We start from the raw sequence: 136886 nt of genomic DNA on the forward strand, positions 1-136886 counted from the left end.
ATAAATTTGTGTAGAAACTTTTATTTCAAAATTAAAATAATGTAAAATATTAGTGATAAATTCCAATTTTAGGAAAAAATTTGTTGTATAATACACTAACAGTTTTAAAAATTTGAAGAAAAAGATAAATACATGCATTATTTAAGAAAATACAAAATGTGCCAGTATACTGAATTATTTAGTACACATATTTCTAATGTTTGTCATATTATGGAAACCAGCTTGGCCACTGGGGAAAACACTAGCTAGATGAAAGATGGGGAAATTTCAATAGGTTTGATTGCAGAAAGTTGGGCCACAAAAGCCCAGCCTGCCTGACCTCTTCAAGGTATCTGTGGTAACAGATCCCTCAGCAGGCAGAGGTGCCACCCTGTCTAGTCAGGAAGACATACACAGGGCTGAGCCTCCTCACTCGGAGCCAGCAGACCCAAAGCATTTTTTTCTGTACATGGAGAAATAAAGATGACTTTCCAGGGGCAGGAGCTAAGAATTACACCCAGGGCCTCAAACATGCTAGGCAAGTGGTCTACCACTAGACCAATTCTCTGCCCCCCTATTTTTCTCTCTTCTTTCCCTTTTTGGAGGGTGCAGTGTCTCACTAAGTTGTATATGCTGGCTTCAAACTTGTGATCTGCCTGCCTCACCCGCCTATTTGTTGATTCCTAGTATTATTTCCTATACAACAAGGTTCTGCTCAGAAAGTCTCACCCTATGCTTATGACTTCAAGATTTACATATTTTATCTTCCATCAGGGTAAGTGCTTCTGTTTTAACATTTAGTTGTTTGATCCACTTTGGTTTTAGTTTAATGCAAGGTGAGAAATATGGGTCTAGATTCAGTCTTCTGTGTGTGGACAGCCAGTTTTCCCAGCATCACTTGTTAAAGAGGCTGTCTTTCCTCCAGTGTGTATTTACACCTTTGTCAAAGATTAAATAGTTGACTGTACCTGGGCTGTTTCTACATCCTCTGTTCTTTTCCACTTATCCTCATGTCTGTTTTTGTGCCACTGGCATGCTGTTTTTAATCACAGTAGCTTTGTAATATAACTTTGAGTCCAGGATTGTGATGTCTCCCACTTTGCTCCTGTTACTCAGGATGTCCTTTGCTATTCTAGGTCTTCTCTGCTTCCACGTGAATTTTTGGATTATGTCTTCTACTTCTGTGAGGGATGCTGTTGATATTTAATTGGAATTGCATTACATCTTTATGTCAATTTTGGAAGTATGGCCCCTTTGAAAACATTAGTTCTACCTATCCGGGAACAGTAGATATATTTTTATTTTTGGATGTTCTCTTTGGTTTCCTTTTTCATAGTACAGTACTTTACTTTGAAGAGATCATTCACTTCCTTAGGTTAATTTCTAAATATTTCATTTTTCTTCATGCTGCTGTGAACAGTGTTTTTTCCCTAATTTCTTTCTCAGCAGGTTCATTATTAGTGTACAGAAATGCTATTGAATTTTGTGTATTGATTATGTATCCTGCTAAGTCACGGAATTTGGTTTTTAATTCTAAGAGTCTTTTGGTGGACTTTTTGGGTCTTCTATCTAGAAGTTCATGTCATCTTCAAATAATGATATTCTAACTTCTTCCTTTCCTATACATATCCCTCTATTTCTTTTGCCTGATTTCTCTGACTAATGTTTCAAGGACTACGTTGTACAGGAATAGTGACAGTAGACGTACTTATCTCATTCCTAATTTTAGAGGGAAGGCTTTCAGATTTTCCCCACTTCATATGATATTGGAAGTAGGCTGGTTATAAATTGCTTTCATCAGATTGTGATAAGGTCCTTTTGTACCTATTTTCTTCAGGGTTTTGTTTTTGGGGGGGAGTACTGGGGATTGAACTTGAGACCTTGTGCTTGCAAGACAGGCACCAGAACCACTGAGCTAAATCCTTGGCCCTTCTTCAGGGTTTTAATCATGAAAGGATGTTGGATTTTGCCAAAGATTGGGTTGATCATGTGATTTTTGTCCTTGTTTCTCTTCATAGGTGGATTAGATTTATTGATTTGAATATGTTGAACCATCCTTGCATACCTGGAATGAAGCCTACTTGGTCATGATATACAATCTTGATGATTCATTGAATTCTGCTTGCAAGTACCTTGTTAAGGATTTTTGTACCTATATTAATTAAAGAGATTGATCTGTGGGTCTCTTTTTCCATTGAATCCATTTCTGGTTTTGGAATCAGGGAATGGCAGATGCCAGAAATGACTTTGGGAGTACTCCTTCCCTTTTGATCTTCTTAAAGTGCATGAGGAGTATTGGTGCTACATTTTCCCTGAAGTTTTTGTAGAATTCAGCAGTGAATCCATGAAGACCTGGGCTTTTCTTAGCTGGTAGGTTTTCTCTTTATTACTGTTTCAGTTTCATTGTCTGTTATTGGATTATGCAAGGAATTTATATCTTCTTGGTTCAGTTTTGATATGTATCTAGAAATCTAGCCATTTCTTTTGAATTCTCCAAATTGTTAATGTTGAGGACTTGAAAAGTACTTGTTAATAATCTTTCTTTATTTTGGCAGTGTCCATTGTGATTTCACTTTTCTATATCCAATTATATTGATTTGGGTTTTTTCTTTCTTTCTTTCTTTCTTTCTTTCTTTCTTTCTTTCATTTTTTTTTTTGATTAGATTGGGTAAGGATTTGTCATTTTGTCTATTCTTTCAAGGAACCAAAGATACAATCCATTGATTCTTTGTAATTTTTTGTTTCTACATTATTGATTTTTGCTCTGATATTTATAATTTCCTTCCATGTACCAGCTTTGGGTTTGGATTTTTCTTGTTCATCCTAAAATTTGAGGCACATCATTAGGTTATCTTTTGGGGCTTGCTCCGCTTTTGTGACTTCAGCATTCACATCTATAAACTTTGCTCTTAGGACTGTTTCACCATGTCCCATAAGTTCTGTTACATTGTACTGCACTATTGTTAAATCTTGAAACTGTCTTTTTCCTCTTTGGTTTCTTCTGTAATCCTTTGTTTAGCAGTAAATTGTTTAGATATCATGGACAGTTCCTCCTTTCTCTTTTGTCTTGATTTCTAGTTTCATTATTATCTGATAATAAGCATGGCACAATTTCAATTCTTTTACTTTACTAGAGCATGCTTTATTGCCTCAAATGTGATCCAATCTGGAAAAAGTTCCATGTGCTGGTGAGAGAAATGTGTACTCTGTTGTTGGGTAGGAAAATTTGTAGATGTCAAGTCCATTTGTTTAAAGGCCTTGTTAAACTATGATTTTTTTGTTAATTTTTGTCTAGTTTATTGGCCCCTCTGTGGTAGTGGGTTGCTGAGTTCTCCTAGTATAATTGTATCTTTATCTGGTACATATGTCCAGTAGTATTGGTTTAATGAAGTTGGGTATCTTGTTGTTCAGTGCATATATGTGAATAATTATCTTTCTATTGAATTCCTCACTTAAGCAATATTTACTGACTTTCTTTCCCTCTTTTGCTCAGGTTTAGCTTGAAATCTACTTTGTCCTTATATAGAACATCTATGCCTGTTTTTTTCCAGGTCTCCATTGCACAGAATATTATATTCCACCCTCTGGTTTTTAGGCTATGAGTTTCCTTTTTGCATTAATTCCTACTTTGGTCTGTTCCACATTCTCCTTGCTTGTGTGCCTTGTGGACTTGTCTGGATTGTGGGCGCTGGTTCTGGAGATCCTGGTCTATGTCCTTAGATTCTTGGCTGGGATGCATGTGAGTGTGGGAGAAATACTCTAAGTGCCTCAAGATAAGGGAGCAAGAATCAATTTATGGAAAACCAGCCTCTGAACCAGGGTATGAGTTGGAGGCAACACTTGCTTGTGAGCTCTGATGGATCATCAGGCATGGGGGGAATCAATAATTTCCTTCTTGGTAAAATGTCTCTGTGACATTGTCCACTACTACAGTTTTGACACCCAACTTTTGTGGCCTGCTACCCTGTGAAGATATTTAGAGTATGAAGATCAGGAGTTGAAAACAGAAGAGGAAAATTTGACTTAACAACTGGGTTTGCCTTTTAAGTTTCATCAAAGGAAAGATTCCAATCAGTGTTTCCATATTCTTTCCCTAAGCTCTATTTTTGTGAAAACATAGTCAAAACATCTACTTCCAAAAAGGCTCACAAATATCCCTTTAAACAGCCAGAGATTCCCCCTCTCCCACATGTATCCAGGAATGAGTTGCAGGAATGGGAAGAAGATAGGGACAGAGATTGCCCCACCTCTCACTCAGCTTGCTGCATGGCTATGGAGAAGGCAGAGAGGCGATGAGGATGAGAGCAGCTTATGGAGCCTCTCAGTGACTCCACTTACAGCTGCTGCTACAGATTCATTCCTTGACCCAATTAACACATCCACTTTCCTCTGGTATGCAGCTGTTTATCCTGCAACTGAGTTTTTCCTCTGTGTTTGTTAGGAAAAATTACTAGAAGATTTCCTTAAGCTGGAAAGATCAGCAATACACCCCCAGTCCTACCTTAAGATTGTGTCAATATTAAAGCCCTGTATCATAATTTATTCACAGGAATCATAGTCAGCTGTCTTTTCTATAATATAATACATTGGCCCACTGCATTGGTGACATACTAATAGGAAATACTAAGCAAGAAATAGTTGCTACTGTACACTTTTCTGTAAGACGTGTAACTCATAGCAGGAAAATGGATCACAATTTAGCGGACTTCTACCTCAGTGAAATTTCTGTGTCTAGTGGTGTGGGACCTGTCAATGTATCCTTCCTGGGATGCAAGATAATATCTCGTATCTGGTCTGTCTCACCATCAAAAGCGGCCCCATGAAACTAAATTTCAGATACAACATAGTATTTATTGGGGTGCTCTTCTTCAACTCACTCACCAAGAGAACTGGACCTGCTGGTTTTAGGAGCAGAAACAAGAGAAGCTTCTGGGATGGGTTTAGTCTGCTGTGGAGACTTCTGGGTCACTTGGGCCTCCTCACCCCACAGCCTCCAAGCTGGAAATCCTGTGTCAGTGGAGATGGGAGTTTAGGTGCCCCCTGCTGATGGATGATGCTGAGGGCTCAGGAGTCTGGAGCAGGTCCCTGTCATAGTGTTTGGATAATTACTCTCCTTCTGAGAGTTTCCAGCTCCAACTTAGTACTAAAACAGAGCCATGAGGTTACCATGCACCCTTAGTTACCACTGAAATGCATGTTGTCTGCATCACCAGTCCAAACATGCCGACATGCCCAGGAGAACATCATCAAGTGTAAATGGTGTGGGCAACACTGGAGTGACAGAGCCTCGAGGGGACAATGCCACATTTCTGAGGCAGCCAAACACCACTGACTCCACCCCTGCCCTCTGTGCCATAGGAAGTGTCCTACAGTCAACGGATGGAGGAAAAGAGAGTGCAGGACTGGCTTACAAACACTTGTGAAAAAGTGCACCCAAAAGGGGACAGCTCCAAGGCCAGCAGCCCTATCCAGGGACAAACATGTTGGATGGTGCAGAAAAGAACGCCTCCAACTGACTAGTTTTTCTTTCTTTTTTTTTTTTTTTTGGTCCTGGGGATTGAACTTGGGACCTTGCACTTGCAAGGCAGGCACCAGAACCACTGTGCTAAATCCCCAGCCCACCCAACTGACTAGAAATTGTGGAATCACACTTATTTGTACAATTATTTGAGGGGGACAGAAGAGCCAAATGTGTGATCATTTATATATTCATGTCCTGTGGCCATTGAGTTGTCAGCATTTGCAAGATATTGGAAGCAACATTTTCGAAAAATGGGGACTTGAAACTCTAGGGAAAATTCCTGTTAGTAGACATCTCTGAGTTGTGAAGGTAACTGCTTCCTCTATGAGTGCTCAGCAGGGCAGGACCTCAGCACAAAAAGATTTTAGTAATCTAGTGGGGAGGACAATCTGGTCTCCAAAGCCTGTTACATTTTCCCAGATATTATTGTCTCTGCCAAAATGGGCTCTCGAATCAAATTGAATAACTATGAAGCTGGTTGTGATGTATTATGGGGTAGAAGAGTAATGCAACCACAATCAGTAATACAATGTATTTTAATTTAATTTTCATCCACACATAAAGACATACAACAAAATATGACACTGGATCATTGAGTGGTGAAGTGATCTGGTATTAATAATTTAAATCACCTTTAAAAATTACTATTGCATGGAATCACAGGAAGAATTAATCCCAGACCAGAGTCTGACAATTCTAAGAGAAAACTCGAGAATAGCAAAGCTTTCTACTTGACAGTCACATTTTTCCTTTTTTGGTATGTATTAGAGAAATATGATATAGATTTTTAGTATATTTTAATTTTTCCAAAATCAGTGGTTGGCTTTAAAAATAAAGCAAAGTCTTAATTTTCCAGATAAAAGTGGTATGTTCTTTGTGTAATAATAGCACTCCATCCAGGTAGGGTGAAGAACTTTCTCATCAATTTGATCTCTGATCGTATCTTAACAAGTATTTGATAGCAACATTTTCCTCAATTAAATTTTTACATTAAGTAAGCTCTTCAGCAAAACATATAATGTATTTACTTTGCAGATTGTTCAGTGGCTTCACCATAATCATAACCTTTTCAATGGTACTTAGTGATGATCATCAGGATGTTGCTTCACAGAGAGGAAAATGCATGGGTTAGATTTTGTGACTTTTGCCAAAGTGAGAAATTAAATGACCACACAGAGAACTTGCCTTCCCTTGGCAGTTTTCCCAGTACTGTTAATGTAATCTTGGGCATAATGATGACTATAAGGCTGCCCGTGATGAAACACCTGGTAATCAGTTGTTCTGCAGCTATTAACTAAAACTGTGTAGAAGACAGCCAAGCACCAGATGGAGCCACCCTTTCCTGACAGCTGACTCTGAGGGAGGTGCTCAGTGCCCACTGAAGCAGTTTGAGTGCCTCTCCCTGGATCCCTTGCAGCTTGAGATGGCCTTGGTGCCTATCACAGAGGTCATTTAGACCTCTCTCTGGGTGTCCTGCTGCTGTGTGCACTGCAGTGCATGCAGGATGGAAGGGGAGACCCCAGGACTGCAGGTGATTGTCCCTCGCAGACACGAGTGTTCAGGCTGTGATGATGTAAGCCTTCCCACCTATACCCCTCTCCTCTTTCAGGGAAAGGAAGAAGCTCAGGTGGAGACAAGAGTGGGAACATGGAGATGCCCCTCCTTCTTCAGATCCTGACATTTTGCCTCCTGTGAAGTTTTCTGTGAACAATTCTGCCTCTAACTAGTATTCCTCCCTGGCTACACTGTACCTGCAAGAGACCATGTCAGCAGCTCCCACCTTCATGCTGGATTGAGGAAGCCCTCAGCCCAGTAGGCACTGTGCAGGCAGGGGACACTCAAGTGAATCCAGAGCAGCATGATCCAGACAAGTCAGGGTTCCTTGCTTACTGTAACAGGCCCTACAAACTTAGCCCATTATAGGTACTGTAGTAAAATGAGAAATAATTAAGGGGGCCTGACTGGAAAGGAGGACATGTAGTAGTGTGGCAAGGCATCAGGATAGTTTACCACAAAACACTGGGCTGGAGATGGAGGAGGCACAATTTAGGAGGCCAGAGAAAAATTAGATTGTCTGAGTTTTAAAAACCAAGAAGTCCAGACAGAAGCCTCATTCTCAACCTAAAGCACTAGTCTAGTAGCATTGTGCCATAACTGAATACAACCAAATGATTCCTTTAGAACACTTACATACATTTTTCAAGCAAAGGTGGGATATTCACAATGACATGGAGGAAGCAGTTGTACATAAATAAACCCAGAAATGTGTGAGGAAGACAAACATTTTCTGTTGCTTCAGCTACAAAATATCCACTCACTATTTAAAGCAATCACTTTCTTTCCAGTCACAGTGTTTGGACTGGGGATGGCAATTGGCACATTTTCCTGTCAATGTTGAGACAGAGCCAGTCGCTACTTCATGAATTGTTTTTATTTACTTCTCTTTGTGACCCATTTTGGACCCTCAGGAGGCAGGGCTGGAACATGGGCTGCTCTCACTGCAGGTGCAGATGTGGGTGGTAAGATGGTGCCCGGGAGACTGAGACATCTCAGCGGGCCCATGCAGTGAGGTGATAAGGGAGCAAGCAGCCACTGTCCACTGGCCCTCAGGTGGCTGACCTCAGTTTCTCTCCTTGTCCACATCCTCATTTGCTAGCTCAGTGGTCCTCTCAGTTACACCTCAGAACAGTGCTCTCACAGGGAATCAAAGAGTTATGTCTTTGTTCTCTGGTGGACTCTTACAGGTATAGGGTATAAGGCGGTCACTCAGTTCCAGGAGAACCAGGGAACATGTGGACAGTGCTGATGGCCCTGGGCACAAGAACTAGAGTCCACCTCACAGGGATCACAGCTTATGGGGAACTGGGAGCACAGAGCTAGAAAGACTCCAGGATACTGTGGTGAGATTAGAAGTGGGATGGAGATGTGTGGCGGGGACAGGGGCGGTGCGGGGCATGGTGAGGGAGGGAGGATGATCTGCTAGACTCTGCAAACCAGTAAGGGTGAGGTCCTGGGAGAGGCCAGGAGCTTGAAGTGTCAGTGCAGGGTGAGCTGGGCAGGTGCTGGGATGTTCTGCTCATTCAGACCCTCACATGCAACACCCACTCCACTCAGTGGAGCCCTCAGACCTCACTCCTCCCCTTGGGCTGATTCTTGTCCATCTCAGATCACAGCTTGTGAGGTCAGACATGGCTGTGTAACTTTCTTACACCTGTGTGGGCCCATATTGTGGACATGTTTGTGTGACAACAAACCCCCATGTTGTTATGATGGGGAGAAGTTGTGCTGAGCAATATGTAATTCAGTCAGCCTGGCATGTTGTCATTTGCAGTGTCTACAGTTCAATATCCTGTAAATGCCACTGACTCATCTAACATCTTTCCACATACTCACACCTTCATACTGTTTAATTACTTAGAATGAACTCATGAAAGTGGTGAAAACAGATATTTTTCAAATATCTTTGATAAGTATTACCAAACATTTCTACCAAAATGTTTGAACTTACTCTCCTACTAACTGTATACTGTCTGCTTCCTCACCATGAAAATCTTAAATGATTCAAATATGCTTTTGTCTACCTGCAAAATAATGTGTCTTTAGTAAAGAGCTTCAAACACTACACGTTTGCATAAAAATTGTATTTATTTCTTATACTTAAGTTTTTGAGTCACTTCGTCTAAAGAGTGTGCACTGAAAAATATTATTTAAGTCTATGCTGCAATTTTCTTGCCTTTATACATGTGAATTCTCGCTTAGCCATGTGCAGCACCCACATGCCCCTGTTACAGGCTTTTGTGTGGGTTTGGTTTATCCTAGAGACTTTTGTCTAGTTGTTCTCTGTAGCTCACCCTCCTACTGAGCCTGCAGCCAGACGCCAGCACATCCCACCCAACAGTGCATCATTAGTCCAGATCAACTTTAGAAGCATGATATCAAAAAATTCCTGTTGATATTTTCATGAAGTGCCTTTTTTAGTTTTATGATTTTTCTCCAAACTTAGTAAAGTATCAGCTATTTCATCACTTTAGTTGATATTATGTAGGAATATTCAGTTGATGCTTAGCTAATATAAGCGAGTCTTTGTTGAGATGTGATGGGGAGTTTGAAGCACTCACTCATCACCCAGTGTGTCCAGCTGGAGATTTGGGTGAGCTCGGACTCGGGGCCTCAGGAAGGAGAAGAGGAGACTGTTCTATAGGGGAGACAGCTCAGAGCAGGGTGCTTCCTGGAGGAAGTGTGGGGCTGAGAAACTGGGTGAGTGACTGGGTATGCAGGGCTGAGTGATTTATTTCATCTTCAGTGCTCCAAGCTGCAGAACTTCCAAGGAGGTTAAGGGGAAAGAGTGGATTTCTCAGAGCAGAAACTATTTCAGATGTGGTGCTAAGTTAAGCTCTGCTGGGACTGACATCATTCATTTAGGAAATGTTTATATATATTTATAGGTGATACTGGTTTGTAGGTATGGGACGTTATCATATTTGGTGGCTGCACAGGTTTATAAAATAACAATTAATTCCATATCTTTCTATGTACTCCAACAACTTTGAATTTTCTCTTTCAAAGAATTTTTTAGAAAAAGCTTTCTGAAGCAGAAATTTTCAGGAAGTGCAGTTTTATTAAAATTTTCCTTTTTCCAAATTTAGAAGTGTTATTTAGTATTTTCTTAGCAATTTCTAGATGTATGTGTGTTACATATATTTATAGCCTGCACATTATGTGTACACATATATACATAATATGTGAACTCATACATAACATACACACTTGCATATATGTGGAAATACATCACTACACATGCATATATGTATATGAAAAAATTTCCAAATATATTAATATAAAGTTGAAATAATATCTTATACTGTCAATGTCTTGCTATTCTCCTGTGCTTGCATCATTTTTTTACTGATGTTTTGTATCATTTCTTTCCAACTCTTTTTACCATGAACATAGGTAGAATCAATTTCAAAGAGTCAGATTCTTACTACTTCTGACATGAATGGAAAGGTCCTTTTATTGAGGTAGGCATGGAGCACATGTTAGTCTATAGTAAAATGACTTAGAGAAAGACCCCCAAAGGCAGACTTCTCCCCTGCTGCTCCCTGGGACTTACCGCTGGTGTGGACCAGGTCCCAGAGGGACAGCAGGTGACCAGACCTCAGCCCTGTGCTGTGCTGGAGGAGAACGCTGCTTGGCCACCCCTGCTTCCATCTTCCCAGCTGCAGCCACACTCACCTCTGGACCCTGCAGGACACATCTAGCTCTCTGGGAGGCACCTAGGTGGTGAGAAGGAGAAGAGAGGTAGATTTGCCGGGTGTTATTAAAAGTGTAGGTTAGTTGTGGAGAATAATAGGCCCCTCCCTGGCCCCCTTTCTCTTCTCTAACAGACTCCTTTCTGCTTTCATGTCATCACTTTTTTAAATTTCTTTTAGATTCCACACATGAAAGGATACCTGAGATATTGGACTTCCTGAGTCCAGCTCTTTTTTGCTTAACACGATTTTCTGTTCTATTTATTTTCCTGCAAATGAGATGATTGTGTTCTTTATGGTTAACCCATGTTCCATTCCACATCAGCCGAATCTGCTTCGGTGTTTAATACTACATTCTATCTTCAGAACTTGAGATATTTGTGTGTGTGTGTGTGTGTGTGTGTGTGTGTGTACGTACACAGTACACATAGCAGTCTTTCAGAATTAGTTTGAATTCTATGCTATTTTGCCAATTACATATTTTTAAACATATATTAAATGTGTTGAGTAGAGGTAATATTATACAGTTTCTTCCTTGATTTTATCCATAAAATTAAATTAGAAATTGTGTTTTTATATTAATACTGAGAGATATATTATTGTTTATTTCATTGATGTAACTCAGAATACCTTTCTTTATGATTCATACATCACTGAAACTCAAATGCATGTACTGTTTTTCTTTTATTTTTAATTGACACAATTATACATGTTGATTAGGTGTAGAGTAAATGTTTCATAATTCTATGTATTGTGTTATGAAAACCATATCATTCTCTCAAACACTTATGATTTCTTTGTGATGAGAGCATCTAACCTTTCACTTCAAGCTACTTTGAAAAATGCAACATGCTATTGTAATCTACAGTTACCTGCTGTGTAGTAGAACACTAGGTTGACAATATGTTCCTCAAGTCCCCCACTTCCTACCATCCCAGCCTCAGAAAACTATTCTATTCTTTACTTGTAGCAGATAAATATTTTAGAGTCTTCATTTGAAAAAGGTCATATGGTATTTATTTGGCCATTTGTGCCTGATGTATATCATTTAAATAATGTCCTATAGGGTTACCTACATTGTAACAAATGACAATAATTTATTATTTTTATGGCTGAATAGTTTTCAATTCTGTATATATACACATTTTCCTTATTCATTCATTCATTTTAGGTAAGTTAGATTGATTTCCTGTCCTGACTGTCATGAATAGTACTGCAGTAAATATTGGAGAGGAGATGTCTTTTCAAACACTGATTTCTTTTGGACACATACCCAGTACTGGGGTTACTGAATCACACATTATTTTCATTTATAATTTGTGTGTGTGTGTGTGTGTGTGTGTGTGTGTGTGTGTGTGTGTGTGTGTGATACTAGAAAGCGAACCCAGGGCCTCAGGCAGGCTAGGCAGGTGCTATGCCATTTCACTATATCCCCAGCCCTTTTATTGTCTTTTGAGGCAGGATGTTGCCAAATGGCTCTGGCTGGTCTTTAACTAGTGAGGTTCTTACCTCACCCTCCCTAGTAGCTGACATGACAGATAACACCACTGTGCCTGGCTTCCATTTTTAATTTTGAGGAATTTTTCCAGTTACTCACAATGGCTGCTCTAATTTACATCCCACAACCAGTATGCAGTGGCATATGTCTCCATATCCTCAGCAGATCTATTTTCTGTCTTGGTACTAACAGCCATTGTAACTCGGGTGAGGAGGGACTGCCTGTGATTATGGTTTCTCTCATGATTAGTGATGTTGAGCATGTTTTCATTTACCTGTTGGCCATTGTGTAAATTCCGTTGAGAAATATTTTTCAGATCTTTTGTCCTTTTAACAGAATATTTGGAGTGAATGGTTTAGGTCTTGCTGGTCTTTGGTTTTTTTTTTTTTTCTTTGAGTTCCTTCTACATCTGGATATTAATCTCCTCTCATGTAAGTTTGCAGCTATTTTCCCACTCTGTATACTATCTCTTCCCTGTTGCATACTTCTTCACTCTGAAAAAAATGGTTAGTTGTTTTTCTCTATTGGTTCCAGAGAGCAAAGCCAGGGCCTTACACATGAGGCACAGGTTGCCTCTGAGATACAGCCACATGCTGTTTTAGATTGAATGCAATCCCATTGGTCTACATTCTCTTGCTGCTGTGCTTCTGAGGGCCTACTCACATTATCTTTTCCCAGGTGGAGAAACTTAATAAAAGGATTTCTTTGTTTTCACTGTGCACTGCAGACATGTGTGAGCTGCCCACAGCATGCACGCTGTCACTGCTCTGTGGCTGGTGGCTCCCTCTGATCTCTGGTTCACAGAGACCTAAAACTTCTTGTTCCACTGTCACCTCTGGAACTTATGATTCACTGATCAAATAGGGAACCTGTTGAGTGAAAGAGGTGGGGACAAATGTTAAGTAGAAGGGACAATGGGGAGAGGCACAGCCTAGACTGGCCTGCCCAATGCTGATGTGTTTTCCTCTCAAAAACCTTAAAGTCCATAAAAATATGGGATCAAGAAAAAACTATTGGCTCCAATGTACAAATGTGACAATTTTGAAAAGATCAAAAAGAACATGCTAAGTGAACTTTCAGTTTTGAGCTGAAACTTGCTTTTCTGAGCTGCTCTGTGCCCTGCATTGCAGTCTGTGGTAAGGTTTCCCTTCATACTGGGCTGTGCTGTCCAGAAGACAGGTCTGCTTTGCCTTCCCACTCTGCTTCTCCCAGGACAAGAAAGTAAGACGTGGGAACCCTGTTCTGTGCCAAGGGTTTGGAAGCCACACAGTGTTTCTGTAATAGAGACATGGAGTGGGAACAAATGAAAGCTGTGAAGGAGTGAGTGAGATGGCCAGCAGTCAGGTGGACAAGTGCTTCTCCTGTTCACTAGGGCTCACTATAATTCAAAGGTGTTCCAGGGCTGGGGATTTAGCTCAATGGTTCTGCCACCTGCCTTGCAAGCCAAGGTCCTGAGTTTGATCCCTGGTACCAAAAAAATAAAAAAATAAAAAATAAAACAAGCTGAGCCTGCAGCTGAATGGTTACTTCTACATGAGATGCATCAATCTTTGAGATTCTGAGGAATATCCCCAATTGGACCAAATGTCTTATTGAATGCTTAGGTTATATAAATGGCGTAAACCAATTGTCCTGCAGTTCTGTCCTCATTTTAAATAAATGCAGCCCAGGCCAAGAGAAGAATCTCTGCTAGAGACAGATATTCTGCAGTAATATTTAAACTTTCTTACACACAGCATCAACTGCCAAGCACCCACTCCCTGCAGGCCAGGAGACCCTAACTTTCTAATCGCCCTTCAACAAGAAGGAATTGCTAATTAACTTAATGAAAAAGGGCTTGCTGTTAATTGTATTAAAACTTTTCATTTAATGACATGTACCAGAAAGAGTAGACATTTTTACATGATCATTTTATCTTTCGTGGTCTCCAGTGACTCCCATTTCTCTTCTCTGGTCTCCCCCAACCCAAGCAGAGCACCGTGCTTGGAAACAAGATGCTCTCCAGTGACTTCACCCTCATGAGGCTCTTCACTCACAGTAGAGCCACAAGATTCCTGTTTGCAGTCTTGGCACCATCTTCCTGATGGCCCTGATCACTAACAGGGCCATGATCTTCCTGATCCATAGAGACCCGCTGCTGCACACCCCCATGTATTTTCTGCTCAGCCAGCTCTCCTTCATCAATGTGATGTACATCTCCACCATTGTGCCCAAGGCCTTGGTGGACTACCTGCTGGGCTGGACCATCTCTTTCTCAGGCTGTGTGGCCCAGTACTTCCTCTACATGGGCTTTGTGGGGGCAGAGTTCTTCCTGCTGGGGCTCATAGCCTATGACCTGTATGTGGCCATTTGCAGCCCGCTGAGTTGCCCGGTGCTCATGGACAGCAGGGTCTGCTTGCTGATCTTGGCCAGCTCATGGTTCGGTGGTGCACTGGGCAGTTTCTTGCTCACTCCCCTCACCATGAGCCTCCCCTTCTGTGCATCGCACACCATCAACAACCTCTTCTGGGAGGCACTCACCATGCTAAGGCTGGCCTGTGACGACAAGGCCTCCTGTGAAAAGGTGATGTACATGTGCTGTGTGCTGATGCTGTTGGTGCCCTTCTTGGTGGAGACCGAGTCCTATACCCACATCCTCCTCACCATGTGCTGCATGAAGTCCGCAAAGGAGAAGAAGGCCTTCCCTACCTGCTCGTCACACATGACTGTGCTGATGCTGTTCTATGGGGCCGCCCTGTACACCTACATGCTGCCCCAGTCCTACCACACCCCCCTCCAAGACAAGGTCCCCTCCATCTTCTACATCATCCTCACACCTATGATGAACCTGCTCATCTACAGCTTGAGGAACAGGGACATGAGGGAGGCCTGGGACAGGCTGTTAGCCAGACGTTGAGGCCCATGGTGTGGTGTGGAGTGACTCTGACTGCCTCAGCCTCCTGTGGAGGCATTCGGGGCTCTGCCATGCACAGTGAGGTGAAAGGTGGAAGCAGCTTCCCAGGACAGAGGGTGTTTTAGCTTCCACAGATGCAGGAACTCACTGCTGTTCCCAGGTGACCAATGTCGGACCTCCATAGACACAATTTTTATTTTTCCTTCTTCCATTCTTCTGATTTCAATTCTCTGTCACACCAATTCTCTGATCAGATTTCATGCACACAAATGTCCCCAAGTATGTGTGGTCTGGTCATCTCTGAAGCCCTCAACCTACCTGGTGATTTGGGGTATGTTGTTCTACCTGTCCATGCATAGAGTTCATGGGGCATTCAGGGATATCAACATCTGAATGACATTCAAAAGGAGGAAAGCATTATAAAACCTCAAAGTGAGTAACACATAGAACAACACTGAGATTTTGAAATATCTAAGAATCCCTTATTTGAGTAGCATCTGAAAATATTCCTCCTTTATCTGAATTTGGACATGAAGAAAATGAATCTTGTCTTTTGCAGAAATCAAACAACTATTCTGTGGTGCATAGGTGGAAGTATGTTTTATTTGTTGTGGGACAAATAATGATTACATCAGAAGTCACAATGAGCAGTAGCTGAGAAAGTAATGTCTCATTTATTAGCCATTTCTGTAACTGCCCTCCCACTCCTCATCTTACCAGTTAGAACTCTGGGCTCGTGGAATCTCCTCTTGGCCATAACTGGTGGAAAGATGATGCTTCCAGCCTCCTTGGCCATGCAGAGAAACAGTATGCAGCACGTTCCTACTCTACAGTACTAGGTTTTGTGTTGGATGATGTTACAAAAGGAGAAAGAAACACACAATGGCACTGCAGCAACTGCTTGAGCTGTAACACTATTTGTAAAAGACTTAGTATCTGTCTTCTTAGGAAGCTGAGAGTTGGAGAGCAGATTCAGTGAGGAAAAGCAGGGTCACCCCCAGGGCCGTCCCTCTCCAGGGCCTTGTTCTCCCCAGTGACAGTGCAGCATGGTGGACTGGCTCAGCTCTACTGTGCAGACTCTCGGGTCTTCACCAAAGGGAGCCAGGCTGCATAGTGAAAGCACAGCCAGGTCATCAGACACAGCTGGAAGCAGAGTTCCCACGCATTTCTGCTGATGAAATTCCCATTTCTCTCTCTGAACAGGCTTGCTGAGAGCTGTCCAGATCACTGCAAGAATGCTTCCAGCCGAGGGCACAAACCCCAGAAACCGTGAGGAGGAGGGAAGGAGGAGTCCACGCAGGACCCCAACACCTGCTCAGGAGGCTGTGACTATCAGAATCCCACTGGGTTTCTGAGGTCACAAGTCCCATTCTGCAAAAATTTGAGCAGTGTACATGTTTTCTTGTAAAACTTTTACAGATCAAGCAAATGATCTGTGTATAAGAATATCACGAATTCCACTACTGATCTTGGCCCTCCCTAACAGGTGGCTGCTCCATGCTCCTATTATTTACCTGTGATTCACCCACCAGGCACTCACAGCAGAGGGCCTCAAGCTCAGTGCTTCTTCCTGGACATGGTGCTGGCCCAGAGGGGTCCTTGCTGCCTCCCCTGTACACCTGCCAAGGAGCCCTCGCCCTCTGGGCAGGGAGGGGCCCAGGAACCAGCACCAGTGTGTCTTCATGCTCCCTGCCTACATCTGGGGGGTAGGGGGTGCTGGGGACCATGCACCCCCTAAGACAGGGCAGGTTGGGGGGTGCTGTGGCTCCCTAGAGGGGATGGTGAGCCATGATGTAAGTGATGACAAGAACTCATAGGAACAGGGACAAATGCATTCTTCTAAATTCTAAGAATTACAGCAAGAACTGGCTGGTCCTGCTTTGGGTATTGATTCTGCTGATCTGGAGCCCTAGTTCCCATGGAAAGCAGCATGGGAGCTACAGACCCCCTGTGGTCTCTGGAGCTCAGAATCTGCTCCCTTCTAAGCCCTATGCTCACTGCTGCTTTCCTAGAATGGATCCTGAGCAGCTGGGCCAGGCTCAGCACTCTAGTCTAGCTTTCTCACTTAGCTTTTCCTTCTGGAATAAAGTTTAGAATCTGTTAACAGATCTACATGGGGTAAGACCAGGACAAAAATCAAACCATAGTTTTGGAACTCTTACAATTTTAGGAAACTGTCAATGAACAAAAATTAATTTATTATCTGATATAAAAGTGCATTTCACTTATACAACAACATGCTTATGTAATTAAAGTCAGTAGATTTACACCAGGTTTTGAAAGACAGGCAAGACAGTTCAAATTGCAAGGGTATTTTTCTAACCAAATGGTAACAAATACAAATGGCAGAAATAGTAACAATTTTAACTAATCAATTTATGTTTAAGGTTCAGATGAGAAGCATTTGTATAAATGAGAATATTCACATGTTACTTTCTGTATATTAGACATAAGTACCTTTAATTCTATAAAACAAAAACTTTTTCACAACATTTTGACAAAGATTAGAATCGCAGTATATTCAGTCCTCAGATGAATACACATCTCTAGTCCCAGATATAAAGGTGCACTATAATAACCTAATGTAATAGTTGTTCACTTAAGCAGTTATAAACTGCTAATTTGAATGATTACAAGAATTCAACATGTAAATAAACCCCAGTTCTGTTAAGACTCAGTTCCCTAAGTAAACAAAAGCCTAACAGTAGAAAACACACACAAATATTTTGATAAAACATAAAATTCTTCTTTCATATCAAGTTTTGTTTTACACAAATGTATTAAGCTTTTTTGAAAAGGAAAAGGATCCAGGTATGGTGGTACATACCTCTAACCCCAGAATTCTGGGAGGCTGAGGCAGGAGAATCACAAAGTTGAGCTCAAGCCACTTGCTAGGTTTACTGAGAACTGGTAGCAAAACTTAAAAATAAAAGGAGAAAGAGGAAAAGGAGAATGAGAAGGAGGAAGAGGAGGAAGTGCGCCTTGTAGTGGAGGAGGAGAACAAGGAGGAAGTGGAAGAGGAAGCCTTGGATGTAGCTCAATTCAAAGGTCCTGAGTTCAATTCCCACTACAGAAAGAAATGAAGCCAATCCTGTCTAGTTTCTGGTCCTGGGAATGTGGTGGTATTTTCCCTCTGAGCTGGCCATGTCTATACAGATGGAGGGGACCCAGGCACCCCGTGGGGCACAGTAAAAATCCCACCACAAATATTTTCATGTTTCTCATTGAATATTCAGAGAAGCTGCAGACTTCTGGTGAAATGGGAATGACTCTAGAAAGTTGTAGAGGACAACTTAAGAAGCAAATTAAACAACGGAAAAGAAAATTTCTTATCCCAATTTCTTCTCTGTCTAAGAAGGGTCTTTCCACAGGAAGCCAAGCTCCGGACCTGGTGCCTACCCAGAAGTCAGCTTGGGTTGCACAGAACTCAACCCCTGCCTGCTGGGCACTCCCTCCCCTCCCCACCACAGCCTGATGAGTCAAAGACAACCATGAGGATAAAGAACAGGGCCTCCTGGGCTTAGCTGAGGACCTATTACCCATCAAAGTGTGGGACATGGGACTCTCACTCTTCCAGACAAGTTTACCAAATTCAAAACCTGGTTCCTTTGTGTCCAGTTTATTTCACTCAATGTTTGTTTTCCAGGTGCACCCATTTCCCTACAAATATCACAGATCTGTCTTTCTTTATAGCACAGTAGTATTCCTTTAAGTATATGCAAAGAGAATAATGAAGGATGGATAGATGGGAAAAGGAGATGGGTCTCTTCCAATAGGGAAGTGGACCAAGGGTAAAAGCTTAAGGAGTGAGGAGGAGGGGAAGGAGAAATAAGTAAAGATATGCCATGTTCAGGAGTCTCATTGCCGCAATCAATGTAAAATCATATCCCATAATGTGAGTTAAGATGAATATCAGCAATAGTGAAAAATGGGATAGATTAGAGGAAGAGGGAGAGGAGGGAAGGGAAAATAATAAACTGTGGTGTGTACATGTAATCACTCCCCAAGGTGACTGCAAACTGCATGAACTGCAAACATGTACCAGTAAAATAAAAGATGAAAAATCAAACCAAAAAGCAGGTACACCAGTAAACCCATTATGCCCTTGACGTAGCTTCTTTAAGGATAAAATATATGGGAAGATAAAACTGTTGGGGTCTTGAGATTAAACAGGGGAACTGAACATATCCCTGGTGGTATTTAAAACCATAGTTTTCAAATGGAAATTTCATCCTGGCCTAAGAATTTGAAATATTTCGAGGGCTTAGTCCTGCCCAGACAGACAGAAATTTTCATCTCCTCAGTCCTCAAACTCCGGGGTTGACCAGAAAGAGCCACCTTAATGGGCCTGACAGAGGGTACCAAGGTCTCTGGTGTCCCATGCCATGGATGACCTTCTCATTCCAGCAAGAGCAGCATTGTTTTCACCAAGTCAAACTGCTTTAGCAGCACAAGGGATGGCAGAAGCCAGTGTGTGACCCCTGTTGGTAACAGGCAGGAACAGTGATGTGTGAGACAGGAGTGGGAGCAGTTGTTCAGTCACTTCCTGTGCTACCGGCACTCCCAGTGACATGGAGGTCACAGCTCTCTGGGGACAGTGAAAGCCTACCCACAGGGTGCAGGCTACTTGTGATCCAGCAGGCAGTGATGACAAAGCAAAGCAAAGAACAGGCCTGGAAGGTGGATGAATTCCATCCAACACAAATTGTTCACAAACATGGACTCCACTAGTCTTCATGGTAATGCCCAGTATCTCTGTTGGTCCCTACACAGAAGGGAGCTCAAGATCACACCTTTGTACCTGGGTCATGGACTGGAGTTCCCTGGGGTGTACACTGGGAAGGTTCTGCTCCAGATGTTCCTCTGAACCACACTTGCATCCAGACTTGGTGAGAAGCTCCAATGTGCAGGAGCAGGTAGGGCATAGTCAGTCCTGGTGAGGCAGTGCATTTGGGCTCCCTGGGCTCTTGTGATGCACTGAGGGACTGGCCAGTTCAGCACCAATTGCAAAAAGGGGAACCAAAGGGATTTATGTGCAGGGGTCTGTGTCAGGGGCTGCACCAGCCTGGGAGGCTACCCCAGGTCTCTGGGCAAACCTCAATGTGTCCATGAGGGAGGAGCAGAAGGGGGAGCCCAGCCCGGGTGGACACAGGCCCTGAGCCCTGTGCTGGGCCCAGGATGCTGCCTGGTCTTCTGCTCGCTGCTATCCTTGAACTCATGGCTCAATTTTGTCATTAATTCATTCAACTGCTTGTCTATTCTTTGATTTCATGTATATAAACTATTAGTTTTAAAATTGTTTCTCTGGAGTATCATTGACTTCAGTAGCTGTGGAGTTAGGTTTGGGGAGCTGTGTATGTTTTGAGGAATCTGGTCGCCTTGTTTTCTCATTTTCATCGTGTCTCTGTGTTGAAGTTTACAGCTCAGTCGGGGAAGATGTCTCCTGGTGTGTGGAGGTCTTCTCACACGACTATGTCCTCAGGAGCTGTGGGTATATGGCTCCAGATTGAAGTTTCCACTTGCTTTTCCTGGATGCTAAATTCAGGTCCTAGCTCTATTTTGCAAATAGAGAGTAACTACTCAAAACAGCAACACTTGACAGAAGTCAAAGGCCCTCTGCTGTGGAGAAGCCAACCTAAAATCCCAAAGTGAAGATCACAATGATCACAGAGTAATCCCAAAAGAATGTCCTGTTTCTAGCTCAGGGAACAGGAAAAGGATCTCCTTTCAGTGATATTGGTGGCCTCCAAGACCTAGAAATGCCTGAAACTAAAAGAAAAGTACACTTCATTTGTGACTGCAGTACTAGAGATTGAACCTAGAGCCTGTCCAGCACTTTAAAAAAAATTGTTTGAAGTAAAATCCTGCTAAATCACTGTTACCTAGGTATGGCTTGAACTTGCATTCCTCCTCCCTCAGCCCTCCAGTGTACTGTACTGCAGGTATATGCCTCCTTACCAGGCTAGTATACTTAACCTTTAAACATAAATATTATAACACTGTTTGATGAGGTTTCACAGGCATGTAGCTGTAACAACAATAACCCAAAGGAAAAAAATGTAAGGATACCTGTATAGTAATAAGATTTTTATATTCCACTTGAAGTGATAAAATATTGATTCTAAGTAAACTTTGGAAAGTTAAATATGCAAATTTTAATTCTTACATCACACACACAAATAAAAATATGAAAAGAGATATAATAAAAAATATAGCTCACCAATAAAAATGAAGAAGTTTGGAATAATCCCAAACTGTAGAAAAGTCAACTAAAACAACCAGCAGGAACAAATAGAAGACAAAGAAACCAAGAATTACACTCCTAAATGCAAATCAATAATTATTAAAAGCTTAACTGTATTACAAGTCTATGGATATAAACTATAAAAGAGATATTTTCAGAATAGACTAAAAATTCCAACTATATTTTCCCTGTACTTAACTAAATTTAATATAATGATACTTTTTTTGAAAGTAAAAGGATAAAAGTAACTATATATATAAATTGTTATAAAAGAATGATTAAATGACTGTATCAAAGTTAACTTCTGAACAAAATATAAACATAAGTAATAAGAAATTATTTCCTTATTATAACCATTAGGTAGTTTCTAATCACTCACTATAACATACAAATATTTCATGTTGATCTAATAAAACATCTGTTCTTCTATTGAAGCATTTCTCATTCACTTACAAACTCTTTCTGCTTCATAAGTGTTAAAGCTATCTAAAATCATCTTGCACATTATTTGTTATCTCACTAATAATGTAAGATCTATAAAGGAACTGTTTTTGACTGTAGTTTTCACTCTGATGTTCTTGTTAAGTATAAAGAGTATTGAGTACAGAAAAGTTAATCAATAAACAATCAGTGATAGGATATACAAAGAAAACCAGCAACAATTAAAAAGCTATCTATAGAGCCAGGCAATTGAGAATTTATTTAAATTTTTTCACCTACTATTTCACTATTCCAGGAAAAGTCAGGGATAAAAATAAAATACAGTAGACTAGTGAAAATTAACTTCTAGGTATTTAGATCAATACTAAATGTTTACAGAAAGGACTAGAGAATATATAGAGTGCGGAAAAAAGAGAAGAAAACAATAGGAAAGAATGGGGAGAGCAGGTGGAAGTGGGAATGAAAGAATGCAGGGAAGGTGAGGGAAGGAAGGATAAGCAGCTCCCAGCTGATAGAAAAGGATGATATCTAATTGCTGCAATGCTAAACAAATTATATATCCATAAGAAACAACTTTGGCAGGGAATCTATGACAGCAAATTGGACAGTTATGGCTCTAAAGCAGAAAACTAATGTAAATAGCTATGAATTTATATACATGCATATAAAGACAAATGCTTATCCCATTTGATGAACTACCAATACACAAGCAAAAAGAATAATTAAAATAAAATAAAAGCAAAAAAGAAGACAGAAAAACCAAACATTTGTACATGGAGTCTGTCTCACTTGGTTAGGTTAGGGAGAATATCCCTGAGGAGATGGTCAGTGCTGCTGTCTTTGAGTCACTACATTCAGAGGCCTCTATTGTTCTTGGGGAGATGAAGCCACTTTCTCTGCTGTCTCAGCCTCAGAGTCTGAGTGTGTGCCTCCACCACAGCCTTCGCAGCGGGCACCACTCTTCTCTCCAGCTGGTCCCTGCCCCACTCTCAGGCTCTGCACCTCCAAAGCCTCCCTGAGAATCTGCACCCCATCCATCCTTCTCTCTGGGCACCAGCGATGGTATATTTGTCTCCATCTCCCTCTGGTCATGGATCTCTTTAGTATCCAGAGATGGGAAGAGTCAGCCCCAGCAGCACAGGCCCAGCCCTTTCTCTCTTCCCTGACGCTCACTAGGGTCAGCTGCCTCCTCTCTCCAGATGTCTTTCAGCCCTTTGCTTCCCACCATGCCTGATGCTGAGGGAAGGAAGGGGGGTAAAGGTCCAGCGAACACCACCTCCTCACCACCCTGGTGCTCATCACTTCTCTGTGCCTCAGTCTCCATCAGAGTCACAGTCACCTCAATGCCCAGTCCAGGGCCTTGGTTCTCTGGGTGGCAGTCATGACCTTCACCTCCCCTGTCCTCCATGTTTCTCTCTGGCCCCTGAAGCTCTTGTGCCCAGGATCAGGCAAATCCTGCATGGTGCAAACCTCTCACTCACTGGGTCCCTGGGTCCCAGCAGGATATCACTGGGTTCATCCCTTCCTGGGGTCAGTGGTGCTGGCTGAGCTCTAAGCTGGCTTCCACCTCCAGGGACTTCTCATCCTTCAGGATGGTTAGCATGTCTGATGCCTGACACTCCAAATGCTATTAACTACTTCTGAATGTAGATTTGCATTAGTTGCATATCTTTGTCCTTAGTTTTGAACCTGTGAAATGGATTTAAATAACTGATTTTATTATGTCTTACCTTATAAATGTTCCAATTCTACCAAATCACAATAGCATCATATTGGAAATTTTGGCTTCAAAATTTGAGGTTGGGTGGAAAGATACATCCCAGTCCTAGCACTGAACACTAACAGTCTAGAAACTGTGGTCATCCCACAAGAATAAATATGTAGGTCATGGGAATAGAGTGCAATTCCAGAAGTAAAACTACATGTTTGTGATCAACAGGTATTTTAGAAAGCTACCAAGCATAGGGGAAAATAGCCTTTTCAAATATTGGTAGTTGGATAACTAGATAGCCAATACAAAAAAATGAAGTTGGAGTCTTGCAACATATATAAATATTACCAAAATTCAACAAATATATAAATGCAAATGTTAAAGTCATTTTACTCTTAGAAAAAATATTGAGGAAAGTATTCATGACTTTAGATATTAGATATGAAACCCACAGTAAAACAAACAAGAAAAAGTAATCTGGTTTACAGCAAACTAAATAACTTTTTTATTTCAAAGACACTGTCATGAAAAAGAAAATGTCCATTAGAATCCCTGTGGTCTATTCAGGGCTCTTCTTTGGCTTTTATTTGGCAGGTGCTTTTTTACAAAATTTTGCACTGTTTCCCACATTTTCACTAATATCATTTGAAGTGACAGATTGTCCATTTCCCCTCCTCTTCTGAAGATGCTATCTCCTCCATAGCCTTTATTCTTTGGGAGAACATCACACACAATCTGAGTGGGGGAGGTGGAATCATTGGAGGAGTTGTGATCATGTGACATTGCATGTCATATACTATTCATATTGGAAGACATCACTCATTTATCAAATTAAACTTTGTTTCCTTGTCTTGAAAGACACTCAGAACAAGTTACTTACAATCCAAGATTACAAATATAGACATATTCCAGAACATAAGTGAGCCTTGAGGACCTTATTCTAAGACAGGGAGAAAAGAACAAATATTGTGCAAGTTCATAGAGAGAGAAAGCAGCAGGGTGTTTGCCAAAAGCTTGACAAAGGCAGGAAGGGGAAGGGTTAAATGGGTACAGACTTTTGCTTGTGCAAGGTACACAGAGTTCCGGAGACGAGTTTCCAGTGTGAATGTGCATAGCACTGGTGAGCTCGATACTTAAAAGTAATGAGGATGTGAGATTTTATTTTAGATGCACTTAACTATAATTCTAAAATTATAAAACATTAAAATTAAACTGAATGCACAATCCACACAATGGAAGAAAATATTGCCAAAATACATGTCTGGCCAGTGACACAATTAGAATACATGGAACCTCCTGTAACTCAACAATGAAATTCAAAGTATCCAATAAGAAATAGGCAAAGATCTAAGCAGACAGATTCCAAGGAAGTTTTACAAATGTCTAAAAGTCCATAAAGTGATGCTTCACATGATTTATCATCAGAGTATAAATGAAGCCCAGAGTGAGGTGATAGGCCCACCCACAGGAAAGGATGGGATTAAAGGGATAACAACAAGTGGTGGGGAAGATGTGGAGGAATTGGGACCTCCCCAACTCCTCCCTCAACTTTGGGATAGTATGGAGTTCAACAGGAGATTAAGTGCAGAGCTATCCTGTGACCTGAGAATTCTACCTCAGCTGCACAATTCCACTCCCAAAAGCGTTGGAAGTACAGGTAAGCACCAAAACTTATAAAGTGTTTATAGCAATATTGTTTATAGTAGACAAAACTTAGAAAGAAGCCAAATGTCAACTAATTCATTAATAGATGAACAATATATGCTATATACAGGGCATGATCACAATATACAGTGTGGATTTAAAATTTTTACAATTGATTACAATAAAAGACACATTGGCATTAATCCACTTAAAAATCCTCACCTTCACTTCCAACACCCTCATACCAGCCTTCTCCACTTACTGAAGTAGATCTGGAGTCCTGTTTTGTGAGTTCTCTATGAGGTGTGATCATAAATATGTTGAGTGCTGGTGCCAAGCTCCATCCAACAGAAAGACAGCTCATAAAACATGACACTGTCCTCATCCATCTTAGTCATCATATCTGACATTTTGTGACTTTGGGGTCCTCCCCAAAGTCGAAGTAATTATGAAATGTAAATATTTTGAAGCAATGCAGGATATCAAGGCAAATAGGACAGCACAACTACACACATTCACAAAAGAGGACTTCCAGAGCTGCTTAAAAGTGACAAGAATGGTGGGGTAGGTGCTTTGCAAGACATGGGAAGGCTCTGAGGAGTGTTCATCCCAATGTGTCTTTTACTGTGATGATCTTTTCAAATTTAAAAATCATTTGTATGTGTTGATCAGATCATATTACATTATTTGACTACAAAGCCAACTGAATTTCTGATATAGGCTACAGCATGGATTACCTTGAAAAATTAGGGAATTGAATAAAGCAAATTACAGAGACTTCATATTCTACAGTTCACTAATATCAAAATGCAGAGGAGGAAAAAATATGGAAGCAGTGGTTTAGTGGTAGCCTAGTGTTGGGTTGAGAAGAGGAAAGTGGGAGGAGGATAGGTAAGAGAGAGGAGTGGATACAGGGCCTCCTTTCCAAGGAGACAAAAGTATCTCACATTCATGGGAGTTATGATTGCAGGTACCTGTCAATACACAGATAAGCATGAAATCTTACACATTGGGTTTATCCATGATAGACTATTATATTTCCCCCACTTAATAATTTATGAGGAATTAACAACCACCACTTTGCTGATGACCTTTCTAGTGTCATGAGTGAAATAATTTCATAATACACTGAGGAAGGTGCAACCTACTTTCCGGTACCCCTTCTGTCTCTCTTTAGTCAGAAGCTTTCTTTCTCCCAATAAATTTTTCCTACTCTTAACCTCTGTTCTTTCTAGAATTCATTCTTTGATTTTAGAGAACACAAATTCACATTTTGGATATTTAGAAATTTTGGGAGTTACATCTGTTCCCCCTATATCATTTTGACGTTTCCACTGAGATTACTGGTCAGAGGTTTCCGGGTCATTCATCACCATAGTCTTGCATGACAATCATGGTGTTGAGCAACAGTGGCACCAAGAAAGGATCATTCCCCTTGAATCAAAGTACTGGTTTCGGAAAACCACCACCACTTCAAAGGATTGATATACTCAGCTCAATAGACTAAACCAACAAGGCACAGGAAGAGAGACCAATCTGTACTCTGCATCTCTGGGATGGGTGAGTAGCACGCAGAGCACATGGAAGACAACCAGCCCCAAGAGCCACAGCTCAGTCCAATCTGTTCTGATCACTGCTGGAATGCTGGAAGCCAGCAAGGGAACTGGTGAGGCACAGCAAGCGAGATATCCAGAAAGCCCACCCTTCCATGCTGTGTAGCTCCTAAGCACAGTGAGTGCTTAGGAGCCAATGAGGAAGCCACAGTGGAGAAAGTGGATTAGTTGGAAAACTGTTGGACTAGAAACAGTGAAGATGAAAACAAAGTGAGGATGAAGAATTAAGAATTAAGAAGCAGTAGGAGTCAGACTTGTCAAAACTAAGTGATCGTTTGGATTTTGAAGGTTAAGGAAAACAGAAGAGCGAGAGACTCCAAGTTTGGGCTGGGGATTTAGCTCAGTGGTTCTGTCACCTGCCCTGCAATTTCAAGGACCTGAGTTTGATCCTCAGTACCAAAAAAAGAATCCAAGTTTGAAGTACTGAGTGGATAGCAATGCTGCCATTATCTACATATGGAAGACATGGTTTAGAGCCAGTAAATGATGGAGGATCCAAACTCAATCCCAAGCCTTTTGGCTTCATATTTTCTGTGGATTTTGTTTAAAGAATTCTTTTTGTAAATCCATTGCTTGGCAATGCCATGTATTGTTTTTACTTTGGCCCAGGCAAACGACGATGTTTCTAAATTCATAATAATGTAGGTGCATAATTTCTGGAAACACTAAACATTGCTGAGCAAAACAATATATATGAAAAGGAAAGCACTGTTAAATGATCATGAATTTGGTCATGCATGAGAATACACTGCAATAATACTTGGATACTTTGTAAATTTTTATTAGTGAGAATGTGACAAGATCCCAAGATACATTGTTTGGCCCTAACAGAATATACAACTGTTAGTAACTCCTACCAAATTTAATATTAATATACATCATTTTTTTTTCATCTTTGGGTTCTTACTGATTTACTTCCCTTTGTCTCATATAAAAATTTTTATGCAATATATATAGTAGTTAAAATAGAATGCCTGGATTCTATCCTGACTTTGCCATTTTCCTGCTGTATAGCTTCAGAAAATTACCTGTCTCTCTCTGCCTCAGTTTTTCATTAGTAAAATGAAGATAGTAATAGCATGTATCTAATAAAAGTCCTGGAAAAGATTAAATATAACATGTTTACAAATGGTAAATGACTAACAGTGCTAATTGATTAGTATTCTTCTGACTATAAAAATATACATGTTCATCATTCTAAAAATTCAACAACATATGGAAGTAAAAACTAAAAATCACTCAAACAATACATAGAAGAAAAGAAGAGGAGTAGGAATCCCTGGATTCCCCTCTGTTTAGGACCTAGATGCAGGGTGAGAAAACCAAGGGAGATGTGAATTAGCATAGGAAAATGGGAATGATTGCTTGCACAGAGACGAAGGACAGTCATCAGGAGAGATGGAGGGCACCAGGCCTCTATTGACCGATCTCTGTGACTTTGGTAAAAGAAATGAAAAATAGCCACAAGTGTGGTTTGTATCAGTAAATTATACCATGTTAGTTCTATCAACATTAACAGCTGGTTTTGGATTAGAGAGTAATATTCTCTTGCAAAAGGATTTTCTCTTTAGTAGAGAAATCAGACTAAAAGAAGAAATGACATGGTATTAAAAAGATTACCAGACAAAACAATCTTGTAAAATATTTTTGTAATATACTGAAAAGCCATACAAATGTACAACTGTAAATGAATCATTGTTTTTTTTGCATGGAAAGCAGAAAAATAGTAAATATCTTTCTAATGGCAAAATAATCACCCCAAAATATTTAATAATAAAGGTGCTAAAAGTTTCAATATTATAATTCCTCTCATATTTTTACCAATGAAAATAAAATAATGCTGATATTATATCTTTTCTTGTAACTAGTTTTAGTACTAAAAAGATCATCTCCAAACAAAGTGTTCATACTTCACAACAAGCACAGGTGGGGCCAGGGATATAGCTTAGCAGCAGAGTGCCTACTTAACAAGTACAAGGCCCTGAATTCAATTCCAAGAACAAGAACAAGAACAAAAAGCACAGATATATAAAGTAAATTTTAAACAATGATTTTAGAATAAGGAGATTTTCACCAAATCTCAGAGACTAAGTAGAGGCCAGATTTGGAGACAATGTTAGCACCTCATCAAATGTTAGAATCCATGCCTAACAGAAAGTTTCAGTTTGGAGGAGAACTTGAAGCTGATTTTATTTTGTTTTGTTTTAAGATAAAACAAGCAGATAGGGAAGTACAAGGTGAGGACACCCTGAACACTCCCATTAGGAAAATAGAGTTTGTATAACCAAATGAAATAATTATTTGCATAGATGATGGTGCAAATGGTGAAAAAAAGGTATGATTCTTTTAATACTTTGGGGAAGATACCCAGCTAAATGGATGCATATTGAGGCTATACTGTTAAGTGAAATAAATAGGACAAACATGTTTAAATACCAAATAGTTTCTCTAGTGTGAGAAACTGAAAGTGTAAATAAAGATGAAAATTATTAAAATGAATAATTGATAATTTGAAATAGGAAAAGGTCCAAAGGTGTAGTGGTGGCGGGAAGGGGGGAAGGGGAAAGGGAAGAAGGGAAAGGAAAAATTATGAGAAAGAAAGAAAAAAAAGGAAACAAAGTCTATGTAAACAAGGAAGGGTGGAGGGGGTGAAGGGCACATAGGTAATTAGGGAAAAATAAGAAAATAAGATACATCATGTTCAGATACAAACACCCAATGATAAATGTAAATGTATTGTATACCTAAAATGTACCAATTAATATATAAATTTAAAAAAAAGAAAAAAGGGCTCACACACAGGTCTGGAAGAGCTTCTGTAGTGAGAGAATGGGGTGGTGTGACTGCCCTGGTGTCCTCTAGATCAAAGTCATTTTCAAAGGAAGCTCAGGTTCACACATTAGATCTGTTAGGGAAAACTGAGGAGAGCATCAACCACAGAAGGAGCAGCATCAGAGCCATTCCCACAGGACCTAAAGAATGAGGAGCAGATCTGGGATTCCCAACACCTGGGATTGTTACAGAAACTTCCATAGAGTAGGTCTTGGATTGCTATGCAAAGCTGAAGCAAATGGTGTCCTGGTAGAATTAGAAAAGTCATTTTTAAAGTACCAAAAAATGACAGATTGCTGGGGCTTCATTTCATTTTAACTATTAATTTTTTTTATTTCTTGAGTTTATTGCTACAAATTAGGTACACATTATGATCACATTCATCTTTGGAAATTTGTACCTGCACATGACCTATCTTGCTTTTTATATTTCCCCATTCCTCTGCTTCCTTTCCGCCACTCACCCCTCAATATTTACAAAAGCTTTGTGTCCATTTGTTCCTTCTTTTTTCATTTTCCCTTCTTTCCTTTCCCCCACCCCTCCCCTAGTTCTCCTTCCACTTTAAATATTGTCTTTCCATTTCACATTATCTATTACACATTTAAGTCTTCATTTATACTTAATTTCTAGCACCAGAGAAACAATGTGGTATTTACACCCATGGGTCCTATTTATTTCACTTAAGAGTATGGTCTTGAGTTGCATCTGTTTAGCTATAAGCGACTAGTTTATCTTTCTTTATATTGATTACTAATCTCATACTATAAATGTTGAAATTAACAGGATACTAGTAGTTTGGTGAAAGAAAAGTGAAATAAAAATACATATACTCACCTGATTTCAAAATAATTTATTGCATGCATGCTTTCTATCCTGACTTCCTGATTAGAGTTTACTTTGTAGTTCTGATGGGTGTGCTGCATTCTGCTCAAAGCATCCAGTGCTCACTTTAACCCCTGACTCTGCAGAGACCACTGCAGGCGGGCAGACATGGACAACCTCACCATCTTCACAGAATTCCTCCTCATGGATGTCACAGGCTCCCGGGAGCTCCAGGTTCTGCAAGTTGTGCTATTCTTAGTAATTTATCTGGGAGCACTAACAGGGAATATTCTGACTGTCACTGTCACTGTGACAGACACACGTCTGCCATCTCCCATGCACTTTTATTTATAAGCAATGTGGCCCTCCTAGACCTTGGTAGCATCTCTGTTGTTGCTCCCAGAGCTATGGTGAATTCCATGAGCAGCAGTAAGACCATATTCCTGACAGAGTGTGGTACACAGATTTTCCTCTATATTTTTTTGCAGAGGTAGAATTTGCCTCCCTGGTGGTCATGTCCTATGACCACTACGTGGCCATTTGCCACTCTCTGCACTACAAGCTCATCATCACCCCAAGTCTGTGCTCCCAGACTGCAGATGGCTCCTTGGTTTCTGGTCTGGTCTACTCTGCTATCCACACAGGCACTCTGTTCAGGCTTCTCTTCACCAAGAGCAATGTGATCCAGCAGTATTTCTGTGATATACCTCAAATTCTGAGGATTTCTTCTACAGATGTCAAGTTTCCTGAATTGATACTCCTTGGTGTGTTTGCCTTGTCTCGGTATGTTCTGCATTTATGTTTGTGTCATATGTTAACATATTTTCAACTGTGCTTAAGATGTATTCTGTGGTAGCCCATAACAAAGCCATGTACACCTGTACCCCACAGCTGGCCATTCTCCTTTTGTTTCTCAACTTTGGGTTTGTGGCTGTCTTAGGTTCCATTGAAAATAAACCATTCCTTAAAAATCTGCTGAATACCATGTTCTACAGCATGGTGACCCTATTCGTGATCCCCATCTTCTACTGTCTGTGCAACAAGGAGATCAATGCTACCCTATGGAGAATGTTCAGTAGATTTTGTCAGTTCCAAATCAATCTTTTTCTTGACTAAAACAAAAAACCTCAACTCTCATTTAAAGTTTTTAATTAATATTTGATGTATATTATTAAATTCAGATCTACAACTGTGGATGATCTCTTTCTAGCTGTCTGTATATTTTTGTTGTCTGTACTTGTTATGATCTAGTACAAGTCTATGTCTCAAATATCTGGTGCAGTTCTTGTGTGTCTTATACATGCATTCTTAAATACTACACATGTGGTATACATTGGTAAAATGTTTTGAAAATATTTGAGATCACTTTGAGCTAAAAATAGCTAGGCACCATAAGGAACAGGGCGTGTGTTATGTGTCCAACCTTAACAGACACCTGTGCTGTTGAAGGAACATCAGGCGCTGGATCTGACAAACCTGGAGCACACTGAGTGGCCCTGTGAGAAGACCCTCTTGTCTGCACTGTTGTCTTTGTACTCTCTCTTCCACTCAGTCTGGGATAAATGACAAGGGGATTAGACAGGGGGACAACACAGGCCTGAGGACACAATGGGGCAATTAACACTGAGTTCCTCACAGCCCCCTTTGTTGCATCTGCTAAAACCCTTTCCTCACTGATTGAAAATGAAGACAGGAAAATCTGAGTTTCCAAAAGACTGTAACTTGGAAGTGTTCGGTTTCTCCTTGTAATCCAGATGAAAACATGCAGGTCATGCTTGATCCATTGAAACTTCTTGTGCCATGAAGAGCATGAATCAGAGTGAAGCATGGAGAAAGATAGAAAGATAACTGCTACTGGAATTTCCCTGAAGAGCAATAGATAAGGCTTGTACTGTGTGTCCATATTCTTCATCAAACAACACATAAATATTGATTCACTCAAAATAGGGTGTATTTTTTTTTTACTCTCAAGAGCTAAACCTACATCCTGGTGGATAAAACATATATTAACAACAATTTTGTTTCTCATATTTGAATCTCAAATTTGCCTGTATTTTTGTCCAGATGCCCTGTCTGGGAAAATCTCAGCATGGAGTCACTGGGGCCCATTTAGCCCCAGTCCAGCACTGGAACAACAGGTGCATCAGGTTCCCTACATCTCTCTACTTATTGCTCCTCACAGAAATGAGTGGTGTTTGGCATCATGGACCTCCTATCTTCCAGAGCTCACATCTTAGTGAAGGTCTGAACATGGCTCACCCTCCTCTCATGCCTGAGAAACCTCAACTCTCAATGTTTTATCATTGTGGAGGGATCTGTTCTCCAGCTTTTTATAGGTATAAGTGACATTGGAAATTGTGTGAGTCTAAGGTGCAAATCTTGGTTTGATTTCTGCATTGTTGTGAAATATTTGCCCCCAAAAATCTAACATGTCCATCTGTCTTTTCAAAATATAACTCTACCTGGGTCATCTGCATAACTATTTTCAAAGAAAAATATCACTGTTTAAATCATATATACATAAAAGTCCTGTAAAGGTGCAGGGTTATCATTTCTGAACTGTTGAATATTTTTGTTTGAGCTTATTTTGCCATATTGTTCATTTATATCTATATTTACATGTAAGCTTTCTGTCCTGGTTTATTTTCCTGCAGATATTTGAATGAATAAATAGACTGATTTTTAATTTCCATGGTTAATTGATAAAGTTATGACACTCCAGTATTTATTTGTTTTGACTTTACCAAGAACACATTATTTTATCAGAGGATTCATATTTCATACTGTAATTTTTGTATATTTTTAGTTAATATACTATTACACATTCAACTTTTTCAATTTTGAAAAGCAAGTCTTTTCTCCAGAGTAGTTTTGCTTTCTGCAATATTTTATTTTTTGTAAATTTGTTTGTTTAGTAATTGAAAAATAACAATTGAATGTATTTATGGGATGCAGTGAGACTCTGTGATATAATTCATAAAGTGTGGATTGTTTAAATGAGCTGACTTAAGTGTATCACATATTACACTTATCATTTTGGGTGTGAAACATTTGAAATCTACTATTTTCTAGCAGTTTAAAAATACATAATGTGTTACTACTAAGATAACCCTTGTATGAAAATATATCACTGAAGCTTGTTCTTTCTATTTAACTGAAATATTGTATACATTGATCAATATTTACACATGACCCATCAATCCCTTCTCTCTGCATCTGATAACATTAATTTTATTTTACAAATCTTTAAATTCAACATTGTTAGATTCCACACATAAGTGAATCATGGTTTGTTTGTATTTCTGAGCCTGGGTGATTTCCTGTATCAGAGTCCTCCAGCAGCAGTCATGTTGGTGCCCAGGAAAGGGCTTCTGCCATTTCAGCTCATTACCTTTACCCCTCATCTGATGAGGGAACCTAGGTTGCTTCTGCTCTTAGCTATGTGAACAATGGAATAATGAGGAAGGAGTGCAGACATTCTTTCAGTAGATTGATTTCAGTGCTTTTGGAAACATGCTCAGGGATGGGATTCTTCTGTCAGGTAGTAACTGTTTTAATGGTTGCACGGTTTATGCTCTGAAGGATCTTCATGCTGTTCTCCATGCTCTTTGTGCTAATTCACAATGATTCCCAGGGTGATTTTACTCTGCACCTCATCCACACTGTCATCTTTAGTCTTTTTGGCAATAGCTATCCTACCAATGTGAAGTGATGTCTCCTATTTGTTTTAATTGCATTTCTTGATGACTGATGGTAATAAGACATCTTTCATGTATTTATTGATGACTTTTTGTCTTCTTTCAAGAAATGTCTATGTAGGTGCTCTTCAATTCTTGGATTAGATTATTTGTTTTCTTTGAATCACATTGTTTCACTCCCTAATACTTTTGCATGTCAGTCAAGTATCAGTATATATTTGCAAACATTTTTTTCCATTTTGTGAGTTGTCTCATTACACTAAATTTTTTTTTTTTGCAGTGAAAACCCTTTGGTTTAGTGCAATCTCATGTGAATTTTGCTTATCTGGTTTGCATTGTTTTGTGTTCTTTAGGAGTCACATCCAAAAGGTTTTTGCCCTGCTGAATAATGGAGTGCAGTTCTCCTATGTTCTCTTTCAGCATTTACACAGTGTAAACTCTTAGGTGAAGCTCTCAGGTTCAGTTTTGTATATGATATCAGATAACGATGCTGTTTCATTCTTCTAGTTGTGAATATCAAATGCTTCACTATCATTCTTGAAGAGGCCATATTTTCTTTCTCTGTTTTCTGTCCTCAGCACTTTATACCGAATCAACTGATTTTTAATGAGGATTTATTTCTGGGCTCTTTCTCCTGAATTATGTACCTATGTGTCTGTTTTCTATGCTAGTTTCAGAGTAATTTGATCACAATAAATTTGTATGAGACTTAAAAGTCAAGTAGTCTGATGATCCCAGCTCTGTTATTTTTCTTTAAGATTGCTTTGAATTGGGCTGGGGATTTAGCGCAGGGGTTTTGCCGCCTGCTGCACAAGTGCAAGGATCAGAGTTCAATCCCTGGTACAAAAAAAAAAAAAAGATTGCTTTGAATAATTGCCATCTTTTATTGTTACATAGAAATCTTAGCATTTTTTCATTAAAACTAAAGTTGAAAGTTTGAAAAGAATTGTGTTGAATGTGTAGGTAATTTTAGCATGTTAGACATCTTAACAATTTTGATTCTTACAATCTAGTAACTCAGATTCTGTTTCCCGTATTCATGTCATCTTCTATTTGTTTAATTGATATTTAAGTGCTTTCAGTATTTGCATCTTTCACTACTTTGCTGACAATTACACATGAATGATCCATTTTATACTATTATGCATAAGATTTACTTGTAATTTCTGTTCTGGTAGTTTTAATTACTGTACCAAAATATTATTAATTTTTTCTCTTTTTTAACTCTAAAAAATGTGCTGATCATTCCTAACAATCTTCTCATGGACTCTTTAGGGTATGCTCCATGCGAGCACATCATCAGCAAACAAAGAATCTCATGTTTTCCTTTCTCTATTTGTCTGGCTCTTACTCTGTTTTCCAGTCACTTTCATGGGGTTCAGTGGTGCCTTGCCTGAAAGGGAAGAGTGGATATCCTTCCATTTCTCCAGATCTTGATGAAAACTTTCCAGGTTTACACCACTGACTGGAGGTTTGCTGTGGACTCTCATCTATGTCTTTGTTGCACTGAGGTACACTTTTCCTTCACTGAACTTGTTGAGAGTATTTATCATAAAGTGTGTTGAACTGTGTGAAATGACTTTCTGAATCTCTTGAGATTATCTATACATTGTCCTTCCTGTTGTTAATTTTGTGCATCACACATTGATTTGCATAAATTCAACCAAGATTGCCTCCCATGGGTAAATCTCAGTTGACTATGGTGCACATTATCTTTACTTCATTTGGAATTCTGTTAGTATTTTGTTGTCATTTGTACCTGTATTTATGAAAAATATTGGGAGACGATTTTGTTCTGTACTGACCTTGCTGGTCTTTTGCATCAGTGTAATGGTAGACACATGAACCTGAAAGGATTTCTCCACATCCTGACTAAGCCAGCTCAAAGGAAGGCCAGAGAGTGCCTACAGTCCAGGTGGAAACATCCTAGCAGCAACAGACCTAGAAAAACCCATGGTTATCATAATCTCCAGAGCAGTGTCAATTTGAATCTGAAAGTAGTTCCTGCCTCAAGGCAGGTTAGCATTTGGGGAAAAATTCACTTCAGGGGGCCACATGTGGGAATGTACAGTCAGGAGCTACTTGCAGAAGAGGGGTATTGGGTAACATTGAGACACTGTGGGAGTCAGAAGTCTCAGAACACCCCCACTTCAGTGTCATGGTTACTCTGCCCCAGTGATGTGGTAGGAGCTGGTGAAACAGAGCAGGAGGCGAGCTCAGAGTCCCTGACTTGTGCAGTAGCAATGCCCTCAGGTTGTGGAGGACATGGTGGTCAGCTCCCCAATGTGATGAGGAGCCTGCCCATTGCATGGGGTCTATGAGGCCACTGGGTCTGAAAGTTCTGGGACTAATGTTCTCCTGAAACCAATTTCAGAGCCAGCACTGGCAGCTTAGCTCCATGGCCACCTCCCTGCAGCACGTAACTCAGTTATCTCCGTACAGTTGGCCTGAAGTTGTTATTCATTGTTTATACAAATGAAAACACTAAGAAATCTCCATGAAAGTGAATAGAATACAGTGCTCAAGATCTTTCTGAAATAGGAAGGAATTTAGAGATGCAGGGCAGGCAAAGAGAAGAGGAAAGGGGAATGGAAGAAAGAATTGAGACATTTTATGGTCATGTACCAAATCCAAACCAGGAACTGAACATTATGTGCTGCAAATATGTACTAAAAATGATAACAGGTGAAAATTTACATATACCTGTGAAACCTGAGAGTGTATCTGAGATACACAAAAAGCACCCTTGTGCCCATCTGTAGCGCACACGCACACACACACACACACACAGATGTGGTAAACAGCAACTTTTTGACGATCCTTTCAGTTCTTACGAAAGCCTTTTGACTCACTTCACACAGGAAGAGTGGACCCTGTGCTGTGTGCTCATCTAGCTCTGACCAGCTGTGTCACAGCCCTGTGACCACATCACAGACTCCACTTTGGTTCAGATCTAAAGTTCCTCTCACAGCCTTCTAACTGTGATGGTGATAGATCTCAGTGGTGTGCTCAGAGTGGGTTCACTCACTGAGAAGCTCAGGAACCCACTGTGCTGTTAGGAGGCCACCTGGATGGAGGAGGCTGCAGGTGCATCAGCTGCAAGAGTGGATTCTTTTCCCTGGCTCTTCCTCCTGCCTGCTACCTCCATTGGGTCCACACTTTCCTCTGCCATGGCTTCTGCCTACCCCTGGATTCCCTGAATCAGCTCACTGTGGACAGAGTCATCTAAAAGCTATAAGCTGGAAAAATCTCTCTCTAATTCTGGGGTGTTGGGTATTTGGTCCAGTGATGGAAAAGATGACTAATGCATGCTTTCTTAGAATTTCTCTTACTTTCTCACTAGATTATCTACTAGAAAAATATGATTATACACACATATATAAAAACTTGACATTTCTCTGATTTGAATCTGGTTTGATTAGCGATTGGAGACACCAAGAGAGTAGATGGCTGTGGGACTTGGTCAGAAGTGACTGATAAATTGAATCGATAAACTACAGGATAAAAGTGCATAGGCTCTGTAAGGAGGGAATGGTTAAATAAAAGACAAAATCACAAACAGTTAAACTGGAATAAAAGGCATGCAGACTCTGTGAGGTGTAAATAAACTACAGGGCAAAGCCACACAGGTTTATGAGAATCAAATGGTTAAACAAGAAGTTTAGATCAGTAAAGCATATTGTGTCTGGCCTTGTCCTTCTCTATTCTCCATGAACAACTGCTCTGCCTTGGGGGAGCTCCTGGACCAAGCTGCTTTTCACTGCTCTTCCTCTTACACTGAGATTCTAAATGAAAGAGAGAGTGATCTCGGCTTGGTGTCTCTTTCTTCTCCCAGAGTCTCTCTAATGTGTGGGTGCTGTGGGTAGAAAAACAGTTCCTCTAGGCCTCTGGATTAGTGAACTGAGTCTCATGTCCCAGTAAACTTTTCATGCCCCATGCCACTCTCAGTCGCTGACTGCAACAAGTGGTGATCTGTGTGAGGAAAGCCTGCTGCTGCATATCAGTGTGGAGACCTGGCCTGACAAGCCTGAGAAGGGAGCAAGGAGGCATCCACTCCTCATCCAGGGAAGGGAACACAGGCATACACTGAATAGCATAGGAAGTCTAAAGGAGGTCAAGGGTCAGGTTTATCAGCTCAGAGGTTTTTTAACTGTCCAGTAGCTAAGTGAGCAAGGGCAGTTCCTTTGTTTGCACTATGTTCTTTTACTGTCATTTCTCTTGCTTTGCTTGAGATATGAGTCAAACTTTAACAAGAAGAAAGCAATGTGAGCAACAATTACAATTTCTCTTAAAAATGAAAACTTCTTCCACTGTAGACAGGCAGGTCTACACAGGCCCTACCTATGTCCCAAGTCTTGTGGAACATGCCGAATCAGCCCAGTGCAGACAGGCAGGTCTGTGCACACCCTACCGAGGTCCTGAGTCATGTGGAACATGCTAAATCAGCCCATTGCAGAAGGCAGGTCTGCGCATGTCCTACCAAGGTTGCGATTCATGCAGAAGATACCAAATCAGCCCATTCCCTAGCAACAATCCACTTGACACACCTCTCACTCCTCTGTACAGCCACCTGGTTCCACACTACAAAGACACAGAGGACACTGGACCACTAGACCATGGTACTGGGTCCTGCTGCTCCTGGACCAGAGGTAGGGGCTTCTGAGCCACAATCCCAATGCTCCTGATGCAGAGGAAGGGGTTTCCCGGTCACCATCCCTCCTGCTATTCCCAGCCAAGAGGAAAGGGCTTTTGGGTCACTATCCCTACCGCTGCTGCCAGCCCCTGTTCCACCTCTCCCAGCTAAGAGGAGGTAATCGGTGCAGGTGCCAACAGCCTCCCCCCTCTAGTCAAAATGAAAAAAAAAAAACATAAATAAGTCTCAAAACCAGACTTCCAGTTCACCTACAGCAACCCCAAAGGGAAATGAGATGGAACACTCTGATACTCAACCACCTGGATCCACTGAACTGGCAACAAAAGGGGGTCTGGAAAAATGAAATCAGAAATAATATCTCAGATAACAGGAGGAATTGTGCCCCTAGTGCAAGACATGATTAATAAATCTAGAGAGGAGCTCAGGAACATGATGGAATCCCCAAATAGGAAACAAATGGAATCCATAAAACAAATCCAATTAGATTTCCAGGAAATGGAAAACTCCATTGAAAGTCTGCACAGCAGAATGAGCCAATGTGAGGATAGAATTTCAGATATAGAAGATAAGATTGCAATTAGTGACCAGGAAAAGAAAAATTGCTTCAAAATTAGAAGGGAACATGAGAATCCAGCAGCTGCTAGATGATGCAAAGAAGAATAACATAAGACTGATTGGAGTCAATGAAGAAACAGCAGAGAGTGGAGATGACATAAAAAATCTCTTCACAGAAATAATGGCAGAAAACTTCCCAAGCAGGGGAAAAGAGCTTAACATACAGATAAATGAGGCATATAGGAGTCCAAATAACCTTGATCAAAAAACAACTACACATAGGCATATAATTGTTAAGATTCCAGAAACTCAACAGAAGAACAAAGTTCTACAAGCAGTCAGAGAAAAGAAACAAATCACATACAAAGGAAAGCCCATCAAAATCACAGCAGACTTCTCAACACAAATCATCAAGGCAAGAAGAGCTTTGAGTGACATATTCCAAGCCCTAAAAGAAAACAGCCTCCAACCCAGATTGATATACCCTGCAAAATTATCTTTCAAAATTGATGGAGAAATAAGATACTTTTATGACAAAGAGTACCTTAGGAACTTCATGAGTACCAAAACAGCACTCCAAAGAATTTTACAGAATATCCTAGGAACAGACATTGAGGATCACAACCCCAGGAATCAAAGCAGAATGCACCCATTTGGCCCCACAAGAAATTAAATGTAAAGGGGGAGAACCCAACAAAAAGAAAAAGTCATGGCAAAGACAAGTCAATACATTTCAGTTATAACCATCAATGTTAATGGTCTCAATTCACCAAACAAAAGACATAGACTGGCAGAATGGTTCAAGAAGCAAAATCCAACAATATGTTGCATAGAAGAAACACACTTAATTCAAAAGGAAACTCATAGACTGAAAGTTAAAGGGTGAAAAACAATACTCCATGCGACAGGAACCTGAAAAAAAGCAAGAGTAGGTATCCTCTTTGCAGATCAAGTAGATTTCAAACCAACACAGATTAAGAAAGATGAAGAAGGACACTACATCCTTGTAAAGTGAAGAATCCAAGAGGAAGAGGTGACAATCATAAATATCTATGCACCAAACACTAGTGCACCCAACTATATAACACAAATACTAATGGACATGAAAAGTCATATATGCACTAATACAATTGGAGTGGGGGACCTCAACACACCACTGTCACAAATAGATAGGTCAACTAGACTAAAAATAAGTAATGAAATAATAGAACTCGATCAAACTCTTGAACAAATGAACTTAACAGATGTTTACAGAGTCTTCCACCCCACAAAATCAGAATACACATTCTTCTCAGCTGCACATGGGTCATTCTCAAAAATGGACCACATACTCACACATAGAACATGTTTAAGTAAGTGCCAAGGAATTGAAGTTATCCCCTGTATATTATCAGACCATAGTGTGATGAAATTGGAGATCCATAGCAAAAGAAATGGCAAAAAAATTCATAAACACATGGAAATTGAACAACACACTTCTGAATAACCAATGGGTCACAGAGGAAATTAAAGAAGAAATCAGACAGTTCTTTCAATTAAATGACAATGGCAATACAACATATCAGAATCTATGGGACACAATGAAAGCAGTCTTATGAGGGAAATTTATAGCAGTGAACATTCATGTTAGGAAAACCGAAAGAGCCCAATTAAACAACCTGATGCTGCACCTCAAGTTTCTAGAAAAAGAACAGGATAACCCCATAGCTCATACAAGGGAGGAAATTATATAGATCAGAGGAGAAATCAATGCAATGGAGACGGAGAATGATACAAAAAATCAATGAAGCCATGAGTTGGTTCTTCAAAAGAATCAACAAAATTGACAAACCCTTAGCCAACCTTGTCAGAAAAAGGAAAGAAAAGTCCCATATCCATGCAATTAGGAATGAAAAGGGTGAAATTACAACAGACCCAGCAGAAATCCAGAACATCATCAATACCTACTTCCAGAACCTAAACACCAATAAGATGGACAACACAGAAGAAATGGACAGATTCCTAGATACATATGAATTACCAAAGTTGAATGAAGAAGACCAAAAATTCTGAACAACCCAATATCAACCAATGAAATTGAAAATGTAATTAAAACTTATCAACTAAGAAAAGCCTGGGCCCTGATGGCTTCACTGCTGAATTCTACAAGATATTTAGAGAGGAACTATGGCCACTACTGTTTAAACTCTTCAATGATATTGAAAGGGAAGCAGTACTCCCAAATTCATTCCTGGAAGCAAGTATCACCTTGATTCCTAAAGCAGAGAAAGACCCAACTGAAAAGGAGAACTATAGGCCAATCTCACTAATGAACATAGATGAAAAAATCGTTAATAAGATACTGTCAAAGAGAACGCAGAAGATCATCAAGAAGATTAATACCCTCATCAAGTGGGATTCATCCCACGGATGCAGGGATGTTTCAATACATGCAAATCAATCAATATAATACACTATATAAATAGAGCCAAGGACAAAACCATATGACTATCTCCATAGGCACAGAAAAAGCATTTGACAATATTCAACATGCATTTATGATAAAAACCCTACAAAAAATTCGAATAGATGGTCTCTACCTCAACCTGACAAAAGCCATAAATGAATAACCAACAGCCAGTATACTAAATGGTCAAAAACTGAAATCCTTCACATTAAAATCAGGAACAAGACAAGGATGTCCACTATCACCACTCTTGTTCAATATAGTTCTGGAAACATTAGCCATGACAATTAGACAAGAGTAAGAAATAAAAGGAATAAAGAGAAGAAATGAAGAAGTCAAATTGTCATTATTTGCAGATGACATGATACTCTATATAGAAGACCCCAAGAACTCCACCAAAAGTCTTCTAGACTTAATAACCAAATTCATTCAAGTAGCTGGTTACAAGCTCAACACACAAAAAATAAAAAGCTTTCCTCTACACCAATGACAGACTCATTGAGAGAGAAATAGGGTAAATAATTCCTTTCACAATAACATCCAAAAAACTGAAATACCTAGGAATCATGCTAACGAAAGAAATCAAAGACCTCTTCTCTGAAAACTATGGCAATCTGAAAAGAGAGATTGAAGATCGTATCAGAAAATGGACAGACATCCCCTGTTCCTGGATAGGAAGGATTAATATAGTGAAAATGGCAATAATTCCAAAACTGCTATGTAGATTTAATGCAATTCCAATTGAGATCCCACCAGCATACTTCATAAACCTTGAGAAAACAATCCAAAAATTCATTCGGAACAAGAAGAGACCCAAAATAGCAAAAGCAATTCTAGGTAACAGAGACAAGGCAGGGGGGTATCACAATCCCCAACCTGCAACTCTACTTCAAAGCTATTGTGATAAAACAGCATGGTACTGGCAAAGAAACAGACTTGAGGACTAGTGGAACAGATTAGAAGATGCAGAAACAATGCCAGACACACTCAGCTATCTCATCTTCAATAAAGGAGCCAAACACCCTCACTGGAGGAAAGATAGCCTCTTTAATAAATGGTGCTGGAAAAACTGGGTTTCAACTTGACAAAGATTAAAACTAGACCTGTATGTCTCACCATGCACTAAACTGAAATCAAAATGGATTAAAGATCTAACTATTAAAATAGAAACTCTGAACCAGTTGGAACAGAGGTTAGGTAGAACCCTTGAAGACATTGGTGTAGGAAAAGATTTTATGAAGAAAACCTCAGTTTCCCATGAACTAGCACAAACAATCAGCAAGTTGGATCTCTTCTTATCAAAAGGCTTCTGCACAGCAAGAGAAACCACCAGCAGTGTGAAGAGACAACCCACAATGTGGGAAAAATTCTTCACCTGCTCTTCCTCACACAAAGGTCTACTATCTTGAATCTATAAAAAACTTAAAAAGATCAGACCTCCCAAATTTAAAGACCCAATCCGAAAATGGGCATCTGAAATCAACAGACATTTCTCAGACAAAGAAGTAGAAATAGCAAATAAATACATGAAAAATGTTCAACATCACTGGTCATTCAAGAGATGCAAATGAAAACAATGCTGAGATTCCACTTCACTCCAGAGAGAATGGCTGCTGTCATGAAATCAACCAATAATAAATGCTGGCAGGGCTGTGTGGAAAGAGGAACCCTACTCCACTGCTGGTGGGAGTTTAGACTGGTGCAAGCACTGTAGAAATCAGTATGGAGATACCTCAATGAACTAGGAATGGAAGTCCCATTTGACCCTGCTATTCCACTGCTGGGGATCTTCCCCAAAGAATTAAACGAATCATACCACAGTGGTATATGTGCACCCATGTTCATAGCAGCACAGTTTGTAATAGCTAAAACTTGTAAACTGCCCAAATGCCCATCAACTGGAAACTGGATAAAGAAAATAAGGTTTTTAAAAATAAAATGGTGTACTACACAGCCATAAAAATGAGAAATTAGAGTCATTTATTGCTAAGTGGATACACATTGAGGCTATACTCTTAATTGAAATAAATAGGACTCACATGTATAAATACCGAGTAGTTTCTCTTGTGTGAGAAACTGAAAGTGTAAATAAAACAAAGTGTATAATAGGTATTGTCTAATAGAAAGAAAAGGGGCAAAGGGGAAGGAAGTGGGAGGGCTAGGGGAAAGGATAGAAGGGAATAGGATTAATATGAGAAAATGGAAAAACAGGAACAAAATCTTTGTTCCTATTTGTTTTAAAAGAATTTAATTAAAAAATGAAACCTAACAATATCATTTTAAAGACTCGAAGCCATGGCAAAATCATTTGAGAGTGCATTCTGATTGTCTAATAGTTTATGTGTTCTGTTTGTGATCTTGTTTGTTCATCTGCCTGTTAATCTGGTTATTTTATTAAATTCTTTTATTGGTACATTTCAGGTATACAACTCAATTATATTTCTCATTGGGAATTGTACCTTTACTTAATGGAGGGGGTGAAGGGAGGGCTAGGAATGGTAATCTGTTTTAATAACTGAAAAGGTTCCTGAAGCTGCTTCATTAAAAATTTTGAGCTCTCATAAATTCTAGTTTTTCATTTATTTTGACCTTATAAACTTCTGGCTCTAAAGTGAATGAGCCAAAATGAAACTTGTTTCACCACAAAAACTAATATATTTAAAGGTCAATTATAGATAAAAGCCTTACAGTCTGATAATATAAAGGTTATATGTGATTTAAGCTAATATATATGCTTTCTATGCGTGTGTGTTAAATTTCAGGTATATCTTATCTTCCAAGGTGATTTATAGATAGACACTCATGATATTAGCCCAGTGTCTTTTGGTTTACATAGCCTAACAATGGGCTAATTTAAATCAGTTGGTAGAAGAAAAGATGCCTTTAACGTTGGTGTTGTTTACTTTCAAGTTGTTAGCCCATCAAAATGATATCAAAATTGGTTTTATAAATGTAATGCCTTTTGTTGGCTACATGCAACAATTAGGAGTTTTTTCATTGGAATTCAAGGAACAAACATAAAAATGAGACCAAAATTCTATATTGCTGGGAACAGAATCTTGTGAATTAAAAATAAAAACCTCATAGCTTCTCAATGTTGGTGTGCCTATCTACATAACTCTAAAAAAATAAAAATCATGGATTGCTTCCACTGTCTCTGAAACCCAATTTGGGTCTAGAAAAATAAATTTACTTTTTACAATCTGGGGCTCCTCTGGAAAATTCCACACTTGGGTGTAACACATCCTAGGGAAGAGGGAAACTTTTCCCACCCCATTTTTGAGTGGCCAGCTCTGCCTAGGTAGAACGTCCATGCAGAAGCCATAGAACACCAGAGACTGTTGTTTTAAGAACACTGAAACTGATGCAAGAAAAATTAAAACAGGCACGGTGACCAAATAACCTCATACATGAGACAAAATTTAAAAATTAATCTATAGATACTGCCTCCTGATGTTGAAGACATCCTTCAACTAGCATATAAAAGTGCCACAGCTGACTGTGACTCTTAGCATTCCTTAAAAATTTTATAAGTATTGCTAAAATGATTAAGGCTTAGCAAAATATTGGAACTGAAGTTTATAAGGCACAGTGCTTGATGCTGCTTTTCAGCCTCAAAACGGTTATAATTGTGGCAGAGGGAGACCTTTTTAAAGGACTGAAAAGACAATAACCTAGATAAAGAGGCAGAATCAAAGCAAAAATGCCCTAAATGTAATAAAAGAACATCACTGTGGTAATCAGTATGGGTCCGAATTTGATAATAAGGTAAACCTTATTACAAAAAGCAGAAAGGCCTAACTCCCTGAGACCTCCAAAAACTGAGTCAACTCTAAAATGCCCCTGCTCTGGTACAAGAGCAAACCCAGAGTCACAGGAAGGACCCATAGTTACAAATCATAGCTACTTGATAAATTTATTTTGGCTTCCAACTCAAGTTGGTATTTTTGTTTAATTAATATGCTGAAAACATTTCTTGTGCATTATAAATTATTAAATTACAATTATGGGGTTAACTTGCTCTTCCTTCTGCTTTCTGCTGTTGATGAGAGCACTGACTCAAGGTTACTTGAAAGTCTGCTGGTAGCCAGTCAAGTTTAAAAATGGAACAGTCAGAGACCAGAAGAAAAACAGTGACAGAAAGACACTTTAAAGTCCAAGGAACTACAGCCAAGTTTGTTTTAAAAAGTGTATAGTAAGTAGGATAGAGACAATATATAAAGGAGGCTATAGGATAAGAAAAGCTTGTAGCAAATGCAGTTTATAAAAAGAAATATGTATGTTTGCTTGGTTTGGTGGAGCTCAGGCTATTCCTTCTGAGAGCTCATTATTGCTCAAAGAAGGTGAAGGCCTACAGCCCTAACTCTCATTGGTCACTCCTCCCCAAGTCTCAGCTCCCATCTCTGGCTGACACAGGCTACAACTCTCATTTCTACAATTAACACTAAAAATGAGCTTTTCTACATGACTGGCAGAGACACTCAGACTGATCAATGACAAAAAATAAGACAAAGTTGCCTCCTGGGGCAGTTAAAACCTAATTTGTGACACTCATTATTGCTGGCCTCATGGTGCATTAAATATGTTAAATATTGCTTGACCAAGTGCACAGTTCTTCAAAGATCCAATGCTTTTTAAGGCTTATGCTTAAACGATTATTACATATGTTAAAAATTTATGTTACAATACATAAAATAGTGCTCAACCATTATATAGTCCAAGCAGCATCACATAAAATACATCTTTGAACAGATGCATTATTTTTAGGTGACACTTTATTGGAAGATTACAATTTTGGGTAAAATTTCATTTCAGTTAATATACTAATGTCATCCTGATTGTTATGATAAGGTGTTATGTTGTCCTTGATGTCAACTTTTCTCTATAAACTTTGTAATTGTTGCCTGTTAAGTATAAATTCTAAGATAATAATAATTAAAACTACCAGTTCCATTATTTGGCCTCTCAATATTGTCACTATTCAGCCTATGTTGTGGAGACTCTACAAGTCATTAAAATTGCCCCTTTTCTAACAAAACAATGAGACACTCTTTCATATGTTCCCAAGCACAGTAATGGAAGGCAATGCCAATTTCCTTACAAACTTTCCTCAAACTCTAAAATGTTAAACATGTCATCGATATGGCTCACAACCCTACAAAACAGTCATTATAAAGAAAAGCCAAGGAGATCCTTAGGACTCAATTATTAAAACAAAAAGGGGCTATATTGAGGAGGAGCTTTCCCACAAGCAAGTATCTAAAGAAATATTTTCTTTAAATTTTTAAATTGTTTCATAAGGTTTTACAACAGTTAAAAAAAGTAATTCATCACTCAAGCTGAAGAGTTGCTGCAAAGCAAAATAATTCCCTTCATTTCTAAAAACCTTTTTCATACAAAGATCATGTAAGTCACATGCAATTCAAAATTACCAAGATAAAAAGGCTATCTGTCTGAGTTTTCTGACTTATACACTTCAAGTAAGTGAAATGGTTTATGGAGCTCATGTTCTTACCTCACCTGTCTTAGTTATAGTTACATGGGAAGATCCAAGATCACCACTTTCCTTTAATGACACCTCCCATACAGACAAAATTTAACTGGAACCTTCTGGCTCTGTAAGGATTATAGGAGGGTCTAACCCACTCTGGCTATTCCAGTGGTTGACACCAGTAATCCTACACATGGCGTATCCTGACAAATAGAAAATCCAGCTCAAGAAGGATTCACAAGCTCTTTAGACACACATTCAACTTAGTTGTAATGATGGTTATTGTTTTATGTGCATCACATCTATCACATTGAGCCATTTAGAGTCCTAAGAGAAAGTCCAACACCTTCTCCATGTTTCCTTTCACACAAATCTGGACAGAGATATTACTAATCTCCAGGACTGATCATAGGCCCAGCTTTATAAATCACAATGGAACCTGGCAATGTCATCTTAAGTCACCTTAATGATATTGCCTACTGGATCAACACCCCAAATTGGTTTTCTGGCCTCAACCTTCATGTTGGATTCTTATTACTGTTGGAATTATCTTTTTGCTGTTTTTTTCTTACAGTCCTGAAGGCCCTTTCTATGCTGTTCCAGTGGATGCTCTATGCCAAGGCCATGATGACCTTCCTGCATGAGGCCCAGTACCCATCACACTATATTTCTCCTTCCTCCTCATGCCTGATTTTATAAAACAAAAAGTGGAAAATGTGGGGGATGTGGCCAGGAGTGAATGATTAAACTGAATTGTTAAAACCTGGGACAAAAGTGCATGGGGTCTATGAGGAGGGAATGTTTAAAATATGTGGCAAAAAGCACACAAATCATTACAGCTCAAGGCAAAAGCTCATGGGCTGTGTGAGAATCAAATAGTTAAACAAAAAGAAGTTTAGATCAATAAAGCATGTTGTGTCTGGCTATGTCTTTCCCTTTCCCCTAAGAAACTGCCCAGACTTGAGAGAGCTCCTTGGCCAAACTACTTTTCTCCTCCTCTTTCTTTCTCTTAGACTAAGATTCTAAATAAAAGTCAGAGCATTCTCCATGGAACACACTTCATTCTCCCAGAGTCTCCCTGATGGTTGGGCACTCTCTTGTTGGAGAAACAACCCCTCTGGACCTGCTGGTGACTGAACCAACTCTCATGTCCCACTAATCTCATTCTCTATACCACCCATGGTTGATCACTGTGATACACGGCCTCATGTGGCAGGGGAGCCAGGAACTCCATAACTCAAATACACAGTTCATTCTATGTAATATTTTACTCTTCCAATTCCTGTTCATGAAAAATTCAATGTTCCATGGTCCCAAAAATATCACACCATTGAGTTTCTGATGTTTTGCATCATTACCTTAATGACACTTATTCAAGGTTATGGGAAATTGTATTTAAACACATACTTTAGTAGATTTGGAGATTTGTACCAGAGACATTCTCATACCTCTTCCTTTCCAAAATTTTTCATCCTCCCAACTGAAATTCTGTACTCAGTAAATGCTAAATTTACATTCCCTTATCTCTGAATATAGAGAAGATTATGAATTCCTAATTTACTTTTATGCAACATGTTTGAATGCACACTGTTCTGGCCGTTTGTATAAGTAAGAAAAGTATTGCCTTGCACTGATATAGGATTGGAATAGGAAGGAATTTTATCATACATTTATATAGCTTCTGGTGTTCTTCATTTATTCCACAGTAAAGAAAACATACTGTTTTTAAAAGAATAATTGAATCTTGGACCCAGAATAGCTGTGAATGAATTTTTCATGCCCTGCTTTTAATTTTTCTAGCCCTCTGTGGGGGTCATGTGTGATTTTGTTACATATTGTACTGGTTATTTGGAAAACATCAACCTACAAAGTGAAATTCCTCTCTCAATCATCACAGCACATTGAGCAAGCCCAATATTTTAGGTGTTTAATTTGTACAAGTATTATTAATCTCATAATCATCTGTGAGCTTGGAAATTCATTGAATTTAGAGTCATGTATGAAATATATTTGAGTACTTCATTTTTATTAATGGTCACACACATAAACAACTTAAAACTCTATTGGAAATTTAATTAGTTTCAATGGTGTGACAAAAGAACCCAGGCCAATTAGAGGCTAGAGGAAACATGAGCTCCTTGGAGCTAGGATCACCAGGTCCCCAGAGCTCATCTGAAGCGTGACCCACATGTGTCCTTGGTGAACACTCACCAGGTTCCCAGGTATTTCAGAAGCAGGGGTACACAAATGGTCCACACTGGGAGTCTCATTGAGATGTGAATTTACATTTACTCACTGAAGAAAGAAGCAAGAGCAAGGATCTCATCAAGTCTCTTCACATTGTGCAAAAGAAACATTCCTCTTAACTGAGGTTAGACTCATTACCTCACTGCTCAGGTAAGTTTAATATGTTAATTTTTGTATTTCTATTAACATGAGTAATGTATAAGTCACATACAAGCACCTGTGAAATACTACAAAATCTTAAACTAATGTAACAGTCTCAGCCCCATATGACTTATGTGTGCCAATAGGATAGAGAGATTGCTTCAGACTGTAGTTTTTATTAGTGGCAATTAGTTCTTCAAATGCTCTCCTAGGATGTGATTCATGTATGGCCCAGGTTAAAAGACAGAAATCATACTGATGGTAAATTACCTTGAATGTCACCACCAGGCCATGTGAATTTAAGCTGGACTTATAAGAATAACTAATAAGTATTTATGCAAATGAAATTTATGAGGACATGTCATTCAAATCAAACAACAAGCAAAATCACTCTTCAAATTAGTAAAAATAAAAGTTGATATTTGTACTATGACCATGATTTTGGGTAACTTTTGATAGTAGCTCAATTGTATAATGACAAATCTGATCCTTTAGATATATTCTTATATTTCCCTAATTTAATAATATGTGACAAATTAGCAGCTGCACCCATTCTGTTGTCCATTGAAATGTTGTGAGCCAAATGATTTCAAAGTGTCCCTGATGAAAAGAAGGAGGAGTAGTACTCCCTGGATTCCCCTTTTGTGCAGCACCAAGATGTATGGTAAGGAATAGAAGCAAGAGATAAATTAGCACAGGGAAGTGGAAGATGTAGTTTCCACTGAGGAGGAAGCACAGTCATCAGAAGAGATGTAGGGGACCAGGCTTCTAATTACCCCTATTTGATTTTGGTAAATGAAATTGAAAATAGCCAAAAGTGTTTGCATCAGTAACTCACACCATATTAGTACAATAAACTCAATCAATTAATGTCAGAGTTGATAGTCATATTCTGATCTCGCAGGATTATCTCTTTCTTAGGGAAATAAGACTTAAAGCAAAAATCACTTGGAATGCAAAGGATTATCAGACAAAATACTTCCTACATCATATTTTTGCAAAACACTAGAAAGCCATATGAATGCATGACTATAAGCAAATCATGATTCTCACTCATGTAAAGACAGACATATTGTCAGTGTTTTTGTAATCGCAAAATATTTATAAAGTAATACAAATGGAGATGCTCACATTTTTAATACTATATTCCCTCAATTATTGCATCAATGAAAATAAAATAATACTGAGGTTAGATCTTCCTATGCAACTGATTTTAGTACTGAAAATATAATTTCTAAACAATGTTTGTGATTTGACTGCTTCAAAACAAACAGGTAAATAAACTCAATTTAAAATAATAGTGTTAGAATAAGGTGATTTGGGCATAAGCTGTGAAAGCAAGTAGTTGGAAGGTCTGGAGAGAAAGTTGGCATCTCATTAAATATCACAATCTGTGCCTCACAGAAGGTTGCATTTTGCAGGAGAACTTCAAATTTTTTTTTGTTTGTTTGTTTTGTTTTAAGATAAAACAGGCAGACTGGGAAGTACAGGATTAAAACAGGTTATATGCTGCTATTAGAAAAACAAAATTTTTATGTCCTGAATGAAATCCCATCTTGCATAGAGGATGGTGCAAAGAGGGAAAGAAAGGGCTCACACACTGGTCTGCAAGAGCATCTGAAGTGAACATCATGCAGCATGTCCAGCCTGGTGTCCTTTATATCAAGTCATTGTCAAAGGAATCTCAGGTTTATGCATTAGATCTGCTAGGGAGAACTGAAGAGAGCATCAGCCACAGAATGGCCATATTACAGTCATTCTCAAGCCCAGCACCTACACAATGAGGAGAAGATATGGGATTTCAAATACCTGAGGTTGTTATAGAGGTTCACATAGAGTAGATCTGGGATAGATATGCAAAACTGAAGCAAATGGGAAAAACACTCCAGGTGTCAAGTAAAACTGTGAAACTCTTAAATATGCTAAGTAAGTTAAAGATTATTGGGACTTGATTGCACTTTAAATACATTATTGCTTAATTCTCTCATCTTATGAAGGTAGACACTAATAGGATATTTATCAGAAGTTTGGAAAAGGATATAGAAATAGAAATATGCACATTCACTAGACTTCAAGATACTTTACTTTATCCATTTATTCTATCCAGATTTCTTGATTAGAAGCCACATTACAGTTTTCATTAGCTCTCTGCATTCTGCTCATAGCATCCTCTGCTCACTGTAACCTCTGCCTCTGCAGAGACTAGGGCAAGAGGGCAGATATGGACAACCTCATCATCTTCACACAATTTGTCCTCATGGATGTTGCAAGCTCCCAGGAGCTCCAGGTTCTGCAAGGTGTGCTGTTCTTATTGATTTATCTGGGAGCATTAACAGGAAATCTTGTGACTGTCACTCTTATTGTGACAGACACATGTCTGCACTCTCCCATGTACTTTTTTTTTATAAGCAATTTATCTGTTATAGACCTTGGAACCATCTCAGTTATTGTTCCAAAAGCTGTAGTAAATTCCCTGACTGGCAGGCCAACCATATCCCTGAAGGAGTGTGGTGCACAGATATTCCTATATGCACTATGTGTAGCAGTGGAAATTGCCTTCCTGGTGGTCATGTCCTATGACCAGTATGTGGCCATTTACCACCCTCTGCACTATGGGCTCATCATCACCCCAGGTCTGTGCTCCAAAGCCACAGCTGGCTCCTGGGCCTCTGGTCAGGTCTACTCTGCTATCCACACAGGCTCTCTGTTCAGGCTTCCCTTCACCAAGATGAATGTGATCCAGCAATATTTCTGTGATGTACCTCAAATCCTGAGGATTTCATCTTCAGATGTCCAATTTTCTGAATTTGTTCTCATTGCTATGTTTGCCTTCTTAGTATATTTTGCATTTATGTTTGTTTCATATATTAATATATTTTCAAAGGTGCTTATGATCCATTCAGTGAAAGCCTGTAACAAAGGCATATCCACTTATACCACACAGCTGGACATTTTCCTTTTTTTTCTCATTTCTGGGTCAGTGGATCTCTTGGGTCCCATTCCAAAGAAACCATGCCTCAAGAATTTGCTGACTGCCATGTTCTATAGCACGGTGCCCCCATTTATGAACCCCATCATCTACTGTCTACACAACAGGGAGATCAATGCTGCTCTGTGAAGAATGTTCAGCAGATATTCTTTATTCACAGTCAAAAATTCTCTGGACTAAAGCAAAAATATTAACTATCATTTTAAGTACCTTATTTTATATTTGATGTATGTTCTTAAATTGGGTTTTCCCAGTTTGAATTAACTATTTTTAGCTGTCTATACATTTTTGTTGTTTTCATGAATTACAAATGTACGTCTCAATTTTCTTATTTAGTACTTCTATGTCTTATACAAGTTTCCTGAACACTAGAAATCTGGTGTACAGTCACAAATTCTCTCAAAAATGTTTGGGATGATTTTGAGGGGAAACCCAGGCATCACAAAGTGATGTTTCCCCTTAGCAGATGCCTGAACTGTTGAGAGACACTCAGGTGACGGATCTGACCAACCTGGAGAAGGGCACTGAATGGTCCTGTGAGAAGGCCCTGCAGTGTGCCCTGCGCTCTTTGCACTTGCTCTTCCAATCAGGCTGGGATAAGTGACAAGGAGGTTAGACAGGGGAACAACTCAGGTTTGAGGACACAATGGGGTGATCAACACTGAGACCCTCACTGGCTCCTTCTGCTGCATCTGCTAAAATTATTTTGCTTCCTTAAATAAAAAATCAAGACAGAAAGCCATTGACCTTCAAAAAAATTATGTTGATGGGCAGGCACACTGGCTGCCAGTTTGGCCTTGTGGTCAGACCCGGGTAGCTGCACACTGCTCCATCAGGCTTGCCTTGCCCACTTGCATCCAAGAGACCATGAGGACACCCCACACCCACAGGCCCACAGGGCACAGGCTTGACTGTATGGGAGCCTGTAACAACAGCCACCACCACCCCACCTCTGGCCTCTTGGCTGTGCAGTTACCTAGTTCCACAGTACAGTGATACAACAGGACATAAAGGCCATTTGCCAGAGTTCCAAAAGTGAACAGCAGAGAGAGGGCCTCTTTCATGCTCCCTGATGAAAACTGAAGCCCACTGGAAAAGTGAAGATAATCTCTGGAATAAAAGCATGCCAGACCATTGTACTTGGTAAATTGGAGGGATCGCCACCTCCCATTTGATCCTGAACCATTTTCAGGGGAAAGACAGCTGGAACCTGTAGCAGAGCTTCGGGGAGTTTGGCCCTGCAGGAGAGCAGTGAGCTCAATTTGGGACTTGCAGCCAGAAATCTGTCTGAATCTCATGGGTCTGTGACTGGCTTACTGGGACTCACTGACTTATAACTGACAGTACCAAAAACAAAAATAAAAAGACATTTAAGCAAGTCACAAACCCAGGCTTCCTCCCCACAAAAGGCAATTTCTGGGGAAAACGAAATGAAATAGTCTGATAATCAACCACCTGGACACCCTGAACTGATAGCACAGTAAGTAACAAAACAGATGAATGAGGCTCTAGAAAAATTCAAATCAGAAATAATCTCTCAGATAACTACAGAGATGGTAAGCAGAGTGAAAGACATGATTAGATTCTCTAGAACAGAAACAGATAAAAAAAAAATTGATAACCTCAGAAACATGCTGGAAGCCATGAATGCCCAGCATAAGTAAGAAATGGGAACCATGATCACCAAACATAAGAAAGAAATGGAATCTATGAAATAGATTCAGACAGATATGCAGGAGATTAAAAACTCCATTGAAATTATGCATAGCAGATTGAGGTAATCTGATTATAGAATATAAGATATAGAAGACAGGATTGTGGTTAAGGACCATGAAAACAGAGATTTCTTAAAAATAGTAAGGGACAACAAGAAATCAATCCAGAAGCTGCTAGATAATGCAAGGAAGAATAACACAAGACTGAGAGGAGTCCATGAAAAAAGAGGAGAAAATACATTGACATTAAAAATGAAATGTTCACCAAAGTAATAATAGAAAATTTCCCAGACAGATATGGAGAATTGGACACTCAGACAGGTGAGGCATATAGAACTCCAATTAGCCATAATCAAAAACAATCTACACCTAAACACATAATAATTAAGATCCCAGAAACCCAACAGAAGAACAAAATCCTACAGGCAGTTAGAGAAAAGAATCCAATCACCTATAAAGGAAAGCCTATCAGAATCATGGCAGATTTTTCAACACAAACCCTCAAGTCAAGGAGAGCCTGGAGTAAAGTATTTCAAGCCCAAAAAGAAAATAACTTCCAACTTAGACTGTTGTATCCTGCAACATTATCTTTCAAAATTGATGGGGATATTAGATACTTCACAACAAAGAACATCTGAGAAATTTCATGAATACCAAACCAGCACTCCAAACAGTCCTAAGCAATATCCTAGAAAAACACAATGAACATTACAACTCCATGAGGCCCAACTGAAAGAACACACCAAGCAAGGTAAGATACTAAAATGAAAGAAAAAACAAAGAACCACCAACAGCAAAACATGACAAGGATGAGTTAATATCTATCAATTACAACTATCAATGCTAATGATCTCAATTCACCAATCAAAAGAAATAGATTGACAGAGTGGATTAAGGAGCAAAATCCTTCAATATGCTGTATACAAGAAGCACACCTAACTCAAAAAATATAGACTGAAAGTAAAAGGATGGAAAACAGTTTTCCATGCCACAGGAACACAGAAAAAAGTAGGGGTAGCAATTCTATTTACAGACAAACTAGATTTCAAATCAAAATTAAGGAGACAAAGATGGTCACTACACCCCTGTGAAGGGAACAGTCCAAGAGGAAGAGATGATCATCATTAATATATATGCATCAGGGTTGGGGATTTAGCTCTGTGGTTTTGCCACCTGGTATGCAAGCACAGGACCTGAGTTCAATCTCTGGTACAAAAAAGTTTAAATATATATGCACCAAATATGAATGCCCCAACTATACAAAACAAATATTACTGGATATGAAAAGCCAAATAAGCTGTAATACAATTGTGGTTAGGGATCTCAATACCTCTTTATCACAATTAGACAGATCATCTATACAAAAATTAATAATGAAATTCTAGAATTGAACCAAGCTTTTGAACAAATTGACTTAATAGATATTTACAGAGTGTTCCACCCCACAAAATCAGAATACACATTCTTTTCAGCTGCACATGGGTCATTCTCTAAAATAGACCACATGCTTGCTCATAGACATGTCTAAGTAAATGTAAAACAATTGAAGTTACCCCCAGTATATTTTCAGACCGTAGTGCAAAAAATTGGAGATCGATGATATAAGAAAGCACAAAATTCGCACAAACACATGGAAATTAAATACCACCCTCCTGAAAAACTAATGGGTCACAGAGGAAACTAAAGAAGAATTTAGACAGTTTAAAGAAGTATATGATAGATAATACCATTACAACATGCAAGAATCTATGGGACACAATGTAAGCAGTTCTATGCCAGAAATTCAAAGCCATCAATGGCCATACTAGGAAAACAGAGAGAACTCAAATAAATAACCTAATGCAGAACCTCAAGCTCCTAGAAAAAGAAGAGCATAACAAAACAAAGTTCATACAAGAGGGAAAATTATAAAGATCAGAGCAGAAATCAATGCAATGGAGACTAAGAGAACAATACAAAAAATTAATGAATCAAAGAGTTGGTTTTTCCAAAGTATAAGTAAAATCAAAAAACCTTTAGCCAACCTTATTGGAAAAAGGAAAGAAAAGATGCAAATCCACGCAATCAAGAATGAAAAAAGATGAGGTCACATCAGATCCAGGAGAAATCCAAAGCATCACCAATATTTACTTTGAGAACCTGTCCTCTAATAAAATTTAAAACATAGAAGAAATGGACAGATTCCTAGATATATATGAATTACCAAAGTTAAATGAAAAACATATAGAAATTGTAAACACCCCAATTGCAATGAGTGATATTGAAAAGGTTATAAAATTTTCCCAGGAAAGAAAAGCCCAGGTCCTGATGGCTTAATTGCTGAATTCTACAAGACATTTAAAGAAGAAATATTTCCATTACTCTTTAAACTCATCAAGGAAATTTAAAGGGAAGCAAATCTTCAGAATTCATTCCTGGAAGCTAGTATTACTTTGATTTCAAAACCAGGGAAAGACACAACCCCAAAAGAAAACTATAGGAGAATCTTCCTAAGGAATATTGGTGCAAAAATCCTCAACAAGATACTGTCAAACAGAATACAAAGGGTCATCAAGAAGATCATACATTCTGACCAAGTCGGATTTATCCCAGGGATGCAAGGATGGTTCAACATTCATAAATCAATAAACGTAATAAACTATACTAACAGTCTCAAGGACAAAAACCATATTATCATATCAATAGATGCAGAAAAAGCATTTGGCACAATCCAACACCCATTCATGATAAAAAACCTACAGAAAATTGAAATAGAAGGTCTTTATCTCAACGTGATTAAGGCTGTCTATGAAAAACCAACAGCAAACATCATACTAAATGGTCAAAAACTTAAAACTTTCATACTAAAATCAGGAAGAAGACAAGGATGCCCACTATTACCACTCCTGTTTAATATTGTTCTTAAAACATTAGCCACAGTAATTAGAAAAGAGAAAGAAATAAAAGGAATAAAAATAGGAAGGGAAGAAGTGAAACTGTCTTTATTTGCTGATGATGTGATACTTTACATAGAAGACCCAAAAAACTCTCCCAAAAGACTTCTACACTTAATTGACAGATTCAGTAGAGTAGCTGGATATAAGAGTAACACTCAAAAAAATAGTCTTTTTATATACAAATAATAGACTCATTGAGAGATAAATTAAGGAAACAATTACTTTTACAATAGCATCCACAACATGAAATATCTAGGAATCAATCTAACAAAGGAAGCAGAAGACCTCTATGCTGAAAACTATGACAATTTGAAAAAGGAGATTGAGGAGGATACAAGAAAATGGAAAGACACAACTTGTTCCTGGATAGGAAGAACCAATATAGTGAAATTGGCCATACTTCCAAAACTACTATATAGGTTTAATGCAATCCTGATTGAAATTCCAACAATATATTTCACAGAACTAGAGAAAACAATCCAAAAATACATTTGGAACCAGAAGAGGTCTAGAATAGCACAAGAAATTTTAGGCAACAGAAATATGGCTGGGGGTATTACAATCCCCAAATTGAAACTGTACTACAAATCAACTGTGATAAAAACAGCATGGTATTGGCAAAGAAGCAGACCTGAGTATCAGTGGCATAGATTAGAAGATGCAGAAATAACTACAGACATGCTCAGCCACCTCATCTTTGACAAAGAAGCCAACCATCCTCACTGGAGGAAAGATAGCCTGTTTAATATATGGTGTTGGAAAAACTCAATTTCAACCTGGCAAAGATTAAAACTTGACCCATGCCTATCACCATGCACTAAATTAAGATTAAAGTGGATTAAAGATTTAAATATTAGGACAGAAATACTAAATTTGCTGGAAGATAACTTAGGTAGAACTCTTGAAGATATTGGCATAGGAAAAGACTTTATGAACAAAACCTCAGTGGCACGGGTACTTGCACAAAGAATCAACAACTGGTATCTTATCCTATTAAAAAGCTTCTACACAGCAAGAGAAACCACCAACAGAGATAAGGGACAACCTACAATGTGGGAAAGATTTTCAACAACTGTATCTTAGACAAAGGACCATTATCTAGAATACATAATGAACTGAAAAAATCAGACACCTCAAATTCAAAGAGCCAATTCAAAAATGGGCATCTGAAATGAACAGATGTTCCTCAGACAAAGAAGTAATAGCAGCTGATAAATATACAAAAAATGTTCAACATCACTGGTTATTTGAGAGATGCAGATGAAAATAACAATGAGATTCCACCTCACATCACAAAGAATGGCTTCTATTAAGAAATTATCTAATTACAAACACTGGCGGGGGTGTGGGGAGAAAGGAACCCTTCTCCACTGCTGGTGGGAGTGCAGACTGGTGCAACCACTGTGGAAATCAGTATGGAGTTACCTCAAAGAACTGGGCTTAGAGGTCCCATTTGACCCAACTATCCCCGTGCTGGGTATCTTCACAAAAGAATTAAAAGAATCATACCACAGAGATATAGTTGCACCCATGTTTATAATTGCACTGTTTGTAATACTGAAAGCTTGGAAACAGCCCAAGTGCCCATCAATTGGAGACTGGATAAAGAAGACGTTGTGTTTTTTATGATAGATATGGAGTACTACTCAGCCATAAAGAATGAGAAACTAGAGACATTTATAGCTAAATGGATGTATATTGAGGTCATCCTCCTAAGTGAAATAAATAGGACACATATGTGTAAATACGGAATAGTTTCTCTAGTGTGAGAAACTGAAAGTGTAATTAAGGATATACATGGATGAAATTGCCTAATAACATATTTCTCAGATTGTATTTCCATTGTGTGTCACATGACTGTATCGAAATTTAAATTAGGGAGAAGCTTGGCTTATGTGGAGTCTGGTAACTAACTGGGGCTTTTTTCCAGATCATTTGTTCAATGTTGGTTTTGGGGGATTTTTGTGAAACAAATCACATCTCTGGTGTCTTTCTGGTGCTTGAGATGCTTTTTTAAGTTATATGGGAAAATGTCTAAGTGCTTTTCAGTTTTGTTTTGGTTGAGATTTACTGGATTTGAATATTATTGTAGTTTTTTCCCACTTGCATTGTTGTTCTTTGAATGGTTTTAAATTTTGTATGTGTATGTGTTTGACAATAAAGTTATTTTTAAAAGACTAGCTTGAAAGCTTTGGTTTCTCCTTGTACACAAGATGGAAAAATGCAGGCTATGTTTGATCCATGAAAACTTTGAATGCAGTGAGGAAAGCAAATCATCATGAAGACAAACGAATGGACTATTATTGGTCTTTATCAGCAAAGCATCACACAAAGCTTCCACCATATGGCATATTTTTCTCATCAGATAGTGTATAGAAATGATTCATGCAAAAATCAAAAGAGCTTTACTTTTCTAACTTTGAAAAGCTTGGGCTAGGGAATTAGCTCAGTGGTTTTGCAGGCTGCTGTGCAAGTGCAAGGACCCGAGTTCATTTCCTGGTACCAAAAAGCAAAGCTGAACATACATCCTGGTGGATAAAACACATATTGGAAATATTGTTCTCATCACTGAATCCCAAATTTTCCACCTGTTTGTTTCATCAAACCACCCTGTATGGGAAAACCTCAGCACTGAGGTGCTGCTGCCCATTTAGCCACAGTCCAGCCCTGGAATGACAGGTGCATCAAGCTCCCTGTGTGTCTGTACTTATTCCTCCTTGCAGAAGGAAGTGGTGTTTCACACCATGGATCACATGTCATCCAGAGGTCACATCCTGGTGAAGGTCTTGATGTGGATCACCCTCCTCTGATGACAGAGATGCCTAAATTTTCAATGTTTCCTCACTGAGGAGGCTACATCTTCTCTCCAGCTTTATCTAAGTATAGGTGACATTGAAAATTGTGAGTGTAAGGTGCAAACCTTGATTTGATTTCTGTATTCATAGAAATACTTGCCCCATCCAAACTAACCCAAATATCCACATTTCTTTTCAAACTGTGTCTGTACCTGTCATTTTCATAGCTGTTTTCAAGGAAAAAAATCACTTTCAAATTTATATTTAAATAACACTCTTAAAAATGTAGGAAGTTAACCTTTTTTGAATCTTTAAAAGTTTTCATGAATTTATATTGCCCCTTTTCTTTATTTCTCTTTTTTCTTTTTTTTTGGCTTAAATTATTTTATTGGTACATTTTGTACCTGTACATGATGTATCTTAGTTCTTAATTTTCCCCCATTCCCTGTGCCCCCACTACCCCCTCCACCCTTCCCTATTTACATAGACTTTGTTTTGATTTTTCTCCTTTCTCATAATTCTTCCTTTCCCTTACTTCCCTTCCCCTTCCTCTCCGACTTCTCTGTTTCTTTGTAACTTTTCTTACTCCCCCAAATTATCAACCATTCATTTTAATCATTTTAATCCTGAAACTGAGAGTATAAATAAGGATTAAAAGGATTAATGACTAATAATTGATAATTTGAAATAGGAAAAGGTCCATGCACCATGTGCATATCTCTCTTCCTAAGAGAGTAGGCCACAGTCTTCAGGGAGGACAAAGAGGAGCCCATGTATGAGCTCAGCTGATGGCCCTGTCACCTCTGTAGAGTAAGCTGAGTCAGGCTGTTTGTGGTTGAACTGCGAACCTCCCTCACACTTCATTTCCTCAGGAGAGGTTTCTACCTGGTGCCAATGTCTGGGGAGAAGTGGGAGGTAACAGCGCAGGCTTCTGTGGAGATAGGAATGCACAGGGGACAGAGGAAGAGTGGGCAGGAGCACCTGTGACAGAAAGAGCACACCCAGAAGAGATGGGGATGAAGTGTAGACATCCAGGGTGTCAAAGTAGGCTGTGGAGGTCCTTCTTGCCATTGTGCACCTCCTTCTGGGTCTAGCAAGTGAGGAGGACATCATTATACTGTGATGTGTGCAGACCAGGGATTCTGCAGGTCACACTGTGAGCTGCAGGGCTCCAAAGGGTTCCCAGGGCCCACTCCAGGAGGAGGGTAGGAAGACACAGTGGAAACCAGGGTGGAGGGCATCTCTGCCCAAATTGACCCTGGAGGGAGGCCTGGAACCAGCACCACAGGGGGAGACAGTGCCAGTGCAGCTTCTTCCCAGGTCCAATGGGACAGTGGGGAAGGTGCTGGCCACCTCACACACATACCAACCAGGCCTCATCTGCATGGAGTGCTGGGGGATGTGGGGGGGCCCCTAGAGGAGATACTGAGCTCTGATGTAAATGATAACAAGAATTCACAGGAACAGGGAAATATGCATTCTTCAAAACCGTAAGATTTAAAGCAAAAATCGGCCAGCTCTACACATCAGTCAATGACCAAAATTAAAATTGTTGGCAATGCAAAAACTGGTAAATGTGGAAACTCTCATTCACTGCTGGTGGGAATGCAATATAGTACATCACATGAAAAAAAAATGGCAATTTCTTTACAAAGTGGAACACAGTTTTTTTTCCTGCTTCTGGGTATTGATCCTGCTTATCAGGAGTCCTGAGTTCATTTCTGTTTCCTTAGTTTGCTAGCATGATTAGTTCTGGAACCGAGGTTGTAATCCAGAGCACCTGCTTATCAAAGCACATTTCCCCATAAGAAATAATGGAAACTCAGTTGATTCATTATATGACACAAAAATATTAATATAAAATGATTATAATACTATAATGATATATAGTGTACCAAATAAAATATAAAAAAAATAAATTATCCCATGCTGACTTTTGAAAAACTTTCAGCCTGGTGTGAGGGAGACAAGAGAGAAGAGGGTGATTATGTAGGATGACTTTCACTATCACTAATGGAATTACTGTTATCTTTTGGCTCAATGGAATCATTTTCTTTTCCTGCAACTTTAATGAGAACCTATCTAGTGACACTTCATTTAAGGTCCTTCTGAAAATTTTGCATAAATGTGACATTGGAAATTCATTAGATTCCTTGTTTACAGTACTACAGCCTTATTTAGCTGGTGGTTTTCTAAAAGTTTTGGACTCTTTTCCACATTTTCCACATCTTCACTAATCTCATTTGAAGTGAGAGATTCCTTCTGCTTTTCCCCTCCTCCTCTGCAGACCAAATCCCTCCATAGCCTCTGGCCATTGGAAGTCAATCACCCACTATCTGACAGTGGGGGGTCAATGGCTCAGTTGTGTTCATATGAAGTTGCATGTCACCTACTACTTATATAGCAAGACATTACTCATTTATCAAGTTAAACTTTATTAGAAATGTTTCCTTGTCTTGCAGAACGATCACAAAACCAGTTACTCACAATCTAAGATTACAAATATAAACATATTCCAGAACATATGTGAGCCTTGAGGACCTTAGACTAAGACAGGGAGAAAACAACAAATATTGTGTGATTTCATGTATATGAATAATCTAGTACAGCCAAGTTCATAGAGACAGAAAGCAGCACAGTGGTCAGCAGAAGCTTAACAAAGACATGAAAGGGAAGTGGTTAAATGGGTACAGACTTTCAGTTGTGAAGATGCAGAGACTTCTGGAGATGATTTTCCAATGTGAATGGTGAGCACTATACTTAAAAGTAATGAGGATGTGAGATTTTATTTTAGGTGCATTTAACTGTAATTTTAAAATTATAAAATATTAAAAATAAATTGAATGAACAGTCCACACAATGGAAGAAGATTTTTGCAAAATACACATCTGGCCAGTGACACACTTAGAGTACACGGACCCTCCTGTAACTCAACAATGACATTGAAAGAATCCAGTAAGAAATAAGCAATGATCTAAGCAGACATTTTCCAAGGAAGATTTACAAATGTCTAAAAGTCCACAAAGTGACACTTCACATGATTTGTCAAGAGTGCAAAGAAAGCCAGAGTGAGGAAACAACACCACCCACAGGAAAGGATGGGATTAAAGGGATAACAACAAGTGTTGAGGAAGATGTAGGTAAATTGGGGCCACCCCAACTCCTCCCTCAACTTTGGGATAGTATGCAGTTTCTCACAACATTAAGTGCAGAGCTATCCTGTGACCTGAGAATGCTACCTCAGGTGAACAATTTGATTCCCAGGAGAATTAGAAGCACAGGTCTGGACAAAAACTTGTAAAATGTTCTTAGCAATATTGGTCATAATAGACAAAGTTAGAAAGAAACCACATGTCAAACAACTCATGAATTGATGAACAAAACATGCTACATATAGGGCATGATCACAATATACAATGAATGTTTAAAGTTTTTAAGATTAAGTATAATAAAAGACATTGCCATTGATCTCCCTTAGCAACTCCCCTTTACTTCAAACACCCTCATACCAGCCTTCTCCACTTACTGAAGCAGTGCTGGAAGACCTCTTTTGTGAGTTCTCTATGAAGTGTGATCAAAAATATGTTGAGCGCTGCCGCCAAGCTTTATCCAACAGAAAGACAGCTCATAAAACATGAAGCTGTTTCCTCATCCATCTTAACCATCAGATCTGACATCTTGTGACTTCAGCTCTTCCACAAAGTCAAAGTGATCATGAAATGTAAATGTTTTGAAGCAATGCAGGACATCAAGGCAAATAGGACAGCACAACTATACACACTCACAAAAGAGACCTTCCAGAGCCACTTAAATGTGACAAGAATGGTTGGATAAGTGCCTTGCAAGACTTGGGAAGATTCTGAGGGGTGTTCATGCCAATGTGTTTTTTACTGTGATAATCCTTCCAAATTTGAACATTCTTTGTATATTGTGATCACATCATATTATGTTATTTGACTATAAAGCCAAATGAAGTTCTCATATTGGCTACAGCATGGATTCCCTTGAAAAATTATAGCAATTAAATAAAATCAACCACAGAAACCTCATATACTGAGGTTCACTAAAATCCAAAAAAAGAAAAACTATGAAGCAGTGGATTAGTGGTGGCCTAGTATTGGGCTGAGGAGAGGAAAGTGGGAGAATAGGGGAGACAGAGGAGTGGATACAGGGCCTCCTTTCCAAGGTGATGAAAGTGTCTTGGATTTATGGGAGTTATGATTGTGGGTACCTGTCAATACATGGATAAGCAGGAAATCTTACACATTGGGGTGATACATGGTAGACTGCATAACCTAAAAAATGGCTCATAATTAAATGCATTAAAATTTTTGATTCAATGACTGAAAACTTAAGGAATTTCCAAGTATACAACAAATTCATATAAGCATAGATCAGTGTAGTAAATATTAGTCCTGAGGGTACTGGTTTTGGGTTGAGGTTTTGCACCATGCTGCAGTAAATCAACCCTGTGACAGAGCAACAGACATAATACACATCAGCTTGAAAATGGGCCAATTTTCAAAAAAACAGGACATTCACAACAGCCTGAGACCCTGTCACCCTGACAATACTGAGGCACTGAATCATGCCACATGGATGGTGCCAGACCATTGTTTTAGAGATTTGCTAGAAAGTGAGTGTATCAACTCCAGAAACAGATGTGAACTTTGAAATTCACTGAATTGTGAGTGGATACAAAATATGTTTGGATGATATCTTTGTATTTAGTATCTCACATATATAAACAACTTCTTTAAAAATCTAGTAGAAATTTAATTAGTCTCATTGATATAACACAGAATTCTTGCCAACTAGGGGCTGGAAGAAACATGGGATCACCAGGTCTTCTGAGATCATCACAACTGTGACCCCCATACATGCTTGTTGAATAATTAGTAGGCTCACAGGTTTTTCAGCTGCAGGGCTGCACACACAGTCCACACTGGGAGTATCACTGAGAAGTGAGTTTGCACTTACTCACTGAAGAAGGAGCAAAAGCAAGGATCTCATCAACTCTCTTAATATTGTACAAAAGCAGCATTCATGTTGGTGAGGTTAGACTTATTACTCCACTGTGCAGGTAATTTTTACAGGGTAATTTTAGGTATTTCTATCCACACTAGTTATTCATAAATCACATGCCAGTACTCCTGAAGCACTACAAAATCTTAAGCAAATGTTATTATTGAAGCCCCTATGTGCTTGTGGAATGAGTAGACTGTTTCAGTTTCTAATGTTTATGTCAGGCAGTTAGTTCTTCAAATTGTCTCTGATGCCCTGTGTTTCATAGATGGCCCAGGTTAAATGGAAAACTCATACTGATGGGAAAATTCCTTGAAACTGAGCATCAGGACAAGCAATTTGAAAAGGGTAACTAAGAAAGCCACAAGCAGATGAAATCTATGAGGGCATTTCATGCAAATCAAATGCCATAAGCAAACATAGTCCTTAAATTAGTAACAAAAGTTGAGATGAATATTAAGGACATTACAATGCATAACTTTGGATAATAGTTGAATTTTATAAGCTTTAAAATAAAATATTGATTTTTAAAATTATATTATTATATTTACCCCATTTATTAATTTATGAGAAATTACCAACCACCACTATGCTGCTGTCCATTCTAGTGTTGTGAGTGAAATAAATCAAAATACACTGAAGAAAAGAAGACAAGTAGGAATCCCTGGATTCCACTCTGTTTGGGAACAAGATGCACAGTGAAGAGTTGAAGGAAGAGGTGAATTAGCACAGGGAAATGGGAGGATTTGCTTGCACTGAGGAGATAGGACAGTCATCAGGAGAGATGCAGGGGACCCAGGCCTCTATTGACCCCCTCTGTGATTTTGGTAAAGGAAATGAAAAATAGACTTTTTGTTTGTTTGTTTGTTTGTTTGGTACCAGGGATTGAACATAAGTGTTTTTGTATTGGTAACTTACACCATACCAGTTCTATAAACATTATCAGCTGGTTTTGGTTTAGAGAGTAACATTCTCTGTCAACATCATTTTCTCTTTAGTAGAGAAATCAGGCTAAAAGGAGAAATCACATGGAATTAAAAAGATTACCAGACAAAACAATATTTTTTTGAAAATGGAAGTAAACTTTAATGATCCTTTGGTGTGCTTTTTTTATTAATTATATGGGAACATTTAAAGTAAAATGGATTATGTAAAGGTGCAGAAAAATAATCATTTAAAATATCTTGTGATGTACTGAAAAGTCATATGAATGTACAACTGTAAACAAATCATTATTCTTATGTATGTAAAGCCAGAAAAATAGTGAATATATTTGTAATGTCAAAGTAATTATCTATAAAATATTTAATAATAAAGGTGCTAACATTTTCAATATTATAATTTCTCATTGCTATTTTTTAGCAATGAATATAAAATAATGCCGAGATTATATCTTTCTATGTAACTAATTTTAGTACTGAAAAGATCATCTCCAAACAAATTGTTTATACTTTGAAGGCTTCAAAACAAGTACAGGTGGAGCCAGGGATGTAGCTCAGTGGCAAAGCACCTGCCTAGCAAGCACAAGGCCCTGAGTTCAATTTCTGGTACAAAAGAAAAAAGAAAAAAGAAAAAGCACAAGTATATAAATTTAAAACAATGATTTTAGAATAAGGAGATTTTTCACAAAAGCTGTGAGACCAAGTATAGGCCAGATGCGTAGAGCATGCTGGCACCTCATCAAATGTTAGAATTCATGCCTAATAGAAGGTTCCATTTTGGAGGAGAACTTGAAGCTGATTTTGTTTTGTTTTGTTTTAAGATAAAACAAGTCAGACAGGGAAGTACAAGACGTGGACAGGCTGAACAATGCCATTAGGAAAACAGAATTTTTACAAGCAAATAAAATAACTTTTTGCATAGATGATGGTGCAAAGGGGGAAAGAAAGGGCTCATATGCAGGCTCTAGAAGAGCATCTGAAATAAGAGAATGGGGCAGGGTGACCAGCCTGTTGTCCTTTAGATCAAAGTCATTTTCAAAGGAAACTCAGGTTCATGCATTAGATCTGGTAGGGAAAGCAGAGAAGAGTATCGGTCTCAGAAGGATCACATCACAGTCATTCTCCAGCCCAGGACCTAGAGAAAGAGGAGCAGATGTGGGATTCCCAACATCTGGGCTTGTTACAGAAGATCACATACAGTAGGCCTGGGATTGCTGTGCAAAACTGAAGCAAATGGTGTCCTGGTGGAATTAGAAAAGTCATTTTAAATGTACCAAAAAATGAAAGATTGCTGAGGCTTCATTTTTAGCTACTATATATATTTTTATTTATTGAGTATATTGGATCAAATTAGGCATGCATTATGATCATATTCATCTCAGGGAATCTGTACCTGCACAAGACATATATTGGTTTTCTTTTTTTGCAACTCCCCTTCCATCCCTTTAACCCCTCCACCCCTCCCTATTTAGAAAAGCTTTGTTTCCATTTCTTCCTTCTTTTCTCATTTTTCCCTTCTTTCCTTTCACCCTCCCCTCCACTAGTATTCCTTCCCCCTTGAACCTATTCTTTACATTTCACAATATTTATTACACATTTTAGTGTTCAATTACACATTTTTTTCCTACACCAGAGAAACAGTGCAGTATTTACACCCATGGCTCCTATTTATTTCACTTAAGAGTATGGTCTCAAGGTGCATCCATTTAGTTATAAATGACTCTAGTTTATCTTTCATTATACTGATTACTTATATCCTATAAATGTTAAAATAAACAATATATCAGAAGGTTGAGGAAAGAAATTTGAAATAGAAATACATACATTCACTGGATTTCAAAATGTTTATTGTATTCACTTTTTCTATCCTGAGTTCTGATTAGAGCCAACATTGTGTTCTGAAGGGTGCTCTGCATTTTGCTTGTAGCATCCAATGCTCACTTTAACCTCTGACTCTGCAGAAACCATGGCAAGTGGGCAGACACGGACAACCTCACCATCTTCACAGAATTCCTCCTCGTGGATGTTGCAAGCTCCCAGAAGCTTCAAGTTCTGCAATGTGTGTTACTCTCAGTGATTTATCTAAGAGCACTAACAGGGAATCTTGTGACTGTCACTGTCATCATGACAGACACACATCTGCACTCTCCCATGTACTTTTTCATAAGCAATGTGGCTCTCTTAGACCTGGGCAGCATCTCAGTTATTGTTCCCAAGGCGGTGGTGAATTCCTTGACAGGCAATATGATGATATCCTTGAAGGAGTGTTCTGCACAAGTTTTCTCTACATCCTGTTTGGATCAGTGGAGACTGCCCTCCTGGTGGTCATGTCCTATGAGTGCTATGTTGCCATTAGCCACCCTATGCCCTACAGGCTCATTATCACCCTGAGTCTGTGTTCCCAGGCCACAGCTGTCTCCTGGACCTTTGGTTTGGTCTACTCTGCTATACACACAGGCTGTATGTTCAGTCTTCTCTTCACCAACACCAATGTGATCAGCAATATATCTGTGATATTTCTCAAATTCTGAAGTTTTCATACTCAGATGTCCAGTTTTCTGAATATCTAGTTCTAATTGTAAGTTTTGTCTTTGTCTCAGTATGTTTTAAATTTCTGTTTGTGTCATATATTAATATATTTTCAACTGTGCTTAAGATGCATTCTGTGGAAGCCCATAACAAAACCATATCCACCTGTACCCCACAGCTGGTCATTATCCTTTTGTTTCTCATATTTGTGGTGGTGGTGGATGTCTTAGATCCCACTGCAAATAAAGGATCCCTTAAGAATCTGCTGACTGCCATGTTCTTCAGCATGGTGCCCCCATTCATGAACCCCATCATCTACTGTCTATGCAAGAGGGAGATCAATGGTGCTCTGTGAAGAATGTTCAACAGATATTCTCTGTTCACAGACAAGGATTTTCTCAAATAAAACATAAATGTCAATCTATGAGTTGAAAGGAGTTTTATTCTTTTGATCTAAAGTGTGTTATCTCATTTTAGATGTCTGTATATTTTTGTCATCTGTACTTGTTATGATGAAGTATGAACTTTGCTTTACTTTTCATGCTGTTTGAGGTATATTTCATGCTTTCTGAAAAACTAGTAGTCTAGTCAATATTGAAAAAATGTTTTACAAGTATTTGAGATAATTCTGAGCTAAAATCAAAGACAGGCACTATAAAGAGCAGGACATGTCTTATGTGTACCTCCTTAACAGATGACGGTGGTGTTGAGAGAACTTCAGGTTCTGGATCTGACCTACCTGGAAAAGCACACTGAGAGGTTCTGTGAGAAGACCTTGCTGTCATCCCTCTGCTCTTTGCACTCACTATTCCACTCTGGGTGGGATAAATGACAAAGGGGTCAACTCAGGCCTGAGGACCCTGAGACCCTTTCCAGCCATTTCTCCTGCATCTGTGAAAACTCTCTTCTCATTCAATGGAAATGAAAACAAAAAAACAACTGAACTTAGAACAATTGTAGTTTAGAAGTTTGTGTTTTCTTTCTCTTCTCTGGATGAAAAGAAGCAGGCTAAGGTTGATGTATTCGAACTTTGGGAGAAAGGAACAAAACCAACTCAGGGTAGCATGGAGACAAATGAAATGATAACTTCTGATGGAATCTCCTTGGAGATCAACAGATAATGCTTGCCCTGTGTGGTGCACTTTTAGCACATAGAGATGGATTCATTCAAAAACAAGAGTTTTACTTTTCTGACTTCCAAGATCTGAACCTGCAGCATTGTGGCCAATGCACATATTGGTGATATTGTGTCTCAGAACTGAATTCAAATTTCCCTCCTTTTTTTGTCTGGAAGCTCTGTCTCGGAAAACCTAGGCATAGAGGTGCTGTTGCCCATTTAGACCCAGTCCAGCACTGGAACCACAGGCACATCAGTCTCCCTGTGTCTCCATACTTATTGCTCCTGGCAAAAGCAAGTGGTGTTTGGCACCATGGACCTCCTGTCATACAGAGCTCACATCCTGGTTAAGGTCTGGATGTGGCTCACCCTCCTCTGTTGCCTGAGGTACCTCAACTTTCAATGTTTCATCACTGAGGAAGCTACATATGTTCTCCAGCTTTATCTAGGTATAGGTGACATTGAAATTTGTGTGAGTCTAAGATGCAAATCTTTATTTGATTTCTGCATTTGTTGTGAAATAAATTCCCCAACCAAGCTAACCAACACATCCACATTGCTTTTCAAAATACGTCTGTACCTAGGTCATTTTCATAGCTGTTCTCAAGGGAAAAATTACTTTCAAATTTATATTTAAGTAACACTGTTACAAAGGTAGGAATTAACAACTCAGAATCTTTGAATGTTTTTTATGTATTTATTTTCCACAAGTCCTTTATTTCCTTCTAGATTTATATGTAGACTTTCTGTCAAGGATTTTTGTTCCAAATATTTAAATGAACAAGTAAATCCAGTTGTAATTTCTAGTGTTAATTTATATAGTTTTGACATTTTGGTTCTTTATTTTGAATTTGTACCTAGAACTTATTTTTTATTGAGATTTTTAAAATTCCATACTATAGTTGTGATTTCAGGTGTATTTTCGGGTAAGGTATGATACTACTTGGTTGTTTTCCTTGGGTAATTTTTATTTCTATTTTTTCTTTTTTTAATTTTTTTTATTAATCATTGGCAAACAATTTTATATACTTATAGTATGCAGTGTAATTCTTTGATTTAAATTTTACAAAGTGGAATGTTTTAAAGAGGCAAATTAGCACATCTATCACCCATTTTGTTTATTATTTTGGGGCCTGAAACCGTTAAAATATATTTTCTTCTATTCATTTTAATCATTTAAATCCTTATTTACACTTTAAATTTCTCAGACTAGAGAAATCATTCAGTATTTACCCATGTGTGTCCTATTTATTTCACTTGAAATAGGAAGAACATTTCCAAAGGGTTAGCAGAAGTTGGAGGGGAAGGGGAAAGGAAAGAAGGGAAATAAAATATTATGAGAAAAGAAAAAAATAGAAACAAAGTCTAAGTAAATAGGGAAGTGTGGAGAGGGCAAAGAGTTCACAGGTAATGGAGGAAAACTAAGAACCAAGATATATCATGTACAGGTACAAGCACCCAATGATAAATGTAAATATATTGTATACCTAAAATGTACAAATAAAATAATTTAAGCAAAAAATCTATTTTATTCCACAGTTGAAAAATATATAATTTTTTACTCTTATAGTGGTCTTTCTGTGCAGTGGATCACTAAAAGTTGTTCTTTCTGTTTAATTGAAATTTTTCTACTTTGGTGGATATATCCTGATTGCAATAACCCCCCTACAATGATATGCTAAAATTAATTTACTTTGTAGATTATGCATTCAACCTTGTTAGAGTCCATATATACATGAGCTCATGTAATGTTTGTTTTTCTGTGCCTGGCTTATGTCACATAGAATATCCTCCAAGTGAAGCCATGATGACCCCAATGAAAGGACTTTTTCTGTTTGTTTGTTTGTTTGTTTTTTGAGATAGTGTCTTGCTATATAATTCACACTGTCATTGAACTCACTTGGTAACCTAGGCTGGCCTCAAACTTGCAGACATCCTCCTGCCTCAGCCTCACAAGTGATCCCATTACAGGTATTAGCCACCATGCCCAGCTCTTCTCCCATTTTTAGGGTGTATTATATTCCACCCTGTATACATGGGACATTGTCTTTACACCTTATCTGATGAGGGAACTTAGGTTGGTTCCGAATCTTAGCTATGTAAACAATGCATCCATGAAGAGAGGGAAGATATTCCTTCTGTAGATTGATTCCCATACTTAGATACTAGGCAAGGGATTCCTCTATGACATAATGACTCTATAGTTAGTGTTTCATGGGACCTCAATGCTCTTTTGTATGACAGCCATGCTAATGTCCAAACCCACCAATGGGGCCCAGGGTGATTTTACTCTACACCTCACCCACACTGTCACCCTTTTTATTTTTGATAACAGCCATCTTAACAGATGTCAGTTGATGTCTTCTTGCAGTTTTAGTTTACATTTCCTGATGGATGGTAATGAGATGATTTTCCATTTATCTCTTTGCCACTCTGTGTCTTCTTCTGAGAACTGTCTGTAGGTGCTCTGTCCTCTTGGACTGGATTATTTGTGTTCTCCATATTGAGTTCCTTCAATTTCTTATATATTTTCAAATTAGTCATATGTCAGTATATTGATTGCATATACTTCCTCCCATTCTGCATATTGTTTCTTCACTCTGTACATTTTTTATCTTTGTCAGAAAAAATACTTAGTTTAATGCACTTTCATGTGAATTTTTGCTTCTTTGCAATGTTGTCTGAGGTTAGGAGTCATATCCAAGAGGTTTTTGCCCAGTCAAATGAGCAGAGAAATTCCCCTATATAGCAGTTACACAGAACAAGGTCTTAAGTGATAAAGTTTTTAAGTTGATTTTTGTATGTGGTATCAGATAAGAATCCTGTTTTCTTCTTCAAGTTTTGAATATAAAGGTTTTAAATAACATTCTTTGTTCTGTGTTTGTGGCACTTTAAAATAATTCAGTTGACTTTGAGTGAGGGTTTATTTCTGGGCTCTCACTTTCCCTTGAATTATGGGTCAATGTTAGGCAGGAGATTACAGCATCGCAAAGCTGCTGGGCAATTGGGCATGATCTGTCTTATGGCTTGTGTCTAGATGTCCTATCAAAGCCGTAAGCTTTCAAAGGTGTCTGGATCTAGAGTATGTCAGGCTGGGATTAAGTGTGTGATGCTAGGATCAAGGGTGGGTGATTACTAAATTAATTTGCCATAGTTGATTGGATTGGCAAAGCTCTGGGTGTGAATTATGGGAAAGCCCTCCTGGGTATGACTGCTCCTTCCCAAAGGGTATATAATATGGACAGACTATGTGGGACAGAAGGAAGGCTGCTGTGGTTTCTTGTTGCTTACTGCTTACCACTTGCTGGCTTCTGCTTTGCTGACCTCTGCCCCCCAGGAACTGTTTTTCCTGTGCAATGCCTCTCTGCCATGCTACCTTGTCTCAGAGCCAGCCAACTATGAACTGAATCCACTACAAACTGTCAACTACCAAAACCTCTCCTCCTTTCACTTTGGGTGTCTGGTATTCTGTCTCAGCAATAAGAAAAGTAACTAAGACAATCTGTCAGTCAAGGATACCTGTCACAATGGTTAGGACTCATGTGCAGAAGAGCTTCCAAGCCCTGCACAGGACACTTGGATCTGATGTAAGAACAGTAGTATCAAAAATGGTGTCCATTGGCCTCATCACTGCTCTCTTCTTTCTCTTGCTGTGGTCCACCCTGTGTTCAGGACATATTTTCTTTTTACACACTTCTTCAGAGCACACTTTTTCTCCCTCTTCTCTCCCTTCTTTTACCTTTAAGAAATGAAAATCTCAATATTACTCAGTTGTCCAATCCAACTTACTCAACAGGTCAACAGTAGCCTCTAAGGGAGCCCCAGCATTCAATAGTGAATATAACTGTATTTTATGCTACTCTCAGGCTGTTTGTGCTACTGTAACTTTGTACTCGAGTTTGAACTAAGGTATTACAATGATTCCAGCCCTGTAACTTTGCTTCAGGTTTGCTTTGGATACTTGCATCTTTTTATGCTTACATAGAAATTTAAAATTCTTTTTCATGAAAAATAATACGGAAATTTTGAAAGAGAGTATATTGAATCTGTGGATGATTGGAAAGTACGAACATTTTGACAATTTGAACAATTCTGATTCTTCCAATCCAGAGAGGCAGGGGCCTTTTACTTTATTTGTGTCATGCACAATTTTTCATCAATATTTTTTTAAAGAGGAAAGGTTTATTTGGCTTACTATTCCTAGAGGGCTCAGTCTATAATCAGCTGGCTCCAAGGCAGGATGGCAAAGGGACAACAGTTCATGGCAGCACAGACAACAAAAGCAACAATGGGCCTTAACAGTGTCTTTCTGCCCTTTTATCTCATCTAGACTAATTAAGGAGAGTAGCACTCACTCCTTTCATCCTGGTGCCCTGGGACCTTGCCCCACTGTGAATTAATCACATACAGTAGATTTAGCCACCTCTGAGAAAACATGAGGCTTTGGGAGGGCATCTGAACACAAGCCATTACATTACACCCCTGGACCCCCAAATACTCATGCATATCCCTTTATGCAAAAAAGCATTTAGTGCATCTCCAAGGATTGCAAAAGTCAACAATCTCAGCATTGCTGAGAAATCTAAGTCCACAGCCTCCTCTGAGATTTAAGCTGCAAGCCCTGTACAAATGAAGAGAAAGTTAAACATTTCCAATATTCAATGGCACAAGAGAGACATTTCCATTCCAGAAGTAACAGACAGGAGGATATAAAGTAATGGGAACAAAGCAAGATCAAAATCCAACAGGGCAAGCATTAAATCCCACAGTTCCACTTCCAGCATCTCCAGCACACTGTGGCAAATTGTAAACTCCAAAGCATGCCTGCAGCACTGCAGATAGTTGTAGCTCCCACAGCTTCTCTCTAGGGCCAGTTAGCTTCCCTTCTTCCAGCTTTCCTCAGATGATCCATGCTCCTGGCTTCTCCAAACTTCTGGGGTCTCCACTGCACCTTTGGCTTCACACTCAGTTTCACACACTGCAGTATCAGAGGCACATTGTCTGACCTCCAAAGCCATCTGAAATGTGGGTAGAAGCCTTCCTGATCCAACAACTCTTGCATTCTGCATGTGCCTAAATTTGGCACCAAGTGGATGATGCCAAGGTCTGCTGCCAGCTCTAGCAGTAGCCAGGCTTACTTTCCTCTTGACTGGGGGGTGGGGTGCCTATGAACCAAATCCTGAGGAACAACTTCCCTAGATCACCATCATTCTGGAACATGGTGATTTGGGTCTCTCTTCTCAAAGTAAAGTCTTTCACTTTTGAAATTTTGAGGTGAAAAAAGATAGAGTCTTTTTGTTTTTTATGATGCCTTCAGGCTATATTTGTATTCTTATGTTCTTCTCAGCAATCAAGACCTCCTTTCTTCTTCTTTGCAGGTCACATCTTTACTGAAACTTCCTTTCTAGCCAAACTAAAAATGTTTTAAATCATTCTTCTGGGCTCTTTGCTCTAGATTCTCAACATAAATCTAGTTAAAAGCCCCCAACAGTAGCCATGCCACTGCCTCAACATTAGACTGCCTTGAAATTTCTTCTATGAGACTGATTCATCTGCTACCCTTAATCTCAGCTTCAGGCAAGGTCTCTATAGGACTGTAGGCCAATCTCACTAATGAGCATAGATGCAACAATCCTCAATAAGATACTGGTAAACAGAATGCATAAGATCATTAAGAAGATCATACACTCTAATCAAATGGGATTCATCCTAGGGATGCAGGGTTAGTTCAATATATGGAAATCAATAAATGTAACACACTAAGGACAAAAACCATATGATCATCTCAATAGATGCAGAAAAATCATTCAACAAAATCCAAATCCTATTCATGATAAAAACCCTACAGAAAATTGGAAAAGATGGTCTCTTTCTCAACCTGATAATAGCCATCTATGAAAAGCCAAAAGCCAATATCATACTAAATGGTAAAAAAACTGAAATCCTTCACAAAATCCTAACAGCGGTGATGTAGGATACAATCAAGCATAGGAAGAAAAGAGACAGAAAAAACGGTAATATTTGAATTGTACATTAAGAAAACGGAAGCTTCAAGACATAAAATTACCCAAGGTTACCATGCCTATTTTCCTTTCCATGATACTCATGACGCAAAAAAGAAACAAAAATACTAAAGCATTTTAAGGTACAATAAGCTTAGAAACTGGGGCTTTGCTGTTCTCCTATAAATTGGGCCTGTGTTTTTCCTCTAATACTACAGGTTCACAAATTCCAGAGGCTTCCACCCACCAGATACAGGATTATATACACACTATATATAAACTTCAAACACGTGCAAAGGGTTTCCATTCTGAACCAGCCCACTAATTGGTAGCCTGACAGATACTAGAAAAACACATCCTAAGTCACCAACACCCCCAAGAACACATAAGTACCCCAGCCTGGCCTGTAGCTTACTCTGTGAGCACCCACACTGCCTTCTCATTGTGGATTTCTTTGATTCTGCCTATCATATCTGCTAGTGCCTCTCATTATCACATCCAGAAACACTTTTCTGTGGAAGGAAGCTCTTCCATGGGTGGGGTGACTTAAGACCCCCATCTCCTCTCTTTGTATTTATTCATTAGGAATACATTCTCCATTGGGATTCAATTTTTGTACATATCCCATCTTCATACATTTTACTTCCATTTTCTTCCCCATCTCACTCCATTCCTAGTCCCCTTCCCACTTCCCCAGTCTCTCCCCTGTCACAGGCCCACCCAGTGATGGTTGGATTGCTATGGTGGTGCAGACACTCACTGATAATGACACTTCTGTTCCACAGAGTTGATCATTTAACTGCTTCAACTAGTTTAGTCTATTAGGACTATGGAATGAATGTGAAAGTTTTTAAACCAATTATCAGGGCTCAGAATATGACACCCCAAAATATGGGACCTTGGTGTACTAAGTATTTTTCCTGAGTATTTCAAGCTGAAAGAAATCGAGAAAACTCTATAAGCAGAAAGGGCACACCCTCATCTTCTTCCTCCTTCCTCCCTGAGAGCTCCCATGGAAGATTTCTCTACCCTCCCTCTGAAAGGAGGTCCTAAGTTCTCCTACCAAACAAGTAGTTAAGTGAGGATGAGATGAGAACTACCACCGCTGAATCTTTCAAGTACTTTTGCTGACACTAATTTCTACAATTCTTCCAAGAGACATGATTTTTTTAAAATCAGTATTTTCCCAGGTAGAGACAACTCTAATGGCTTCTATTTGGCCTTTCCCATTAATAGTCCACAGTCTGCAGGTTAGGGAATCAGTTTGAGAAAATAGGTATTCTTCTAAATATTATGCATGTCTATCCCAATTCTATATTCTTGAACTAGAGAAATCACCACAGGTTCAATTTGAAGACCAATGGAAACTATTCTAAGTTGGACATTGGCTAAATCTCCATTGGTCACCTGACCTTCATAGGTCTGTACTCTTATTGGAGGATCAAAATGATGTTTCAGATATCCTAGAATCAGCCTTAGTGCAGAACCAGTGTATAGTAGTTCCTGAAATGTAAGATCATTTCCTTTTCCCCAGGGCACCTGGACTTATCTTCATCCAAGTGATTCTGATACTGTAAACTGTCTCCACTGGGCATTGGTTGAAGACACATGATTCTTTGTTGTTATGATTTCAAGATTTTTTTTCATTTGTCCTGATATTTTTCTTCTTATGTAAATCCAGTACACATTTTGTAGATTTCCTGTGCATTTTACTTCTGGGAGCACCATTATTAGTTAGTCATGGCCATAGGTATCCATGTCATGATATGCTGATCATTGTTTTGCTTCTGCTCTTTGTCACAGTAAGTGTATCCCCTTGCCTTGGTGGTTGAGTGCTGCCACTTGGCCCCTGCACTCTAGGATTCAATTACTCCCATTGCATTTACATTTTCCAATTAAGTAACTGTGGCCCCCACCATAGATTTGGACATCCAGAGAAGAGCAATGACAAGGTACTTTAAGGATGGTGGTGCTCCCCTAACAGGCCTGGTTCTTTTTTTTTTTTTTTTTAACAAGTTTGTCATTTAATAAGTCTGAATTCATTTTTACCACATGTTATTGTACACAGTCATCTGTTCAAACAGATTTCATTTTTTTAACAGATCTTAGTTTTAAAAAGTCATAGATACTATGAGTTCTGTATAAACTGGTGGACAGCAAGTTATTTCCTTTGTTTTGACTTATAAGCCTCAACTTCACTGCAGAATAAAGAATGTAGCCCAAGGAAAGCGTAATTGGTCATTCATATAGAACAGAATTATTTCTATAATTTGAAGCTGTCTGAATTGATGGGTTCAGACACAGGCCTGGTTCTTAAGGTATTAGTGAAGGGTACATTTTCTGGACCAACTCAGTGTGGAAAAATAGGTTTTACCCACAAATCTACTCTAATATTATCATTTTCCTGGTCCTCTGAATACTCTCATCAACAGTAAATCAGGGAATATCAGGCATCTCCATCTGATTCACAATGGGCCATATTTTTATCCATGCTTCAACCAACCAACCAAGCAAATAACCTATTAGCACCTTTTAAAACTCTGAGTTGTGACATTAAATCCAGGATCTCTATTTAGTGGACCTATATCAAGAAATTCATTCTGATCCAGGCTTATGTTTCTTCCACCATTATCCAAAAGCTTTAAACTTATATTCCCATACCTGTTCCCCAGGCCTCACTCATAAGAATTAGAAAATGCAGGAAGTTCTTTAGGAGTGTTGTATTCTTCCTCATGGCTCATGCTGTGTTTTACCCTTGAGGAGCCTTAGATTTGAGCCTGGTTACAGGCCTAGAGGCAAAAATGGGTGGTGACAGTGGGTCCTGAGCAGCATTGGCTCTTGATTGGTAACTACATCAGGGAAGGTAATTACTGCTTCCAAAGGCAGCACAGGACCCTTTTCCTCAGGAAGAAGAGGAGAGGGCAACATCACAGGGTTCGGAGTGCTGGTGCCTCTGCTACTGAGGGTGGGGAAGTCTCTTCCTTGGGCAAAACTGCCTCATCAGAATTTAGGAGTGCAATGTCCCCATCCTTCAGGTTTCTCCCAAACATCTCCAACTCAATTCATAGGACTATTCATTTCCAATCAGTGATCTCGCTGTGACTATCAGTATTAATCTTGTGCTGTGATTCAGCCAATCATATAACAAGGGACTGCATTTAATTCTTGCCAACTTCATTCCTTCAGCCTCAGGAGAAAAGAGGTCACTCTGAGAAACCCTTGGGTTTTTTATTGGTATCCGGAATGGGGAATGTGGCTCTATGAGCTGATTCTTTTTCTTTATTACTTTTTTTCAGAGAAGTTAAGAGTAACCAGACAATATCATTATATTACTTAGTCTTCCAAAAATGTTCAAAATATTATGTACAGAATCATTAAATTCCTTGCATCTCAGAAGGGGTGAATTAAGATAACTGAATGAACCTATGTTGTACATTACTTTAAAGAGCTCATGCCAAAGACTATCAGTACTGTACACTGTCAGGAGGACAGATCATGGCAACTTCAGATCTCAACAAATTAGAGAGCCACCTTCAGGTACCATAAAACCAATTAGAGAAATTTATCCTTGGGATTCTATTTCTCTAGAAAACAGAAAATATACATATTTCCAATAAAAATGTACATATAATTACACAGGGGGATTTATTAAGCAGACTGGTAGGCTCTGAGGTGGAAGAGTCCTCATGGCCTTCCACATGAAGAGGAGCTAGAGGAACCACTTGCCCTCACCCCAGGAAAAGGAATCCACAAAACAAGGGAATCAAGGAGGCAGCACTAGTTCAATGGTGAAGTCCTGGAGGTCACAGGAGAGTCACTGGTGTGAATCTGTTGGAGGGCTGAAGAAACCAGAGATTGATGACCAAAGGCAATGATGAAAAGAGACACCATTCAAACTGACTGGAGGTCTTCAAAAATGAGCATTCTTCCTTTCTGTTTTCCTTTTATTACACCCAGGTTATAAGCTTATTATTTTTATTCCCAACCATTATTGAAGATATCAAGATAATTTCAATATTTTTTTAAAACTCAAAAAGTTGGAATCAGGATCTCAAACAGAAACTAATGGACTAATATTCATAGCAGCATCACTCAACAATAACCAAAAAATGATAAAACTTAAATGGCTAAAAAAGATAAATTCATCTGAGATATCCAGAACAAGCAAATCTATAGGGACACAAACCAGAATACAGGTTATCAGGGAGTGAAGGAGAGGGAATTGGGCATTGATTTTATTTCTGATGATGAAAAGGTCCTAGAGATGTATAGTAGTAGTAACTATATGGATTATTTGTTTTTGTGTTTTTTATAATGTCAACATTCTAGGAAGCTCAGGTTAAGGAGGCAATATATGAAAAAACAAACAAACAAACAAAAACCCTCTTTTTCAAATGGGACCTCAATCACCAAAAGGAAGACACAGAAACATTTCTAATATATCAGAACTCTTTTTAAAACCCGGAAAATATAAGAATCAAATATATTATGTAAAGGTGCAAATCTCCAATGATGAATGTCATTATATTGTATACCTAAAATGTACCAATAAAATTAATTTTTTAAAAAATCTCAATGAATTGTACTAAAATGACTGAATGGTCTGTCTCTTCTCTATGGAACATGACATTCCCTTATAAGGTGCAATTACAGAGTGTGTAGGAAAACGTTGGAAAAAATAGTAAAAGTTTGGCAGGCAGTGAAATTGTCACTAGAACAGATTTGAGGTTTCTTTGCTGAGAGAGATGGAGACCCCAACTCACCCATGCTCCATGGAGGAAGTTCTTGACTCCTCACTGAGAAGAACTGGAAGACTCAGCAGTGAAAGACAGAGGCAGATTTATCAAGCAGAATCAAAGAAGTGCTCGCTGAGAAAGGAGTGTGGGTGCTTTGCAGTGAGGCACTTTTGGTCTGGATCAGGATGCTTACATGCTCTTGGTGTGTCCTTAACACAGACAATGTAGGATGTATATTTCCAGTGTCTGTTGGGGAATTTTTGAGTGGCCTAGGTTAGAATGCAGTCCATTCGCATGTGTTTAATGTTCAGAGATGTGGTCCCCAACTAATAATGAGGGTACCTTCTTGAGGATAGAAGCCTGTAGGATTTTTGAATTTGTAGTATTAGAAGATAAAACCCTGACCCAATTTAAAGACATCACATTTTTAAGACTCTTAGAAATTTAGGAAGGAAGGGAAGGGAAATCGGGCCTAGGGGTGAAAAAAGAAATTGTAACCTTTGGTAGCTCTGTGACTTGAAGCTACGCTTTTCTTAAAAATCAAATTTTAAAATTATAACTTTATTTTCTGTCTGCTTTCTACCTCTTTATTTCTCCTGTCCTGGTTCAAACTGATAATAATATTATATTATTGTTGTTCTGAATTTCTTCTTGAGGTCTGACACTTTTTAAATGGATAATTTGTTAAGGATAATCTTCTTATCCTAAATGAATATGTATTGTTGTTTCTAGATATTTAATCATGATTTGGAATCTATCTCTTAAGGAAGGATCCCCAAGTTACATAAACTTCAAGATCAGAAATTCAAATTCCAGCCCCACTCATTCACATCCCAGAGTAAAGTGAGCATGAATTGTGGGTAAAGAGAGAAGAAATTGTTCAGGGTGAGGTCAGCACAGCAAAGCCTGAGATCTGGAGTTTTCCTCCCAAGAGTAGCATGGGCCCCAGTGAGAATATTGGGAACCAGAGGAAAAGAGATCTCCTTGCTCTGAAAATAATTTAAAGATTTGAATTTAACTTCCTCTTAGCTATTTCACTATTAAATTCTGTGCAAAGTTGTAAGTTTTCTCAAGTACTCAAAGTTATGTGATAAAGACATGCTAGTTATACTCCAAGGGGACAGGTAGGGGAGGGACCTAAACTCCAGTATCATTGGAAAGGCAAAGCTGCCTTGGCAGGGAGGGGTTTTCCTTTCATTCTTGAGGAAAACAATGCATAGGAATTAGAAATGTATGAAAGAAACTTCCAAAACAATGCCATGAATGAAGTAAAGAAGAAGAGAGCAATTTGAGTTGCAGAGGCCCATAACTTGATTTACATGAGGATGACTTAAGGTAACTCTTTGGAAATAAAAAGGTTATATTTTTTTCAAAAAAAGTAAGGTGATGAAACTTGTCACATTTATATGAATTGAATAATTATTGTCATCTATGGACAGAGTCTCCATGGATAAATATTCTGATGCCAGCTTTCCTTCCAAATGGGAGCTCTGCTCCACACCCTTGATGCAAGCTCACCTATTTAAGTCCCCTGGTCTCTTTGTTTTTAGCAGCCTACATAATGTAGCTGTTGTCAGCACCATCTTTATTAGCCATTTAAAGACTTAGACTTTCTAGGTTCTCAATCTATTTGGCTATCCTTGTCTGTGGCTGAGAGACTGAAGCAAAATTATGCCAACATGATGCAATTCCATGCTTAATGCAAGGCACCTTTTTCTTTTCTGAATCCATAGCTTCTCCCAACCTCTACTTTCTCATCTCCTCTTTGCTTCACTTCATAACACGGTCTCTCTTCAGGCTGCAAGGCCTTGTTTATTATGCCCCTTATTTGTCCACACTTACTAGATGAAAAGAAATGCTGAACAAATACATTTACTCATTTATTTACATAAGATTTTTCTCTGAATAGTTGGTACTTGATCTTCAGGTTCAGGCCACTAGTTTTGGTGAAGCTACAGTGTAAGGTACATAGCTTGGAAAACTTTGTTCATCAGTCATAAGGTGTTTTAAATATGAGACTCTGAACTTTCTGGGAAACTGGTTCAAACCAAGAAAATACTGTAAATGTGTCTCAGCATTCTATGATAGCTACTTATGAATCCATGACACAAATGAATTTTATCTTCTGATCTCATGTCATGTCACTATGTGTGTCAGGATCTAGACAGTTTCTCACTCAGGCTTCTTCCAATATAAGATTTAGCAAGGTTTTCATCATCAGAATGGGATACTCACTTGTATCATTTTAAAATGTCCTTGAGAGAACAATGTATCTAATCTGCACTGTTCATCCTCCCCAGGTAACTAAAAAATGTCTCTAAAGATGGCTCAGCTGTAAGATTTTCCATGTCTTGCTCGAGGAAAACACTTTCCACATTTTCTTATTTGGTACATAGGTGGCAGACAGGCCAGGCTTGTGAGTCGTCTGCCAGACACCCAGGCACATATGGCACCAAACCTTGTTTAAAGCTCACAACATTACTTGTTAAACCCTAAGGCTAAGTAAAGTAATGTCCAAGGGGAGGAGGAGGCAGGGGATGACCACAGTTCCAGTTTTCTTGAGAATTAGCTGAGAAGGTGATCACAATCTTGGTCCACTTTCCAAGTGAGGGACGGTCCCTTTGCCTAGCAAAATATCTCTATCATCCTAGTTTTCCAAGTGATTTCATTTTAGATGTCTTCCTTTGTACAATTAAATGTGAGACTTTAAATGATAGAATTATATTCTATTAGGGATTAAATGGCTTTTAGTGATGCTTACTATTTCCATTTTTCCAGAACATCCTCTGTTTATGTTAGTTTTAGACTCACAAACCTCTGAGTGAGATAGTCCCCAAGGCTGGTTCCAATTCTTGACATAAAACAGTATTTTACAGAATAATCAAAACATAAAAAAGAAAAGAAAACTAACTCCTGGCCCTTGGATCAGCTATTATTGAGAAAATAATTATGGAAAACACAGGATAAGATTCCAACTGTTAATTATTACTTGTATTACAACTTTGCTTGGGACTGATCTGACACTCCCTTGTCTTTATGCTCATATTTCTTTTCCTACTAGAACCTGTACATCAAGCATGGGTAAAGCTGTGTTTTCAGTGACGAGGTTTTCCTATATGTCCTGTCCAATCTAACTGCTCTGGGACAGAGGTGTAGCCTGTTGACAGATTAAAGAAAATATCTGAGGATAGTGTGCAAGACATGGGGCTACTGAAACTTACTGACAGCAAGGGTACAGGTGGATGGCTGGCAGGCAGCACTCTGCTCCTTGTCACTGTGGAAGGAAGGTCTACAGCCTCAGCTTTATGAGCATGGGTGTCTTTGGGTGACTCTGTCCCTCTGTTTGCCCAGCATTCCAAGGAGTCCCTGCCTTTGGCCCAAGTGCTGCAAAGAACACTTCATACAGATCACATAGCATGGCCAGTTCCCAGGGTCCATGAGAGGGAGGCGGGCTCCTCTGGGCCCTCTGTGCCTACTTCCACTGCCCCTATGGTGCCCAGTGTGGCAGGAGTGGAGTGGGCCAGCCCAGGCAGGTGGTGTCTCATGCTCTCCTCCTACTTCTCAGGGATCACACAGCACTGCGTCAACAAAAAGCCTGCTAGGCCTCAGAGTGCAGTCCTCCTGCTATCACTGACTTGAGTTCTTCCCTTCTCTGAAGAACTAGAGATCTGACTCATCAGCATGATCTTGAGCAACAAATTCATTATAGACCTGGCCTTACAGAAAAATCCATAGTTTTACAATCTTTTGCAAAGGCCACAATAAATTCTAAATGTATGAAAATATTATATATTTTTAAAAATATTATAATTGAACTAAAATATTAGACATATGCCTTGATGATGAATAAATTTCTCAAATGAACTCAAAGTACAAAATGATAAAGTAAATATTTTAACTACCTAGATATTTAAAACTTTCTTGGCCTAGAAATTAAACTCACAATTATAGGCAATACTTGTTGCAAAACAGTTGCAGCAAATATTACATACAAATGAATATCTTCATTCTATAAAGAAAATATGCTAATTCTGAGAAATCTTGAATATACCAAAGAGTAGATGCCATGAACAATCAAATCCCCAAATAAGTAATAGTAATGTATGTATATATGTATATGTACATATATATGTATATGTATATTCCAGTTTCTTTGTATTTTTTTGTTTTTGTTTTTGTTTTTGTTTTGGTACTGGGGATCAAAAGTGGGACCTTGCTCTTGTGAGGCAGGTGGTGGAAACACTGAGCTAAATCCCCAGCCCCAGCAGTTTCTTTGCTACTGCTAAATTCAAGAGCAAGCACAGTACCATGTGTGTACCTGGTTGTTAGAATCACCAGCCAGCAGCTTTGTCTAACAGTTTGGTGAGGCACTGCTAAACCCTGTGGACGTCCCTTCCATGGTAGATTGAGAGGACTACCCTCACAATATCATATTTTGAAGGCAAAGTTAGAAGCAATGTGCATATGAATCAAATGAGGAAAAATTAAGAAGGTGTAGGGAACAGGGCAAGGGGACATTACAAGAAGGTGCATAGGGCATCATCAACCATAGCAACATTCTGAGTAGATACTGCACACACAAAGATACCACGTATTAAACACTATCAGGTATATGTGAAAGTGAACAAGCACTGAAGTCCAAGGCTACACATGGTGCTGGGTGCAGCTCAGTGGTAGGCTGCTTGCCCAGATTGCTGACACCCCCAAACCAAATTAATAAAATTATTCATACACATAACCATTTCCATATAGAGGCATGGTGTATCTGGTTGGTCTTTCTTTTTTCTTATTTTCCATGGATACTTTAGTGTGGTTATCCTATTTCTAGTTTATTAAATGCAGAACATGAATTAACACCAGCAGTGAGAGCAAGATGCTCTTAAGATCTGAAACTCTCCTTTCCCTTTGTGAGGAAAGATAGGGAGATCTCTGGAGTCTCATTAGCAAGCTTCTGCCTCAGGATATTGGTGGTGGGGGTTGGGGACACCCATGTCCTGCTTCATCCCACTTGTAGGTTAGCATTCCCTACAGTAAGCAGCAGTAACTGTGCTTGGTCTCCAATGGCAACCCGCCATCTTCGGAATTTGCAGGGAAGTAACAACAAGCCCATTAAATTGTGAGGGCAGGGCTGGGTGGGCACTTAGCTTACTCCAACTTGTGGGTTGCTGCTGAATGTTCGGTTTAATTTCCACAGTGGTTTAACACCATGGGTGAACAAGGATGCACATCAGAAAATAGCTGGTGAAAAGCTCTGCTGTAGAGCTGGAAAGATTTCAACAATGAGGAAGCTAAAAAATACGTAGCATGAGTCTCATCAATGAAAGTCTAGCAGAGAATTTACTTTTTGCCATTATACATCCATCATTCAGCCAGCTGGCCCTGGGTGAATTTCTCATGGACCAGGCCCTGGACTCCAGCTTTCATGACTTCCACTGTCCTTTACCTGCAGTGTTCTGCCCTCTTCTTCTCTATTGCTTACCAGCAAGGCAGAGGTCAGACCCCTGGAAATTTTCATCCAAACCACTCACAGTGTCCACCTCAGGCCATGCACAGTTCAATTCTAGGCTTCTTGAAGGCAGGACCATGTGGTGTTTTAGGTCCATTCATAATTTAAAGTTCTGACTTACCCAGTCTGGCTCAGGAAATAATTGTGGAGTGAGTGGTTTGATGTCTGCTGTCAGAAATTGAAAAACTGGACAGAGCAAATAGACCACCACTAGTTAGCAGGAGCCACTGCCTGGGTGATTCTGAACCTATTTATACATCAGGATTTTTCATCTATGGAATAGAAAAGCAGTGCTCTGGTATCTTGCAAAGTTGTGAGGAAATTAATTTAAATAAAATCTATGAAATCCTCCACACTGGGTAATTAGTGTGTTCTTACTTTTAACAAGTTGGCTCACATAAGATGTTAACATTACTTTTGCTAATTTGGCACTACACATACTTCTTTTTGCTCAAGTTCATATACATTTTGGGTGTGTTCAATTCTGGGGAATTTGTTTGGATGAACGTACTTGGTGTTGTCATGTTTTGGGAAAGAATCTCCTACATCAGAGGTTTCAGTGCAACCTTATGGGAAGCTCAGAGGTCAATGAAATTGTTTTAGTAGCTACATTAAAATTGCAACAAGGAGCAGGTCAGACTAATTTATCTAGCAAAATACAGCAAAATACTGTGATTTAACATGCAATAAGAAATTTTATGAAATAATTGTATACCTTTTAACATAATGACTTTTAATCTTTAATGTGATTTATAGCTATAGCTCATCTCAGGTTTGAAGTTATGTTTCCTGAGCTCCATGGCTTTGTAGAACTCCTGCTTACCATAGTAGATAATGGAGATCCACATGATGCCAAGAGACATTGTCCATGCAACCTACACATGGGGTAAAATATATATTTATAGTCTAGCTCCCAAGAGTAAAGTCTCCTTTGAGAGACAATATCATCTAGTATTATTTAAGTCAAGTCATCTCTCCTTTTTATTGAAACTTATATATTATTTATTACTCTTATTTCACTTAATCATGTTAAGTTGTATGTTAATAAGCAGTAGGATTTTTTGCTAAAAAAGGGAAAATAAATACCCTTTGATCATAAGTATGATTTTGTTCCTTTGATAACTATTTTCTGCTAGTTTTCAGGTTGCTGTATTTCTTCTCACACCTTGTAGCTCTTGTGGTTTATTCTTCAGCCTGAAATCATTATCTTTAAGAGACAAATACCTAGAAAATATGTTACAGAATTGAATTTTACAATTTACAAACTTGTTGAGAATGACATACATTGGTAAAATCCATGGGGCTGTCTTTCCATAGGAAAAGCACATGTTCCTGATGGGTGGCTCTGACTCAGGATTCTCAGTATAAAAGCTGGAGTCTAATGTGCAGAAAAGGGTAGGGAGGCATCATCAGGCCCTTTACTGTTCCATTTCTATTTATTTGGGGTGGCTCAATTTTTACTGTTTACTGTGTATCAGCTTCAAGGTGATATTTGGGGTGTGTGTGTGTGTGTGTGTGTGTGTGTGTGTGTGTGTGTGTGTGTGTGAGAGAGAGAGAGAGAGAGAGAGAGAGAGAGAGAGAGAGAGAGAATAAATGCCCATAAACCATAGTCATAAACAAGCTTCCTTGTGACCTCTTAGAGGTAGCCAGCCAAAAATAGTCAGCAAGCAGCACATCCTTCTTGAGTGAATTCTTGAGGGAATGGTGATGTGACTTGACATAACACAGTCCTGCTCACGATGTTCTTCTGGGAGAAAAAATTTGAGCTTCCTAAGATGAGAATAACATGTGTACATCTGTTGAGCTGCCCATGACCACATCACCTGATATTTCCCAACTTGCTCTCTCAATATCTCTCTCTATTGCATCACCTACAGGACTTCCAAGTTGGGCAATTACTCCATGTATGGGGACTTGGTCCTCCTGGGGTTGTTCAGCAGGTCCCGGTTCCCCTGGCTTCTCTCTGTGCTCATCCTGCTGGTCTTCCTGATCTCCATAGCCAGCAACACCACCCTGATCGTGCTTATCTGCTTGGACACCCAGCTGTACACGCCATGTACTTCCTGGTCAGCCAGCTCTCCCTCATGGACATCCTGTACATCTCCACCATCATCCCCAAGATTATGCTGGACCAAGCAATGAGCCAGTGGGCAATCTACTTCACAGGCTGCAAGGCCCAGCACTCCCTCTACTTGACCTTGGTGGGGGCCAAGTTCTTCCAGCTGGGACTCAGGGCCTATGACCACTATGTGGCGGTGTGCACCCTGGTGCTCATGAGCCACAGGGCCTGCCTGCTGATCATGTTGGCGACCTGGCTGGGCGGCTCTGTGGATGGCTTCCTGCTGACCCCAGTCACCATTCAGTTCCCCTTCTGTGTATCCTGGGAGATCAGCCACTTCTGTGAGGTCCCTGCAATCCTGAAGCTGTCCTGCATCAACACCTCGGCATATGAGACAGCCATGTATGTGTGCCGCATCCTCATGCTACTCATCCCCTTCTCCATCATCTAGGCCTCCTACGTCCTCATCCTGCTGGATGTGTGCAGCATGTGCATGGCCAAGGGCAGGCAGAAGGCTATGACCACCTGCTCCTCTCACATTGTGGTTGTCAGCCTCTTCTACAGGGCTGTGATGTTCACTTATGTGGTGCCTCACTCCTACCACATGCCTGAGCAGGACAAGACCATGTTCACCTTCTACACCATCCTCATGCCCATGCTCAACCTGCTCATCTACAGCCTGAGGAAAAAGGACTTGGATGGGGCCAAGTGGAAGGCCCTGGGCCAGTGCCTGTCCTTGGGGAAGATGACAGCTTTCTGAAGACAGGTGCTTTCTGCCAAAGGTTTGCAAGACAGGAAGTGGGGCCCAGCCATTCCCTTCAAGTGTAACTGTCCCTCTGTGGGGAGACTCCACATGTCACCAGGGCCAGCTCTGTAGGGAACCCTTGGGACTTGGAAGGATGAGGTTTGGGGAAATTGTTCTGTGTGTTTGGAAGCTGTGAGTGATCTGAGCACTGGTCCATAATGGTTGGAGAGTGAAGTGGAGATCTCAGCAGTCCCCATCTGCTCCCACAAGGCCCCGTCTTCCTAGCAGCCTGCTGGCTGTGCAGCAGTCTGAGCAGAGGAGACTCAGCTGCTCACTTCAGCTAGTCATTTTCCCTCCACATTGACCCCTACCAGCAAGCAGTTCCTCACACTTGACTTTGACTCTTTTCCACATATTATTTCAGTGTTACACTGACTTTCCCCCTCATGATTTTTTGGCATTTATAGAAATATTTCCTTCCATCAGGCCATCATTACTTGTTGGGAAAATAATTCTGACTCTATGTGGTATGTTCTTGACTCAATTCTGTCAGCACTGCTTGTATCCACAAACATATGTGTCACACTTTGGGAAAAAACAGCATTTTGAGATCTATATTTATGTTTTCCTATAGTGTTTTTGCTAAAATCATCCTAGAACAATGAACTGAGTCTTTAAAATATTATTGTGTGGTGTTGGTAAAAATGGACAGCTCCTTCATTTTCTACTGCCCATGCAGTGATTCCTGATGATAGTTTAATAGGAAGAACTGGGGAAATACAAGGCACATCTTTCCCCATATTTAAGTATATTTTACTTTTGAATCCTCATGAAGAGTAATGGAACTCTTTTGAGAGTTAAATGTTTGTTCTCGAGAAAATAATGTACATTGCTCACCTTTTTCTATTTTTTATATTTTAAGCTTTGTATATTTAATTATTCCAACACTTTTTCTTTTTTGTATTAATCATTATTCTTTTGGAAAAGTGGAAAAATTATACTTATTTCTCTTTTCTTTAGTTTTGACCACTTGTGTTTCCATTTTCCTATAACTTCAGAATTTCTGATCTTATATTTCAGTGTCTGAGAAGGAAATTATTACAAAGAACACAATGTACCTATCTGAAAGCTCATTTTAAAATTTAAACAATTTAGTTATCTAAATATATTAGATGACTTATCTAGAAGTTGACATGTGTTTTAGAAAATTCTAAGCTTCTCCTCTTGGAAAAGAAAGGAGGTAACTTGATATAGAGCTTTCAGTTATTTTTCTGTTTTGCATTTCCAGACTGGATAGGGTGGAGTATAACATTGTTTCTTAACCCTAAATGTCCCGTCTTTGTCAATGACACCCAGATTGGAACTACAAGTTGGAGTTGCCTTTCAGACAGTGCCATGACCTTATGTCCTAGGATTCCTCTCCCCAGGCCCTCACTCTCTTTGAATTTTATTTCCTCCCCCTGAGCCATGAAGAGAATCAAGTAGCCAATGATCAGAAGCTGTGGCTATGTTATGATGTGGAAATGCTGGGTCTGCCTCCTAAATGGACAGGAAAGAATGGGTGATGTCAAGGAAACTCTATTCTCATCACAGAGAAGCTTCCCAGGATAAATCTGTATGCCCCAATTAAAGATATTTATTATGTTAGCTTGGATACATTAATTTATCTTCTTGTATCCCTGTTTTTCAATATAGTAAATTAGGCTGTTCTAGTGCAGTTCTTACTTTATAAGGTAGTACTGAGGGAGAATGAGGCAACCAGAGCAAATGCCATTTGGCTAAGGAAGGTGCTCTGCGCCACAAGTTGTTGTTATAATTAATCTGTCACTGGCCTGGGGATTTAGCTCAGTGGTTCCAGCTCCTGATTCACAAGTGAAAGTTCCCAAGTTCAATCTCCAGTACCAAAAAAAATATAAAAATTAATTCATCACTGTGTAGAAGGGAAAAAGAAGCCTGTCCCATTCACACTTTTACTGCAGGGTGGTCTTGTGCATGACATAACCCTCAAAGCAGTATTCTTTCTTGCAGGGAAGAGGCTACACAATTGATAGCTGTCTTCTAACAAATCATCTTTAATAAAAGGTGCTTTATAGATTGGTGTCCTGGTTGGGCATCACATAGCCCTGTGATAACAGAGTAGCCATATCTCTAATGCATCATGAATAGTTGAGGTATCACATAGTGCTCTTCACATTGATTTCCACTAATTTTAGATGCATAAAAGGCAAAACAACCAAATATGAGTAAAAATTTGTGGGAAGGAAATTATTTAACCAGATTTGTAGGGCTTAACTTGCTCCTTTCTCAACCCCATAAATCAAGAGTTCTCACACCTTGAGGTGTATCTTTATATGCTGAGTTTTTGATACAGTATTGACACTAAATTTTTTAAACTGAATGAATTATTTTACTGTAGAATGTTCTCTTCAATATCAGCCATTCTCACCTTCCTCTTCTTCTGTACCAATATCTGTCCTCCTTCTTACATTTTGACTGTCCTCCCTTACCTGTAACTTCTGCATCACCCTCCTCTCCCATCTCATGCACTTGAGTCAGTGTCTGGCCGTAACCCATGTGGCTCTGTGGAGCGATCCTCACACCCCATGGAAGTGTCTGCTCCAGTTGCTGATTGGAGCACATGGAAAATGTTCTTTAGGAAGAATTATTTGCAGAGTAGTGTCCTAAATGGCTGCAAATGTGTTAAATTTTGCTTCATTTGTAACTGGAAATCATAAGCTGTAAGGTCTGTGTCTAATGATCGGTAATGAGTACAAATCATGTAAATAATGGACCCATTGCATGGTTTTAGTTCATGGTAGGTCTTTGATCATTATCTTCACTAATGTCCTGCTTCCCAAGCAAGATCGTTTTTTTCTTTGAATTGTTCTCCCTGGAGAAATAAAGTATGAGAAATTTCAGTTTCCCTAATGCAATGTCTTAATATACTCAGGTGAATAATTTTAAAGTATGTATGGGTTGTATTTTTCTTCATTGCTGTTTCTTTCTTCTTTCTCTTTTCCTTTCCCCTGGGTCCTTCCCTTCATTTTCTCTTACTCCACTTTCCTTTCTGTTTCTCCTGTCTCCTTGTTTTCCCAAAGCATTTGATAGATGAATAATTATGAAAAGCACTGAATGTTTGTAATTTTTAAAGGGTATATTTTAAATACAATTTTGTCTAACCAAAATAAGCCACTGACTTGGAAGAGAAGGCCTCTAGCCACCATGGCACTATTTGTTACTTCTTCAGAAGGAGCCCAGGCTACAAAAGAAGTTCTGTGATGAAATATCAAGAAACAGTTCCAGCCTTTCCCTTGGGAAAAGAGTCCATCTCTGTCTGGCCAGAGGGAATGGCCTCCACTGTGGCAGAAGGCTATGCAAGTGAACCTGGATTAACTGATACCCCAGAGGTCACAACTGGGGATCATGGAAATCCACTATTAATCAGCTTTACTTGGCTGTGGCCTCACCTGCTTCCCTAGGTATATACAATGATGCCATCCCACTGCCAACTTACTGAGGCATGCACTCAGCTGCTCTGAGGTAGGATCTTAGATTTTTATGGAATCAGAGAGAGGATTACCCAAATGTTTGGGTATTTTCTTTGGGCATCACTGTCTAACTTTGGGAAGGCCACCTGGAGTCACTTTACCTGACCAGGGCTGTGTCCGTGTTCTCTTTTGGATTGAGAATGAAAAATATAGGCTCTTTTGCAAGCAGATCTTTGAAAAAGGGGTTGCATTCGTTAGAAAAATAGGGATAAGAGGACTCTAGTGATGGTTTCCAAGGGCATGAGTGAGCTTACAGAAGGAGAAAAGTGCATGTGGGAGCTAAAGGTTAGAAGAAACTGCTAAACATTCATTATGAGGACTCCTCAGATGCTGATGGGCATGGGCAGGGAGTATTATATTAAGGCAACAGCATGGATTGCTGCCCTTGGAATAATGTTAAGTCAGGAATGCGCTGTGTATGTAGTCAGGTGTGGGTCAAGGTTTCCTGCATAGTTGGGAAGAAATTAAAGTGCTGAGTGTGCTCTTTTCTGTTTCTATTATTTTCTTACCACCCACCTCTTTTTCTTTCCTCATAAGTTTTACACTTGTGGTTGTGATGATTTGTTCATAACCAGCTATATTTCATTAATAGATCTACTGGATAGCAACCTAGTATGCTGCATGAGAGGCTATCAGGCTGAGCTACTAAAGCAAGTCATGGTGCTGTCTCCTGTTGAACACTTAGCACCTAGGGTGTAATATCGAACACATTGTGTGTGGGGCTCTTGGTCTCTGCTTCTCACATTAACCCATCACTGCTGGTCCTGAATAAACTCTCTGCCTCTTGTGACCCCAATTTCATTCTCTATGGCATCAATGGGGTAAATAAATGGGCCACGTGTATGCGAGATACTTTGGATTCTGTTGATGCCACCCATGCCCACTCTGCTGTTGGGAGGGCATCTCCAAGAAGAGAATCACAGCCCCCTTCTGTCAGGGGCAGCTGGCAGCTTCATCCAGTGCTCCAGGAGCCCAGGTGTAGTTTTCTGGGGATTCATTGTTGGTATATTTTTGTTTGTTTGTTTCTTTGGTACTGGGGATTGAACTCAGGTCTTGCACCTTTGCAACAGGTGGTGAAATCCATTGTTGGTATCTTTGACAATATTGGTTTTACATATATTGTCATCCTACACAATCTTCCTACAGAACTAATTCCTGGTTTAGTGGGTGTTCAATAACTGCCACCCCCATGTCATTTCAGCACTGATTTTTTGAAATAAGAAGAGGATCTCCTATCTTCTTTATTATCTACTGTGGAAATTTCTAAATTGATTGTTAGAGTGAGCAGGGAAAGTTTGGGGCTGATTCCCTATAATAGGGATTCCCTATTATACTTGTGTGACTGATATGGAATCAGTTAGCATTTAATGAGGGGACCATATGAGAAGTCATCTCTGGAAATACATGATCATGAGAACTACAGAAAAGGTGAAGGAATGGGGGGAAATTCCTGTCATTGGTTATGAAGCTGGCATAGAAATTGGGGAGTGATGTCTGATTATTCAGTATCTGAAGCAATGGTTCTTAATTTAGAAACAGAGACAAACATCACAGGGAGAGTGGGTGTACACAAAAGAAGAGTTTAGTGATCACTCTGTTGTGGCTACAGAAATTTATGAGTAGTAATAGCAATGATGTGGATTTCAGCACTGTAAAACTGCTATGTATATCTTTCTGAAATGATAGTTTTATTGTGTGACTTCCCACTGCAATAACACATACTTACAGCCTGCTAGACATTTTGAGCCATATACTCCAAGCCCTCATTTTCCATCCCCTTGTACTCCACACCCCTGGGCTCTAAAATGTGGTCTTAGCTGGGGTTGGACTGGGTCTCCCCCCTCCTCTCCCTTCACATATGTGTCAATGTGTGCTTGCAAGCCTTTTCTGATATTAGCTGTACCATCTGGTACCTAGGTATCCTTATGTTTTTAGCAATCCAGTGGGTCTTTGCTTTTTCAAGTCTGAAATTTTTACTTCAGTTGAATTTCCACCTCTAGTGTCACTGTTTTCCCTGAGTGGACCCCAAATTCTCTTGACTCATAAGGTACGCAACTTTATCCAAAGCAGTCATCACACACATGCTCTTTAAATGTTTCATGATTTGAGGGTATTTCAGCCTGTGGCCAAGGTTAAGCTTTTCAAGTGGAGAATTTTGGAAGATATCATTACAGCTGACACATAGCATCTTATTTGCTATGTTTTAAGGAGAAAGCAGAACTTCTATAGTGAATGGCACACTGCCAGCTGTTTGTTGTTTCTGGTTCAGGAACTATATAACTTACTGTATTTCCTGTTCCACGTGCTAGTGTCTTTCATATCTTTAGTTGTACTTACTTACAAATATTTTCATATATATATATATACACACACATATATATACATATAAATATATATGAGCTATATATCTCAATATGCTGTCTTTGGTACAATTTTCCTCATTTAAAAAAATAATACTCTACTTTTACAGCTACATGGTAGTTTCAATTAGTGGCATAATTCCATGCTTCTACTGAAAAAAATGAAATCCAGAGAAAGAGAACAAAGATATTTGGCCAAAATGAGTTGTCTGCTGGCATGAATATTTTAAGTTCTAATGAGTTTTCCCAGAAGAGCTCTTGGAAGACTAAGTCTTCCAAGACTAAGAGCTCTCTGGGAGCTTAGTCATAATAATGACTTTAAATGAAGTCTCTTTGGGTATGGGCCAGAGCTATGGTTATCAAGAAGCTGTTGCATTTTTTAAGGAACCAAAAATTGCTGATCTTTTCCACTCTAGTTTAGAATCGATATTTGATTCTCAGTTTATTTAATTTCTCCTCCTTCACTGATAACCTATGACACATTTAAGTTTCAGCACAGAAACTTTGCATTTTCTCACTTTGTAATTTTACTCCTTTATCTGGAATATTACTTATAATAAATCTCCATCTTGGATGGACACTAAGAAGAAACAGTGATCTTTATTGATCCTATTATTTTTTCCAAACTCTGGGATATTTTTTTCTCCCTGATGCTTCAGATCCTATGTGTTTGACTACTGTGGAAGTAATAGATGTATTTATATCAGTGGACAGTCAATTTTCCAAAAGCATGCCTTTTCTAACAACCTGTCACTGAAATGTAGCAAAGTGCACCATGATCTAATAATGAAAGCTGAAATTTCATGTCTCAATTTCCCTGAATATATCAAAGAAGTGTGCATTTGCTTTGCTCTGGAAAAAAGAGCATAGGAATTATTTCTATTTAATTCAAGGAAATTTTAATATTATTCCACATTATTCCCTCTACCTTACAGAATTTCTTTACTATCTGTAGTTATTTTTACTTGTAAACATGAGGGAGTGATGATAAAATAGTAAAATAAATAATAAATATAGGAAAGATACCCTCATTAGCAATGGATTCCTAAAATAACATCACTTTCTGCAAGCTTCGGGATGCTCCCTACCAGGAAATCTGTCCATATCCTGCTGAACAATGTTTTGAGAGATGCTCAGGTCATGGTCACAAGCTAGACTGGAGCACTGAGCCACACACTACATCAGACTTCATGGTATCAGTAGAAAACATAACCATGATGTGAAGCCCAAGTCCTGTAGCTGATTAAGATTTGTGACCCCATGTTGACCTGGGAAAACACACAGGCCCAAGTACTTAAAACACTCCATCCTAGAACATAATGATTCTCAAAACACCTTCCCACAGGCAGCTAGGACCCCAGCCTCCAGTGAGGTTAGCAACAGTGCCCTGCTGTATCTTTGATGCCCCAAACTCTCAAGGCCCTCGTAATAATAACGTCACCAAAACTGTACAGTTTAGCTAGAAAACATGGCTCCATGTTCATGTCATATCAGTTTCCTAAGACACAAGTGGATGTCTACGTGTGACCTTTGTAATGTAATCATCCTAATGGTGAGGAGCAATTGAAGTTCAAGGAACTTACATAGATTATGATACAATTTAGAGAATATGGCACAGGGTCAGCCTCAAGAACCTTCCAGCCTAAAGTGATAAGTTATAGGATATACACAGAAGGTGGCTCCAAATAAAGATATTGCTGATTTTTAAAGTAATGGGGGGATCCTTACATTCACACCTCAGACCTTCCCTGTAAAGTATAGGCTATGATGACCTCATGCAGAGAGGAACGTATCTGCACAGTGTGACATGAATCAACACTGCACCAGGACTCAGGAATCTGAACGGGATGCTCTCCTTTATCCACATGGCTTCTGACATGGTTCATGGTGGTGCTGTTAAGTATGGGGTCATCCCTAACCCCAACTCTCTGCTTGGAGCCCAGGGTGACCATGTGACACAGAGATGGAGGCCACTCCTCAGTACTCCACCGACTTCACCTTCCTGGGCCTCATTGCCCACCTGATCCTGCCAGGCCTGATCTTTGCCTTGGTCTTCTCCATCTTCATGGTGGATGTCTTCACAAATGCCGTCATGGTGCTGCTCATCCATGTGGAACCCCGGCTGCACATGCCCATGTAATTCTTGCTCAGCCAGCTCTCCATCATGGACTGTGTCTACATATGCATCACTGTCCCCAAGCTGCTCCAGGGCCTGCTCTCTGAGCAGAGGACCATCTCCTTCCTGGGCTGTGTGCTCCAGATCTTCCTGTACCTGACCCTGATCCAGTCTGAATTCTTCCTGCTGGACCTCATGGACTATGACTGCTATGTGGCCATGTACAGCCCTCTGCACTACCCAGTGCCCATGAGCCACAGGGTCTGCCTGTGCATGGCACTGTGCTCCTGGCTGAGTGGCTCCCTGGATGGCTTCATGCTGACACCAGTCACCATAAGTTTCCCCTACTGTGCATCCTGGGAGAAACCACTTCTTCGGCAAGATCCCAGCCATGCTGTGGCTGTCCTGCATGGACATGTCACTGTAGGAGACCCTGATGAATACATGCTGTGTGCTGATGTTGCTGATGTCCATCTCCATCATCGCTGTGTCCTACACGTGCATCCTGCTCACTGTGCACCACATGACCTCAGTGACCGCCAGCTCAGAGACTGGGCCACCTGCTCCTCATGCATCCTGGTGGTGAGCATTTTCTACAGGGTGGTCTTCTACACCAACGTGCTCCTCCACTCCTACCACAAGCCTGAGCAGAACAAGGTGATGTCCACCTTCTACACTATCCTTACACCCATGCTCAACCCACTCATCTATAACCTGTGGAATGGGGACAAGGCCGCAGTGCTGAGGCAGGTGCTGGGGAGATGTGCCTCCCCCAGAGTCAGGGCTGGGACGGACCCAGGAGAAGCCAGGGGGGCCACAGCAACCGAGTGACGCAGATGGCCACACAGTCCTCCCAGAATATGTTTCTGGCAGATGAAAACACTCAGTGTCACACTGTCAATGAGCGTTCTCACCCGGCACATCCTCCTGCTGAAGCACCACGTAAGGGCTGTCACTAAAAGTGGACCATGGTGATGCCTTGCCCAACGTGCTTGTCTGGATTCCCTGAGGTTTTCCACGTAGTGCTGTCAGCTAGCAGCACTGCCAGCCACCCCAGGCAAGCCACACAAGCTATGTTATGGGAGACACGTGCTCATGTGTCCCTTATATCTATGTTGCTGGCCCACTTTGGGGGTCAAGCTGGGAACTGAACCCAGGCCCTACCTCAGGCATGCTAAGCCATGCTGCACCACTGAGTTACACCAGCGGCCCCTCCTGACCAATTTCTCAAATAAAAACTGCAATCCCTGGCACACCCATGCTCTTGATGATTTAACTTCAAAAATTCACTGAAGAAAATATTCTTAATTGCTCGTAAGCAGTAGTTTTATTTAGGAAGCTTTTGTGAAGATGATAAGATTGTATTTGGGTTCTATATTCTGAGTCATTTTGTATAAATGTCTATTTTTTTACCTGTGAGATTACATTATAGATTATTACCATGCTTTCATTCATCAGAGTCTAATATAAGCCTGGAAATTAATCAGTATTTGTTGATTTATTCATTGGTTCAAATTTTGTGCTACCTTTAATATTATAACATTGTTACAAATCTACAAAACTTCCATTCATCCTTTAATGAAGTGATAATAGATAAATATAGTGTGAAAAATTTGAGACTTCGTTAGCTAACTTAGCTCTCTTGAGTCAGTATAATTCTCAGCCTCTCGGTATATTGGGAGACATATTTCTCTTTTTTTAAGGACTTTCAGTTAAAGGTAATGTCTTGACAGGGGGAAAAACTGGATAGAATTTTAACCTAACAAAGACTACAGTGAGCCTTCCATGATTTACTTTTTATCTTTTCTTCCTCATGTATGTAAGGTTGTAAAGGAAAAAAGTTAACAAACCCTGTATTAAGTCTCCTTGTGTCTATTGTGTCTAACAGTAGAAGGCTTAGAGAAGGTCGGATGAGCTTTCAGAAGTCATGTAACACGCAAACACCAAGCGAATGTTACTCAATATTATGCTGTTTTGGCACTGACGTAGAGATACAAGGAAAACACCATTCCTCCCTAAATGCAATTTCAGGTGAAAATATCACGTGGTTTTGCCTGACAGAGTTTCAATAATTTTATCTTTGCCTTGAAATGAAACAAGGAAACAAATAGAAAAGAGATTACAGAATGTCCTGGAGGGATGAATCGCTTCATGTGCAGAAACAGACCTAGTTTATTCATAAAATACCTTCAGTGTTGTTTCAACAGTTCCACTCCCCTTTAATTCTCTGTACCTCTGCATTAATGCTTTTTCCCTTCCCCTCTTCCTGCCTTCACCAGCAACCACTTTCAATTGTTCCCTCTACAAAATCACTGCATCTCACACTTCACATTTCTACCCCCACCTGGGGTACTTGTGTCTTCTTCCCCTTTTCCATAGTGTCTTGCTTGGAGCTGGGCTGCTATATATTAATACATACTATGGGCTTTTGTTCTTATATTTCGAAGATTAACTCTTTGCACATTTAACAAGAGAATGTCTACTCCTAGGTTAATAAATACATCAAAAGTACTTGAAAAATTGCAAGTTAGAGAAGTGAATTTAGTCAGATCCCTAGAAACTGCAAGTGTTAGTGGCTGGGCATGTCAGAAGGGGTCCTCTGCAGTGTTGTTCAATGTCATTTCAACAAACAGTGGTGGCTACCTGGATGTGCTCATTTTATAATGATTTACCAATCCCCCCACTTCTGATGTGTGAGATGTTATATTGAATCCTCTATGGGTGATTGAATGATGATTGACTGACTGAGACACTTTTGCTATGTTGCCCAGGGTGGCCTTGAACTCCAGAGCTAAGTAATAGCTCAGGCTACATCTTAGTGTCATCTTGTATGGATTATACATTCTATACAGTCTTTTTAAAAATTTCAAATCTCATCCTACACATTGTGGCTGTCCACACCCTTCTCATAGAATAGTCCTCTCTTAAAAGGGAGTGATCAGAGATTTTCCTCAGTCATTTCACAAAATTTGTATACAAGGTAATTTATGGTCACCAGACCTTCCTCTTTGTTAAAAACAATATATTAATGTGGGAAAGAAAATTATGAATTATAGAACCTTAATATAAATTTTAATGGCACCACTTCCATACTTTCACTGTGTCATGAACTATTCCAAATGATGAAGAAAAGTTAAAGATAAAATGTCTTTTAAAAAAATTGTCAATACAATATTGGAATTTGATCTTGATCCTCACAAACACCTCTGAAGTGTTTAGATGAAGACTTAGCCCCACGGGAGATGGAAAAGCCACATTCAGAGTAAATTATTGAATCACGCTAGCTGATGCAGACTGGATCTCCACCACGCGGTCTGATATTTTTCTGCTGAACATTGATATTAATCAGTAGGCAATTTCCAAAGGAGAGAATGTGTCTCCAAATGCATCTTTTAGTTTGTGACACTCCTAATCCTGACCTGGAGACAAAGGCCCCTCTGGGAGCAACACACAGATAAAATCCATGTTTATTCTCTGAAGAGCACCAGCTGAGCTGGACTTGCAAAGAGCTGATGACTCATCTTGAAGGGTCATGAGACCCCCTGGGCTCTTCCTGCATATTCAAGGGGTATGGATATGAAATTGCATGAAGCTTTTCTATACATTTAGGTAGATATCTATGGTTCTATAATGTCAAAGTCTAATAGTGAAAAACATAAAGTCTGCCTACTAAATACTTTCTTAATAACTGGGAGGATTTCAGCTGAAAATACTTAGACAATGGTTTAGAAGACAGTGCAGACTGTGTTGCCCACAAAGTGAAGAGTAACCCTCAAGTTCTGCTGAGAGGTTGTGAACACAAACTGTCTGAAATATTGGCTTCTTACTCTGCAAAGACATTAAATACAGGAGCCAGGGTAATTGGAACAGTAGATAATTTCAAAGCATTTGGATGTTACCTAAAACCAGGGGCTTCTTCATACACAAATATTAAGCTAAAGAAGATTCATTTTTCCTGTTTTTTCATTTGATCTTGTTGAAGTAGAACTTCTTAAATCGAAATAACTACCACAGTCATTTCCAAACACACCATCCTATGCTTCATTCCAAAGGACAGAGACTTGATGGGGATTCACAGGTGCGGTGTTGACCAGCTGTATGAGGAACTGGCTAAGACCATCAAGGTGACAAGTACATGCTGAAGCATCCAGTCTGATTATCCTCTGTTGCTTTTTTGTTGTTATTTGTTCCTTTTTAAGCTGATTATATTTTTTAGTCTACTCACATAAGCAAAAAAGGAATCTTCATTTTGCATGGAGATACATGCCAAGCACCTGGACAGTTTCTTGATATCACATATGTTGTCAGTATCTATTAGGAAATGAGTGGAGAAAAGTCATTTCACTTTAGAAGGCTTAGCTTTCTAAATTAGACATTTTAAGTTTTTGGACCTTCTTTTATATTTTTCTGAACATTTCAGGTTTGAAGAATATCAGTAGAAACAGAAGGTCAGAGAAATTAGGTGACCTCACATAGAATTGGATGTTAAGAAAGAAGCTGGAAGAAGCACTGTAGTAGTGAAAATCTTTCCAACTTCATGCAGTCCTCAGTGATTTCTATCAAGTATTTTCTTAGTTGTGGCTCACGTAAAGAATTGTCACTGGCTTCTTCCAGATTCTTCACAGATACTTCCTCCTCTTGAGCTGACGAAAAGTAAGTCACACAGGGAAGCCTTGCCCAATTGTGGGAAACTTTCGGTGCTGACTAAAGCCAGAAACTGAGAACAAGGTTTAGAATGGCCTATGTCAGTGATATTATAAAAAGTATTCCTTCCCTGAATTTCCAAAATGCTTAACTGCAATGAGCCATGATATCAATGTAGTAGACTACATATTTGCAAAGACAAAAATCAGAAAACTTGTTTCAGCATAGCTTAAACCATGTCCTTTGAGCCTCTACTTCTGACCACTGGATGAATCAAGGCTTAAAAGAGAAAGCAGCTCTTCTGTCTCAGAAAACTGCAAGAAATGTCTTCAAAGGGAAAAAGGTAATGCCATGCCATGTGATCTCCACCATGGTTGATCATAAATAATAGTCCTTTCTTATTTAGAAGATTGTCAAAAGCTTAAATTTTGAGTATTTTAATTAAAAAAATTATAATGCACACTGCGAATGCATTAAATGGCTTCAATGTGAAGAAAGAAATCGGTATTAAGAAAATATATATTCTTATACATCTGAAATATACATATATACATACACACACAATAAAGAGATTGCAAATATGTCACCTTTGTCATTTAAAAATACAACAAAACTGTCACCCATGCATATGGATATAGATGCCCCTTATATCCACAACCATTTGGAATTCTATTATATGCTAAAACTTAATTTAGTATGGCTTCAGTTAGAAAATGCTTCAGTTACCTCTGCTGTCTTATTACTGGACATAGGAGCAAGATGAATTGTTATACAATAAGTGGACCACTCATTTAATCATCTCCATACTATAGTTTCTGAGGAGTAGAAATTTACTATTTTCACACCCTTAAAAGTGTAGTAGTAGTCTCTCAAAAATCAAAGCCATTCTCATTCAAAGCAGGAGTGTATGTGAGTCCTCCCTGCACCCCAATGTTCACAGCACCCAGCCTCACCTAGAAGTTCAAGATGAATGAGGTTGGCTGAAATCCCATTTGTACATGGCAGACTCTCCTCCCTGGTCTTTGGCCTTTGGAGCAGAAGGAAAAGAGACCAATGCTCAGTCTCTAGTTCTTCCTTTCTTATGAACTTTGTTCACAACCCAGTTACTCCATAACCAAATGTCTTGATTTTAAGCCACAGGAAATAACTATCTCAAATTTATATGTATTAATCTCAGTGATTTGGATGTAAATTTTATTGCTGTTTGCCATGGTAGTTCTTTTTTGTATGGCAGTTTTCTTTTGAATTAAAAATACACATAATGGTTGGCATTTGTATTTGTCTTCAGCACATTTCATGTAAAAACACAGAATTTTTTTAGGTAATACTACTAGCAAGGAATCATGTTAAGAAAAATTAAAAATACACAATTTCCTTTGTATTGACTGTGCATGTTTTAAGATCCTTCATTTACTTATTGAGAAAATATTTACCATGTGCCAATAAAACCTTTAGATGGCGGGGAACCCAGTTCATCAAATAAGAAGCAGTCTTGGGCTGGGGATTTAGCTCAGTGGCTTCACCACCTGCTGTGCAAGCACAAGGACCCCAGTTCGATCCCCAGGACCACACACAAAAAAAGAAGCAGTCTTGACTATGTGAGAATGAAGAGACAAATGCTAAGGTAAGTAAGCACACAGTGTATCAGGTGGGGTTAAGACATGAGCAGAAGTGTGAGCTGTTAAGTAGAGTGACAGTAGGCCCCTCTGAGCAGGTGACTTTGCACAAAGCTCTGAGGAACATGAGGCCATAACTTTACACAGATGTGGAGACCCCAGGTAGGTGGGGACCTAGGCCCTGGGCTGTGGTGACTGAGGCCCTGGTCTGGGGCTCCCCAAGTGGGCAGAGGCAGGAGATCATGCTGTATGAGGCATTGAACAAACAGACTAGAGGAGGCAAAGGGTCCAGAGCCTGGTGAGTCCTGAGGTGGAAAGCAGAATTGTGTAGTGCAGGCTTAGCATCAGTGTGACTTCCATGCTGAGAGAAAACTAGAGGGACAGAGGGCGTGGGAGAAAGGTCAGTGGCAGCTCCTGGAAGACCAGGAGGACACAATGCTGGATTAGGTCAGGCTGCTAGGTGTGAGTGTGTTGAGAAGTGTGCACGCTTCATTGCAAGACCTTTATTTCTTTTGGATAACATGTTTTGATTCTTTTAATAAACTATGAGATGCGTTCTCTCACTCTTAGTATGGATGAGCTTAATTAAGAAGTTTTTAAGTCTAAAATAGAATGGCTTTTATATTCACAGACATGTACAAAAATGTATCTTAGATAATATTTATTTCCACTTGTCTGGGGGAGATAGAAGATAACTTGAATGAGTTCGTGGGTGGCAGGGTCTCACCTCAAGGCCCTCAGTGTTGAGCACAGGGTTCTGGGGCAGCCAGAGTAGGAGGAAACCTGAAGCCCTGCAAGTAATCAGAATGAGCACCCAGTGGAGTTTGGAGCAAGACCATTTAAAGCTGATGTTGCAATCTCACTTCCGTATTATTCTCCATTCTGTAATATTGATTGTGTTTTACTGATTCTGTTAGTAACTTTTTCACTGTCATTACAATTCTTGAATTCTGTGTAGCTCAGTATCACTTTGGCATGGTAAAGGACAACAATCCAGATTCCAATCTCAGATAAATGGTGATTTTTGTTAGTATAAGTGTCTCACAAACTTATGTTAATATAAACTTTAAATGTTTTTCTGAAAGGCAAGATTACTCAGCATCATGTATTTCCATTTGCTACCTCAGGGAATCCTAGTCCCTGGGATGAAAGCCCTGATCCTATGACTGGAGAAACAGTGAAGTCACAGCATGGGCCTGGGGCTTCCCCCCAGGATTGGACTCTGATGCTGACATACACAGATATTTGATACCAAGTCACAAAGGCCTGGTACTGCAGGAGGAGGAGAACATTTCATCACAGGTATGTTTGTTTTTCCTCTTTGCTTTTTAATAAATCTTTAACCCATCTGGTAAGAGCATGAGATAAAAATCCCTTCTACCTACAGCCAGTTGCAATCTTGCTCCTCTACCTGCTCCATAGCTCTCTATTTCTGAACTAATTTCTGGCCTCAGTGCAGGTGAACATCAGCAGACATCTGCATAGTTAATGGTTAACTCCTTGCTCCTGTTGTCTCTTGGTGACATGGATCCAAGTTGGTAATATTTTTTACCTCCGTCACTTGTTCCCCAAACCCATAGTACTAGTGGGGAGCAATAAGGTAATCAGCCTGACATAGCCTGAACTGCCTTTTAATAGTCTAATTCTAGAAGCTGTCTGAAGAACACCTAGAGAGTAAAGAAACTATGAGATAAACAGACAGACAGGAGGCTAACAAAGCTCTGCAGGCAGAACAGAGGAGGAATCACTTTAGATACAACAACAAGAAGCAAAAATGGAAAGACAGGGAAGGTATAGTGCCTGAGCACCTGTGAATATCCTAACCCTTTACTCACTAAATTATTCATTTTACTAAAGTTCACCCATTGAAATAGTGAAGTAATCATATTTTTCTCTAAATAGAATTCACTTAGACCTACTATGGATGAATGGTGAAGAATGGTGAATGAACATAGGTGATCAAAACTCAGCTGTAGGCCTGACAGGCACTTCTTGTATAATGCAGTCACCATAAACTATATAAACTATGCCTAGGGGAGATAACACAGATATGATAAGGGCTGATGTCCATCAGGGGACATGGCTACTGTTACTGGTGTATGCCACATCTCCTTTTGTTTTTCTCTAGTGTTTTACCCTGGAATATTTCATCCCAACCAGCATCCTGTGAAGTGTCCTCGGTGGCAAGATCATCACCTTGTTGAGTGCACCAGGTCTCACTTTCCTTCCTGGTATTCCTGTGCCCCTGCACCCTGCAGCTGCATAGGCAGCAATGCCAGTGAGAAACACAACTTCCTCCTCTGATTTTCTACTGCTGGGGCTTCTGGTGAACAGTGAGGCTACAGGGATTGTATTTGCAGTCATCTACCTGTCTTTGTGGTGGCCACAACAGCAAACTTAGTCATGGTATTCCTGATTCAGGTTGGCCCTCAAGTCCACACCCCCATGTACTTACTGCTCAGCCAGCTCTCCATCATGGACACACTTTTCACTTGCACCACAGTCCTAAAGCTCCTGATGCACATGGTTTCCACATAGAAAACCATCTCCTTTGTGGGCTGTGGCATCCAGCTCTTCCTCTACTTGAGTATGATAAGTTCAGAGTTCTTCCTGCTGGGGCTCATGTCCTATGACCACTACATGGCTCTCTGTAACCCTCTTAGGTGCTCAGTTCTGATGAACTGGAAGGTGTTCCTGCTGCTGGCTGCTGTGGCCTGGTTTGGGGCCTCTCTGGATGGCTTTCTGCCCATGCCATCACCATGAATGTCCCCTACTGTGGCTCCCACAGCATCAACCACTTCTTCTATGAAATCCCCGTGGTTCTTGAGCTGCCCTGCTCAGACACATCCTTGTATGATACACTGATGTATATCTTCTGTGTGCTTATGCTGCTCATACCCATCTCCATCATCTTCACCTCCTACTCTCTTATCTCGTTAACCATCTGCCATGTGCACTCCACGGAGGGATGCAAGAAGGCCTTCAACACTTGTTCATCCCACCTGATTTTTGTCACCATTTTCTACATGGCTGCCTTCTACACATATGTGCAGCCCCATTCCTTCCATATGCCTGAGCAGGACAAGGTGATATCTGTCTTCTTTACCATTGTCACTCCCATGCTTAACCCACACATCTACAGCCTCAGAAACAAAGACATCATGGGGGGATCTAGGAGGATAGTCACATGTTGCTCCTAAGTTCAGAAAGTAGGAACAGGCAGCAGCTAGAGATTCAATGACATGAGAACAGGTCTTCTCAAGAGCCTTCTCTGGGAGCTCTGATCCTCCTGAGACCATTTGGGCAGCTATCACAGTGGAATTTCTATTGGACATGAAGAGGATTCATTTTGTTTGGATTCTTGCTCCTAAAAGTGGAAGAATGTTTCACTCATTGCATAGCAACTGTGGGAAAATTATCAAAAACAATTTATCACTAAATGAAAGTATTTATCAGCTCTTGGTTCTTGTTTTAAGGGAAATACAAAAATAGCAGAGTTCACAACAACCCTTCCACCTTGAACCAGGTCTCCCTCAAAATTAGCTCTTGGATAAACAAAACAAAAACTAAACAATTATCCAATTTTGGATGCCAAATATTCTGTGGTTATTTCATATGAACATAGTAAAAGAAAAAATTGAAATCACATAATTTAATCATAGTTTTCATTAGGAATTAATACCAATGAACTGTAGACACTCTGATCATTTTGGAATCTTCTGGGCTGGGTATAGCAGCTGCCGAATACTCAGCCACAAGAAGCAGTGCATGAATTGAATGGAACCAACTGTGAATGAGCATCAAGCACCACACAGATGCTCAAGGGGAATAGACTCAAACATTTAACATCAGAGAACACTGCCCTGCCCTTTTATGAGGGTATGAGACCAAACTGCTATGTACCCAAGCCAGAATTGTCAAGTTTCCCAGGCCTGTGTGACTCCACAAGAGCATATGGATGCACTTTGTATTCAGTTCTGCATGTGGTGAGAAGAACATCTGTAGAGCTTTTCATAGAAGTGGAGATGATCAGATGCACATTTTAAAGGCTCCCTATGTCTAGGGGAAGATAAAAGAACAGGGAACAAATATGGATGGAGGAAGATAATATTGGAAGCTTATTTCTTCCAATATTTCTCAAAGAAGAGAAATAACAGAAGCTGGAGAGGGGTGGAGACCAAAGAAGATTAGTTCATGCATTTTATATATGCTCAGAATAAATGTGGAAAGAAGGGAAACCATGGAGTTTTCGCTTAAGTGAATGGAAAATGGAGTTTTATTTCCTGAAGTTTTGAAAAATTAAGAGAAATTGCTTTTTAAGTAATCATTTTTTGTCAAGGTAATTTTTACAGTCCTATTTGATGTATAGTCATATGTCAAATAGAGTCCAGATTAGAGTTCTGAACTCAAGGAATGGATTTGGTAGTTTTCTGGGTATAAAGATTCTCTAAAGGCAAAAAGTTAGCTGATTCAGGTGTACTTCCAAAGTTATCTGAGATCACTTCCTTATAGGAAGAAGTTTCAGACCCAGACTTGTAGCAATTGGGGTCAAATGAGAAATAAATAGAGCAAAAGGTAAGTTTTGATGTGGTAAGAAATATGCTCAGAGGCACAAATGAAGAAGACAGGTATGAAGGGAGGGTATAATCAACTGCTACAAGTGCAGTTTGTTTTGGATTAAAATGAGAAATGAGATGTGATCTTTGTGTTTAGAAATGGAAAATCACTTGAGATACTAATAGAGCAATTTCAGTGGAGATGGTCTTGGAGTGCATTCAATGTACAAAGAAAAAAAAGGAGTAGAAGCTGCCAAGATGAGTAGGGTACAAAGCTTTAGATGGTTTAATTTTTAAAGGTATTGGAGAAATTGAGCATAGGAAAGGCTCTGACCTCCTGCTCACTTGGGAGTGGGTTAATGAATCCTATGTAATCGTGGCCTCAGATTGTCCATGAGATGGACTCTACAGAGTGCCTAGAAAAGAGCAAGCACTCATCATTTTAACTACAATTACATACAGTAACAACCAACACAAGATAGTTGCAACAGCAACTTTTGTCTTTACTAATACAGAATTACCATTACTTCTGTGAGGAAAACATCTCATAGTCATGATTTTCCAATGACTATAATTGCACAGTGCAAAAGATATTCAACAGCTCTTTGTTTCTGTGAGTTGGTCTCTGGAGGCAATTAAAAACTATACAACAAACATTCCTAAGTGTGTGGGGCTTCTTAGATAACACAGATGGATTTGGCATAATAAAGTGACAACCTTTCACTTCCAAATGATAAGTTTAAGACCTACCCCTAAAATATTCCCTCTGTATTCTGGGCTTTAGAATGGCTTTCAGATGGTCAGGTTTCCATTTAGTGTGGAAAAAGGTCCCTGTCCTAAGCATTCTTCTTGTGGTCAGTAAATTTCCTGTATGTTTTAGTAGATTTTATTAAAATATCCCATTTCCTATCTTTGTACACAATATCTCAATATTCAATGTTTAGAATGCATAGTCTACAATTAATATTTAATTTGTATTTGATTATTTTTACCCCATCCTCCATGTTCAGAGGCAATTTAATGGCATTAAAGCCCCTTGCTTAGAAGGAAACTCATCTGAGTTTGAATCTTGGCCTTTTCCTTTTCAGGCTGTTCTGTGAGCATGATATTCAACCTCTCACTGCCACCATTATGTCATGCTAAGAGTTAATTCTATGTCAAGAATGGGAGTGACTTCTTAGCACAGGTGTTCTGACTCTATAGCTACTGTTTCTTGATGCCAGGGGCTCTACCTTTGCCGTGTGGCCCCGTGGTGTTCTTATGTAGGTTCTCTACACAGAGCAAGGATTCTCTGGATTCTCAGTTTATATCTCAGGCACTGCAGCCATGAGAATTTCTAATTGTGTCTGCTAATTTTGAATTTACTCTTTTTCCTTTGATTTGCTGATCTGTCTCCACAGTAAACACAATCTCCAGGTGGGTATTTTCAGAGTCCTCTAGATGTCCCCAAAAGGTGATGCTATAGGACATGCTGACATCATCCTTCTGCCTGTGGCTCCTGTGACTGTCTTTGAATAGTGTTCCTGGTTTGTTCTTTAAAATATAATTTTTACAGTTATTTGCAGAGTTGAAGAAGACACATACGTACATACACACATGACAGTGGAATTGTTTAACAGGTGCCTTTGAACAGCTAAAGGTGACCTCCCTGTCCCTGTCCTTTTGCCATTAGGCATTTTCCATTCTCACAGCTGTCTGTTGGCATCAACAGCTCTAATAGGGAGGTGCCTTCTATGTGTGAGAGGACAGCTGATTTGAGTCTCAAATCAGCTCCACTGCTCACAGCTGTGGGCATCACTCAAGCCTGGGCTTCCATCTCTTAACCTTCATGAGCAGTGAATGTGTTGATATATGTGGAGCTCTGTCCTTTATCTCAGTTAGGTAGTGTTGTTCAATGTGATCAACACTATCATCAGAATCATCACCACATCCAGTGCATTCTGGGTATGCTCTGGATTGAAGACCCAGGCTTGGGTGTCCAAACACCTGAGTGCAACTGTACCTCCTCTGTCCACTCTGCAACTGCTACACAAACACGTGGAAAAATCATAGCTCTTATGAGAACTTTTTGTATGATTATTTCAGTCACTTAATTGTTTAAAAATGTCAATGTAATCAAAGTGTAGAGCTTTAAATATATACTAAATATGTATTAAATATATATATTAAATATTACTTAATATTTAAATATATTTCTGTGTCAATTTCCTTCGATGTTTTTAAACTTGAAGAAAAAAGTTATGCAAAGAGTTACAATGGGAAACATTTGCTTGAGAATCTTTGTTTGCAGCTATTTCCTATTATTCATATATGTATATATTAATATTATTAGTAATACAGAAGGTTGAGGTTCCTTATATATCATATCTTTATTATTTTAAATTCCATTACTTCCCTCCATTTTCTACCCTCTCATTCTGATCCTGTTGTAGTCAGGGTTTTGTTAAGATAATACATTTATAGAACACATAATTTAGAAGACTGTTTTATGCTAATTACCCTAAAAGTCAAATGCAAAAGAGTACAAGAGACTAACCACACACTAGGGGCCCAAGGGATCCAGTTGAGGCCTGAATCCCAGCAATATGCCACACAAGTCCAGCTAAAGGCCTAGAGTCAAAGGAAATGTCCTCCATGAGTCCAAGCAATGGTGTAGAGCTCACGGCAATGGCTCATGCTTGTCTATATTGAGGATCTGAACTGGGAAGGCTGAGAGGCCACTGGTGGAATCCAGAAAACCATCACTAGTGAGATGAAGGATTTGTACCACCAATCAGAGGGACCCATGATGTAGCCACAAAGTGATGCTCATGGAGAAGATTAGAGCTCCCCTGATGAAAACAGCAACCATTCTCAGTGACAGTGAGGTCCCAAGCTTCTCCTCTGACAAGAACAGCCTGGTTTGTATCAGGAAAATCATCCACACCAAGCTTCTCCTAGAAAATCAACAGGGCAATATCTTCCCCTACAGTTCTTTTTTAAAATTTTTTTGGCTCTGGACAACAATCCTCAGGTGGATCTTCCACACCCAGGCCACATGGATTCAGTTCAGCTAGGAATTACAAGTTGACCATTAGTCAATCCACTACAGATCCTTTTCTCAATCTTCCCAAATCTACCTTCCCATTCCCTGAGGTCTATCCTTTATTTTATTTGGGTTTTTTTGTTTGATTATTTATTTTTCATATAAGAGAAATTGTGATATGCAACTTTCTGAGTTGGCTTATTTTGTCTACAATCATGGTCTCAAATTTGATCCATTTTCCTGCAAATGACATGATGTCATTTTAATTTATGATGATAATATTCATATATATATATCATATTTCCTTTATTAATCTGTTGATGGGCATCTAGTCTATTTCTGCAACTTAGCTATTGAGAATTGTGCCACTACAAACAAAGATATTCACATATATATGTTGTCTTAAATTCTTTCAAAAGCATACTAGGAGACATAGATGAATTAACTGTTATTTTTAGTTTTAGATTTTTTTATGAAACTTCACACTGACTTCCACAGTGATAGTACTGGTTTACCTTCCCCCCAACAATGTAGGAGGATTCCCTTTTCCCCACATCAAAGCCAGAGCTCATCATTTTCTATATTCTTGATAGTAGCCATTTTGACTGGGGTAAGGCAAGCCCTTTCCTAACACACCTAAAGACGTGTTCCTATATTTATTGACCATTTTGCTTCTTCTGATGAGACACCTCTATTCAGTCCACTTGCCCATATTTTGAAGGGGTCATTTTTAAAGCACTTTTTAGTATTTTATATATTCTAGATATTTGTCTTCTATCAGAAGAATACCCAGCAAACATTTTCTCCCTTTCTGTAGTTTGTTCTTCCACACTGTTGGTTGTTCCTTTCGCAGTCCAGAAGCTTTTGAATTTATGTAATTTTGTTTGTTGATTCTCAATATTTTCTGTGCTATTGGTGTTCTCATTTAGAAGTCTTTGCCTGTGCCCATGGCTTCAAGTGTTTTTCCTGTTATCTTCCAGCATTTCAAAGTTTCTGCCTTTATATCTGGTATTTAATCCACTTTAATTTGATTTTAGTACCGGATGAGAGATAAAGATCTGGCTTCAATTTTCTGGATCTGGCTCTCAAGTTTTCCCAACATCATTTTTTAAAGAGGCTGTTTTGTTCCAGTGTGTTTTTGGCTCTTTTGTCAAAATTCAGATGGTAAAGATCCATAGGGGTTTTTCTTGTGCTCTAGTCCATTTGGTCTACATTTTTGTTTTTGTCCTGGTACCATGTTGGGGATTTTTGCTATTTCTTTGCAGTATAACTTGAAGTTCAGTATTGTGATATCTCCAGCATTGCTCTTTTTGCTCAGGATTTCTTTAGCTATTCTGGATATTTTCTATTTCATATGAATTTTGGTATTATTTCCTAGTTCTGTGAAGAAAGTTCTTGGTATTCTAGTAGATACTACAATAAATCCATAGATCACATTTAGTAACTGAGCCATTTTAACAATATTAGTTCTGATCCATAAACAAGGATTTTCTATTTTTGAAAATCTCCTTCAACTTTTTTAAGAATTCTGTAATTTTCATTACGGAAATCTTTCCCCTTCCTTGATTAGGTTGGTTCCAATGCATGTAATTACTTTTGAAGCTATTGTGAACAGAATTGTTTTCTTGATTTCTTTATCATGGTTTCATTATGGGTGTATGATATTTTGTATATTGATCTCGTATCCTGAGCATTTGTTTAATTTGATTAAAGGATCTAAAAGTTTTTTGGGGGTTTTCTAGAGTTATTTGTATTTTTAGTTCTGTATTCATATTCCTTTTGTTTCATTCTCTTGCCTGATTGTTTGTTTTGCCTAAAATTTCAAGTCCTATATTGAACAGGAGTGGTAGAATGGACACCTTTGCCTCTTTACTGATTTCAGAGGAAAGGCTTTCAATTCCTCCCCATACTCTATGATGTCAGTGGTACATTTAGGATCTATGGCTTTTACTAATATGAAGAATGACCATTATATACATATTTTCATCAAGGTTTTAGCATGAAAGGAAGCTGGATTTTGTGGAAGTTGTTTTCTGCATGAACTGAGATGATGATGTGGTTTTCATGCTTGATTCTATGCATGTGATATATCATATTTACTGATTTACCTAGGTTGAACTATTCTTGCATACCTGCAATGAAACTAATTGGCCATAGAGTATGACCATTTTAATGTGATGGTGAATTCCGTTTGTAAGAATCATACATCTATTTTAACATCTAATTTTATCAAGAATATTCATCTGTCATTTTATTTTCTTCTTGAGTTCTTGTGCAGTTTTCATATCAGGGTACTGCTGGCTTCAGGAGATGAGTTTGGAAGCATTCCTTTCTTTTCTAGTACATAGCAATATTTGAGGAGCACTGGTGTTAGTTATTTTCTAAAGGTTTGATAAAATTCATCAGTAAATCTACTAGGTCTTGGATTTTTCTTAGTTGGTGGTGACTTAATTATTACATCAATTCCATTGTTTGTTACAGATCTGTTGACAAATTTATATCTTCTTTCTTGAGCTTTAGTATGTTCTATGAGTACAGATATTTATCCATTTCTTGTGGATTCTCTAATTGATTGCAATAAAATTTTCCAAAAGGTTTCTAATAATTTTCTGGATTTTCAAAGGTAAATACTGTAATTTCACCACTTTCATATAAAATTTATTAATTAGGGCCTTTTCCTCTTTTGATAATTAGGCTGTCTTTATCAATCTTTTTTGCCTTTTTCAAAAACCAAGTGTTTGATTCACTGATCATTTCAAGTTCTGTTAGTCACAAATTCATCAACTTTCATTCTTCTCTTTATCATTTATTTCCTTCTATTGACTTTAGTTTTGCTTTGTTCTTGTTTTACCAAGCTTTTCAGATGCATAATTTGGTTATTTTCTTAGCATTACTTCTTTTTTTCTAAAGTAGGCATTTATACCTATACACTTTGCCCTTATAACTGCTTCCATTTTGCCCTACAACATTTTTTTATTAAGTTCTTTTATTGGTACATTGTAGGTATACAATACAATTACATTTCTCATTGGGAATTGTACCTTTACATGATGCATCTTGGTTCTTATTTTTTCCCAATTCTTAGCCCTCCCTTCACCCCCTCCATCCTTCCCTATTTACAATGACTTTATTTCCATTTTTTCCATTTCTTGGCATTTTTCCTTTCCCTTCTTTCCTTTCCCCTGCCCCTCCCATTACCCCTACCTCTTTGGACATTTTCTTCCTATTTTACATTATTGATTATTCATTCTAATCATTGGTACATTTTAGGTATACAATATAATGACATTCATCATTGGAAATTTGCACCTTTACATAGTCTCTCTTGGTTCTTAATTTCACCCTTGCCCAGCCCTCCCTTCAACCCCTCCATTCCTCCCTATTTACAAAGATTTTGTTCCTATTTTTCCATTGTCTCATATTAATCCCATTCCCTTCTATCCTTTTCCCTAGCCCTCCCACCTCCTTCCTCTTTTCCCCTTGTCTTCCTATTTCAAATTATCTATTATATATTTAGTCCTTATTTACACTTTCAGTTTCTCACACCAGAGAAACTATTCTGTATTTATACATGTGTGTCCTATTTGTTTCACTTAAGAGTATTGCCTCGATGTGCATCCACTTAGCTATAAATGTTTCTAATTTCTCATTTTTTATGGCTGAGTAGTACTCCATTTTATTTTTAAAAACCCACATTTTCTTTATCCAGTCTCCAGTTGATGGGCATTTGGGCTGTTTCCAAGTCTTAGCTATTACAAACTGTGCTGCTATGAACGTGGGCACACATATGTCACTGTGGTATGATTCTTTTAATTCTTTGGGGGAGATTCCCAGCAGGGGAATAGTGGGGTCAAATGGGACTTCCAGTCCTAGTTCTTTGAGGTATCTCCATACTGATTTCCACAGTGGTGGCACCAGTCTACACTCCCACCAGCAGTAGAGCAGTGTTCCTCTTTCCCCACTGCCCTGCCAACATTTGTTATTGGTGGATTTCATGATAGCAGCCATTCTTTCTGAAATGAAGTGAAATCTCAGCATTGTTTTCATTTGCATCTCTCGAATGACCAGTGATGTTGAATATTTTTTCATGTATTTAATTACTATTTCTACTTCTTTGAGAAATGTCGGTTCATTTCAGATGCCCATTTTGGAATTGGTCTTTAAATTTGGGAGGTCTGATCTTTTTAAGTTCTTTATAGATTCGAGATAGTAGACCTTTGTCTGAGGAAGAGCAGGTGAAGATTTTTTCCCACATTGTGTGTTGTCTCTTCACACTGCTGGTGGTTTCTCTTGCTGTGCAGAAACCTTTTAATAAGAAGAGATCCCATTTGTTGATGGTTTGTGCTAGTTCACGGGCAACTGAGTTTTGTTCATAAATTCTTTTCCTACACCGATGTCTTCAAGGGGTCTAACTAACCTCTGTTCCAACTGGTTCAGATTTTAAATTTTAATATTAAGATCTGTAATCCATTTTGATTTTAGTTTAGTGCATGGTAAGAGACATAGGTCTAGTTTTAATCTTTGTCAAGTTGAAGCCCAACTTTTCCAGCACCATTTATTAAAGAGGCTATCCTTCCTCCAGTGAGGGTGTTTGGCTCATTTATTGAAGATGAGATAGCTGAGTATGTCTGGCATTGTTTCTGCATCTTCTAATCTGTTCCACTAGTCCTCAAGTCTGTTTCTTTGCCAGTACATTGCTGTTTTATCACAGTAGCTTTGTAGTATAGTTGCAGGTTGGGGATTGTGATACCCCCTGCCATATCTCTGTTACCTAAAATTTCTTTTGCTATTCTGGGTCTCCTCTTGTTCCAAAAGAAATTTTGGATTGTTTTCTCAAGTCCATGAAGTATGCAGCTGGGATCTCAATTGGAATTGTATTAAATCTATATAGCAGTTTTGGAAGTATGACCATTTTCACTATATTAATCCTTCCTACCCAGAAGCATGGGTTGTCTATTTTCTGATATCATCTTCAATCTCTCTTTTCAGATTGCCATAGTTTTCAGAGAAGAGGTCTTTGATTTCTTTCGTTAGGATGATTCCTAGGTATTTCAGTTTGTGGATGCTATTGTGAAAGGAATTATTTGCCCTATTTCTCCCTCAGAGAGACTGTCATTTGTGTAGAGGAAAGCTATTGATTTTTGTGTGTTGACCTTGTAACCAGCTACTTCACTGAATTTAGTTATTAAGTCTAGAAGACTTTTGGTGGAGTTCTTGGGGTCTTCTATATAGAGTATCATGTCATCTGCGAATAATGACAATTTGACTTCTTCATTTCTTATCTTTATTCTTTTTTTTCTTTCTCTTGTCTAATTTCCATGGCTCATGTTTCCAGAACTATATTGAACAAGAGTGGTGAAAATGGACATCCTTGTCTTGTTCTTGATTTCAGTGTGAAGGATGTCAGTTTTTGACCATTTAGTATGATATTGGCTGTTGGTTTTTCATAGATGGCTTCTATCAGTTTGAGATAAAGGCCATCTATTACAGTTTTTTGTAAGGTTTTTATCATAAATGCATGTTGGATTTTGTAAAATGCTTTTTCTGCATCTATGGAGATAATCATAGGGTTTTTGTCCTTGGCTGTACTGATATAGTGTATTGTGTTGATTGATTTGCGTATATTGAACCATACCTGAGTCTCTGGAATAATCTCACTTGATCAGGGTGTATGATCTTCTTGATGATCTTCTGCATTCTGTTTGAGATTATCCTATTAAGGATTTTTGCATCTATGTTCATTAGTGTGATTGGCCTATATTTCTCCTTTTCGGTTGGGTCTTTCTCTGTTTTGGGAATCAAAGTGATGCTTGTTTCCAGGAATGAATTTGGGAGTATTGCTTCCCTTTCTACTTCATTGAAGAGTTTAAACAGTAGTGGCAGCAGTTCCTCTCTAAATGTCTTGTAGAATTCAGCAGTGAAGCCATCAGGGCCCGGGCTTTTCTTAGTTGATAAGTTTTTAATTACATTTTCAATTTCTTTTGTTGATATTGGGTTGTTTGGAATTTTTAGATCTTCTTCATTCAACTTTGTTAGTTCGTATGTATCTAGGAATCTGTCCATTTCTTCTGTGTTGTCCATCTTATTGGTGTATGGGTTCTGGAAGTAGGTGTTGATGATTCTCTGGATATCTGGTGGGTTTGTTGTAATTCCACCCTTTTCATTCCTCATTGCTTGAATTTTGGCCTTTTCTTTCCTTTTTCTGATAAGGTTGGATAAGGGTTTGTGAATTTTGTTGATTCTTTTGGAGAACCAACTCTTGGCTTCATTGATTATTTGTATCATTCTCTTAGTCTCCATTGCATTAACTTCTCCTTTGATCTTTATAATTTCCTCCCTTGTATGAGCTCTGGGGTTGTCCTGTTCTTCTTTTTCTAGAAGCTTGAGGTTCAGCATCAGGTTGTTTAATTGGGCTCGTTCTGTTTTCCTAATATGCATATTCACTGCTATAAATTTCCCTTGTAAGACTGCTTTCATTGTATTCCATAGATTCTGACATGTAGTATTTTCATTGTCATTTAATTGAAAGAACTGTCTGATTTCTTCTTTAATTTCCTCTGTGACCCATTGGTTATTCAGAAGTGTGTTGTTCAATTTCCACGCATTTATGAAATTTTGTGTGTTTTTTTTGCTATGGTTCTCCAATTTCATTGCACTATGATCTGATTATATACAGGGGATAACATGAATTCCTTTGCACTTACTTAAACATGTTCTATGTGTGAGTATGTGGTCTATTTTGGAGAATGACCCATGTGCAGCTGAGAATAATGTGTATTCTGGTTTTGTGGGATGGAAGATTCTGTAAACATATGTTAAGTTCATTTGTTCAGGAGTTCAATTGAGTTCTAGTATTTCATTACTTATTTTTTGTCTAGTTGATCTATTTGTGACAGTGGGGTGTTGAGGTCCCCCACTACAATTGTATTAGTGCATATATGACTTTTCATGTCCATTAGTATTTGTTTTATATAGTTGGGTGCACCAGTTTTTGATGCATAGATATTTATGATTGTCATCACTTCCTCTTTGATTCTGCCCTTTACAAAGATTTAGTGTCCTTTTTCATCTATCTTAATCAGTGTTGGTTTGAAATCTACTTGATCTGCAAAGAGGATAGCTACTCCTGCTCTTTTTTGGGTTCTTGTCACATGCAGTATTGTTTTCCACCCTTTATCTTTCAGTCTATGAGTTTCCTTTCGAATTAAGTGTGTTTCTTCTATGCAGCATATTGTTGGATTTTGCTTCTTATCCCCTTCTGCCAGTCTATTTCTTTTTATTGGTGAATTGAGACCATTAACATTGATGGTTATAACTGAAACCTATTGACTTGTCATTGCCATGACTTTTTCTTTTTGTTGGGTTCTCCCCCTTTCCATTTAATTTCTTGTGGGGCCAGATGGGTTCATTCTGCTTTGCTTCCTGTGGTTGTGATCCTCAATGTCTGTTCCTAGGATATTGTGTAAAATTCTTTGGAGTGCTGGTTTGGTATTCAGGAAGTTCCTAAGGTTCTCTTTGTCATGAAAGTATCTCATTTCTCCATCAATTTTGAAAGATAGTTTTGGAGGTTACCTCAATCTGGGTTGGAGATTGTTTTCTTTTAGGGCTTGGAATATGTCACTCCAAGCTCTTCTTGCCTTGATGGTTTGTGTTGAGAAGTCTGCTGTGATTCTGATGGGCTTTCCTTTGTATGTGATTTGTTTCTTTTCTCTAACTGCTTGTAGAACTGTGTTCTTCTGTTGCGTTTCTGGAATCTTAACAATTATATGCCTATGTGTAGATTTTTTTTTGATCAAGGCTATTTGGAGTCCTACATGCCTCACTTATCTGTATGTCAAGCTCTTTTCCCTTGCTTGGGAAGTTTTCTGCCATTATTTCTGTGAAGAGATTTTTTTTTTATGTCATCTGTACTCTCTCCTTTTTCTTCATTGACTCCAATCAGTCTTATATTATTCTTCTTTGCATCATCTAGCAGCTGCTGGTTTGATTTCTCATGTGCCCTTCTAATTTTGAAGCAATTTTCCTTTTCCTGGTCACTAATTGCAATCTTCTCTTCTATATCTGAAATTCTGTCCTCACATTGGCTCATTCTGCTGTGTAGACTTTCAATGGAGTTTTTCATGGCCTGGAAATCTTTTTACATCTGTTTTATGGATTCCATTTGTTTCCTATGTTGGGAATCCATCATGTTCCTGAGCTCCTCTCTAGATTAATTAATCATGTCTTACACTAGGGTCACAATTTCTCCTGTTATCTGAGAAATTATTTCTGATTTCATTTTTTCCAGATCCCCTTTTGTTGCCAATTCAGTGTGTCCAGGTGGTTGAATATCAGAGTGTTCCATCTCATTTCCCTTTTGGGTTCCTATAGGTGATCTTGAAGTCTGGTTTTGAGACTTATTTACATGTTTTCTCATTTTGACTGTGAGGGAGCTTTTGGTACCTGCATGGATTACTTCCTCTGAGGTGGGAGAGGTGGCATAGGTGCCTGGAGCACCGGTAGGTATGGTGGCCCAAAAGCCCTTTCCTGTGGTCTGGGAGCAATGGTTCCCAAGAAGGCCCTTCCTCTGTACCAGTAGCGGTGGGATGGCAGCTCAGAAGCCCCTCCCTCTGGGCCAGGATGGGTGGGAGGGATGGTGACATGAAGCCCCTTCCTCTGGGCCAGGAGCTGTGGGGCAGAAGGTGGCCCCAAAGCCCTTTCCTCTAGGCTCGGAGCAACGGGAGGGATGGTGGCCAAAAAGCCCCTTCCCCTGGACCAGGAGCAGTGGGATAGTGGCTCAGATGCCCCTATCTCTGGGCAGGGAACAACGGGACTCAGTACTGTGTTCTGGTGGTCCATTGTCCTCTGCGTCTTTGTAGTGTGGAACCAGGAGGCTGTACAGAGGAGTGGGGGGAGGGGGTCCAGTGGATTGTTGCTGGGGTGTGGGAAGATTTGGCGTGTTCTGCATGACTCGGGACCTCAGTAGGGCATATACATACCTGCCTTTCTGCAACGGGCTGATCCAGCATGTTCCACGTGACTCTGGACCTCAGTTGCCCTACAACTTTTGTTACATTGTGGATGACCTCTATTTCAACCTGATAAAAGCCATCTATAAAAAAAACTTCCAATATTATATTAAACAGTCAAAAACTGAAATCCTTCACACTAAAATCAAGAATAAGACAAAGATATTCACTATCACTACTCCTGTTCAATATAGTTTTGGAAAGCCACAGCAATTAGACAGGGGAAAGAAATAAAAGGAATAAAGATAGGAAATGAAGAAGTCAAACTGCCATTATTTGTAAATGACATGATCATCTATATAGAAGACCTCAAGAACTCCACCAAAAGTCTTCTAAACTTAATAACCAAATTCAGTGAAATAATTGGATACAAGGTCAACACACAAAAATCAATAGCTTTCAGGTACACAAACAACAGATTCACTGAAACTGGAACTGGGAATCAACTTTCTTTAAAATAGTATCAAAAAGCATGAAATATCCAGGAATCAACCTAATGAAAGAAATCAAAGACCTCTACTCTGACAGCTATAACACTAAAAAAAGAGATCAAAGAGAATATCAGAAAATAGAAAGTCATCTCTTGATCCTGGGTAGGTAGAACCAATATAGTGAAAATGGCCGTACTTCCCAAGCTTCTCTATAGATTCAATACAATCCCAATTGAAATTCCAGCAGCGTACTTCACAGACCTTGAGGAAAGAATCCAAAAATTCATTTGGAACAAGAGACCTAGAATATCAAAAGTAATTCAAGGCAACAAAGGCAAGGTAGTGAGTATCACAATCCCCAACTTGAAACTATGCTACAAAGCTATTATGATAGAAAACACCGTGGTACTGGCAACGGAAGAGAACCATGGACCAGTGGAACAGATTAGAAGATGCAGAAACAACTCCAGACACACTCATCTTTGATAAAGGAGCCATACACATCCACTGGAGGAAAGATAGCCTCTTTAATAAATGGTGCTGGAAATATTCAGTTTCAACTTGCCAAAGATTAAAATTAGAACTCTATCTCTCTCCTTGAACTAAACTAAAATCAAAATGCATTAATGATCTAAATATTTAAACAGAAACACTAAACTGGCTGGAAGAGGGATTAGGTAGAACTCTTGTAGACATTGGGGTAGGAAAAGATTTCATGAACAGAACATTATTTGCATGTGATCTAACACAAACAATCAACAAGTGGTATATCTTCTTATTGAAAAGCTTCTCCATAGAAGGTAAACCACTAACAGTGTGAAAAGATAACCCACAATGTGGGAAAAAATTTTTACCAGCCATTCCTCAGACAAAGATCTACTATGTAGACTTCACAGAGAACATTAAATATCAGGCCTCCAAAATTTAAAGCTCCAATCCAAAAATCGGCACCTGAAATGAACAGTCATGGCTCAGACAAAGGAGTAAAAGTAGAAAATAATATGTAAAATAATATTAACACTAGTGGTCATTTGTGTGCTTCAAATGAAAACAACACTGAGATTCCACCTCATCCCAGAAAGAATGGCTGCTTTCAGGAAATCAACCAATAACAAATGCTGATGGGATGGTGGGGAAAAGAAACACTTCTCTACTCTTGGTGGGAGTGTACTGGTGCAACCACTGTGGAGATCAATATCAAGATAAGTCAATGAACTAGGACTAGGGGTCCCATTTGATTAAGCTCTTTCCCTGTTGTATATCTTCCCCAAAGAATTAAAAGAATCATACTACAGCAATACATGTGCACCCAGGTTTATAGTGGCATAGTCTGTAATACCTAAACCTTGGAAACACCCAATTTCCCATCAACTGGAGACTGGATGAACAAAATGTGATTTTTTTTTAGTATAAAATGGAGTACTACTCAGCCATAAAGAATGAGAAATTAGAGATATTTATAGTTAAGCGGATGCACATTGAGAAGATGCTCTAAAGTGAAATAAACAGGACACATATGTGAAAATACCAGGAGTTTCTCTGGTATGAAAAACTGAATGTGTAAATAAGGATCAAAATGTATAATGAATAATGTGAAATAGGAAGAAAAGTTTCAAAGGGGAAGGGAAAGTGAGAGGTAGGGGAAAGTGAAGAGGGGAATTGAATAAATATGAGAAAAGTAAAAAATGGCAACAAAGTCTTTGTAAGTAGGGAAGGGTGGAGGTGTTGACAGGAGGGTAGAGGAATGGGGAAAACATAAAAATCAACATATATCATTTAAATGTACAACTCTCCAATGATAAATGTCATTATATTGTATAACTAAATTGTACCAATAAAATTAATTTAAAAATTGAAGAGACAAGAAAGCATCATTGGAAATTCCAACCTGCCATATTCTGGAAAGTGAATTGAAGAATAGCAACTAGAAATGTGGAATTTGCATTATGACATGTATTTAATTTCTAAGTTTCATATATATTAATGCATAATATTTTAATATGTTTATGGTCATAGAAAACTGTCTGATAATTTGGTAAATTTCACTATAAATGACGGGAAATATTACACAAAGTTGAAAATACAGAAGTCTGGGATTAAATATTCACTATTCTTCATGATAAGACCTGAGTAATCCAGAGGGAATGACTAAGCAAATAGCCCCTATGTATTTTATGAAGGTGTGATCAGCAGTATTGAGATTGTTGGAGACCACCATGTGGAAAAAGGCCAGGTACACTCTTGAGGCCTTAAACTGCTACTCATTAAACCATGATGTGTGTTTTCTTCTGAGGCAGTTGGGATTTAAAAGCTTTTTCTAAAAATCAGAAACTCTCCACTTGGGCCTATTGAGGTATCATGAATAACTGAAAGTATAACAAAGTTTCCCATTCAGTTGTTTCTGCCTTTATTACCTTAAAACTTTGGGTCACATCATTTTTTTCTCTCACATCAGCATGTTAGCCTTGTATGGAGTGTCTGTCTACAAGCAGCAACACAGGGCTGTGCAGAACTGTATTTACACAACCCATCTCCTCTCCTTCAACACAGAGGTCACTGTGATAAGAGATTTACAGGAATATTCAATTATTGATGATTGCCAGAATTCTCTGTCACTGCATTAAGCCAACTATGGAATATAGCAGAAACTGAAATAAGACAATGCCAACCAGAAATGAGTATCTCATAGAGATTGGATTTCATCCTCTAATACTAAGGACTTCTCTAGAACCATTGTAAAAAGCCCAAACTGAGACAATGATCAACCTGAGCCCAGCCACCCACAGCCCTTGTATAAAATTTGGACTCATTCCTTTGTGACCATGGCTGATCCCTTCCATCAGAGCAGTACTTCAGCTCCTCAAGTTAAAGTCCCTCTCCCATTCTCTCTTTCTAACTCTGCCTAATGAATCAGCCCTTGTCACTCACTGACCCTTCCTGACATCCTTTTCTTCAATGAGACATCAAGCACCTGACTGGGCTGAGTTGAGTCCACATCTCCTCTTGGAGTAGGAGATTCCTTTGATGCTGTGCAGTGCAAGTGTCAAATTCAGGTTAGGTCAAAGCAAAGGTAAAAGACAGGACAGTTTGGAGAGGGAGGATTAAATGTTGGGTGTGGGATTGCGTATAGCTCTGTGGAATAGGGCATGGGCAGTGTTGCCATGGAGAGTAATCTTCTCTATCCCATGTTCTGTCAGCCCACTCAGTGACCCTGCGGGTGTAAGGTTTGGGATGTCACCAACTTGACTGTAAGCCTGTTTGTACTAAAATATACCCTTCTCAGAGTTTAGAAAAACTCAGAGGACAGCAGCATGTGTGGGAACAGAAGGCATGAGGAAATGAATGGTTTCTTCATCTGAGAAAAGATTGTGTTTGTGAATAAAAAACAACCAAATAAACAAAAAACAAGCAAAACCATGACACCACACAAGATCTACTGTCAGAAGAGAGAAGTTTTGTTGCTTGGATTTAAATATTTCATTATCACAGGATAAGAAGCCTATGCCAAGTTTCCTTCATTCCCGATCTCTTGGCCAAGGGTTTTCCCAGCCTACACATAATTTGCACTTGATCCATGGGGCTGTAACTCAGAACATATGTGTACCTTGTGCAGAGGGAGCAAAACAGAATTACTGGGCAGGTGAGCAGAGATGGCAGAGCATTGTCATGTCCGAACCAGAGTTCCCTGAGCAACACGCCTAGTCCTCCCCATTGCCACCTGAAGAAGAGCTAATACTACAGTGGGAGTCTGCTGTACCCAGGATTCCTCCACTGGAGGAAATGGGAACTTTGGTCTGGGAATTAAACCTGTAAAAGAAGTCTGAGAGTTTCCCTTGATCACACAAGGAATGAAAACAGATTATTGGAGAAACCTGTGAATTTGTTCCTTAGTAGAGGTACAGTCTAGTCCATGATATTTACAGAAAGTATACACTCTATATTACCAAGTGACATCTGGTTTTGTTTGTGACTTCAGGTCACATCTTAATTTGATCTAGTGGAGTGTTGTGAGGGGCTCTGGTCAGAGTCTGAGGTGTGCTGTGGAGGGTTGGCTGTGAAGGTCTGGGTGCTGTTGGCAGCAACACCAACACACAGCAGCAGTACTCTTCTTCCCTTGGGTTCATACTTGGGAAAGAGAGAGATATGTACATCAAAATGATCTCACCAGGCAAAGTATATAAAAACATCTAAAGGGGTCCATTGTGGATAAAGTAAAGATAATACTTTTTCTTCAAATTTTGTTGTAAGTGTAGATATAAAATATATGTATTTATGATGTAGAGAACAATATTTTGGAGCACATGTGAATTGTGGAAAGATTAAAGATAATTAATTAAATTGTGTTTCATCACCCATAGTTGTTTTTGTGGTGACAACATTTAACATCCACTTTTTAAAATATTTTAATTGTGTTACAATATATCACCACTAACTACAGTCCCTATGCCATATCACAGATATTCTCCCTGCTGCTTCCTGGGTAGTTGTGACTCTGCACCTGTGACCACTGTCACCCCAACCCCGAGGAAGCCACTGCCTGAGACTCTGGTAATCACCACCCTGCACTCTACTTCTAGGAGATTAACTGTTTCACCTCCACATGTGAGTGTGAGCAGGGAGTGTTTATCTTTCTAACTCACTACTGCTGGAGGGGCTGTTCTAGAAAGGCAAAAATAAATGTTGACAAGAATGTGGAGAAAGGGGAATGCTGTTGGTGTAAATGTAAGTATTGCCAATATGGAAGTAGGGTTAGAGCTTCTCAAAAGATTTAAAGTAGAACTTCTACATGACCCAGTAGTTGCAGTCCTGGGTACTTATCCACAAGATGTGACCAGTGTTTGTAGACACATCTCTACTTCCCTGGTCACTGAAGCATTGGTCACTGCAGTTAAAGTGTGGAATGAACCAGTTTCTAGCTGTGGATGAGTTGGACAGATAATGTGGTAAATGTAAGCATCAAACATCATCCCACCTTAATGAAGAAGCAGATTCTGCTCCCAATGGCAGCACAGGTGCACCTGAAGTCCATGACATTAAATGAAATACCTAGCAAAGTGAAGCACAAAGTTTTCAAGTGTCCCACTGTGTATCAACACAATGACATCTGATTCATTTCTACCTGGGTCACCAGCGTTTGAGAATTAAAGACACTTGGGCTGAGGATTTAGCTCAATGGTTTTGTCGCCTGCTGTGCAAGTGCAAGGACCCGAGTTTGATCCCAGGCACAAAAAAAAAAAAAAAAAAAAAGAAAGAAAGAAAAAGAAAAAGAGAATTAAAGACACTAACTCCTCATGAAGGCAGGAATGAGTTCCAGGCCAACCTCAGATTTCCTCATTGCCACAACTGACACACTGCCGGTCACTGTAATGGTCCTGTTTCCAGACACACCCAGACTCACCATTCCTCAGTGTCCCCTGGTTGGGGATCACCAGGAATCCTAGCCCTCAATTTATCATTCATTGTTTTGAACACCACAGGACCCCACCAAACACCCCCACTTTTGGGCAGGTTGTGTGACATTAGCTGGCCTGGGGGACAAGGGGGTCCAAAGCAGCATGTTGTGACCACTACAGATAAATGAGGAAACACAGACCTCAGGGTGTGACCCATTTCAATCACTTATTAAGTCTCAGACCCAGGACACAGGGCCTCCATGTGGAGAACCAGACACACAACATCCTGCTGCATAGCCTGTGACAAGTGACACCAGAAAGGGGACATTCTTTACACACCCTCGTGCCTGCCTGAGACCTGAGTTCGGTTGGAGTTTATCTTTTAAAAGTTTTTGGTACCTTTCTTAAATTATTACAACCCCTGAGGTTAACACTGACTGTCTGAAAGGAGCAGAAGACACCTGGCAGTCCCAGAGTCAGCTCTAAGAGAATTGGTCAGGCAGCATCACAGTCACCCCAGCTCCAAGAAGCCCAGGAGAAACTCTTCTGCACAAAGCACATATTAGTCTCACACTCATGGCAGAGGCCTGTGTGGCACCACCTGCCCTCTGCCTGAGGGTGCAAAGCTCTGTGTATTAACTCTGTGCTAAAGTCTATGTGTAGTTCTGCATGGAGGTGTATGTGTGGACTGAATTCCTTCATGAAGGCAAAAAACCTGAGGGACAGTGGGGGTTCTCCATGGTGTCCAGACTTGTCTTCCTGGTGACAGTCATGTGTCATCAGGCCTACCTCTGTTGAGACATCTATGGTGTCCTATGCTACCTGGGTCTCAGTCCCATCCTCTGCACTGCTTCCCCCATCCTGGCCCTTGCACAGCTGGCTTCTCTCTCTCCCTCCCAGCTGACTTATTGAGAGCAAACATACCATGACTCCTGAACTAGCATGAGCTGTGCTGTGAATCCTCCCTAAGCCTCGCTGACTCAGTCTCCCCAAGTTGCTGTGAGTTCCTGCACATTTGCAGGTACTCTGTCCTCTTCCCTTGTGCCTTTGAATGTTTTGGGAGTTTGACCAGAGTTCAAATTTCCTGCCTTCCCAGCACCCCATTTTGGCCTGGAGCAGCTACATTCACTGGCAAGTGACAATTCTTTCACTTTTCAAGAAAATTTTCCTTTTTTTTTGCCCCATATTTTGCACAACACTCTAAAGTTGCTTGAAATTTAACTTTTCCCAAACTGTTTGTCTCTGTCACCATTTAGGGTACAGAGCTACACATTTTATGCTTTGCTTTGTTGTGTTTTTCCCAATGCCCCATGAAGTACTTCATGCTTACTGCAGAAACAGTCTGTTTTGGATTTATTATTTTCTCCCCCCACTGGGGTCTTTTGCTCTTTGTTCTTTTGCCACAGACTTTTGAAAATGTTCATGATTTTCCAGTATTCATCTTTTCTGGAGCTGAAATCTTGTGTTGTGACAGAGGGTTGGTGGTAATAATTAGGTATGAGAAGATTTTCTCTTAGTAATTTCATTTTCCTCCTATGACTTTACTGCATGTGACCAAGAAGAGCCCACCCTCATGAGGTAAGTGAGAGGATCTGCACTGTGCTTCTCCATGGAATTCACTGGAGGAAAAAGAATAAACTCTCCTGCTCAAGAACAACCTAGTGGCACTCACACAACTTGAGCTGAAGAAAGAGCTGCATGAGGAACAGGACAGCTGTGGACTTCTGGGTGGATCTAGTGAGGCAGTTTCTCTTCAAATGCTGGGTTTCCTGGAGAGCAAGTTGGGAGTGATCAGAATCCAAGCAGGAGACAGAGTGATGAGTAGGGGCTCTGGAGGGTGCCTGGCTCAGCTCCTCTGAGACCTGAGCTAGTACAGGGAGACTTTAACTCAGGGACTCCTGTGTGGAGATGAATGCTGTACAGGGAATTTCCCTCTGATTTGTCTTTAGGATTATCTGGCTCTGAGAAATATAGCTGAGGGTGTTGAAGACAAGATCCTGAAACAATGAGCTTATCATACACATGAATGGATGTGCAGACTGTGGCCACACCGTGCTGTTCCCATGGCTCTCCATGAAAGATTATGTGTAGGGCAGACTGATGTTACCCTAGGGGAGTTTTTGCTTAAAACTTTCATGGTTTATTACATTTGAAGTAGTACACTGTATATAGAAGAGAAACAGTATTGTTGAAAATGGAGGCACTCTTTAGCGGGTTAGATATTTATTTTCCTTACAGGAAACAACTTTATGAAATATTATGAAATACTGCATGTGACAATGCCATTTTTCTTGCAGTGTCCTTTCTAAACCATGTGAACCTGTTACCCACAGCTGGTGTCAGTCTTACCCCATAAAGGCAGCTGTTTGTGTCCTGAACAAGGAATTGAGCAGAACACACAGCAGTAGTAAGGAGTAAGGATGGAGGAATTTGTTAAAGGAAGGTACAGTGCTCAGGTAGGGAGTGGGCTGATGAGAAAATTTAAGACTGGGTTTGAATTGAGAGGGCAGTCTTCTTTAGGGTTTGAGGTTTTCATTGGGAGCTTTCCTGTGTCTTGTGGTGGGATTAAGAGGACTCTGTCCTATTGGGAATCTCCATCCTCACATCAGGAAGAACATTTTTGCCTTCATATGGGCCTTGTTGGAACCAGTGTTGGAGGATGACTAAGGCTGTGAAGGAGGAGTGTTGAATCCACAATGCTAATGATGTCATAATGGCCATGGGTCACCCTTGGGTTCCACAAACCAGATAGAGCACATGTTTTGTGGCTCACAGCAGAAGTCAAGAAGTGTGATAAGGGCATGAAGAGATTTCTCATGCTTGTGTCAGGATGTTAAGGAAATATGGTCTTTAAGAATCAGGAGGCATCCTGTTTATCATAAACTTGATTTTAGAATGTGTCTCACACTCTCCATCTCCTGTCCCAAGACCATCATTTTGATTTAGCCTTCCCTTATTTTTGTTTTTGTTTTTGAGTAGGGGGAATTTGACTCAGGACCTTGTCCTTGCCAGGTAGGTGTGGCACCACTGAGCTACATTCATGGCCCTAGTCTACCATTCTTGTTATTTATTTCCTCTCAGAAAACTTTCAAGGAGATTAGACAGTCTGGCTTGGTTTTCAACACCTTGTTGAGCACAATGGCTTTTCCTCACTATGGGGACTGGTGAGGAGCTGGTCCAAGCTGAATTCAAAGAGCAAGTTTTCACCTAATGTCTACAGTTGAGGCTCAGCACAGGTCTATGATATCTCCACCATCCTCCTTCTGTGCCAATTCTGTTGCATGGAAAGGTAATGTAGGTGTAACCCACTGAAGAGGCAGTTCTGTCCCTGTGGCCACAGGTCCCCATCACCTGTCCAGCATCCTGTGGACCAGCGCCAGGTGGTTGGGTGTGGAGAAGTAGCTCTGAGCTTTACATGGAGAGGGGTCTAGAATTTAGAGATCAGCATTGTGACAGCTATGACATCTGTGGGAAAGAAGGAGTGGGACCAAGGGCAAATGTGACAAGGAGGTTGGCTGAGGGAGAGAGGAGGAGCAAGGGGAACTGTCAATGAAAGTTGTCATCTCCACTGGAGTCAGAATTCATGAAACACAAAAAATAATTTGCATTTATTGTTTCAGTGGTTCTTGGAAATGGCCATTGCCTTTGTGGGCTTCTTTGGGTTTAACATTTAGTTTTTACAGCATCACAGCTCCTTTATATCCTTAAAATTTTAAAGTGCTTGGAAATAAATTGTGTCTCAGAAAGGAATATAAGCTTGCTTTTAGAAGTATTATGTTTTCACCCTATTGATGATTACTTATGATATATTGGCATTATTTTATTTTAAAAGTAATTTTATTGGCAAGTAATAGTTGTACTTCCTTATGGGATATAATCTTCTGTTTTAATATATTTGTACATTGTTGATTAACTCAACTACTTAGGCTTTTTTTCCATTTAGTTTATCGGTACATTTTAGGTATACATGGTTACATTTGTCATTGGGATCTTGTTCCTTTATATGATGTATCATAGTTCTTATTTTTTTCCATTTCCACTGCCCTTCGTTCAACACCTCCACTCTTCCCCATTTACAAAGACTTTGTTTTCATGCTTTTCTTTTCTCATATTTTTCTTTTCCCTTCCTTCCTTCCCCCTTGCCCTCCAGCTTTCCCTATTCCTTTAAACATTTTCTTCCTATTTCACAATATCAATTAGACATTTTTATTCTTATTTACACTTTTGTTTATTCACACCAGAGAAACTATTCGGTATTTACACATGTGTGTTCTATTCATTTCACTAAAGAGCATGACCTCAATATGCATCTACTTAGCTATAAATGTCTCTAGTTTCTCATTCTTTATGGCTGAGTAGTACTCCATTTTATAGAAAAAACAAGTCTTCTTTATCCCATCTCCAGTCGATGGGAAATTAGGCTGTTTCCAAATTTTAGCTATTACAAACTGTGCCACTATAAACATGGGTGAGCATATATCACTGCGGTATGATTCTTTTAATTCTTTGGAAAGATACTTAGTAGAGGAATTTCTGGGTCAAATAGGACTCCCAATACTACTAGTTTGAAGAATCTCCATAATGATTTCCACAGTGGTTGCTCCAGTCTTCACTACCCCCCAAAATGAAGAAGTGCTCCTTTCTCCCCACAACCCCTGCAGCACTTGATATTGGTTGAATTTATGATAACAGCCATTCTTTCTGGAGTGAGGCAGAATCTCAGCATTGTTTTCATCTCCATTTCTTGAATGAGCAGTGATGTTGAACATTTTTTTTGATATATTTGTTTGCTGCTTTTACTTCTTTGTCTGAGAAATGTCTGTTCATTTAAGGTACCCATTTTTGAATTGGGTCTTTACATTTGAGGGGTCTGATTTTTTGAGTTCTTTATATATTCTATATAGTAAACTTTTGTTTGTGGAACAACTGGTAAAATTTTTCCCACATTGTAGCTTGTCTCTTAGTTCTGTTGTTGGTATCTCTTACAGTGAGCAAGATTTTAATGAGATAAGATCCCAGTTGTTGGTTCTTTGTGCCAGTTCCAGTTTTTTCATAAAGTCCTTTCCTATGCCAATGTTTTTGAGAGTTGTACCTAACTTGTCTTCCAGCAAGTTTAGTGTTTCTGTTTTAATATTTATATCTTTAATCCATTTCAATTTTAGTTTAGTACGTGGTGAAAGATAGGGGTCTAGTTTTAATCTTTGGCAAGTTGAAATGCACCTTTTCCAATACCATTTATTAAAGAGTCTATCTTTCTCATTGGCTCCTTCTTCAAAGATGAGCTGAGTATGTCTGAAGTTGTTTCTCCATCTTCTAATCTATTCCACTGATCCTCTGATCTGTTTCTTTTCCAGTACCATGATGTTTTTATCACAGTGGCTTTGTAGTATACTCTCAAGTTGGGACCTGTGATACCACCTGCCATGACTCTGTTGCCTAGACTAGATTTTGCTCTTCTAGGTCTCTTTTGGTTCCAGATTAACTTTTGGATTGTTTTGTCTAGTTTTGTGAAATATGCTCCTGGGATTTCAATCAAGATTGCATTGAATCTGTATAGCAGTTTTGAAAGTATGGCCATTTTCACTATATTGGTTCTTTTTCCCCAGTAACAGGGGATGTCTTTGCATTTTTTTTTTTTGGTATAAGGGATTGAACTTGGGTCCTTGTGCTTGCAAGACAGGTGCTGGAACCACTGAGCTAAATCCCTGGCCCCGCCATTTTCTAATATTATCTTTGATATCTTTTTTCAGAGTGCTGTAGTTCTCAGTGTAGAGGTCTTTTGCTTCCTTCATTAGACTGATTCCTAAGTCTTTTATTTTTTGGATGCTATTGTGAAAGGGATCATTCCCCTAATTTCTCATTCAGTAAGTCTGTTATTTGTGTACAAGAAGGCTATTGATTTTTGAGTGTTGGCCTTGTATCCAGCTACTCTACTGAATATGCCAGTTAAGTCTAAAAGACTTTTAGCAGAGTTTTTTGGGTCTTCTATGTAGAATATCATATCATCAGCAATAATGACAGTTTAACTTCTTTTCCTATATTTATTGCTTTTATTTCTTACTCTTGTCTAAGTGCTGTGGCTAAAACTATATTGTTTCCAAAACTATATGTTTCCAAAACTATATTGAACAGGAGTGGTGATAGTGGACATCCTTGTCTCCTTCCCAAATTTAGCATGAAGGTTTTCGGTTTTTGACCATTTAGTATGATGCTTTCTGTTGGTTTTTCATAGATATCCTTTATGAAGTTGAGATAAAGACAATCTATTCTGATTTTCTACAGGGTTTTTACCTTGAGTGGGTGTTGAATTTTATCAAATGGTTTTTCTGCATCTATTGAGATGATCATATGGTTTTTGTCCTTGACTCTGTTAATATAGTGTATTACATGTTTCGATTTACATACATTGAACCATCCTTGCATCCCTGGGACAAATCTGACTTGGTCAAGGTGTATGATCTTCTTGATGACACTTTGTATTCTGTTTGCAGTATCTTATTGAGGATTTTTCATCTATGTTCATTAGAGAGATTGGCCTGTAGTTCTCTTTTGGTTGGGTCTTTCCATGGTCTTGGAATCAAAGTGATACTTCCAGAAATGAATTTGGAAGTATTGCTTCCCTTTAAGTTTCACTGAAAAATTTAAAGAGTAGTGACAATAGTTCTTCTCTAAATGTTTTGTAGAATTCAGCAGTGAAGCCATCAGGACCTGGGCTTTTCTTTGTTGTTAGATTTTTAGTTATGTTTACAATTTCACTGATTGTAATTGGGGTGGTTAGAATTTTCATATCTTTTTGTTCAAATTTGGTAATTCATATTTATCTAGAACTCTGTCCATTTCTTTGTTTTCTATTTTATTAGAGTACAGGTTCTCACAGTAGGTATTAATGATCCTCTGGATTTTTGTTGGATCTGCTGTGACTTCACCTTTTTCATTTCCAATTGCATGTATTTGAACCTTATAAGGTCCAACCTTTTATAAGGTTGCCTAAGGGTTTTTCAACTTTATTTATTCTTTCAAAGCACCAACTCTTTGATTCCTTGATTTTGTATCATTTTCTTTGTCTCCATTGCATTGATTTCTGCTCTGATCTTTATAATTTCTTCCCTTGCATGAGCTTTGGTTTTGTCTTGCTCTTTTTCTTCTAGGAGCTTAAGATTCAGCATTAGGATGTTTATTTGAGTTCTTTCTCTTTTCCTAGTGTGGGCATTCACTGCTATGAATTTCGCTCATGGGACTGCTTAGTTTGGGTCCCATAGGTTCCTGTATGTTGTATTGGTATTATCATTTATTTGTAAAAACTGTCCAATTTCTACTTTAATTTCCTCTGTGACCCACTGGTTGTTCAGCAGACTATTATTCAATTTCCATGTGTTTGTGAAGTTCTTGGGGTTTCTTATGCTATTGATCTCCAGTTTATTGCACTATGGTCTGATAATATACATGGGATAACTTCAATTCCTTTGCATGTACTTAAACATATTTTATGAGCTAGTATGTGGTCTATTTTGGAGAATGATCCATGTGCAGCTGAAAATAATGTACATTCTAATTTTGTGGTTGGACCACTCTTTAGAAATCTACTAAGTCCATTTGTCCAAAAGGTTGGTTCAGTTCTAATATTTTGTTGTTGATTTCTTGTCTAGATGATCTGTCTATTTGTGACATTGGGGTACTGAGGTCCCCTACTACAATTGTATTGGTGCTTATTTGGTTTTTCATGTCCCCTAATACTTGTTTTGTATAGTTGGGTACCTTAGAATTTGGTGCATATGTAATTATGATTGTTATCTCTTCCTCTTGGATTGTTCCCTTTCCAAGGTTATAGTGACCTTCTTTATCTCTCATAATTAGTTTTGGTTTGAAATTTACTTTGTCTGCAAATAAAATAGCTACCTCTGCTGTTTTCTGGGTTCCTGTCACATAGAGAAATGTTTTTCATCCTTTACTTTCAGTCTATGAGTTTCTTTTTGAACTAGGTGCATTTCTCATATACAGCATACTGTTGGATTTTGCTTCTTAATCCATTCTGCCAGTCTATTTCTTTTGATTGAGGAACTGAGAACATTAACATTGCTGGTTATAACTGATATGTATTGACTTATTATTATCATGTTATTTTCCTATTGTTGGTTATTTTTTCTTCTTTGCTTGATTAATTTGCTCTGTTGGGCCTCAAGGAGTTGTGACCTTTGTTGTCTTTTTCTAGGAGATTGTTTAGAATTATAAGGAGTGCTGCTTTGGCACTCATGAAGTTTCTCAGTTGTTCTTTGCCATAGAAGTATCTTATGTCCCTATCAATTTTGAAAGATAGTTTTGCAGGATACATCAGTCTAGGTTGGGGGGTGTTTTCTTTTAGGGGTTTAAATACCTCACTCCAGGCTCTCCTTGACTTCAGGGTTTGTATTGAAAAGTCTGTTGTGATTCTGATGGGCTTTCCTTTGCATGTGATTTGTTTATTTTCTCTACCTGCTAGTAGTATTTTGTTCTTCTTTTGGGTTTCTGTGATCTTGATTATTATATGTCTGGTGTAGATTTTTTCTGATCATGGCTAGTTGGTGTCCTATATGCCTCACTTATCCGTGTGTGAAATTCTTTTGCTCTGTTTGGGAAGTTTTCTGTCATTAATTCTGTGAATAGTATTTTTACATCATTTGTACTTCCACTCTGTTTCCCCTAGAATTTGTCTTTGGTGGGCTGAAAGTCTGAGTTTGTGCCTTGCTTAAAGGTCTTCTCATTTGGTATTATTTTTGTTGATACTGTCCTTGGTTTAATTCCTGGGTTAATATTTCAATGTTGCTTGTTATAAGTATCTTTGTTGCTTCTATTTAGAACTCTTACAGAATGATTGCTTCTCAGAGGTGTCTTTCAGATATAACTAATCTTTAGGTTTTCAGTCTCTAATGATTCTGTGTCTATCTCATTTTTATTAATGCAGGAAGGACAACTGATTAGATCAATCACAATACATTAGCACAAGTGATACAATCAGCAACACAATAGCATCAAGCACCACTTAGAAAAAAACAATTTGTGGTAGTTAATAATCTATCACCATTAACTGTGTGAATTAAATCAAAATCAAGGACCAGCCCAAACTATGTTTATAGTGAATAAACTCTGCAATATAGCAACTTTACCCTTCAGGATGGGGACTTATAAGGAGTTGGGGAACAAGGGATAGATACGTAAAATGATAGGGAACTGTTAGTATTGATGCCAGAGGACAGAGGAAGAGCATGCAAACTCTAGGAAACTGTTGAAGACAAGAGGAAATGCTAGAATGAAGGACCAAAAATGAGAAGAGCCATAAGGAGGCTACAAACTGTATTTACTTTCCCTTAAAACTATGATAATTGAGAGAAGGAAAAATAAAAGAAAAGAAAAAGAAAGAAGAAATCTGAAACAGGGCCAGAACAGGAACAAAATGAGAGATGAAGAAAAATGTGAGAGAGTGAGAGAGTGAGAGAGACAGAAAACAAGAAAAAAATGTATGAATAAGGAAAATTTGAAAAAAGTAGAAAGAAATAAAAATTAAAATAAGAGAAAAAAATAATAATTTTGAGAATAACAAAGAATAAAAGTGAAGGGCCTCCTTCAGGGTATGTCTCTGCTGTGAAAATAGACAATGTTGACAGCAGTGTGCTGATGTAAGTCAATGAGTCTAAGAAAGCCAGTAGCAGACTTGTGAGACTCAGGCTGATTTCTGGCTGCAAGTCCCAAGATGAGATCCCTGACCTCCTCCAGGGTTGATCTCTGTGAGGTTCTACTGCAGATTCCAGCTGTCCTTCCCCTTAAGATAGTCCAGAGTTTAATGGAAGTTGATGATCCCTCCAACTTACCCACTATGGTGGTTTGATGTGCTTTTATTGTAGAGATTCCCTTCAACTTTTCCAGTGGGCTTCAATTTTGATCAAAGAGCCTCAGAGAGACCTTCTTTCTTTTGTTGACTTCTGCTCTATCTTCTGGAGCTTAGGACAATGGCCTTTATGATCCATTGTGCCTCTATAGTGTGCAACTAGGTACCAAACCAGCCAGGAGGCCAGAGGCGGGGATGGGTGGTGGGGGTTGGGTTGTTTTGCTGCAGACAAAATAAAGCTCAGCTCTGTTTGTGGCTTGCAGGCTGAGTGGGGGTGGGGGTAGCATCTCCAGCTCCACTTGGCTAAGGTCTTCACCTGTCTGCTCACTCATTGCTCAGAGGCTGGGTTGGGGCTAGTACTTAGGCTTTTGATCACTGAAAATGTATATTCCTGCCTTTCAATGAAGTCCTTTTAGCTATGTTGAGGTGTATGATACAATATTGTTAATCATAATGCACATCTTTGTGGTATGACACAGCATTCTTTCCTCTCATGGGCTATTGATTTGCACCTGTTGAACAATTTATCCCCTCTCTCATCTTCTTCTATCCCTCCTTTGTTTCAAGAAACCACTATTTTGCTCACCAGTTCTATAAGGTCAGCTTTGTTAGGTTCCACATAAGTGCTAAACCACGTGTACATTTTTGTGCTTTGTTTTCTATTAGGATCTCCAGTTCCATCCACATTGCCACAAATGACAAAATATTTTACACATATGACTATAGTATTCCACTGTGTGTGTCTACCACATGGTTTTCATCCATTCATTCAGGGGTGGGTACTTTGGTTGAATCTATGTGTTGGTCATTGTGAATGGTGCTGGAATACACATCAGAGTGCAGATGTCTTTTGGATGTACTGACTTAATTTTCTTTTGAGAAATATGTTGTAATGGGATTGCAGGGTCATATGTACTTCTAATTCCAAGGAACTTTCATACTCTGTTCAGTAATGGCTCTGCAAACTTATATTTCTACAATGTTCAAGACTTTCTCTTTAGCCTCATATTTGCCATAATTTGTCTGTTTATATCTGTTTATAATATCCATTCTGAGTTGAGAAGGTATGGTGTTATGATAATGACTTGCATTTCCCTGATTCCAATCATAATACTATATAAGTAACAAAACCTCATGGTACTGGCCTAAAAATAGACACATAATCCAGTGTTACAGAGTAAAAATTCAGAAACAAATCCACGTCATTACAGTCAAATGATTTAACAAGTTGGAATGACACATATGTAGTCAGGACATGCTCTTCAATACATGTTCCTGAATAACTTGGTGTTCACATGTTAAAGAATGGAAGAGGCCTCACATATCATACCATGTACAAACATTAGTTCAAAACAGATTAAAGAATTAAATGTAAAATAAACTATACAAAGAGATGAAATCCAAGGGGAAAATCTTTATGATATTCATTTGCACAAGTATGTTCTAATTAAGAATGTAAGTACACAGACAAGAAAACCAAAAATAAACAAGTGATAGTACCTCAATTGAAAATTTCTGCACAGCAAAGGGAAAAGTAACAGAGTGGAGGCAAC

The 136886-nt window shown here is 39.1% G+C and overlaps 4 pseudogenes; all 4 read left to right on the top strand.

The window, feature by feature from the left end:
• The first annotated feature begins 14235 nt into the window (after positions 1-14235).
• On the top strand, positions 14236-15255 carry LOC147822124 (olfactory receptor 2T6-like; annotated as a pseudogene).
• Positions 15256-25099: 9844 nt separating this feature from the next.
• Positions 25100-88792, top strand: LOC101699643 (olfactory receptor 2T27-like; annotated as a pseudogene).
• A 7856-nt stretch (positions 88793-96648) lies between these two features.
• Positions 96649-97639, top strand: LOC101699286 (olfactory receptor 2T2-like; annotated as a pseudogene).
• A 6849-nt stretch (positions 97640-104488) lies between these two features.
• On the top strand, positions 104489-106400 carry LOC106009061 (olfactory receptor 2T11-like; annotated as a pseudogene).
• Positions 106401-136886: the final 30486 nt, after the last annotated feature.

Source organism: Heterocephalus glaber, unplaced genomic scaffold (genome assembly GCF_053883595.1).
Source record: "Heterocephalus glaber isolate CG9 unplaced genomic scaffold, H.glaber_assembly_v1.0 deba00001673, whole genome shotgun sequence".
Taxonomy (NCBI): domain Eukaryota; kingdom Metazoa; phylum Chordata; class Mammalia; order Rodentia; family Bathyergidae; genus Heterocephalus; species Heterocephalus glaber.